The sequence below is a fragment of the Paramormyrops kingsleyae genome, chromosome 9 (genome assembly GCF_048594095.1).
Source record: "Paramormyrops kingsleyae isolate MSU_618 chromosome 9, PKINGS_0.4, whole genome shotgun sequence".
NCBI lineage: Eukaryota > Metazoa > Chordata > Actinopteri > Osteoglossiformes > Mormyridae > Paramormyrops > Paramormyrops kingsleyae.
The window spans coordinates 11777251-11921429 of NC_132805.1; the positions used below are offsets into that span (position 1 = coordinate 11777251).

Here is a 144179-nt window from a genome sequence, read left to right on the forward strand (position 1 = left end):
ATGACATTTGTGTTCATTACAGTACGTCAGTTTGTGTGAAGCTTTACACCTGTGTTATGAGGACACCTGTGTTATGAGGACCATCATAACATATTCTTGATGTTTGACCTGACTGAAAAATTTCAGTGTGTTGTGTTAGTTTGACAAAAGCCTGGTTTATGAGGACACTAGTTATTACCGGGACATAGGTAACTCAATACCTCAGTCTTCTCAGATATCTATCTTCTCACATACCTTTAAAGTTTCTTTAGGTTGGTCAGACACAGATTCTCATCTATCATCTAGTGCAGGTGTGGGGAACCTTGATCCTGGAGGGCCGGTGTCCAAAAAAAATAAAAAATACCAACCTTTATCCTGAAGACCTGGTTCAGGTGTGTTTGATTAGAGCTGAACTCTGCAGGGACACTGGCCCTCCAGGACCAACGTTCCCCAACCCTGATCTGGTGAATAGATAATATGCAATCTTGGAGAAAGCAAATAAAAAAATAATGTGGCATAGAAATATTATAAAGTTACTCTTTATATATAGTTTTAATATTACTTAATGAAAGCCAATTGGAATCAAGGGGGACCTACTTTTTACCAATTTTGAGAACTACTGAGTTTTCAATATCATATTGACCACAGTGAGATGTAAATAATCCCAATATTTCATATAGATGCAGCCCATTGTCCTGGTAATAACCAGTGTCCTCATAAACCAGGCTTTTGTCAAACTAACACAACACACTGAGATTCTTCAGTCAAGTCCAACATCAAGAATATGTGATGATGGTCCTCATAAAACAGGTGTCCTCATAACACAGGTGTAAAGCTTCACACAAACTGACGTACTGTAATGAGCACACACGTAATGTAATACGTAAAAAGTCATTAATTTTACAATGGTGACAATTAATACTTTCCACCTTTAATATAATTCAATAAATAATTATTTAATAATTAGTTATTGTAAAGGTTTTCATACCGTGCATCGCCATTGCTACTCTTAATCACCAAAATCATAAGTGGTTTCTTCACCAGGATAGATGTTCCTCAAAGCAAATAAGCATAGGTGAGGTCTACAATCCACGCGGATGGTCTTCATCCTACTGTTCGGATTAACGTGGTCATTAACTGTTCAAAAACGTTTGACTGATAGTGCAAGTTACTATTCAGGAGTAAAACGTGCACATCTGGATCTCTTTGTTTATTAATCTCTTTAAACCCAGCAGATTATTATTACAACTATGCTATTTTGCAATACAGTTAAAACTGTATTGCAAATGAAAGTAAGTTAAAGGTGAAAAATCGACGATTCTCGTCTGAATGTATTCAATGAATCAGTAGAAATTCGCTAGCACCGTTAGCATCACGCACTAGCTGGTTTAAAACTGTAAAACGAGCTCTGATGCGCTTACAAAACATGCACAAACAAGCCAACGCGAGCCATAAACTTTTAAAAAATTCGATTAAACAGCAGTATAACTTACCTTTCACATTACAGTCGCTTCGAACTAGCAGGTCCACAGCACATATGTCTTCACTTCAGCTGCATCCGGTCCAAACAGGACATTGACGATTATAATATAAACGGAATTGTAAAAATAATATAAAAATAAATACTAATACTAATATGTATTTAATATATAATTATGATAAAGCCTAGTAGTTAAATGTGTGGTTCGGTTTACACGAACAGTTAGTATAAAATCTTAATTCCAAGTTATTTATCAGTCTGACTAGTAAAAGGTTTAAAAAAATTTAATCTCTAGTCATAGTTTATCATATTAACGGTATACGTTTACCTATATGTTTGCTATACATTCATATATTTAATTTACAATTGATAAATTATAGTTAATGTTGAAATAATACTGCAAATTGCATTAACTTACTTGTCATAAGATACTGTGCGCTGAAGCGGACTGAAGCCACGCCCACCGACGCCATCTTGTTTTCGCGATTTCCCGCCCACGTTACCGATTTAGCCAATCAGCGGCCTCAAAACTTACACTTGTGTGTAATATGCAAATCTTTGATGACGCAGGTGTTGTACCGGGTCCCGGCTACAGGGGCGCACTCTCGAGTTCAGAGATACACAGTGTATAGTAAGATTTCAGGGTTTTGTGGTATGTTAGGACATGGCGCCAAAATTTGAGAGGGAGTTTCTGGGACTTAGAAAATGGCTTCTACATTGCCGGAATTATAAGGACATGGTCCCTGTCCTCATAAACCCAAATGTCCCTGTAATGCTGGTGAGTATTCAGGTCAAAAGTCCTTGTAAACCACAAAAACCAACACACACACACACACACACACACACACACACACACACACAAACACACACACACACACACACACCAACATGCTCCACCCAATGCTTATCTGGATATTGGCGGCCAGGTGGTTTGTACCCTAATTAACTGCATGTATGTGTGTGTGTGTGTCTGTGTCTGTGTCTGTAATTTGCGGAAAGCAAGGTTCTACTGTTACTATACAGTCACTGGTAAAAACAACAGACTGTTAATAGGCCTCGGTGTGCTGTTGCTTAGCACAATCCATACAAACCCAGTCTGATGCAGCAATCTTACCTATCTCTTCTGCCAGCTAATTGTTGCAGCTGTTCTTCACGTCTACCCCTCCTATACATGCAGCGATTCCCCACCCCTCACTGCACCCAAAGGCCTGTGTTGATATGAAAACTGCTGCTAGCTCACTTTAAAACCTAGGTGTAAATCCGGCATAAATATTTACTTCAGAAAGCATTTATAGTATCTCTTTGAATGGTTTTCTTAGCAATGTCACAAAAGTTGTCTCCATTTAAGCCTTCATCTGTGTAATAGACCTCGCAGTCACTTTGAGACCACAATAGATCTTGTTCCTTGGTCCACTAAGCACCTTCAGTAATATTTACACGTTCTGGATCTGGATGTTAATTGTGTGCATCTCTGGAATTTGTTGTATGTCTGCAGAAATGACGCAGGTAATAACACTCAAGGTGAATAAAGTTTTACAGACAGCAGTGGTAGATTATTCTGTTTTCTGTCCATCCATCCATCACAGGGGTCTGGAGCCTATCCCAGGAGACATGAGCGGAAGGCAGGGAATAATTATTATCTTACATCATTTAATAATTTGTGAAGCATTGGTGTACTGGCACGATGCAGTATTCAGTAAATTAAAATGTAATAAGTATGCGGGCTGGTGGGGGGGGGGGGGTGTCCGGGGTCAGCTGAAAAAGTATGAATAATCATAATGGACTAAGTTATGCTTCCAGCAGTTAAAATTACCACATTATATAACAATAAAATAGCCTTGAGCTGATGTCAAAAAAGCGAGTGACTGACTATGGGGGACTACTTGTATGCCAGGGAGACTAAGGAGAACACGAGCATTGAATTATGGCCGAGACTGAGACAGTCTGAAATAAGCAGGGAGAACACGACCAAAGCCAGCAATCCATATTTCTGACCTTCTACTAAGTACCCCAGGCATTATGAGCAGTGATCTGCCCTGAAATACTGTCCGGCTGTCTGGCACTTGAGCCAAAACTTCAGTAAGTAAGGGAAGATAGAGAAATTACCCTCAAAGAAAGAACACTGCTACAGACTGCCCTGCTAGACCGACTGTACACTCTATATTTTGTAAACGGGGCCAATTCAGATTAAGCATCTTTCTGAAGAAGACTACAGCATAGCCTTCAGGAAGAACTCAAAGCAGCACGCAGGTGACAAAATCAAAATAAGCCACAAGTAGTTATAATCTATCCGTCCATCTTCTATAATCAGTCATTCAGTAAAGTGTTTCGGCCAGTCTGACGCAGACCCCAGGAAGTGGATGGGAGGTCAGGGCGATGCAAGGCCTGCCCTCACACACACACTGGAGGCGATGCGGAGACGGCAGTTCACCTAACCGCATGTTTCTGAACTGTGGGTGAAAGCAGAGCATCTGGAGGAAACCCCACACACACAGGGCCAGTGAAGTGAGAGCCTGGAGGTGTGTGACTACAATACATATATACCTGATACTGTGTTCATCAGAACGCTATTAAAATGCAACATACGACCTTTGGACTTTTGGGCAATAAGGGAAAGTGAGTGAGATGCAGCTTGTTTCGGAAGATTACCTATGCAAGATCATGGAAATTTCCTGTAAGTGTATCCAAAGCTACACCATTCAAAGCACTACTATTGTGAGTACAACAAAGAGGACTATCCTTCGCTGGTATAGAGGAAAGTGACAGGGAATGTGTCAAGGTGCACACACTCGCCTGTCTTGTTAAAGGCGATAATCAGTACAATTAAAATCATGACGCCGCCAAGTTAATTACATATTGAAAGTGCCCATGCTAATTATCTCCAGAGTGGGCTTGGTGCTCCGTAGCATCGAGAACAAGGAGACATGGTGTTTTCTGAACAGTGCATTAAACCAGGCAGGACATAATCTGTATAATTTATAAAACTTCTTATAATACCTGGTGGAGCGCTGAAGCCTCCTTTTCATTAGAGCTAAATAAATTGCTTTCTTAATGTGGCTTGCAAAGTGATGGGTGTTACGGTGCATTTAAGCACGTTCAGTTCAATAAGCGATTTCTCCTTCATTTCCCTGGTTGTGCCTTTGTTTACTATCGGGCGGACAATGTTGAGTAAGCGCAATTCTTACTTTTAGATTTATAATTTTTTAAATTTGACCAAAGTTCTCAGAGACAGCCTCACAAGTTTTCTTATGGACACAAAAGTGTTCCAGAAAAACAGCTGTTATGTTATACATTTATATTTTAAGTTTTGCACCCACTTGTGTGAGTGGAAAAAAAATTCAGGGTTTCCATTTCAAGGACTGACAATTTTACAACATTATTCTGAAATAACAGATCAGGAAAGACTATTATGCTCTCAGAGAAAAAAAGGTTTTTATTTGTGTTATTACATCATAAAGGGCATTATGGATCAGTAATCGATTGCTTTGGCCTTGCACTGCTTCTGTCTACTTCAAGGCAGCAGGTTTACACTGCCAGTCTGTTTTAGCTCCATTCCCACTTGAGAAATAAACCCAGTGTTTCCTTTTTAGCTAACAGAGAGGCCCAGCTGGGCAACATAGCATGTTACCCTCCTGAATCAAACCCACAGTGCTGGAGGCTACTGCACAACCCACCAAGTCACCGTGGCTGAACTGCGGGATTGTAATATAATCACCTATCCTCAAATCTGAATATGAAACCGGTGTCTGACAGTATAATCGAAATGTAATTGAAGATGTTATTTTATTTATTTTTGTGATATTACATTGAAGTTTCAAATCTTACACAGGAGCCCAGAGCATATTCACATTTAAAAATAAAAAATATTCTATCACTCAATTCTTTAATCCATCCTTATACCAAGAAGTACTGGGTTGAGGCAGGGGACACGGCAGTGCTTTGTAGGGCACACACATACCTTGCAGGTGCAGAAATCAGTAAAATGGCTTGTAACATGTGATGAATCACCTGTTATATCAATGAAATTACACCCAGCATAAAGTTCAAGCAGTGGCGTTAAGGGAAACTATCCAGGGGTGGGCATTTGGGTATGTTGGGTAGGCACCAGGGTTTGAATTGTGGCAGAGATCTTGGTGGGCAGTTGGCCACCCTGTTGGCTGGAAGGGGTGGCACTCTTTTTGGTGGCAAATGACCCCACCCCCTGCCCACCTGTAGCCACGTCAGAGTTCAAAGCTACATGCATCGGCCATATTGGTTCAAATCTCAATGGTCACAATACATGCTTATATTATATAAAGTCACCATAATAATAGATTTATTGTAGAATAAACTTGTACAATCACACATTTTGCTTTATAAATACGTCTGCAGAGTTGACATGCAGTCTCTAATGTTTAAGGACAACTAAAATAAGGACATGACGTCAGCCTGCTGAGATGTTTGGGTCATTTTATTTTCATGAGCACAGGGCCACCTCAGACATCAAGCAAACAGCATGAAAGATCCACACATCTCGCAGAGCCCCATACTGTATGTCAACCTCCCCAGCCTCCTTCTGCGTGAGCAGACTTCCCTCTGCAGATATGCCCCTGGGTGAGCAGACCTTCCTCTACAGATCTCCCTTAAGGTGAGCAGACCTCCCTTTGCAGATCTTCCTCTGAGTAAGCAGACCTCCCTCTGCAGATCTCCCTCTGTGTGAGCAGACCTCCCTCTGCGGATCTCCCTCTGGGTAAACAGATCTCCCTCTGGATGAGCAGACCTCCTTTTGGGTGAGCAGACCTCCTTTTGGGTAAGCAGATCTCCCTCTTGGTAAACAGACCTCCCTTTGGGTAAGACAATGTCACTCTTGGTGAACAAATCTCCCTCTGGATGAGCAGACCTCCTTTTGGGTAACCAGACCTCCCTTTGGGTGAGTAGACCTCCCTCTGCGGATCTCCCTCTGGGTAAACACATCTCCCTCTGGGTGAGCAGACCTCCTTTTGGGTAAACACATCTCCCTCTGGGTGAGCAGACCTCCCTCTTCTCCCTCTCCTGACATGCAGAGCGCCACACCCTCCTTTACTCTGCCTGTAGAGACATTCATCGGACCATGTACACGTCTCCTGGAGTAGTACATTTAGGCTGACCACCACTTAGCCGTGCATTTTGCACATTTATATGTATTAGTCACACATGATTTGAGTGTTATATACTTTACAACCACAAGAGGAGCACTGTTTAGAGATGCCAGTGCAATTTGGCTCCTTGAAGATGACTCCAGTACCGCAATTTCAAGCCTGTACACTTGACCATACAATCTACAGCTGTACGAATGACATCAGTCATACATGACTGTCTTAAAATCACCCTGACAGTGGCCCCCCTCTCCACCGCCCTCTTTCCAGCCTTCCGTCACAGGACATGGGTCTGCAATAAACACATCAGTGATATTCTCCAGTTATTCTCTGTCTCCAGTTATTCTCTGAAAGGAATCATTCTCCCTTACGGCATGAAGCAGTGTGATAGCTACATGACGTGACGTGTATTTTTATGAAGAACCACGAGTGTCGGCATCAGCAACAGGGCAACTTGGAGCCAAATGCACCTGTCAGGTGGGTTAGGGGTCGCAGGGTGTGGCAGAGGAGGGGTCTCACGGCAGGGGGGACAAGGGCGGGGGGCTTGGGGGCGGTCAATGGCGGTTCTCAGTAAATTTATTGCAAATTTTGCCTCTTGCTGGTTTTTGAAAGGGGCCCTGGGTAAGGTTTGCAAACTCTGTGGGGGAGTGGTCCCCTTCATAAATATTGCAGCGGCCCCCCTCTGCCAGGATGGGCCCGTGGGCGGATGGCCCTCTGCCCTCCATCTCCTCCAGTACTGGGCAGCGGCGCTGTGCTCCTGTAAACGGTGGTACGTCCCGTAGCTACACATGCAAAGCATCCGTCCTGCAATCCCATAGCATGTGTCTCACGCCTTATAGCTGACGGCATTCGTCACACCAGCATAGCGACACACTGCACAGCGTTACTTACTGTATATGGGTCATCTGTTTACAAACTCCTTAGTGTGAGGCCAGAAAGATTGTACTCGGGAAAATATGAATGCAGTTGAAGTGTTATTATTTTTATATTTTTATCCTACTGGCATGACTCACTCTTACTGATGCATGTTGCCTCATGAATACTACTGCTTTCCCTGCAGCATGAAAGCAAAAACCACATTAATAGAGATGATGTAAAAAAAAAATATTTTCTTTAACTTTACCACAACTCAGAAGAGTATTATACAATAAAGAGGAACATACTCATCAGCTGTGTGTTGAAAACATAATGTAGAAAAATATCAAGAGCTTCCAGATCGGAATGTATAGATTCCACTGTCTTGTTGGGCACTTATTAGCAAGGTGAGAATGTCAATGAGAGTCATTCTGAATACACTTTATCTGAGAATACACTATTGTGATATGATATAATCACATATAATCACTGAAAGGAGTATGATTAACAGCTGGTAATGGTTTGGTATTTGTGTACATGCAAATACCAGTCGGCAGTACGTATTGTATGCAATGGTCATGTCTCTGTGTACAAATGTACAAAACAATACAGTGCATTCCTACCACATGCAGTATCATATCGACATACAGGGAAGATTGAAGATGGGTGGATGGTTCCATGTTGTGAATTAATGGGCAGCTTCTCTGTCTTTAGTATTTATTTTGGGTTTATCTACACATAAATTTGTAAATTGTGTGTACAGTGCTGAAATATATTTATGAATTGTGTTTCAACTGTACGACCTCGCAATTTTTATTCAGGTGTGAACTGGTATGTATTAAAAAGACAATGATTCTGCAAAATTGTCACGCCCTGCATCTCTTCCTGCTTGTTCTCTCCCTAATCTAACCTCTCATTACCAGCCTCGTATGGATCACCCCAGGTGCCTCTCGTCTGCTCCCTCATGTGCCTTGTATAAAGCATCCTTCAGTCCTGTTATCCCAGTCATTGATGTTGCTGCCTGCATGTGACCCCCAGTGTGTCCTGTGTCCTGTGCTCCCGCCTGATCCTCCCTACCCCGTTTTGACCCCTTGTGGTCCGTTTCCTTTGCCCTGCCAGTAGTTTCATTTAATAAAGTCCCTTTTGGTTTTCCCCCATGCCTGCCTTAGCCTCGGTCCTTGCCTTCGACATGGCAGAAATAATTTTCATTTATCATTCATGCTGTCAGAAAGTACCAGAGACAGCTAGTGAACCACAAGCTACCTCCTTCACAGTTTTTTATTATGGTGATATCCGTCCCACAGTCACCATTCCAAAGCAGAACTGAGGTGTGCAGTCATATAGAACACAGAAATTTTGTTATAATAAACCACTTAGAACCCACATTAAAAAAAAACTCTGCTTTATTTTCAAATTCACATTCAAACACCTAGTTTTTGTGAATGTTCTATGCTTGGGTAATTTGAAAATAAACATACCTTCATAGTTTGAACAGAAGATGATTAATCATGGAAGCATGGGAGTAGTTTTACCCAGAGAAGGCCTCCATATATGTCTGATTTACATATATAGACACTCATTTACTGTTGCAGACTCTGTTTTTAACGTGAGTTGCAGTAAATCTTAAAGCTAATGACAAAATTTGCCATTTTGAGCTGCAGTAAGTCTTAGAGATAAATAGCAGATTTACCCTTTGTGGTGTGAAATGGAAAGCCAGGAATTCAACAGAACAATAAAGATTCATGAAGGCGATATGTAAAGCGAGACTGCAATCTCAACCAAGTTATATGTTTCAAGTCAGTTCATTTTCATTGAATCAAGTCTCAAGCCTCAGAAAATTGCAAATACGTTTTTCAAAATTCCCAATCGCTTGAGTATGTTGACTGCACTTCTGCAGAGAATGGGAGCCTGAACTTGATATTTGACAGACAAAAAAAAACTGCATTTCAGTGGTTATCTTAGCTGCCAGTCAAAACACGATAACCAATCGATGATTAGTGAATATGTTCCCCCTCCCCAGCATTTCTGATGCCCACCTAACAACATATAGCTGTTCTAGGCAGCTACAGCCATGTCTGGCCACACCCTCATTGTCACATCCTTGTCATATTGTGAATATATCATACTGCAAAACACATTGATTGACTGCACAGACTTGTACAATGACTTACTGTCCAGCCGCCTAGGGAAATCAGGGTAGATTTTCGGATTCACCTAGAGCATAACACTTCAGCTCACACAGTCAGCAGACCGTATTATACAAGCACCACGGAAAGAACAGAAATCTAGAACAGAAACTTTTCATTTTGTCTAGAATGCAGAGGCTGAAGGGAAGCTTCCTGCTGTTTCACTGTCCCAATCTGCATGTTCGGGCTCTTCCTTAAGATGTCACCCCCCCAAGAAAACATACGAGGACTAAGTCAACTTCACCCCAACAATGAAACCGAAACAGCTGCGCGCCGCATCGTTTGGCAGATCTTGGGAAAGCATTTTAACAGAGTCTTTTGAAGAACTCAAGTGTGAATAGCTAGATACTTTTGAATTATAGTAGATAAACATTCATGCATGTAGATAAAGGTCCATATCCTCGAGAAACACTAATGGGTTATGCAAAGATTAAATCTGCTCGATGTTCTCAACACCTGCCAAGGGATCCTGAAGGATGTTGGGCCTGGTTCCGATAGCCTAATCCTTTTAGTCAGAACAGACCCATTCATCTTGTAATTCTGCAGCTTACGGTAAAGCGCTTCTCTCCAGTGACAGTCATGCACATGCATGGAAAGTGCAATTCCGGCCCTGTCGCCCCAAGTTGGATTTCACGAAGAAGATACCTATTACCTTACAATCCTACCCCGAGACCAAAGGCCACCATTTTAACTGATTATTTTTTTTACGTAAGAAGGAGTTTTGTGGAAGGCAGTAGAGATCTTTTGACTTCGCCTGCGAAAGCTTTGTATTCATTTGTCCATTTTTGTCATTTTAAGTTTTGCACCCAACCAAACTGTAAAGATGCTTTGGGGATACTGATTTAGTGTGTTTGCAGCACTAGATGGACCATAACACAGCTTATATTGTATTATTTAAGAAATAATTATGAATGCTTAATGCGGGATTTATTTTTGCATTGTACAGAAATGGGAATTTGTGGTCCTTTGCCTGCTGTATAGCTGGAAGGGTTAGGGTTCTGCTGAATGCCTTTCATAATGAATACATTATTAAAAAGGGTTTTATTGTTTTTTTTTTACTCAGTTTTGGTCAGGTGCACATTGCGGATGTCTGGTAAGAAAGCATTTTTGGCTTCCTCCCTTGTGGCATACATGCCCTTTTCTGTTAATTAACCTCCCTACCCGAGCTGAGAAAAATATACTTACTCTTTGAAGTGGCCGAGGAGAAAATAATTACCGGAAGAGAGACCCCCGCCTCGCTCCCCGTCACCTGCGTGAGTGCCCCTCCAGGGCGTCGCACGCACCACGGAAACGCAGCCACACCTATTTCCTTACTTCCTCCCGGTCCCTGGAGTGCGGCCGCCACTACCGATCAGCCCAGCGGTGCGTCTGATCCCCCCAAACCAGAGCATGTGACGAGCCCAGGGGCCAGCTTTCCTGAGAATTAATTACGGCAGAATGAAAGAGGCGACTTTGTGGAATTCCCAGTGGGAAATGTGCAGCTCAGGCATGAGATATTTTCTACCCTTTTCACAAATCCTTTCTTTTGTATTTTACTGGAAAGAAAGTTCTTTTTGAACAGGTATCATGGGTAAGTTGTTCCGCTTTCAGTTCGTTCGTGTATGTTGTAGTTTATGCTTAGCTCAGGGGGGATTTAATTCCATGAGCACCACACGTTGGCAACCTGACTATCAGCAAATCATCATCCATAAGCTTTTAAGAAAGCAATGCTGTTCTGTACTATTCTCATGGCTCTTGTTTGATGTCTTTGTATTGTTCCTTGGATTCCTTTGAAGTCAAAGACAAAAGTGTAACTCTGTGGATTCATATTAGCGCATATTAACGCTGCTATTGCTCCAGAGCCATGGAAACTGGAGGTTTTTTCAACAGCAATAAAGCAAACCTATGACCCAGTGATGCCTGGGATCAGATATGGGAAGAAACAAATTATGTTATTTAGAATTAACAAGATTCCACATCAAAGGAGAGAATCTGTTAACTGTTATGAATTCAGCAAGGAATGCTGAATGGCTGATCATTATTGCGGCTGGTGCTTGCAGGCTTGCTTCCCTTTCAGATAAATTAAGCTGCTTTTGCGAATTGTGATCCTGAACTTATCCTGATGTGGCATCAGGAACCTGTCGTGGGAGGGCCCACTGGGGACGGGCCCCAACAAACAGGCACTCTGCGGCAACAGCAGAGAGAGAGCCAAACCAAATCGTGATCGTGTCACGCGGCATTAGCCATGTGCCTCTAGATAGCGGCGAATGGCATGGGGTAGCGGACAAGCCAGATAAACGACCTTGGACTGTGAGAGACAAACTGAGGGTAGTAGCAGGGAGAAAAACGAGGCTAAGATCTCCGTGTATGTGAAACTCTACAGAAGTGAATCGGTGTGATTAATCACATCGGCCTCAAATCAACCTCCATGAGAGAGCCCCAGTGGATGAGTGTCACCGCTCACGCTGGCCCTCTAGTGGTCTAAACAAGAAACTTCAGGTTTTAATACCAATCTGGAAATGTAGAGTTTTTTAGACTTGAATGCACATTGTTTATCTGTGTATTTTATGGAATACAACTGTGAAGTGTAATATTATCCATGGTTAGCACTGTTGTCTCACACATACAGGGTGGTTGGGTCGCCTCTTCCTGCTGACTGTGTGTTTGTGTTTCTGTGTACAGTACATATTTGTGGGCGTCAGCCTGGAGGCAATCCCAGGAAGAGTATGAGACGAGGCAGGGAGCACCCTGGATGGGATGCTGATGTATCAAAATTGTCACATTATTTTTTTCAAATTTGCGAAAAAAAATTTCAGAAATGCACTTATGTTTCTGTGGGTGAGTCCCGAGCATATTCCACATTACTTATGAAGCACCCCTGTCGTGTTTGCTGTGTTCGCATGTATTTACCGTTAGCGGTGTGGTGTTTATGCTTTTGTTTACTTCCAGTAGGAGGCCTTAATGCCAGTGCTGTCGCAGCGATTTTGCGCTGCCGAAGATCTGGGAGTGAGCAATCCTTCCCCATCTGATTGGATCAGTAGCACAAATCTGATTCACTTGCCTGGTTGCTGCCAGGCTTGGCCCAGAATCGGAATCAGCTTTATTCCTCAAGTACTATGCATATATAGGGATTTTTATTTATTTGTCTGTTTGTTTTGCTTGGTTTGATGCTACTTGTATAGAATATTAGAGTATGACTAAGGGTACAACTCATAAAACGCAGGGGCAAGCAGGACATTAACCACGCAGTGTGACACAAAGACACAAGAGGGCTAGCTCAGGAGAGAATGTGAGGCTACATCCTGGGGTGTCATTCCACCACAGGGCACACACACACACACACACACGAGTTGGTCTTCCTATCTAATTGGGGACTGTCCATTCATTTCTACGGGAAAAACCCTTAATCCCTACCCACCCCTAACCTTAACCATAAGTAACCAAACAAAATACAAGTCTTATGGCATTTTTATTTTTTTGATAGCATTCACTGGAAAATGGCCCCAGCAACATCAAAATAACATGTTTTTATTACATTGTGGGGGACATTTGGTACCGACAATGTAATATAAACATAATCCACACACACACAATCATATACTGCTAGCTTAACTGAATGTCTTTGTGTTGACAGGAGAAACCGCAGCCCCGCAGGAAATGTCAGTGTAGATAAGCATAATAAATAAATGACAATAAATAAATAATGCATCTCTTGTCGTACGTTGTGAATGCAACTGGTGCAAATATCTAGTACAGTTCAGATCTTGCTTTCTTATTATTCTTGTGTATGATCGTCTGTAGGAAGGTAGTAGTGACCACGGCAGCGAAGCTCTTCATCTGCAGACAGCAAAGTTAGGCTTGTCAGATGCAGACCTGCTGGCCTGCTGGCACCCCTGAGAGGCGGCGGACCTGTTCCGGCACTGGCCCCTTCCACAGAACGGCAAACACAGGGAAGCCAGCCCTGCTTATTCATTTACCGTTCCTGCATTTAAATAAGTCCAGTTAAAGCGGAGCAGACATTTATCTTTTCATTTCAGTCCTTAGCCTTTATGTGGCTTGGAGGTGCAAGTGAACGCCTCAACAAGAATGGATATCTTTAGAAATACCATTGTTGTTATTTCTGGATTTTTTAGTTGACAAATTGCAATTCTTTAACAGTTAACTGATTTCTATCTATCTATCTATCTATCTGTTTTATTATCCCTGTTATATTTTATAAAGCAAACAGCAGACTTAGTGTGATTGATAGTGAACAAATTACCATTGACAAAAAAAATGACCCTGACCACTAGGGAGCTTTCTAGTGAAAGCACTAATGCACAGCTATTGCAGTTGACTCACAATTAGATTTAATAATCTATAGCATTCTCCAGTCAGGGTTTTAGTTCTACACAGGAGAGCATGAATTATTACAAAGCTTGAGTTTCAGTTCTCTGAAGCATTATGGGTAATTTATTTTATAAGCACATTTATTTCTGTCGCATCAAATGGAGGGTGCAGAGGTGAATGAAGAGGCAATCTTTGTAGTCATCACTGAGACTGATGAGTGAACATCCTGTATCGCCAGCTTCAGGAGAATTTCATATCACCGATCACTGCTTACAAGAAAAGTTACGCTGTCGTTTTTATTAAGTGTATGGATGCCACTGCATGCTCCAATCAATAATAAAAGCATGCAAAAAAATCCCTGGTTAACATCTTTTTTTTCCCTAAAAAACTATTGCAAGGTATGAAATTCTATTAAACATTCATGAACAGACAGCAGTAAAATCTAAATATGAAGCTGATTTCTTTTGATGCAATTACTCTCCAGTTCTATGAAATCTAATCAGATTAGCAAAATATATTATTTTCATGGATAAAGCAATAAAACCAAAGACTAAATGTCATAGAGATGCAATTTCTTTATCTGAGTTTTTAAATTCTGCTTTTTCCTATGTATAACAGATGCTGTGACATCATAATTTTACTTTGAAAAAATGTTTTGGGATGCGGAGATTTTAATAGTTCACCTATTGTGTTTCGTTCATATGCTTATTGAAGTTAACTCAGTTCCTTAAAATGTTTTTAAACTTTTGATGTACTAAAATGAGTCTTGTTAAACACCATATATAATATTTTGCAGGCCCTCTAAAGGCAGTTAAATTGGCACAGATGCTATATGGAGCAGAAGAAGATTATACATAGTTCAGATCTTTGCATGCCGCATTTCTATGGGATTTGCACACTCTTTTATATTTTACAGAATAAAAAATGGAAATCCATCACAGGCACTATGTCATGAACTTCATACTCAGTGGTGCTTCTCCGAAGGTTCAAACTGCCTGCATTATTGTAGGAGGAAAGGAAACCAAGTGAATCCTGTTAAGATTTGTTCAGATTTTTATGCTGTTAAATGCCATAATGCCTTTAATGTTGCTAATTCTTTGTACCTTGGGGCAACCACGCTGGGAAATAGACTATGAAAACAGAAATGGAAAGGCATGGAGTTGAGCTGCAGTGATAGTGGCGCAGTGGGTGACGCTGGTGACTTGCCCCTGTAGGGCTGTGGGTTTGACTCCCACTCACGCTGTGTGCAGTTGGCCATGTTCGGCTTGTGCAGGTTTTCTCTTCGTTCATCACTTTTGTATATTCCCATATTTTGCTAATAAAACATAAGAGGCAGGTTGGTTCTTCCATAGTTTTTGATTTTGTGCCCTGCAATCAACTTTCATCCCATTCAGCATGTCCCTGCCTCGTACCCTGTGATGAACTGGCATCCCATCCAGAGTGCCCCCTGCCTCGTACCCTTTGATGGACTGGCATCCTGTCCAGGGTGTCCACTGCTTTGTGCCCTCTGATGGACTGGCATTCTGTATAGGGTGTCCCCTGACTTGTGGCCTGCACTTTCCAGTGTGGGTCCTGTGTGTAACTGTGTGTCCCTGTACTGAATAAACAGTAACATGCATAAAATCAGTCATGCACGCACACTGAAGAAAAACACACATGCCTTCTGTAACACTTTGTGTTTGTGATGGTTTTGTGTCTGTCGACCTGTCAAAAATGCAATTGCTGAATAAAATTCCATTTGTTTGAGGCGCGGAAAACCAATTATTACCTCCAGCTCTTGGAAAGCAAGTTGTAATATAAAACTTTACAACACAAAATGACTTTATGCGTTTCATTCGATTAACGCATTAATGACCCTGAAAATGCACATTCTAGTTCTGCGTTGTCATCACAAAAGTTATTTTCTTTTTTTTTTTTTTGTAGAAAAGTGATGTGATAATTGTCACTAAAGCAACAACACAGGCACAGACATGGAGAGATGATGAGGTTAAAGGTCATATTATGAGGTGTAGTTGTTAAAGAATATCAGACATTTCCAAGGTGTCTTTTCCCAGCAAACATCATTTCGTAACACTTAACTCAAAGCACTCATGTATAATGCATTATAGGTACTTTCATAATATATTACAATGCATTCAGAAAGTATCACGCATATGGCTATAACTACTTAGAAAAAGGCATAACACATAATACCCATGTTTATTATGCATTACGAATGCTCTGTTAAGCTGCCATCTAAAATGTACTATAGATACTTTCATAATGCACACAAATTCTTAAACTGGCCATGTAATGCATGATGAAAATATCCATAGTGCATTATACATGAGTGCCTTAAGTAAAGTGTTACCCATAAGTCTTGTGTTAGTATGTAGTTAGGAATTCCTATTGACTACCTACCAACTGATGCCTCCATTGGGTGGGTGACTGGTACTCTGACCCTAGGAACAATCCCAGGAAGGGTCTTTGAGCTGTGTCATCAGCAGTGAATTTCAACGTGGGCTGCACATGTGTCTCTGTGTGTCAAGCAGCCAGTCCAGCTTCATGATCATTGGGTGTGGAAGCTTCAGAGCACCCAGGATGAAAGGAATTGAGGTGTTTGTGGCTCCACTATGGACAAAAACGAAAAACAAAACCCAAACCTTTAATTTGTTTTCCTTCGCTGCATGAGCACAGCTGGCTGCAGTCGTACCCGTAGCCATATCCTTCTGATTTTTCTATGCTGTCAGGTTTTATGGCTCTGTGTGGTTTTTTATATATACGAATAAATTGATATACCAAGGAGCGGAATAACACAGCCGGCCTAGGAAACAGGCAGCTGGATCCTAGGAGATATGCCCAGAGACGGATGACATTATATAGGTTTTTTCATACTGGTATATACATTTTTTTTTATCCTTCATCCTGGGGCCTGGCTGCTCCTGTTTTAATCCTTTATGTGGGGATGCATTTGACTTATTCTGCTGGACAGGGGACAGATGCATTCCTGCTTTTTCGTGCATGCATTACATTCGGCAGCCATGGTGGCAGGAGTCCATCAATCCTGTGGGGACGCAAGGACATGGGAGGGGGGGGGGGAGAGGATTGTAGAGGCTGGGGGGGTGAAGCTGAAGGAAGTGAGAAGGGGGCTGGGGGAGTGTAAAAATAAGAGTGTTTTGTGTTGGGAGCTCTGGGCTCAAACGTGAAAAGGCGTGCGAAATGGGGGAGGGGGGACTAATTAATAACAGGGTAGGAATCAGTGGAGATTTTCTGTATTATATGTCTGGCTATTTGTGCATTTGTTATCAGAGGGATTGGGGAAGGTTTGTGAAGAGGGAGTATGGGCCATACCAGCCAATGCTGGGGGCAGTATTAATGGAAAATGGACTGTAAATGGAAATGGAAATGGAAAATGGGGGGGGGGAAATCTTAAATCTACACCAGGATCAATGGGTGTTTGTTTTTGTTCTGATTTTTTGGGAGGAGCTGCAGGGTTTGGGGAGGCATTTGGTAGAATTGCAGGGCGGGGGGGGGGGGGGGGGGGGGGATTCAACAGTGAAGGTAAAGGGCAACGAGCGCCGGCCACAAAGGGAGGTGCATCTTTGGTACCACTGAGGTTCTACTCGCAATGGGGGGGTGTTGCGCAGAGGGCCAGAATTCTTTAGATCACAGATCTAGCACTGAGTGCATGTGTGAGTACGGATTTCATAATCCATCCCAATCTTCCATAACCAATTATCTACATCGGGTGAAGGTGAACGTGAAGGCGATCCCAGGAGGCACAGTGCAGGGCACGCATTCACATGCCACTGGAAATCAGGAGACAACAGCTCACCCAGCTGTACGTCCTGCAACTGCGGCAGGACGCCTGCATACCTGGAAGGGAAGCGCAGGCACACAGAAAACTCAATGCAAGGGATCGAACTGACGAGCCGGGAGACGGGAAGCCGCAGCGACGCCCACTGTGCTAATCATACATTCTGCAGATATCGACTGGGCTGCATTCGTTTGTTGGGTAATTATAAGCTGCGCGGAAGGCTCTGCTTACTGAGCTGTGAGTGTTTCAGCAGCCTAATGAAAATGAAACGAAAATGAAAAGTACAAAGTAACAGCTTTCTTCACTAGAACATCTGGGTAAAAAGGCCATCTGAAATGTTCTGGGCAGGTTGGGCTCCCAAAGCAGCCTTCGGGGCTGAATGTCAGGGTCATGGAAATCTGCAGCAGGTGCGACAAGAATAAATGCCGAATACGCGGCATATAGACTGCAAATGGGCGGAGACTCAAAACACAGATTCACCATTTTTTTTCACAGATAGCTGTGGCTGTTTTTATTGCGGTGTATTAGAAGTTGTACGCAGGAAATGGGCGAGACACAGAGACAGCAATGCAATGTACGATGCTGCACTTGATGGTCACCAGGCAGGAACAAAAGATCAAAAGTCCCCCCCCCCCCCCATTGATTCTGACATCACTCAGCCGACCGTGTCGAAACAGCGGCATCACAGAGACGCCGTATTGTGATGGGCTCTCGTGGCTTTACTTTGGCTTTTTTCCAAAGCCGCTACAGACGAGGACGCAGGTTCCAGACGTGGAGACCTTAGTCGCACATCGCCACAGAGCCAGTGGTGAGAGGAGCAGTTCATTAATCTCGAAGTTCTGCCACTTCTTCCAGAGAGACGTTGGCATATTATTGACCCCAAATTAATTAGTATTGATTTAAATTAATGTAGCACAACCAAGCCAAAAGATTGGATCCACAGTGCTTGTTACAAAAAAAGAAAATTGGGAAGTGACATGAACGATAACAGCTGCTGCTTCTAATGTCCTTTCAGGTAAAGGTTAAAAAGATATAATATATATTTTTAAAAACTGAATTTCAAATTTTCAAACAAAAATCTTCCCTAAGTAACAAAAATAAATGCCATTTACTGGAGAGGAGATGGAGGGACTGCAGGTTCTACTCCCACTGCCCATGTGTGCAGTCGTTTGCTTTATCTTCTTGTGTTTCCACTGGGTACTCCACAGTTTGCATAGTTACATAGATGTGATTAGATGAACTGATGTAAAATACCCTGCGATGGACTGGCATCCCATCCAGTGTGTCCCCTGCCTCGTATCCTGTGATGGACTGACATCCCATCCAGTGTGTCCCCTGCCTCGTATCCTGTGATGGACTGGCATCCCATCCAGTGTGTCCCCTGCCTCGTATCCTGTGATGGACTGGCATCCCATCCAGTGTGTCCCCTGCCTCGTATCCTGTGATGGACTGGCATCCCATCCAGTGTGTCCCCTGCCTCGTATCCTGTGATGGACTGACATCCCATCCAGTGTGTCTCCTGCCTCGTATCCTGTGATGGACTGGCATCCCATCCAGTGTGTCCCCTGCCTCATGCCCTCCGATGGACTGAAATCCCATCCAGTGTGTCCTCTGCCTCATGCCCTGCGATGGACTGAAATCCCATCCAGTGTGTCCTCTGCCTCATGCCCTGCGATGGACTGAAATCCCATCCAGTGTGTCCTCTGCCTCATGCCCTGCGATGGACTGAAATCCCATCCAGTGTGTCCCCTGCCTCGTATCCTGTGATGGACTGACATCCCATCCAGTGTGTCCCCTGCCTCGTATCCTGTGATGGACTGACATCCCATCCAGTGTGTCCCCTGCCCTGTGCCCTGTGATGGACTGGCATCCCATCCAGGGCATTCTCCGGCTTGTGCTCTTTGCTGCCCCCTGTGTCCCTGTTCAGGAAAAGTGGTTAGATTCAAAGATAGGTGTATGCATTTTGGATGCCTTGACAGTACTTATGGTACTACAGTATTTATTAAATGAATGTTCCTCAAAAGCCACCATAGTGTGTCCCTATTTTTAGCTTAGCTTAGCTTGGTGCTGCACAGGGCCCAGGAGTGGAGATCTGTGACTGGGACAGTCATTTCTGAAGCCGGTGAGGCTTGGCCTGCCAGAAGCAGTACTTGTAGTCATCAATTTAAACCTGTGTTCTGATTCCGCTGAGTCATCAGGGCTAGATGAGGTGGCTCTAACCGGATAGGAGAGCAGCGGCTTCACGGCAGGACATTACTTATGCGGCGGTAATTTGATTAAGCCACTATTGGCTGTGGGAAGCGTACTGAGTCAGACGAGGAGCAGGGAAATATTAAAGTAACTGTAACTGACAAGCCTTTCATGTGTCGGTCGGCGGCATCAGATCGAAGTGCTGTTGGCTGCCGTTCAGAAGCCCCACCCCCCAGGATCATCTTGCAGTCTCAGGATGCCAGAAGTGATGGATGTCCTTCTTGGCGAATGGTTGCTGATATATGAAAGTCACGTGCCAGTCCAGTGGAGGCCCGCCCACTTGGAGGTCACACGGTGCAGGGTCATTTTAAATCCGCCAATGAGCCAGCTGGGAATGCGGTGGAAGGTACTACTATATTCTATACACTGGATTTATCCCTCGAGCAAAGAAGAACATGTTACAGTGCTAGCAGTGTTGAGACTCAGTGGTGAGTCCTGTGATCTCACACCTCCAGAGTCATGGGTTTGGTACCAGCCTACGTTATGTGCGTGTGGGGCTGCTGTGTGTGTGTGCTGGTGTGCATCTCCTCTCCCGCATCCTCCCACAATCTAAAAACAAGCAGTTTAAATATATCGCCAATTGTGTATGAGTGTGTGTACCCTGTGATGGGCTGAGACCCCAAACAGGACGTCCTCTCCCCCCTGTTCCCTGGGATTGGCAACACTTTGTGGAATAAGGAGTTATGGGGACAAGGTGACACCTGGTTTAGAACTGCATTATTACAACTGTTTTCCAAAAATGCTTTTTTTTTTTCTTTTTCATACTGACTTCCATATTAATATTCATAGGTTAGAGAGAAGAAAGAATGTGACCAATTTTTCATTCAGATGAGCTAGACGGCTGAATGAAATCTAATTTAAGGATGACAGAGGAGAAGGTGATAAATGAAGAGCAAATGTTCCATGACGCTGACTGGCAGCGCGTCCAGTGTCGACGCGGCAGACTGAACCGTGTAAAACAGCAAAATGCAAAATGTTTAATTGGAAAGTTTCTCCTTCTTGGTGTTCATGCGGATGGATGAAACAGCCAGGAATTGGGGTGGCACAGACAGGAGTGAGGCTCCACAGGCAGACACAGGCTTTGCAGGTCATGGTACTGGGGACACCTACAGTAACCCGATACATACAATTTCCAAAGGAGGCGGGTTCAATCCAACTGATCAATAGAAATTAACCTGGTCACCTGACTCTCCGACCAGATGCAGGCCACACCCCTTTCCTCTCGCACCGAATAGGAAATGCCACACATTCCAACAATAAACATTTCACCGAAAAGCAAACAGCATTCTAAACTCTTGCATTTAAATTAGAAAATACACCCTCCAGGTGCAAACTTGCCAATGAAAAGTTAACATTTTGCAAAATAAAGTGCTCACTTGAAATTTTCAGCACATTTCAAGTGTTCTGGCCCTTTTTACACATTGTCAAAGACGGCGAAGGCATTAATATTTAATGCGCTTCAAGCATAACATTAACAAAATAAATATTAAGCGTGTTTCTTATATATAACCTTTCTGTCTCTGAAGGACAAGAATGAGGGAGTACGTTTGGATGTCTTTTGGTGCTCTGTTATCATGCTCATGCAAGTAATTAAACCAGCTAATTAACTAAGTGGGCGCAGCCTAATTACTTTGGTGAGTCTCTCCTTTCGTGCTGCCCATGCCTCCCTTATTGAAAATGCTGGTATGTCTCGTGTCACCGGGGCCAGTGGCATGTTTGGAGAAGCTAATTATCTATAACAGGTGTTTATTAGCTAAATGAAAACATTCCCCAGTCCCCTAAAATACGGCCATTTCAACATCTCTCCTCTTTGAAAGCCCTCATTAGAGCCGACTCAAATTCGTTTTTGTTGGGCTGCAGCGCATAATTGGTTTGTGTGATCTCTAAAGCCTGGGTAGAGCTTTTGGTTCTTTGTTTTTATGACCTAGTTCCAGAATAATCTTCAGTGGACATGCAAGGCATAAAAAATATTAGTGTCGTTCCATAACTGTACGTCATGTGGGTTTCTAGTACAAAATGGAATAGAAATGCTTCCTGTTTGTGCCACAAAAACAGGGGGAAAATCACACAAACACACATCTGATGATAAACAGCATTCTGCCAGTATGAAATGGTCATTTATCCCATCATAATTCTACACACCACCCACAAGACTTGTGCACCCCCCCCAGATGTGTATGCTGTCAGACACCCCCGCCTCGTCACTCTGTGGGTGGCATCGCTTAACGTCCTTGATTCCGCCCCCCAGCCTTGAAGGCACCAAATCAAAGACAGCAGCATGTTCTGCACCTGAGCTAAGCCAACAAGCTAAATTTTCAGGTGTTCTTGCTACAGGTACATATGTCTAATATGGCTCTGCAAACCCAAATCCACACATCAGAACACACCCTGTATTCCCTGTGCGCTACTGAGGAGGGCAATAAATTAAATAAACTTATCTCTTATCTTATCTCTTTTAGCTAAATTCCCTATAAATTATAAGCAAGCTATCTTTAGCTCGTGACAAGCTAGTTGCCAGGCATTAGATGAACGCCTCATTTTCATCATACAACTAATATCAGCAGACACCACCTAATGCAAATGCATGAAATGCTCCTGACAAGCATAATTGAGGATTAACACTGGAGAGTTTTGAACAGCTGGAATACAACACATACACACAGACAAAGGCACAAACAGACACAAACACACAGGCAAACATGCACAAACAGACAGACACATATAGACAGACATACAGACACAGACCGACACAGACACAAATAGACACTAATCAACACAGACACACAGGCAGATATGCACAAAAAATAGACACAGATACACATGCACAGACAGACACACAGATACAGACACACAGACACATGCATAGGCAGACATGCACAGACAGACAGACACAGACACACACGCACAGGAAGATATGCAGACACACGCAGACACCCAGTACAGACCGACACAGACACAAACAGACACACACGCATAGGCAGACATGCAAAGACAGACAGACACAGACACACATGCACAGGCAGATATGCACAGACACAGAGACACCCAGTACAGACAGACACACACGCATAGGCAGACATGCAGAGACACTCAGTCATATACTGCCAGACACACAGACACAGACAATGCTTCTGTAATACAAACAACAACAAGCTCCCCCCCCCCCTCCCCCGCACTTAAGCGCAATGGTTTGATTCATGTTTAATTATCCGTGCCCGCTTCAAATTTTTTTTTTGGAGACCACAGGAAAACACTTCAAAATCCAACGCTGGGGTAATCATGCCTCTTTAATGTAAAATTAAGCGCTCCGAAGTACATCCCTAAAAGTCAGAAAACAAATGCATAATTGAAATACTTTGACATTTCTCTAAAGTTGCACTTGCCTGCGACAACTCTAAAACTGTAGAGAGCTGAACCATTCAGCAGAAGCAGAAGCCTGATTTTGGAGGGAAACGGGGCACCCTTTGTGATTAACAAAGACAGGAAGTGTCAGTCTTTACAGGTGGGGCGTGGGGCATGATCGATCAAAACAAGCATGAAGATCCCTCTTACACATTGGAAGTCTGCATTTCCCTGGAGGATATGTGCAATTAATTATCATAAAAGATATAAATAGCAGCCCTCATCCTTAATTAATGACTAAGCATGAATGTTGCCAGTAGCAGCTGGTTGATCGTTTGATTGCTCATTTTGTGATGAAGGCCTTGCACCCCCATCACCCCCCAGTGCTGCTGCTGGGCTATGGCCCTCAGCGTCCGTTCCCTGGCCCCACGCTGTGCCCAGGCCTTGTTTATGAGCGTCGCTTGCATCCATCATTGCATCCATCAGTGGGACGTGGGAAGTGTTGTCAAGCTGCAGGATGTGGGACTGGTGCTGGGCAAACGTGTACTAAGACCTCATGAGGTCATGCATTTCAGATTGATGACACAGCCGCTTTCGGCTGGTGAGTCGCTGAGACGGCGGATTTATGAACCATGTGGGACTCAAGTTGCAACAGGTTATGTTAGAATCATGTTGTGGGACTGATCTTAGGAAAAATAAAAATAAAAACCATGTATAAGCTAAGTTGTGAGCAATAGAGCAGATCCATCTACATTCTGATCACATAGAACTTACGGGACTGATGCTGTCACATTTTACATATGAACCATATGGGACTCCATTGTAACAGTGCCCATAAAAGTCAAGTAAAACTTACAGGAAGAAAATGTAAAAACGATATAACGTTAATGGCATTGCAGACTGGGACATCCGCATGTGTCCGGGGACATCTTGATTTTGAGCTCCTGACTTTTCTGACACATCGATGCCTAATCACACACTGATACTGTAACAGTGAAAATTAAAATGATTGTAGAATTGTAATGATGGACAGATACAGTGACATTTCATAGCACTCTCACCGTATTACTAAATGTACACTACAGTATATGCCTAAAAATATGTGGACACCATCTAGACCAACATCTCCTTCTGAAAGCAAGGAACCTTGCTAGTGGGATTTGGTGCCATTCAGGTTAGGTATTGATGTTGGGTGATCTTGTCCCTTTCTGTAAGGTTGCGTGGTTGGCCACTTCACAACTGAACCTGCTCCCAGATGTTTCCACTCCACAGGCATTTCAGACATGTTGACCTTCGCAATAACTTCAGTTGTGCCTGACCAAGGCAGCTCTACAAAGGCAGGAATGTGGCAAAGATGGCATCCTACATTGGTGCCAAGTGGAAAGTCACTAACTTCTTCTGTTCTCACAGACATTTTGCTGATAATGATTGTTGAAGATTTGGTGACTGTGTGCATAATTATACACCTGCGTCAGCAATGGATGTACCTTAGTTTCTATAAATAATACTCTCTGTTACTCTGTACTCAGTAGCTCTGGTGGCAGTGCTGGGCTGGTCCTCACTTGGTGCCCAGAACTGGCCCGCATTTCCACTGCTTTCAGAAAAGAAGGGAAAACAAATGATACTTGGGCGGAAGTGAGAGTAAAGTAATGAGCTAACCTGTCATCTTGTTCTTCAATATTGTGCTTTATTCTACAAGGAATATTGTTTGTTTACATGAGGCCGAACATTTTGTATATCCCAACCTCACAATAAAAGAGCTGAACTGTCATGGCAGGCCATAATAAAATGCTTTGCTTTTATCTGTTTTTTATTTGTATAGACACTACAACTTCTGTAATACTATGCAGTAGCATTAAAAATTGACGGCAAATTCTCTCAAGACAAAGGTACATATGATTTTGATTTGTTTTTTAACATTGATTTGATGGAGATGTAACCTAACTAGCATTAGCCAAAAGAATCCTTTACATAAAACTTTTACAAGTGCTTTTATTTTTACTGATGTTAATATGGCAATTAGTAAATTACTTTTTGTGTATTTGGACACAAAAGCCAGATAGAAAGATAGATATAGATAGATATAGATAGATAGATAGATGTGCATGTTATAGACCTCACAGATTTAGACACGGAAATCTTGATTATAATGAAGAAAACTATTAAAATTGATGGGGCTTCTACAAGTAACTAGTTTCCTGATTTGACAATATTTTACCATAGTGTTTAGATTAAAACCCACATTTGAATTATAAATGTTTATTATTGTGTGTGTTTGTTATAATCCTTATAATGGAAAGTGTTTACCACTCATTACCCCTTGTAATTTAGAAATCACATATTATTGATCTACAACAATTTTATTAAAGGTTTCCAGTGGTACAGAGCATTTTAATTTACTTAATTACTCAAAATAGAAACAATTTCTTCTTGTACAGAGGGTGTGTACATAGAACTTGAATGTGATTTTAAGTCTAGGCACAAAAGCAGGCTGATCTGGGAAAGGCTTTCTCTGCTGTAATTTCTCTGAGTAGATCAGCCAGCAATGCTCAGCCAATCAGATTTTGTCGAGTTGCACTATGCTGCCAGGTGTCCAGCTAGTGGGATGGAAATTGGATAGATACACAAGTAACAAAGTCAGATGTCCTTTGTGCTCCGTACACCTGGGGAAATGGATGCTGGGGCTGTAGATGTTAGGCCTAATACTGATGTTTTACACACGCATGTGCTGTAGGTGCCATATTTTCTCATGCTCCAGGGTATATGATTACTCTAGGTTTTTTCCATGTGCCTGTTCTCCAGATGTTTACGTTTATTTAGTAAACATTTCTGTCTCCCACCCTACCCACAGTCTCTATGCCAGGGAGTACCAGAGAATCTAAGACAGTTCTACATGGCCACCTGAACTCTTAACTGCTCAGAGATTTCAACTTTACACTAACTTTGCCATCCACCAGGACATTGTCACTTTGCTGTCATTGTCAAATTCTGTTTATTTAACTTTGAAATGTATTCCTTATTACTACACATTGCCACACTGAACTGCTGCTTCTCCATTGCCCATTCTATACATTCCCTCATTGTCTTTTCCATACATTTCTGAATAGGCCGACACTATCAGCCAAAAGATTTTACACACCACAGGTTTTTACCACTTTTCCATTTACTTTATAAACTGAACATAAACTTTTTATTCTTGTTCAGCATTGGAAAGTTGAGTGAACAACGATAAATGAAAATATAAGACAAATAAAAACAAGTTTTCTTAATAACATGGAAAGAGTACAGTATGTAACAATGCATGTCTGACATCCTATTAACTGGTTGTGTGGTGATGGCATAGTCAAATTCTAGGCTGTCAGGGTCAGCGTCCATGTGTCCCAGCCTTTCCTATCTTTCTGTAGTGCAGGGGTGGCCAATCTTATCCGCAAAGGGCCGGTGTGAATGCGGCTTTTCACTGCAGCCCCCTAATTATATTACTAATTAGAGGACTGATTGGCTGAGGAGTCCTCACACCTGGCTTTGAACAGCTGACCTAAAGGTTACCCCAAAAACCTGCACACACACCGGCCCTTTGCGGGTAAGATTGGCCCTCACTGCTGTAGTGCTTCCTGTGCTCCCCATTAGCCGTGTGGCTACCTGTTAACCCCTCTGTTGTGTGTTTGAATCCTGCCTCTGTTTTTGTTCCCTAGTGATTCATCAGTTTCTCCTAGTTCCTGTGGTTTTGTGGTTTTCCGTTTTGCTTTCTTGCTTTGTGCGTTGTGTTTTACCTGTCTTTCCTATCCCCCCATGTTAGATTCTGCATTCCTTATTTCTTTGTCAGTTCCTAGTTTAATTATTAGTTTCATCTGTGGCCTGTTTTCCCAACCCTCGTTAATTAATCTCACCTGCCCCTTGTTAGTCTTGTTACCCCTCTGCATTTAAGTCCCTGCCTCTGTTTAGTTTGCTAGTGGTTCGTTGCTTCTTTGATGTTTATTGCTGGTATTGAATGTTCTGTTATTTTGTAGCCCCCCTACCCGCCCCTTGTTTTCCCTGCCCCATTTGTAGTTAGTCTTTGTTTATCCCTTTTTTTCTTTCGAGCCCTTGTGGTCCATTTGTTTTTGTAGTGTCCCTCATGTTTTCATTTTATTAATAAAGCCCTGTTTTCCCTGCAAGCCGGAAGTGGGTCATCCAGCTCCTTCCTACCTGCCTGTCGTCCTGGTGGGTGGTTCAGGGAACGTTATTTCACGTCACTGTCTGCTCTGTGCTCAATATGGCTGGTGTGACAATAAAGGCTCGACTTGACTTGAAGTGAGGCAAAAAAATTAAAAACATACAAGTGCCAAATGGCTAAAATGACTGTTCCTATCAGGATACAGAGTGTAATGCAAAGAACATTCAGGGAACGAACAGTGGTGTAGGCTAGTAGAGGTTAATGTTCACATCCATTTACACTTACTGCCTGACTGTGTCTTTCTGTTACTGTTCAATTACTAATTTGATCAACACTAAATTTGATCCATATTGTCCCCATTTATGTGTCCTGTGCATCACTTTATCTATTCCAAGGATATTAAACAAATTCTGCACTGTTGATGATAGACTGTTTGTTTGATTATTGTAATACTCAATTAGCAAATATTGTGAAGCTTGTAACATCATATAATATCACAATAATGTACTACTTGAGAGTGAAAGTAGCCTTTTCAGTTAGTGCAGAACATGACTGAAGTTCTCTAATGAGCGAGAAGCTGCAGCATTGTGTTTTCCTTAATCTGTTCAATATGAACTTGTAAACAAAGGCCGGCTCCATTCGTAATGATCTGTCCCTGCGTGGAAGAGCTATCGCCTGAGGGCCTTGACATTATTGTTATTTTTTTCATAGCACTTGTTAAAGGCTCATCCATCATTTAGCTTTTAGCTGTGTGAATATCAATTACTGTGCTTTACAAGTCTTTATATTGCCTGTTTGCTTATGAATAAAAGATTTCACGGGTTATCGTCTCAGTGGCAGCATTGCAAAAATATATATTCTGGGCAGGAATCAGGCATGATGTTGTGTGGCGATATCCCGTTGCTGAAGCATAATGCTGGGGCAGTTTCATTTTAATACTAATGCTAAATGGAACGTCAACAACAAATGATGATCTATGTGCCACAAGTCGCTACGTGTAAAAGTAAGTCCCATCTATTAAGGTGTAGGTTACACCCGGTGAGGATGACGAAAGTTCAACTGGCCACACCTTTTTCGGGTGGTGAGAGAGAGCCCACACAAAACCGGGAAGAGCACGCAAATGCGGAGTCAGGGGTTAGAACCAAACATTCGACCTAAGAGGCCGGAGCCCTCGAAAGGATGTTCAAACACACATTTCATACTGTATATCCTCAAAATAGTGATCGCCAGATTCAAAATAACAAAGCATTCAACATAACAACTGACTAGTCTTGTCAAGTCTGTACCTCTGAACTCTAACTGCTAATCCTGGAAGATGTCTGTGGTCTAATAGTCTCAGATACAGTCTTTTGAGGATATCACTTTATATTACAATGCCGGGTCCTGGTAACTGTTACCGTGTTGAGCGGCAGCTGGGTGTGCAATCTTTCTGAACATCATTAATATGATGCTGTTTGTAATGTTCCGGTTCTAGCGTAGAACTGGTAGCCAGTATCAACTCTTACTCATCAGAAAGTGATTAATTTAAATTTAGGAAAATCACACTTATAAATGAAGTGGCATGCAAATGAAGGCTAAAAGGTTTGAACATCTCTTCAGCCAGTGATTAGAAGCTCCCAGAGGAAACCTACAGGAAACCCATACGAACATTCAGATGTATATCTTTGTGGGGACTCTCCATTCATTTCTATCAGCATAACCTTAATCTCAGCTATGGCAACCTTCACCCCTACCCAGCCCTAACCTTAGGCATAAGTAACCAAGCTAAATACAAGCCTTTTGACGTTTTGTTTTTTTGATTGCAGTCACAGATTTTTATACACTACCAGTCAAAAAGTTTTGCAGACACTGAGATGTTCTACATTTGTATGTTACTCACTTAACATTTACTAAGAATGCACTCAATACTCTTTGCTAAAAAATTAATTTACAATGTGTTCACCATTGGGCCAGAAAATGTCATTTCTTTGATTCATCAAAGTAACCTCCTCTAGCAGTTATAACAGCAGAGAAAATTCAAGGCATTCATTCTACAAGGGACATTAAATACTGCTCTGTTTCCCATGGTGGGGACAAAAAACAGTCTCCATAATGTCAAAGTATAAGGTTTTTATCACATTTTTGGGACAATTGGTCCCCACAATGTAATATATACATTTGGTCCCCACACACATACATACACACAGACACACAAGGGTTTGTAATCATATCTTTGTGGGGAGTCTCCATTCATTTCTTTGGGGAAAACTCTAATCCCAACATGACAACCTTAACCCCTACCCAGCCCTAACCTTAACCGTAAGTAACCAAACAAAATATGCAACTTTTTGGCCGTTTTTTTTTTTTTGACTGCATTCGCAGATCTTTGTGGGGACCTGAAAAGTGATCCCCAAAATGTCAAAATAACATGTTTTTATTACATTTTGGTGGAAATTTGGTCCCCACAATGTAATATAAACACAATCCACACACAGACACACACACACATACACTCACCTAAAGGATTATTACAGTAGGAACACCAGTTCAATTTCTCATTAATGCGATTATCTAATCAACCAATCACATGGCAGTTGCTTCAATGCATTTAGGGGTGTGGTCCTGGTCAAGACAATCTCCTGAACTCCAAACTGAATGTCAGAATGGGAAAGAAAGGTGATTTAAACAATTTTGAGCGTGGCATGGTTGTTGGTGCCAGACTGGCCGGTCTAAGTATTTCACAATCTGCTCAGTTACTGGGATTTTCACGCACAACCATTTCTAGGGTTTACAAAGAATGGTGTGCAAAGGGAAAAACATCCAGTATGCGGCAGTCCTGTGGGCGAAAATGCCTTGTTGATGCTAGAGGTCAGAGGAGAATGGGCTGACTGATTCAAGCTGATAGAAGAGCAACTTTGACTGAAATAACCACTCGTTACAACCGATGTATGCAGCAAAGCATTTGTGAAGCCACAACACGCACAACCTTGAGGCGGATGGGCTACAACAGCAGAAAACCCCACCGGGTACCACTCATCTCCACTACAAATAGGAAAAAGAGGCTACAATTTGCACGAGCTCACCAAAATTGGACAGTTGAAGACTGGAAAAATGTTGCCTGGTCTGATGAGTCTCGATTTCTGTTGAGACATTCAAATGGTAGAGTCAGAATTTGGCGTAAACAGAATGAGAACATGGATCCATCATGCCTTGTTACCACTGTGCAGGCTGGTGGTGGTGGTGTAATGGTGTGGGGGATGTTTTCTTGGGACACTTTAGGCCCCTTAGTGCCAATTGGGCATCGTTTAAATGCCACGGCCTACCTGAGCATTGTTTCTGACCATGTCCATCCCTTTATGACCACCATGTACCCATCCTCTGATGGCTACTTCCAGCAGGATAATGCACCATGTCACAAAGCTTGAATCATTTCAAATTGGTTTCTTGAACATGACAATGAGTTCACTGTATTAAAATGGCCCCCACAGTCACCAGATCTCAACCCAATAGAGCATCTTTGGGATGTGGTGGAATGGGAGCTTCGTGCCCTGGATGTGCATCCCACAAATCTCCATCAACTGCAAGATGCTATCCTATCAATATGGGCCAACATTTCTAAAGAATGCTTTCAGCACCTTGTTGAATCAATGCCACGTAGAATTAAGGCAGTTCTGAAGGCGAAAGGGGGTCAAACACCGTATTAGTATGGTGTTCCTAATAATCCTTTAGGTGAGTGTAGATTACAGTGGTTACACTGGTGACCGCACTGCCTCATTTGTACTACTCGAGTGTGGAAACACTCAACCTGAGTGGCCTGTAAGGTTAATACAATAATCCATTTTTGCTCCTTTGTTTTTATCATTTTGGTGTGCAGACATCTGTCTGTGGTGAATAAGTGGCGATGACGCACATTGCTACACACCAGCGTCAGAGAGAATAAAGCCTCCTCCTCTCACTCTTAACTTGAGGCTGTGTGGGGCGATATGGGAAGTGAGAGCCTATTTTCCTGGATTGTTGTCTTGGACCCTCACCTCACAACCTGAACTGACCTTCTGGGATAGACAGGATTGAGACAAGGCCCCAGGGTACCATCTGTAAAGCCTGTTCTCCTTGATTTGGTCCCTCCGGTCTGGCTGGGTCAGGTGCTCCCTCTTCTCATCCCACTGCCACTTCTCTTGTTTTCTTGGCAGGAACGTCACCAGCACATTCCAGGAACCGCCACTTGCAGACAATGGCCTGAAAGATGTGTCTTAATCGCCTCTCTGCTCCACGGTTCTGTCTCACTGCTGCATCACGTAGCATATAGAGGGTATACACCGACCTCACGTTCCCACACAGGCTGCAACGTGGCTGATTTCAGTCAGAGAAACTGCAAAATAAATGATTATCTGCTTAAATTAAAGGCAGTTTGACTCGACCAGTACAACTTACCAAAGGGCAAATGGCCAGCAATCTGATTTTCTTGACAACGTGTTTTGTAGAAACTTTTAAAGTTATCTGGCTAACTGTCTAAACTTGCTTTGTTGATTAGCCCCTTATAAGGAAAACGGGGATTGTCTTGGCTAGCAAGCACTACAGTATCTAACCCTCCCCCACTTTGGGGAACACACGGCTCATCATCATGGATATTTTGAAATAAATGCTGGCAAAAGCTTTATAGCTTTTGCCAGCATTCATATTCACAGAATATGAATGAATGTTAAGCTGCTAAATATTTTATAGATGAGTAATCAATACAGTATATAACTTAAGGTATGATTTTACCCAAAAATCCAACATAACAAAATGACAACCCCATACACACATTTCGGAGCCTGGATTCCTGTTGTTTCTGTGCATTGCTGCAATACATTTGCTTCTCTTCTTTAGTTTTCAGCAGTCTGTAAAAAATGTAGCTCCCACTTCGTGTTAAACCGATTTGTATACATTCAGTCGCACGACCACTCTTTCCCATATTACTGTAGATGCGTTTTCATGGCATCCAAGCTGAACAGTAATGCTGCCACTCAGTGAGTGTAACCACAGTGACTCCCGCCTGCCGTGACATCACGTGCATATCCTGTATATGGCCATACGTGGGCCATGTTGGGCTTCACGTTAATCTCGATAGCTAATGAGATGGCTGAAGTAGTGATTTAGAGAAGTGTGTCGTTGTGTCTCATTCTTCATGTATAGCTCTATCATGGAAAGTTAAATACGCAACTCCCAAAGTTTGAAACTTCCAAATGATTTTAACATTAACTTCAGCTGTCAATCACCGTGGCTCACATCTTCAAGGTTGGGGGGTTTGAATCTCACCTCTGCTCTGTGTGTGTGAACTTTGCCCTTGTTCTCCCTGTGCTGTGCGAATTGCTCCCACAGTTCATAGACATGCAGTTAGGCTAACTGGTGTTTCTGAACTGCTCATAGAGTATGCGTGTGTGTGTGTGTGTGTGTGTGTTTACGCCCTGTGATGGACTACCATCACATCCTAGATGTACCCCAGATTCATGCCCTGTGTTGCCTGAGATAGGATCTATTTATATTTACATATTTTTCAGACGCTTTTGTCCATACTGACATACAAGTGAGGTAAATAGCACATTTCATGCTGTCGGGGAGTCAGCTATGCATGAGTGCAGCACCTAGCTTCCAATGAATGCCCAGGTACATCTGTACTGCGCTATTGGAGCAGGAGCTACACAACAAATTGTAACAAAGCAACCTAATAAGACTATTCAAGGAATATAACTGCGATATGAGAGCATTTAGGGAATGTAACGAGGCATATGGGTAGTAGGTTCCAGGCCCTCCAGTGACCCTGACCAGGATTCGCGGATAGAATATGGGTGGATGGATAATAATTATTGCAGTGCATAAGTCAGCACTGCACTGTAGCGTATTAAAGCTGAAACTGCCTGGAGATCCTGCCCCACATTCTGCCAGGGTTGGCTTTGGCGGCCTGCTTTGATGTGTGTCATCTCACGGCGATTAATATTAATCGCTAATTTTCATGCTTACAGCAGCTATCACGAGGATGCCAGGGGCGATTCTCCATGCTGGGTGAGGGGCTCGGCGTGAGGGCAAGTGGCAAAGATTCGTGAGTTGGGGTGGGGGCAAGTATCCCACTTTCACTTTAAATCATTCAAGTAATTAACTAATTAAGTGCAGTGAATGTAGCAGATGTTATGGAAACTCAGTCAGATGAAGATACTATGTGTCCATGTAAAGAAAACACTTTAAAAAAAAAAGTTGGAAAGTAGACCCAGGTATGGGGGAAGTGTGATAGTCTGCTCCATGAAGAGAATTCCTTCTCTGAGCCATCGGCAGGATCTGGATCTCGAAGGAGCTTCCGGATGTCAGTGAATCCCAAGATTGAAGTTGTCCTTTTCCTGGAAGTGGGGCGAGCTGTAATTGCTGTCAGAGCACGGGGCTGCATTTAAATTGCGCCTCCTTTATCGGCTATGCCCAGCCAGAGCTCAGGCACATGTTAGCATTCACGCCACGACCTGGTCCATTTACGGGGTCAATGCCGCAGACAGCCGACGCATGGAGAGGAGGTTGCGGCATCGCATTGAAGTAATCAGGGTAAAGCAGGCTGTCTGCATAGCGAGCAATTGTGTCTTTTCATCAGTCTCAAATAGCTGGGAATGACCACACTGTGTCCCTGAAGGAGATGACCCTGTCACACTGAGGTGTCTGCTAGGGGTGTTCACACCAAGGTGCCATTCCTGCGAGTGAAGATCACATCAGAGTAATGTTCCGCCAAGTGATGATCACATCAAGATGCTGTTCCTGCGAGTGAAGATCACATCAGAGTAATGTTCCGCCAAGTGATGATCACATCAAGATGCTGTTCCTGCGAGTGAAGATCACATCAGAGTAATGTTCCGCCAAGTGATGATCACATCAAGATGCTGTTCCTGTGAGTGACGATCACATCAGAGTAATGTTCCACCAAGTGATGATCACATCAAGATGCTGTTCCTGTGAGTGAAGATCACATCAGAGTAATGTTCCTCCAAGTGATGATCACATCAAGATGCTGTTCCTGTGAGTGAAGATCACATCAGAGTAATGTTCCTCCAAGTGATGATCACATCAAGATGCTGTTCCTGTGAGTGACGATCACATCAGAGTAATGTTCCACCAAGTGATGATCACATCAAGATGCTGTTCCTGTGAGTGAAGATCACATCAGAGTAATGTTCCAGCAAGTGATGATCACATCAAGACGCTGTTCCTGTGAGTCGTGATCACATTAAAGTGCTGTTCCTGTGAGTGTTGATCACATGAAGGAACTCCCGTGAGTGGTGATCACATCAAGATGCTGTTCCTCTTAGTGATGATCCTGTCATGGTGCCATTCTTGCAAGTAATAACCATAACAAAGTGCCATTTGTATGAGTGATAATCACAACAAGGTGCTGTTCCTGTGAGTGGTGATCATATCAAGGTGCCGTTCTTCTGAGTGGTGATCACGTCAAGGTGCCATTCCTGTGAGTGATGATCACGTCAAGATACCACTCCCGTGAATGGTGATTACGTCAAGGTGCTATTCCTGTGAGTGATGATCATGTCTTCCAAGTCAGCAATTATCTGTTTTGCAAATATAAAACATAATGAGTTTCTGTGCAAGACATCCAGTAAAGGGAAGTACTGTACAATGTATGAATACAAATATGGCAAATCATTGATTACTGAGGCGGTTGTCATGAATTCTAGTTTCTACCGACATCTGAAAAGGAAACGTATAGCATGGAATGCTAGCAAACTCATTTTATTGACTGAGTTTGTCCAGCCGAAATTTGTCTTACATTGTAATCTAGCAATACCTATCCAGCTAGCAAACAAATGTCTTATAGCAATAATTATTATTGTACTTTGTAATCCGTGTGTTAGAAATTGTCCTTTTTACATCACCCACCTTGGTGTTCAGAGAGACACAGGTGAGAGTGAAGTTTGGAGTCAGTCAGTGTTCACCACCCCAGAGTAGTTACGTTTACTCAAGGGCCTAATAGTGATGTGATTGATCTGCTGGGAGCAGCAATCAAACCAGCAATTTTTCAGACACAGGAGTCATAACCCCCATCATGCACGTTTAAGCCATAAAATGCTCATAGCACTTGTCTTTCTCAAAAGCAATATGTCGTGATTGTACTGTACTGTGGAGAACCCCAGTCATCACAGATGTCATACATAGTGTGTTACATTGTAGACCTGCCACTGAAAATTGTGTGCGCACATGTAAGAAAATTACAAAATGTTTTTTAAAAAATATGGCTAAATAAAAAAGAAATACAAAGATATTTTTGTATTGTTTTTGCATATTCTTTGATTCCAGAAACAATTTTATTTTTTATGTAAACATATTACAGTGAAATTAATATTTACTACAGGATACAGTGGAGGTGCATTTGTGTTACCTTTGTGTTTGATAAATCACTTATTTCTTAGTTGAAAATAATTATTTCTTAGTTAGTGGTAAGTGAATTATCTTAAATAAATGTAAAAACTTGAATTGAATTCAGCATCAAGGCCTAGAATTGGACTGTTTTTGTCGGACTCGCTCTCATCTCAGATTCACCCCCCTGTCAGACTCGCTCCCGTCTCGGATTCACCCCCCTGTCGGACTCACTCTCATCTCAGATTCACCCCACTGTCGGACTCCCTCTCATCTCAGATTCACCCCACTGTCAGACTCGCTCCCGTCTCGGATTCACCCCCCTGTCGGACTCACTCTCATCTCAGATTCACCCCGCTGTCGGACTCACTCTCGTCTCAGATTCACCCCCCTGTCGGACTCACTCTCATCTCAGATTCACCCCGCTGTCGGACTCACTCTCGTCTCGGATTCACCCCCCTGTTGGACTCACTCTCATCTCAGATGTACCCTGCTGTCAGACTCACTCTCATCTCGGATTCGCCCTGCTGTTGGACTCACTCTCATCTGGGATTCGCCCTGCTGTTGGACTCACTCTCGTCTCGGATTCGCCCTGCTGTTGGTCTCACTCTCATCTCGGATTCGCCCTGCTGTTGGACTCACTCTCGTCTCGGATTCGCCCCGCTGTTGGACTCACTCTCATCTCGGATTCGCCCTGCTGTTGGACTCACTCTCGTCTCGGATTCGCCCCGCTGTTGGACTCACTCTCATCTGGGATTCGCCCTGCTGTTGGACTCACTCTCGTCTCGGATTCGCCCCGCTGTTGGACTCACTCTCATCTCGGATTCGCCCTGCTGTTGGACTCACTCTCGTCTCGGATTCGCCCCGCTGTTGGACTCACTCTCATCTCGGATTCGCCCTGCTGTTGGACTCACTCTCATCTCGGATTCGCCCCGCTGTTGGACTCACTCTCATCTGGGATTCGCCCTGCTGTTGGACTCACTCTCATCTCGGATTCGCCCCGCTGTTGGACTCACTCTCATCTCGGATTCGCCCTGCTGTTGGACTCACTCTCATCTCGGATTCGCCCCGCTGTTGGACTCACTCTCGTCTCGGATTCGCCCTGCTGTTGGACTCACTCTCATCTCGGATTCGCCCTGCTGTTGGACTCACTCTCATCTGGGATTCGCCCTGCTGTTGGACTCACTCTCATCTGGGATTCGCCCTGCTGTTGGACTCGCTCTCATCTCGGATTCGCCCCGCTGTTGGACTCGCTCTCATCTCGGATTCGCCCCGCTGTTTGATTTGCTCTCGTCTCAGTCTTGCCCCACTGTTGTACTCAGTCTTGACTCCCACAAAGAGTAAAATGGACTCTTTCTCAAATATCTTTCCCCCAGTGAAAACCTGAGGACTGGGTGAGTTTTAACCTACAGGAGACCTGGAGGGAAGACAAATGGGAAAAAAAAACAGCATGGAAGCCGATTCCTCCGTGTCTGCCCATCCTTACAAATCAATGCCTTGACCTCTGCGTATACATACCCAGGGAAAGCATCACTGGCCTTTGACAGGACTTTATTTCTCATGATCAGGGTACCATTCATTTGCTGTTTATGCTTTATGAGGTGAGACATTCATTTGGGATGCAGGACAACATCCCAAACGCAAAGCCCAGTTGATAGCAGCAGAAGATAAATGGGTCCACAGATGGATGGTCACATAAATACATCAATCTACAGCAATTTGTCTCCAGTTAATATCGTAAAGTGCCGTTGGTCCGTCCCTCTGGCTGAACTGGACCAGGCTGGACTACAAAGAGAGCCATCACCAAGCCGGCAATACACAAAGCACTGCTTCCTGCGGCCGCCATGAAGCGGCGCATCCATCATTCACGGCACACTGATACCAGAAACAAAAACCACATCGATGCCAGCCAAAATGGACTGCTGAAATATATATTTTTCCAAGGAAAAACGAAAAAATAAAAATCAGAAGAATGAAACAGAATCAAATATAGTGGGAAACTTCCTGCAACTGCTTTGCCATCTTTGAGGACATCTTCCTTCTCTGCGGTATTGCTATATTGTCCATCCTTGTGTCGATACATTTTACAGCACTGAATTTCCATTTTACAGCACTGAAACCCTGCACTCCAGTGAGCTCAGAGCCTTTTCCCCAGTTGGGATGCCAGTTTGCTGTGTTCCTTTATTATTTATTCGAGGTGAATTACAATGGTACGACTTTTTGTGGTGTTTCGGATGCTATTGATTATGCTGTCCTCCAGTCTGCCTCTTCCTCCATTAGTTTCCCTTACTTTTTGCTGTTTGCTCTCCCGCACTGGCTGGTCCTTCCCTCGATACTGCGCTCCATGGGGGTAGGCCGCTGCCGATGTTTTCATTAGCCCCTCGCACCCGTGGGCTCCGCACCCCTAGCGCTGTTGGGTCAGTTCCATCATGGGCCCTGCAGGGGGCTGCTGCCCGCATTTCGTGGCATGGAGAGCACAGGCAGGGGGGAGATTAAGCCCCCCTCTGAAGGGGCAGACTCCCCCTGTCTCTGATCCACCTTCCTGCTCTCTCTCTCTCGCTTCTCCATCTAACACGTTGGCCTCTATGTGCTTCAAAGGGAGGTTTTATCGAAAGGCAAGCGGCCCTCTGCAAGGAAACCCTAGGAGATACTATGATCTGTTTCAAATCTGGAAATGAGTTTACATGGTTTGCCTGGTTTACCAGCACAGCTTTGTTTAAATAAAATGGAATTGGGGTGGGGCATGGATACCTTTCTTAAGAAACTTAGAAATGATGCTCAGTATTGCTTATTAATATTCCAAACACTTGCCCCTCTCAAAAGAATAAATCTCAGATTTAATACTATTAATACTAAGGATAGTGAGTTGGAGTATACTGTATATCTGGTCTCTGTATATCAGTCTACCTTCTTGAGCTCTGGAGTTAGTAAGTCCTTCCGATGTTTGCATGGATCTTTTCTTCCCTCAGTCCAAAGCAATGCAGTTGTGGTGGCTTGGTGTCTCTAAATTGCACATGCTTTGTGACTGTGTGTCATTGTGTGCCCTGTGGTGCCCCGAATCTGGTGAAGAGCCAGTCCAGCAGTGGGACGAATTTGAGACCAGAGTGAGCCCAAGAGCGGGGTGAATCCAAGATGAGAACGAGTCCAACAGTGGGGCGAATCATGTCCAGAACATCCCCAGCTTTATGCAGGATTAGGCTGCGAGGTTACTGCAGCTCTTTGCAGAATAAGCAGTTATGAACAATGAATGGATATAATAATATTATTACTGCTGCCATTAGGCCTTATCCAATGCAGCTTCCTGGCTAACACTGATGACTTACCGAAAGCTCAATTGCAGGAGCAATGCTGCTTAATCGCTTATCTCATCGAGACAAAGAACCTGCCGCAGAATCACACATCCGCCCGCCTAGACGGCATTTTGAAGCAGCAGGCTTTGAACCGTGTTTTCCACTCCATAACTGCCACGTCAACCGGTGCCCTTTTATATATACAAGACCATTTCGTAAGCGTGAAGGTTATGTGTAATCACAGGCACAGCACGTATTCTCAGAGCTTTATGGTTTCATTTGCAAAGATAATTCCAGATTTATTCCAGCTTTCAAATTGCATGCCGTTGTGAAATCCCACGAGCTACAACGAAGCAGCGTCGTATTCCCCCATCATACCAGCAAAGTAGCAGGGTTTGAGGGAACGCACCCAGAGTCAACTCATAGATTATTATGGTTATAGCTCAGTGGATCATAATTTAATGGCCTTATCACAGGATTAAATCCCTAAACCATATTACCCAGTTCTGTCCACTCAAGAAGAACCAATGTTCTGCCAATGGCGCCAGCTACATGAAATTTTGAATATGAATTCATACATTTATGGTAATGCCTTCTCCAGTCCTGTAGGGGGAGTCTAAATTGCATAGTCATATTTGTCATGGTCAGCCTCTGTAACCCACAGCCTGACATGGCTGTGTTGCTACTTGACGAGATCTCTTGCCAATATTAATTTCTTTCAGTTCTAGTCAGTGTTTGACAGTCCCTGATCTCTGGCTACTGAACTATAATTCCATCCTGGTTTGTGTGTGTTGTATTGTCACTCGGCACCTAGGTCTAGCATTGCTTGTCTCATCTGTGCTTACACAGCACTTCTCAGCTGATGTGCTGATTTTCATCCTGAACCTTTAGGCTCAATTGACAGTGGAGAACATTTGCTACAGGCAGAAGATCTAATTTGCTCACTGTATAGCTTGATGTACCGTGTGCCAGTCATGAAGTTGTGAAGTTCAGACAAAGTAGCGAATCTTCATTGCCTGTAGTATAGGCCTGTGAAATCTCAAGCATGGTTTGCACCACATAAACCTCACTCAAGGTCACCTTGCTCCCTATGATGGATAAATGATTTTATGGAGCACTGAAGAATGTTTTGAAGATGGCTTTCCAAATTCCTGGCTCCTCTGCCATGGTCTTTGCCCAGTGTCCAATGTCTCAATTCTGTGAACACATACCTCAGCAATACAGTAATTAAATTTGCAAGCCTGCCATTGCCTGGTCAGCCCAAAGGGGGTGCTCTCTCATGTGTATGAACATGAGAGATCTTTACTAAGTTTCTCGCTCTTTGGGGTAGCAGTGGTTGCTATGGGGCTGAAACCCCTTTCAAGCCATCTAGTCTGCCTTATCCAGCTGCTGTACATATACCAGTCCTTCTTCTATCTCTTATTCCCTTGTCTGACCATCTGTTTCTCCCGTGGGGCACGTAGAGGCCACCATTGAGCTGGTGTGTGAGTAATCTATTCCTGAAATCATCCCCGGAGCAAATAAACAGTGTGATTGGCTATTTTAGCTGGGAACCCAGATCTTTAGCTTGATGAGGTCCTCGTATCTTTCATCTTGGTAGTTGAAAGTCATCTTGGGTGGACTGGGTGTCCTTGGTATGTTAGTAAACTCGCTTCCTCTGCTGTCAGCACAGTGAAGAGAATAACATTGTTTCTTTCGGCTATTTTCATTTCATTCATAACTATAAGATCTGTAACAGGATTGTACTACGGTAATCTGAGATGATGTGGAGGGACTAGTGAAAGGCCCAAAACATTGTTGGGGATTTGGGATTTCTCCGAAAACAAAATGGGTTTCTCTCAGTAAAGCTATGAGATGTAAATAATGAAAAGGTCACCAAAAGTAACCCAAAGACTACTGAAACAAGATGGAAAAAATCAGGACAAGAGAGGCCTCTGATTAACGCCATGAAAACGTACTGAACAATGGATATATGTAAAAATAACTTATAGGCCTTTATTTAGCAATCGATTACTGCTTCCTCATTCACCAAAAGCCTTAAATCACTGATGCACATGCTGTTATTCACAGATAAATGTTTGAAACAATTGTTAGATGCATATACCTTCCTGTGCTTACTTGAAATGATTTGTATTTTTTGCATGCATGGGGGGTGGGGGTGGGGGGGGGGCGTATTTTGCTGAAATCAGTTGGGTCAACATACCCTCACTGGTGTTATTTGACATATAATCCCGACGTGTCTTTGACTCTCTCTGCTTCTAATCTGCTCTTCATTGTTTGGCAAACATGATTTGCCTAATACAAGTAAGATAATTAAAGATAATGACTCTCTCCCCACTAATTCGTTCCACTAATGGAAACCGCAACATAGATGGAGGTAGCAGAGAGGATTTCTGTGTCATACACTGACTTTCTAATCGGAGGAATAACCTTCAGCTTTTTTGAGATGAAGTGGGGAGGGGGGGTAGAACAAATAGACAAGAGGAGTTTGTGCACCTCAGTAGCAGGGAGAACAGCACAGGATATCCATCCATCCAAAGGTGAATAGTTCAGATCCAGAAAGTACAAATCCAGACCAAGAAACAACAAACCAGTTGAGTGCTCTGGGACTGTGACTTTTAATGATCAACTGGTTGGTTGGAATAAAACCTTGGTCTGGATTATTACTTTCTGGACCTGAACTATCCAGCACTGCATCCATCTTTTGTAACTGCTTACCCAGTAGGGGTTACAGAAAGTCCCAGCCTTTTCTGGGAAGCAGGGGACACCGTGGACCGGATCCAAGGTCATCGCAAGGCACATGCTCAGACAGCACAGACAATTTAGAGACACCAGTTGACCTAAAACTAACCTAGCTACTTTTGGACTGCAAGAGTAACCAATGGAAATCTGCATACACTCTGCAAACAAACAGCGTAAAGCTGGGATTGAACCCACAGCTCTGGAGATGTGAAGCCAATAAGGAATAATTATGTAGCATGGCTGCAATTTGCATACAATAGCTAGTGGGGAAATCAGAAATTCCTCAAGATATGCTGTGGTTTGTTTTCCTTTTGATCCTGGGTGTTATGTGAATCTACAGTAACAGTAAGGCAAAGATTGCGCCAGTGGCTGGGTAAAACAGCTGGGGGTGATGGTCAATCTCATTGATAGTCCAAAGTCCCAGCAGTCTCAAAATGCCCTTCATCACATTGCCTTGATGTATTCCTTATGTTGCTATTTCAAGGTGGTAGGTGGTGGTGGGGGGGCATATGTAGGACATTCATATGTAGGACACATGAATGACTATATAAGTGGCACAGTCAGAAAATGGCACATTTCATTAATTCGGATGTATAACTGCAAAACATTTAAGAGCTCTTTATCTAAAAACCTTCCGTGATCAATTCACATTGGGAAATATGAAAGAAAACAGCGACTGTCCTACTTTTCCCCAGTCACCGCTGTAGTATTTTCCGTGAAGCCTCAAAGCACATTCAAAGCCAGTTGACAGAAAGCAAATTGCATTAGGATGAAAGGAAGGAAATGCGGGATTTATTTGATTGATGGTGGGGACATGCGTTTCTTTCTCCCTATTAGTCAATTCAGGCCAATTTTAGGGTGTCTTTAATGCCACAATTTGTTTTCAAACCTTGTGATAATGAGATCAGCTCAGATTCAATTTCTATTTAAGGGGTCAGCAGACAAAAACAGAATGTTTAAGGCTTTTGTGTGGGGAACATTCGCCATTGGATCTAATATTTTCAACTAGGAAATGTTATTGTCTTTCAGGACATGCCAAAGACGGCATAAATGGGTGAATTTTAAAGACATACCTAAATCATGTAGTATGACCAATCCATTCCTCTTTTCAGTTTGTAGGTAATTGCTTTTCCTCTAGAATCACCAAGAACTGTGCCTCTTAAATAAATCAGGAGACCTGCTAGTGCATGAAGGCAGGAAGGAAGGATAGCGGCGTGGTTTTGTATTTTTTATGATGTGGTTCCTAAGTGTCGCATGCCATTTTACATGCTACTCCTCATATTTTAGCTAGCTCTCTTTGGCAACATTGTTGGCCAACACATAGCGCCCTCCAGGCATCATCATTATACAAACCTCTGCAGGCTATCTTATTGCAGAAGCCCTCCCTTCCATCCAGACATGACTGTCCATCATGCCCTTGGAATCTCTTTTCCTAAAGTTTTTCTTTGCAAAGATAATCGAGAGATGCTGCATTCATTCCAATGACTTCCAAAGGCAGTTGAACAGTCAGCAAATGACTATGCATGTGAAAACAAGGAAATGGAATTCAGGAAAGATAACATTGCAGTAAGAGATTGTGCACCTAGGCAAAAAGAAATCCCAGCCAGGGCTGGAATGAAGTGCCTTGTGAAGAATCTCATATGCACTTCAGTACACAGAGAGCTGGACACCGTGCAATTCACATAGCGACCTAATAGACCCACAGAAGATGCCATCACCCTCCTTCCACACAATACTGGCACCCGGACAACAGGAGAGCAAACTATGGGAGGATGCTACAGTTACATAAATCCACAAACACCATAAATCCCCCAGATTCTTCTCAAGCTCAGTGACTGGGTACATAACTTTTCGACAAACCCCAACTAGTATGAGTAGGCCAGAACACCTTGTAAGACCCTCACCCTCAATATGTTCTGAGTCCTCTGCTGTACTCCCTATATTCCTACTACTGCAGGGCCACATTGCACTTCAGTGTCATTGTTAAGTCTGCAGCTGTGGCAGCCCTGATCAACAGTAACAACAAACAGGCCCACCTGAGGAGGTGTAGAAGCTGTCACTATGGTGCCAAGGCAACAGCATCCTCTTCAATGTAAATAAGACAAAGGAGTTGATTGTGGACATCAGGAGGAAACAACAGAGGACCAACTACTACATGAGGATCAATGGTGCTTTAGTGGAAGGGATGGGCAGCTTCAGGTACCGGTCGTTCTTGCACCCTGACTTCTTAGTGAGGAAGGCTCCCTTATACCTACTGTATACCACCTTAGACATCTTGGGGACTTCAGACTGCCTCTCCCAATACCAATGAATTTCTGCACTAAGCTCATCCTGGCAGTGAGCATCACTGCCTCATTCGGGAACAGAACAAAACAGGACTGTAAGCCTCTGCAGAGGGTTGTGAGGCCGGCCAGAAGCACAATCAGACCTGCACTCCCCAAAAGCACAATCAGACCTGCACTCCCCAAACCCCAGAACATTCACATCAGATGATGCAGGTCCAGGGTCACAAAGATCGTTAGGGATCCCAGCCACCCCAACAATGTCCTCTTCTCTGTGTTGAGTTTGGGCAAATGCCACCGCTGCCTGTCAGCCAGCATGGAAAGGCTGAGGGAGAGCTTCTCTCCAAAGGCAATCCGGGCCCTAAATGAGCACAGTGTTTAGGACCTGCACACCAATGTCCTCAACAGCCTACTCACCACACACATGTACATTTGAAAATACGGGTTTATTCTGGGCTTTAGCACAACCTAGACTTATTGCCAGTTTTGCACCATAGATATTAATGATGATTATTTAATGTTGTTAATATGACTCTTTGTGCTAATCTTGTCTCTTAAACTTCTGTCCTCTTTTCACAGTCTGGGGCTAGGCAACCATGCATCTCACTGCAGATGAATAATTGTATATATGACAAGTGAAATTTAGAAAATTTGAATGGGGGAGGTCATCACATGGCTGCAGAGAGCCTGTTCTGCCACAAGAGGGCCAATGGAAACAAGGGAGAGATGGATGGGACTATAGATGGGAATGAGTTTTGCTTTACGGTAGAAAAAAGTAAAACTTCTCTAGGCTAGCCCCTGGGCTGATGATGTGAGCTTTGAGATGTAGCCAGCAGGGAAGAAGGAGAGGTAGAGGTTAGCTTAATTTCAGTGGCGCAAAGACGATGACCAATTTCTACCTAAAAGATAACATACATCAAGGATGGTTATCTGAGAGATTAAAACTCCCCTCAGTGCTTTTCAAGATGACTGAGATATGATGGTTTTATGTTTTAAAGATCAACTCAATGAAATCTAGACCCTTCAGTGTCACAGACTGTAATTAATAATAACCCAAAACTGGGACAAATAATTCACACCACTGTAAAACTTTTCATTTAATAGCCTGGTGCTTCAGGTCAACACTCAGTGGGAACGTCGAGCAGCTTTAGAAAATAGATGCATGTACCGAGATTCATGAGCCAAGGAATGAATAAAAACTTTAAAGAAAAAGAGCTTGTGGGCTCTTGGGCTTGTGTCAACACTTTGGAGCTTCAAAAAGCACATATTGTCAAAGATACGAGAAGCTTGCAGGTTAAGGTCCATTTGAGGAGTTTTATTTCAAAACCCAAATCAAGCTGGGAGGAAGGGGCAGGGGTACCTTGGAAACGGGGGACTGTGCAACCGGTTTCATGAAAGTCACACAGATATGAAATGGATACAGGGTTGACTTAGCTGATGAAAGTTAAAGGACCAAGGAAATGTGGACTTGGGTGTTCTATGTGGAAAGCCGGCATTCTGGCTGCCCTGATACTGCAGTGCATGGTCTCACTGCTGGTCACCATGGTGATTTTGTCATTCAGTGGTTCACCACAGTCATACGTCAGCTGCCAACCATACTTCTTGTTGAAAGGTTTGTAAATTCACTGACAAGGTGATTCTGTGCATATTCAGCCCATCACTCGTGTTTGTCAGTACGGCAATAAGTGAGGAGAAACTGCAATTTTCTGGTTGAGATGTTCAGTTTGACTATTAGACTGGGAATACCAACTGGATGATACCTTAACATTGAGGGCCTCAGAAAATGAATTAACAGGTACCAGAATGTCCATTGCACTTTGAAGCAAACTAGGAGGTTTCATAACAATGTCAATGCCAGTAGGTTGACCAGGCCCAGTTAGATACTATAAAGGCTTCAAGGAAACCTGAAGGTAATTGATGAGGTTTTTTCTTATGTGTTATGAAGGCCATCAGAACATGTTCTTAGTGAGATACAGACACCTGGATGTCCTATTGGGCACTGGATCAGAAGGGCATAGGGTAGGGGATACCATGACTAGGATGCTGGTCCATCAGGTAACATAATACCTGTTGGCCATATTGCACAGACACACCAATCCAGATCAATTTTGTGCCCTTACACTGTGGGAGGAAACTAGGGAGCCCAGAATGATTCCACCATCATCAACATCCATTTTCTGTAACTTCTTGCCCTATTCAGGGTGGCGGGGGGTGCAGAGCCTATCTCAGAGGCTATGGGCACAAGACAGGGAACAGCCCAGGATAGGGTTTGGTAACTCCAACTCACCTTAGTTTTTGTGGGGGGAAACCGGAGTACCCAGAGGAAACCCCATAACAACACAGAACATGCAAACTCCACACACAGTGACAGGCAACAGCCCCAAACACTGGGCACAAGGCAGGGCTCATCCTGCATGGGAAGCCTTCCCATGCCTTTGCATGTAATTATAATACTATTACAGAGATAATATCTACATCAGCTACCTTGAAGTTGGTGTCATAAACAGTCACCACGTGGGAGTAACTGAGCTTCCCCCATTTGTCAGAGGGGTAGGATATTTCAGTATATACAGAGATGACCATGAAAAAAATATGTGATGACCTCATCCTTTCTTGACCAATCAGACCACTGCTTGCTCTACTCATCAAATGTCAGGACTTGAACCATTGGACAGTGTTAAGTGATGAAGACTGGTCTGTCTCTTCTGTTCTAGTGCTCTCCTTTAAGACTTTCTGCACTGTATCCGTCCCCTTGTTGTTTTCTGCACGCATAGAACAAAGCATATAATCTTTTAACTGCGTGGGACTCTGACATCAAGGCATTTACTGACACAGCAGCGACAATCCCTGAAACTCAGATTAAGCAAATATTTTTCTTAACATGAATCTCTACCTTCTACTGTCTAATTCCATCTTAAAAATCGGGGAGTGTGAGGCATTATAACAGGACATAATGGTGTATCACTCCCCCAGTGTTCTTTATAAACCTTTTTTAGGTTTTAAGCAGGGAAGCTTGGTGGCATTTCTAAGTAGGCATTCAGGCTACTCTCTTCCTGTGAAGTGTTCATTTTCCTCTCCTTTGATACAAACTCACATACTAAACACTACCAGGTATTAAGACCTTTAATGACTTCTTGCCATTTACAACGTCAGCCATATTAAAGCAGAGGAACAATTTGTTACATTTTTTGGAAATTAATAAGGCACAGCAAGTGGCATGATGACAAAACTGCTAGTGTCAAAATGTCTGCGCTATAAATACACTGATCTGTAAATGTCCTCACGCCTAAATATGCATTTTTTTCTTTTTGAGGGTTGGACCTGCAATCTATCTGACAGGGGTGAGATGCAGAGGGGGCAGGAGACAGTCAAATTATGATATTATTATTCAGCACTTGTTCTAAGTGGTAATTCTGGTCAGGGACTTGAGGTGGGGTGAGGGGGGCAGAGCCTATCACAGGCAGGGGACACGCTGGATTAGATGCAGGTCCATCGCAGGGCACAAGGCAGGGGACACACTGGGCAGGATGCCAGTCCATCACAGGGCACAAGGCAGGGGACACACTGGGCAGGATACCAGTCCATCACAGGGCACAAGGCAGGGGACACACTGGGCAGGATGCCGTCCTTCGTGGGACACAAGGCAGGGGACACACTGGGCAGGGGACACACTGGACATAATACCAGTCCATCACATACAATCATACTCAAGCACTAATTAGCCTGCATGTGTTGGGACTGTGGGAGGAAACCCAGAAAACAGAGGGGGAACATGCAAGATCCACACAAAGAGGATAGCACCCCCTGGAGGTGTAAAGCAATAGTAGCCACTGAGCTTAAGGCTCTGTTCTTGCAAAGGGCGCCAACACTCTCCCTGCCTTAGAAAGTGACCATTGGAAGCAGGCGGCACATTCCTATATTCCTACATCCATAAATTAGAGAATATTTCTAATGATGAGTCACTATCACGGTTTGTGCAGTAGGACCTTCTCCATCCAGGCATCAGAAATGATTACATGCAACTTAAAAATGCTTCTTAATGACACCAATCTCAGGTAAATAACAGCATATCGATAAATACAAAAGGATGCTTTTCACGTTTCAAGTGAACTGATATTGTGTTGAATCTTAGGTCCTGGGGAAAATTCATTTTTCCTTCAGGCTTTCTTATGCATGATGTACAAACTGCTATAATAATATAAAAACTGCATATTTAATTTTTCTTCCTTGTTCCATCTTCTGTTTCAAAGGCAAGCTTTTCTGCAGCCTTATTGGCTACTTAATAGCATATACTCTAAATTACAGATACTCTAACAGCCATTTGGTCACGGATTTTATAAGACAAGCAACAAAATATTGGCGACAAAGTCCTTTTTACATTATAAATTGCACAACACGGTCTGCAAACACATGAATATTTATGACAGTATGAGAGCCGAAAATGCTGCAATATATATACAAATCAGAAAAACTATTCCAGTTGAATAACCAATCAAATACCTTAATAAAATCCCTTTCCGACATGTTCAAGAGCATGTTTTGTAGACCCACAACAAAAAAGGGAAATCTGTCTGTCTGAATACATATGAAAAAACACATACAAAAATACATGCATTTGTAAATATCTACCCCTTTTCCAGCTTGGTGTAAAGCAGCACAGTGGGTCAGAGTGCAGCCTTACAGCCTTATACCTCCAGGATTGTGAGCTGGTTCAGGGTTACGATAGGCATGGAGCCAGTCCTCAGAAACACGGGGCACCTTGGATGGTGATGTCCCAGGCTCGAGCCCTGGACAGGAGTTTGATGTGGAATCCCCTACTCACAGACAGACTGAACCACTCTTTGAAATATACATAAAGCCTTTCTGAAAGCCCCTACCGGAGGCCATAGCACCTACAGCGATGGCTGAGAAGGAAAGTGTCAAGGAGATCTGACCTGACTGCTTTCAAAACGGGAGCGATCACAAGAGGGAGCTGGCAGACTGCACCAACCTCACAATGCAGTGTCTATTGCATCTGGACACGCCCACACAACACAGCAGGCACTAGTGCCACTGATGCATGATGGGAATGCACCCAGTTCTATTCCCAGCCTGTCCTGAATTATACAGAGTGTACGAATGTTCAGTGTTACTAAGCTCATCTTCAGGCGCTTCATGAATTTCCTATATTGGGTATTTTCTCCAACACTTTGAGTTAGCAGTCATTCGCTTCTTTGCCTGGCATTCTCAAGAGTCCCAGAAAGGTTTATTTTATGCTAGAGAGTGACCTTTTCTAAACAGAGAGTCATTCTGCTGGCTTGAAAATGAGCTGATGTGTAGATAAGTTGGGGTCAGCGGGCTCTGTTCTCCCTCATAACCCCCGGGGGATTCTAGGCCCTATTTGCTCCCTGAAACAGAAATCTAGTGGGAATTCTAATAAGGAACCGGAGCCTCATCAACACGGCTGATTCGCTGTGTTGCTTCTTCGGTTTAGCTCTCTCTCTTTGGCTTGACTTCATTATTACCATGATTATTTTGTCGGCCTGGTAGACACTTGCATCCGAAAGTGACTCACAGTTTTATTTTGAGCCACAAACTTCTGGATTCTATACCTGTTTGCTTCTGTAATATGCTGTGATATGTAACATTATAATATTAATATAAAAAAATATTACAGAAGCATGAAAAAATCTTCAAGGAGATTGAATAATGACAAACATTTAGGTCAGTTTCAATAAACACAATACTGCAAATATTTGTACGTATAATTTGTGTTTGTATTAAATGAAGGTCAAGGTAATGGAAGACAACAGAGAGGTTCATCTAAGACTCAAATCAGCATTTGATTTAATCACATTCTAATGGTTTTGAGTAGAAACATGAAGCATCTCAGTGGGCAAATAATAGTCAATACTCTAATTTAGAATCTAAGCTCATTCTTAACAGATAATTTATTCACTATTCCGGGAGTTGTATAGCTCAAGAAGTAGCACCCTGCTCTAATAACACAAACGTTGTGAATTCAAGTCCCAGGAAATGTCTAAATTTCCCTTGGGATCTACAAAGTATGCAAATTCCTTAGTTTCCACATATTACATTTTGCTCTCCTTTGAGACATACACACATATACAGATGAGAAAGCTGGGAGTCAGCGCACGGGGTCTTCATCCAGTGTCCCTGGAATTTTTTTCCAAGTTTCAAGTCCTTGCTTCAGCGCCCAACAGTGATACAACTACAGTCCCCAGGGTATGGACCAGCAACCTCCCAGTCTCAGGCACAGAGTCCAAACCCACAGAACCACACACCGGCCCGCGGCGTCTTTGCATTTGAAATGCAAGCTAACATTAAGGGTGTCCAGATTCCATTGTTGAGGTTATCTCCCAGAATGCAACTCCAGGAAAAATAAGCCTACCGCTACTGAGCATATGTTCAGGCGCCGTGCAGCAGCCAAGCTGACTGAACAAAGTGAATAATGGAGTGAAGCAGGAGGTCTTCCTCTCCTGTTACTGCTGCTCTTCCTCCTTCTGCCCAAAACAAGAAGCTCCACCACTGCTCCTGTCATAACGTTCTCTGGTTCGTCAGCTCCTTCACTTCCCAGCTTAATGCCTGACTCATTCTCTCAATTACTTTCCCATATATATATTACAAAGAAATGCTAATGACAAAAAAACCACACACACATCACTATAGGTATCGCATGTTGGTTTTACCTTGCGTTGTTGACAAATAAAAATCGGAATTACGAGATCTACATGCATTTCAAAAGCATTATGCTTGTTGTTACGGTACCTGTTGACAAAGCAGAGATTTTTTTTAAAGGCCTGAGTGAGCCTCCATGGCACCTGATGCCTTATGCAGCAGAAACCGCCGTGCATCGTTCCCAGATAAACACTTATTTTTGCATAATGTAATATTAGGCAGCTTAATAAATTAATGATTGTTAAAGGGGAATTCCACAGAATACAATGTGCTCTATTTGCCAGTCTCTCACACTTAGCGAGCCATTAATGTAAATTTAACATTTTAATGCATTCATGCTGTCAAAGATAAATAAAAAGCCAACATAATTTGTACAAAAGAGGTTGCATTTTCTCAGTATCTACAATGCTCCCTCCACCAGTATTCACTGACATTTCATACCTGTTTACATGCCAAAAACCTAGAAAATATGGCTTTGTAAATGCTGCACTTAGAGACCTGGAATCTCTAACATAAAACAACCCTTTTAATGAAAGGTCACAGTCTGTGACAGTGTGTGGACCCATACATCAGCTGTATGTTTATAATGCACCATAATTGCCTTTTAAATATTTACTCAATTAAACCACGTATACACAGTCTAACCTGAAGGTCACGTAATGCCATTTTAAACGGGTGCCAAACCAGCTGAATCACATTCTCATTCTGTTCAACCACTGACATACTTAATTGAAATAGTATACAATCTCCAGATTGTAATACGACTAAAATAATTCTGTCCTTTGCCTGTGCTCTTCCTGTTTTCTTTCCCAGACAAACTCTCTTGTTTTTCCTTGCCTTCTTGTCATCACCTTTCCTCTTCTGTTTTCCGGTCTATTGGCTCCTTCGCTTCCTACAGATAAACGTCCGAATCTCCCTCCCAGCAGCTGCTCTGGGTGTCGGAATTTTGGGAAGGATCAAAGCCGGTATTCGAAATGCGAACGGCGGACGGAGTGGGCTGTCTGATCGCTGACAAAAAGAGCATTCCCCATGAACAATTTCTGGGGCTGCAAGGCAGATTGGTGGGGGCTCATTTACGCCCTCCATAGCTCCTGGGATCAGACCCCCGCGACCCTGCGTAGGAGAAGCGGGTATAGGAAGTGGATGGATGGACAAGTACAGGTAAATAGGAATTCTTTCACATATCCCATCATGCACTCCTTTGGTATTTTTACACATAAACAGGTGACACCGGAGCCTGGGGTCACAGGGCAGGGTCAGTAGTTTATCCAGCATCCTTGGAACAGTTTAGGGGTTTAAGGGCTTTCCTTAATGGCCCAGTGATGATGCAACTACTTCACCGACAATGGGATTCAAACCAGCATCCTTCCATTCACTGACAGAGAGTCCTAAACCTCCAAACCACACATGGAAAGTTCCCAGTGATGGTGGGATTCAAACGCACACCTCCGCTGAGCCTGGAGCATCCGTCCCATTCATCTAGTGAAATACATCGTACAGCAATGCTTCATTTTCACAGTCACCTGCAGTTGTCAAAGTAATAGTCAGAAAGTGCGTCATTGCTTGGATTAAAGGTTCAAAACTGTCGTTTCTGTCGGACGCAGCCTAAGTTTCCTAAGCCTGACATTCCCGTATCCCCCCCCCCCCCCCCCGCCCACCCCTAGGCAAGACTGTCTGTCCCATCCCCATCACTGCAGTGTGACATGGAGAGACATGCTGCCGGGGGGTGTGGTGTCTGTGACAGACATGTTGTTCTCCACTTCACTGCCTATCTGCATTAGAAAATGAAGATGGAGGACCCTGGCTGAGAAAGCAGAGGCTGCATCCCTTCACAGAGCCGTCCGGAAGCCAGGGTGGAAAGACGCAGATTTCCTGAGGCACTGTGGCATCTGTCGCTGGATCAGGCAAGGAGCCCCCCCCTCCTCCCCCGGAGAATATGCCTTATTTACAATAGAAATGATGCCTTGACACCCCAGTGCCTTGTTATCAAGGAGTCTGATTAAATTGCCAGAAATGGCCATTAATTGGCTGGTCATAGGTAACACAGGGCATCCATGACAACTGCTATCATACATCCACAGCGCCCCCAACAGCACCGGAGGAGACATCACCCTCTGCCCTTCATATTATCTAGTTGTCTTATCAGACTATTGCAACCGCTCATTAATCATTCAGTCATTTGCTAAGCCTGAATATTTATAGAGAGCTTACAATTATTTACTGTTTTGCCTACTTATAGATCCCAGTGATGAATAAAGATGCATGTTTTATGCATTTAGGGAGAAACAGCCATTTTAACACTTGAACCTGACATTCTGAAGACCTGTAATCTTTTTGCAATCTGTTAAATGCCCTAATTACTATGCCACTTGCTGCCTGATTTAGATAATGATTTTTTTTTAAATAGGTTTTTGTCAATTGCAAACAGTAGGGGTTGTCAGACTGAATCATTTTTAGGTCACAATCACATTTGCGGGGGGGGGGGGGGCAGGTACCCAGCACTACTCTGGTAGATTTCACTGCCTGCTGGCCAGTGGAGGTATGAACTCCACCCCAACCATAACAGCCCTTCTCCCGACATTCAAGGGGGGCGGGGGCATTAACGTTTCTGAATGGGATTATTTTTAAGTCAAATATTAGCTGGCTTGAAGCTACGCATGACAAAAACCAGCCCAGAGTTTCACATAAGAAAGTCAGAACCCCGTGGACGCTGTATGGACCGAGAAACTGCCAGGAACGCACAGGGAAAATGTACCGAGGCTTCCCATTGTGTTCCCTGTAGTCTGAACAGTCTTTAGAAGCGAGAGATGGGAAATGAAGGAGACCTCCCCCCCATCCCCCAGTGTGGCACTGAACCGTGGCTGTTGCATTTTGTTTGGCGACGGTAGCAATTAAGGGCGACACACGGGGGGGAGTCAGACGAGACAGACCGAGCCACCCGCTTAATGGAACGTAGCCTCGTCGTAAATAACGCAAAGCAATCATTTCCGTGTCCCCGGTGGCAATTCAATTACTCCGCACCCAGACTGCCACCGGACGACACGCTGCAACAGTGACTCATTCGCCGGATCGTGAAGGCCCATGCTGGCCTCAGGGTTTGCCATCTCCCTCCAAAGCAAGGCAGGAAGTGACATCACTGCCCTCTGCAGTGAAGGCCTACGTCTTGCAAAAGACAGTCAAACTGTGATTTTGCTGTAGTGCCAGCATCACATCACACCACAGGCAAATTATAAACTTCAACTTTGTCATCAGTGTTAGATTCAATAGAAGATCTCACAATACACATAGCTCCAGAATCCACTATTATAAGAAACTGCAAGATTTAGTCCTGTTAATGGGCAGTTAATTGATTAGCGGCCATTCACTTGTAATGGTGGGCATGTGTGAATGGTATAAATTAGGTTCTGAGTGAAAGGCAGCTGTGGAGCTCTTCTTGCACCACCACCCTGCTAAATGCCCTTTAATCACATACCCATTACATCCTTTTAATCCCCCTGTCATGCCGATCTTTTTCCCGTCTTTGTAGAAGCGACCCTTTCATGGAGATCTTTTTCAGTGCCTGTATGTGCTCAGTGAGCGTGACAGCAGTGGCTCCCACTGTCGGGACGAGCAGGAACCGGCAGAAACATCCTTTGTACAAACCAAAATGACCTCATTGCGAAAAGCCCACCTGCTAAGCTGCAGGTTTGGTCAAACCCCTAGTAGATGATTCATCCTCCCTTCTCTCACTGCCATACAAACACACCGCAGTGGTTAATCAAACCAGCCTGATGTAATGCTTCCAGTTCTGTTGGGCTTGGCTCTGTGCGATCTGTCACGCGTGGCGACGCGTTCACAAGCCCCCGTGACATTTCTGACATCCTCTCTGACTCCCACAGCCTTTTGGCTGCTCCCATGGCGAATCTGTTCGCCCCCACAACACAATGCATAGTGAAAAAACAACCCTTCCTACAATGGGGACTATGTAGATGTGTAATTATTATTAATATGAATGCATGCATAGAGTTTAGACATTTTAAACGTGCTTTAGAAAATATGATTTGAAGGTCAGTGTGTGGCTTTGTTTCCTGTAACAGGCTTTAGGGTCAAATTAGCCTTTTACCAGATAAGAGGTTCAGGGAGATGTGTGGACTGGTTTAAATATTTCTTAAAAGCGTTAAAACAAAGGTAAAGACCCCACATTATAGTTTGGCTAAAAACAATTAAAACATTATGCAAATTATAAATATTTCAATTTTAAGGATGCAAGACTTTAAATTTAGCTGCATCATTCTATTGAGAGAGTAATACTGGACTCAAGAAATGATGGCTGTTTGATATTGTCGTAACGTCTTGCGGGTGAGCGGGGAAGCAAGCGAGCCAAGCTGGGGAGTCAAGCAAACGAGGTTTATTCTGGACGGACTGGACAGCACAAGCAGAACAGCAACACAACATCAATGACCGGACTACGGAATACTGACTAAGACGCGGACTAAATACACAGGATAGGCAGAAAACAATAGGCAACAGGTGATGACGATCGGGAATCAACATGAGGTAACGAGGTGGGCGTGGCACACGAACGAGCAGGTCATGACAGATATATCATGCTTTGAAATACTTCAGTAGAGCGACACTTTATTAATCCCCATGGGTAAGTTCCTCTTTAGTCTGACTTGCATTTCCTGGGACACAGAGGGAGGCGAGAGCAAACTTGGTGGGGGGCAGGTGTCACAACTCAGGGTGCCCAGGGAGCTGGGGGGGGGGGGGTTAGGATCCTTGCATAAGGGCCCATAGACTTGCGACTACTTGGCTGAGGCTGGGCTCACACAAGCATCCTTCTGATCACAGGCACAGAGGCTTAGCCACAGGTTGTGGAAGATCCTGCTCTAGGGCTGTACATTGCTGTGATCTCAATGGTCATCTGCATCCACGAGGAAAGGGCCGGGAGACTTAAAAAAAAAAAAAAAAACAACTATTACACTGTAGGCTGAGAGTTTACATCTCTCCTACTTTAAAAAATAAAGTCACAAAGGATCTATCCATCCACTTTGCATAAATGCTTATCCAGTATTGGGCTGCACAAAGCACAGGGCCCAAGGCAGAGAGCATCCATGAGGGGATCCCACTCTGTCACAGCCCACCACCCCCAATTCTAACTCAGTGTGGGCCATTAAGAGATGCTGATGAAGAGAGAATCTTACAAATCAACTGACTGTAAAAATGAAGAAATGGTGGTGGCAGCGACTTGCCCATTGGATGGTGTTGTTGGCCATGGTTACTGCTTATCTTTTACTGAAGATCCTAGCAAGGAAGTCAGGAGCTGTGTGGTGTTGCCACATAATTGCCACATAATTAATTCTATGAAAATTCATTTTATATTAACTCGATAAATTAAGAATATAATATACATTAAGCTTGTTAAGTGTAGGAAAGCTTCTTAATATAACACCATATGTCTCCATTGACAGTAGATATCTGATGTCTCCAAGTTCGTATTAAAAAAAGATTGTGACCAATTTTGCTAGACAGTTTAATGACCTTCATTCAAAGACCCAAGAAAAGGTTTTCTTCTGCTATTTATTAGTTAAGTACTTACTGCTCCCTGTGGTGACAAAAGTATGATGCACTTAAGATATCCACCAAATGCCCCTATGCTGACATCTGCTCGAAAACAGAGATACAAAGTACGGTTTGCTGTTACGGGGACCTTACTGTCTGCTAGACGTGTGTAATCGTGCATTTCAGTGACCATTGGCCTTGCGTGAAAAGAAAATGGGAATATTTCAGAGCTGAGATGAGGGCTGCCTGCAATTACGTTGAGTTTTCTATGGCAGAAAGATGTCGTGCTTGTACTAAGAAGTAAACTCGATAGGCCAGAGGCTGAGCAAGGCTGGACAAATGTCGTCTTTGGAGGGTCCATCAGTATCAACAGGCAGTGGCCTGGAATGCAGAATTAACTCTGAGTCCCTGAATAATGAGGTGCCACACATCTGCGTGACTGCAAAACCAATCAAAGGGGTACAGCAAGGACTCTTTCCTGACACCGGGAAGATCTGCGTGCTGAGCGGAGAAAGGCTGTCAAAATCGGTGTCCGTGACTCCGAAGACTAAACACAGCACTCAGGGAAGACGGCCACGTTCAATTTCCCGCTGCCGTCCTCATTGGTGGTGCTGTGGCCTGAAGCAATGAAACGGTAGGCGCTGTGGTGAGACTTCCGTGTCGTCTGCATCTTTGAAGAGGCCAGGTGCCAGCCGAGGACATCATTTCTGTCCTTGGGGACAGAAATGCCACCTTCATGCTCCTGTGCGGCGGACACACATGGTGTGGAGGGGTGCTAATTTACCTGGGTAAATGGAAGGAATCTGCATTCACTGGCGTCGATACATCTAAATTACAATTGTGTTTTGCGATGGATGCTGTACATTTTTCAAGCAAAGTCACCTGTGCTGTCTTATAATGTCTCAGAGAAAGACTATGTTTCATTAGGATATCAAGGTGTGCTGGAGCCTCCTGGAAGTCGCCCAGTGTCCAGTTCCTGCCCCAGCTCTCTATGTGTGGCGTTCACACAAGTTTCATCCCCCAATTGGTGGCTTAGGTGCCCCAAATTACCCTAGATCCTGGATTTGGTTCCTCTCGATCCTGTACTGGACCCCCGGCTATGGAAGACTGGGGGGTGTCCGATGTCTGGGGCTTATTTTGGCCCCAACGCTTTTACCTACAGACAGTATCACCAGGTGCAATAATCAAACTGTGATAAAATACTGATGTGTCAAAATCATAAACACAATTCTTTTTTTCTCCAAATGTATGTTTTTTCTAAGTGATGTCCAGGCAATTAGATATTTCATTGTCGGCAGACAGTGACAAATCATTTTATATCCCTTTCTTTCAAGGTCCACCGACTACAGAACAGTTTGATACATCTGCATGAGAAATTTGAGCCTTTTATTATCTGACAGCGTTGCTGTTCATTTTAATGAGCCTCTGCCAGGCCTCGCTCACAGGTATCACTCACAGGTGGACCCGCAACAGCATGGGTGTCATTTCCATGAGACGTCATTGGGCCCCGAGAGTCAGCTGTCGCACTCTGGCTAGCGCATGATTGGCTCTGACAACAAGAATCAATTCGGGTGCATGGAGGATTTGGCCTCATCTTGGTGTGTAATAAACGATGGCAGGAGGTGACGAGTTCCCCAACCACAAAGCCGGGGACCTCATCAGTATCTCAATGTCTGTTCTCTTACTGCTGCTGTCATCCTTCTTTGCTGAACAGTTCCGCCCACGTCCCTGTTTTTAAATTGGAAACAAAGTTTCTGTTTTACCTCCTGGCCTTGGTTCAGAGGACGCTAAGTTTGGGACACCATCTGCGAGCGCCCTCTGTACTGTAATTGGTGGGTGCTTGAGGCATAACCAATTTCATTGGTTCCTAAAATTTAAATGTACCATATGATTGGACTATCTGAGTTGGGCAACTTCTAAAGAGATCTGTTCTTAGCCTAGCAGGGCCATTTATGCAAGCAAACATTCCTTAAAGGGTATACTTCAATTTCAGTAACTAATTAGTGTTTATCATGCCTTTTTTCCCCTTGCCACTTTGATTTGTTATCCTAGAATTCTGTGCCCTCTCCCATAGCCCAGCATCTGCGCGGCTTGTAGTCCAGAGCCAATCACATTGCTTAATGATGCCTCCTGTGAAACATTAAAATAGGGTCCACAGGCAAGTCTCGTGGCTGCCTCGGCGCTCTGTGCGATTTACAGGAATGGACAATGGACTAAAATACAATTGCCACCGTTTTCACATCCGATTTTTTATTTATTTATTATGTTTTTTTATTTGAGAAAGCAGTCCTTGCCAGACCTCCTCCGCTTTAATGGCGAAACAAATTTTTTCCTTTTACATTATGCTGTTTTTCCCCCGCTAGCACGAAACATGGCGTGTTCTGATGTGACCTCGCTCCATTTCGGCTCACAATTATGGCTACAGCAGGTAATTTGAGATATTTCAGACTTGGGGTGAGGTCCCATGCTGTGTGTCTAGAAGTAATTGAGTTGAAAGGTGAAGAAAAGCCACAAATTCAAACATAACTGAACAAAACCCTTCATTCTCTGCAAATCAGCTTCTTTACAGAACACCCATGAATAACAATGGGGGCAGCAAATGCCATTAATAACCAGTTGTGGCACAGCCAGATGGAAAAAGGAACTACCCCCCCCCCCCCCCCGCCACATTATAAATCGCCAATGATGGAATAAATCTGAGGACACCTTCAAATTGCTCAACCGGGAGTCCAGCACCCAGCCGTAATTTAGCATCATATAAACAAAAAAAAATCTATATAGAAGTCAATAAAACATATAAATGCTCCATATAAAACTGAGGTGGGGAGGATCAATGCCCCCCCCCCATATTAATATAGAATTAAACCAGGAGGTAGATAGTGCCATTTGAAAACTTTGTAGGAGAAGAGATTAAGCTGTCACTGTCCTCGCCAAGGCCCCGGATGTGGAGGTGGGCCACTGTGAATTGTGGTTCTTGGGGCCTTGAATATATTATTTTCGCTTGGGGAATAGATTACAGGCATGGAATCCTGTGAGGCAATAAGCACTGTGCACACAGCACAGCTTGGGAGACTTGCTGTTTGAGGATGAATGATTCACTCTTCATCACCAAATCCCTTTCAGAACTTGGCCATGTCCTGTGATGTCAGTATCTGCCAGAGTTCTCTGTATTTTTTTTTTGGTTTTGGAAAATCTGCAAGAATTTTCTAACTGAAGATCTGTTAATTAATCATTTGGGCTTACTTCTTAAAGATGATAAATTGTTCTTGGCTTGGGTCAGTTAATGTTATATTATCATTATTATTTTTCTGTTTAATATCCATTTCCCTTGAGTTCGTGCTTCCTGGTCTTTGTACTTATTTATAATTATAGTGGGGTGTCATTCTCGTTGTTTAGGTTTTTCTGCCTGAGAGACAAACTTAAGCTATCAGAGTGATTTCCAGATGCTGAGAGGTTTGTTCATGCTTTTATGACCTGAGGGCTGAAACGTACTTCCCATGGTGCTACAGTGCAGCTTTGACAGCAAGAATGAATTGGTCCACAACTCTGCTGCAACAATTCTGATCCATGTCCTGGAACCACGTTATGGTTCTCTTTTAAAATGAAAGCTCCAGGGTGCCAAGGACTGAGGCTGACTGATGATGACTTGCAGATGTATCCACCACCCAGGAAGCAGAGGTCCACATTGGTCTACCGTTCAATCCCTGTAAGGGGTCAAGCTTGGCTTTCTAACAATAAGAGTGACAAGCCTTTCCAATCGTCATTGGAACCATCAATCATTGAACCAATAGAAAGTGGGTTAAACCTGACGGAGCATGATAGTCCCGCCCACCGTGGGCTTTTGCAGCATCATTTTCTCCTGTCACTGCTCCCTGCACCATGTCCATGGTATTGATTGTGGTCATTAGCCCTGTAACTAATGCCTGAAGGCTCAAAGGTCCTCATGCTTCCTGCCAGGCTTTTAACTAATTCTATCTTTACTGACCCATCTTTAAGTTTTATAAAACAATGTAAACAGGTTTTCCTATAATGAATAAACCCTACAAATGGGATATCGTGTAAATCCATTATTACCAGATTCATTGTGTTGTGAATAGATCCCACCAAGATCTCTCAAGCAGTGGTGTTGTGCTGTCTTGGTACAGTAGGTGGGTACCCTGTTATGCTGTATAATTGCACATATGCACGTGTCCTCTGATTGGTACACATTTCTAACAATTAACAATAAATCTTTTTTTTTTTTTTTTTTGCGGTGGATATATGCCGTGAGCCCAGAGTCCATACTAGAAAGCACAGGACAGGGGTACTCCCTGGATGGGATGTCAGCCTATCACAAGGCAGGGGAACACCATGGAAAGGATGTCGGCCTATCAGAAGGCAGGGGTACACCATGGAAAGGATGTCGGCCTATCAGAAGGCAGGGGTACAGCCTAAAACAGGTGTGGGTGCATCACAATGCAGCCACAATTTAGAGAAACCAACCCCGCTGAAGTACATGCCTTTAAAATGCAGGAGGAAACTGTGTAACACATTGAAAAAAGGAAGAAATATAGGGAGAACTTGAAAAATCCACACACACATACAGCTGGGGGTAACATTCAGACCCCCACTCATCCTTCTAGAAAAGAGGTATAGACACACATACGCACACACAAAATTTTTATATATATATATATATATATATATATATATATATACACACATACACACAGTACCACAGTAACACAGTACCACTCAGTAGGCTGGACACACCTGCTTTTAACGCATTTGTCTCTGTTATTCACCTTACAGCAGTGGTTCCTGCTTCCTGGCGCTCCCCCAACCCCCATGCCAGAATGTTTTCATTCTAGCTCTACCTTGATCAGGCTTATATGGTCCTTAATAGGCTAATAATGAATATAGCAGGTTGGAAGCAATGTGGGTGGAATGAAAACATTCTGGCAAGGGGGGCAGGAACAGGACTGAGGGCTATTGCCTTATAGTGAAAGTCCTCGAGTCAATGGAGTAATGCTCCTAACTAGAGAAGTGTTCAGCATCTCAAAATTTCCTAAAATGTTAGACTCTTCAAAAGAGCCCACCTTTGCTTTGATGACAGCATCGCAGACTCTTGCCATTCATTCAGTCAGCTTCCAGATGCAGCCACCTGGAATGCTTCTGCAACAGCCCTGAAGGAGTTTCCACAAGTTCTCGGCACAAGTTGGTTACTTGGCTACCTTGCTCGTATTGTTTGATCCAGCTCAGCCCAAATCATCTCTATAGGGTAGGTCGGGGAATTGTGATGACCAGATCATCTGTCGCAGCACTGTTCCTTGTTCACACGATTATACTTCCTGTTGTGTGTCCAGACATTTTAGTGGTAGGCCAGCCTATTATAATACAGAGGTATACCCTGGATGGGATGTCACCCTATCACAAGGCAAGGGTACACCCTGGATAGGATGCCAGCCTATCACAAGACAGGGGTACAGCCTCGATGGGATGCTGGCCTATCATAAGACAAGAGTAGAGCCTGGATGGGATGCCAGCCTATCACAAGACAGGGGTACAGCCTGGATGGGATGCCGGCCTATCAGAAGGCACATACTCATACTGCAATCTCTTTATACATGCAAAGCCACTTAACAAGAGTCACCCAGAGGACTGGCATAATACAGGGAGAACATTAAGCATGGAATGCTTGAAGTTGACATTACAGTCACATGCACGCATAAAATGTGACCGTTCCTCCTCCATCAAAGGAAGATGACAAGTGGCAATGTCATGTTTGACACAGCCTTGGGGGGGGGGGTGGCTAAATTTATATCGGCCATCTTACATAAGTCTAAAGGGCACGTTCTGACTCATTCTTGTCCATAAATAGAGTGAAAGACAGCTGCTTTGATTGATTCCTGCAGCATGAGATGGTGCAAGCGCATGCGGCCCAAGACACAATGGCAGTTCATGTTTGAGGTCGTAAATAATCAGTCAGAACACACTGGTGAATAATGTATGTCTAACAGGATAAACATAAGATAATGTAAATGATAATATTTATTTTCATCTCACTTTGGAAAATAACTCGTCTATTTATCTGCCTGTGCTTTTTTATATTATGTATATCCATTTTACAGCTGCTTATCCACGTCAGGGTCATGGAAGATGTGTATGAATAAAAAGTGCTGCATCATTTGTGCAATTCACAATTAATGGGCCTGCCAGCTTCTCATATGATTTAAATTTAAATTGTTTTCTTGCTGCCGTGACACCCAATGGGGCTGGGGAATCAGGGATTGTCTGTGTGGTTGGCGAACAGGGGTACCATTTCTGGCTTATTCTTCTCGAGGTGTGGGGAGAAGCAGCAGTGGGGTCTGCAAAGGCAGACCGACGTCATAAAGAAGACAAAGATGAGAGGGTAGGGAGCATGCACTGATACTGCATGTTGCTGCATCCACCACAACACCTCAGGGATGAGAACCAGAGCGCAGCAGGTGATACCTCAGAACCACACTAGTCCGAACGGAACAGTGTGAAGTTTTTTCTGCTGGCTGCAGTGCCAATCCTGCCACCAACCCCCACATTTTCCCTGTAAATTGGAGAACCCACTTGCCAGGCTGGATGTAGATTAACATCATAACCAGGATGAAGCAATTACAGGTTAAGGGCCTTACTCAAGAGCCCAAAACAGTATAATCACTGCTGGCATTCAAATGATTTGAACCAGCAACCTTCTGCTTGTAGGCATAGATCCCTAGCCTCAGAGACACCACAGGAGATGAAATAATGATGTGAGAAATCAAATGAGCTCTTTCTATTCCTCATTATTCAATAATGCATCATTCATGGGTAATTCACAATTTCCTGGAAGTGTTTCCGATACCGTAGCCCAGTCCCTGCGTGGTAATTGCCTGTTCCGGGTGACTGGGTGAGAGCGCATCTCTCGGCGCTAATGTGCGATACGATTACACACGACAAGGACCCCAAGATGTCCTCAGGCGGACTGATCACAGAGCGGGCTGAAGGAGGCGCCGTGAGGAACGCGGGGATGCCGTAAGAGATGCCCGGGCCGCGCGGGACTTTGCAGGAAGGACTCAAGGTCACTTCTTACGTCTTGTTGATGTAGACGAAAAGTTAAATTTATCCCCAGCTGGGTACAGCAGAGGTGCCTTAAGTAGATGATTTAGAGGAGTGGTTAAATACAGCAAAATATTCCAAACCGCATTCAAGAGGAGCTAAACTCTACTCTGCAGCTTCCCAGAAAAAAAAAGGTGAATGCTGACATTTCTGAGCAGCTAGTGCTACTCGTAGCACATTTTTGCGCCTTTTTTAACTTATTTTTGGGCAGCTGCAGTTCGCTGTTTTTTTTCCCCTTAATCTGACTATATGCTTATTCTACCGCATTACAAAATTTCAAGCATCACTGAGCACGAGAAGCGCGGTCTGTAAGCAGCATAAAATAAGGAGGGGAGGGGCTTTAATTGCTTAAGTTTTGCTGTTCTGAGAAGGGCAACTTTCAGCAAATGACACATCAGAAATGCTGAATTCAGTGTAGCTAATCTGTTGTTCATACACACACACGGACAAATTTGTTGGTACCTTTCCACAAAAAAACAAAATTCTCCAAAATAACTTGAAACTGACAAAAGTTTAATGACATCCATTATTGTTTATTCCATATTTAACACAAATCAAACTTTGTTTTGATTATTGAGTTGAGTATTTTATATAATTAAACAAATGAAAACGGCACGGACGAATAAGATGGTACCCTTAATTTAATATTTTGTGGCACCGCCATTTGCAGCAATCACTGCCAACAAGCGATCTCTGTACTTCACAATGAGACGTCTGCATTTGCAAACAGGTAGTTTGGCCAATTCTTCCTGAGCAAACTGCTCAAGCTGTCTCAGGTTCGAAGGGTGTCACCTCCACACTGCAATTTTCAGATCTTTCCCTAGATGTTCAGTAGGAATTAGATCTGGGCTCATGGGCCATTTAAGAATTGTCCAATGTTTTTTTCTCAGCCATTCTTGAGGGCTTTTAGCTGTATGTTTTGGGTCATTATCCTGTTGGAGGACCCATGACCTGCAACTGAGGCTGAGCTTTCTGACACTGGGCAGTATGTTTCACTCCAGGATGCCTTGGTAGTCTTGAGACTTTATTGTGTCCTGCACAGATTCAAGGTTCCCTGGGCCAGATGCAGCAAAGCAGCCCCAAAACAAAACTGAGCACCTCCATGTTTCACAGTATGTATGATGTTCTTTTTGTTTTTAAAGCTTCATTTTTCCTTCTGTAAACATAGAGCTGATGTGACTGGCCAAAAAACTCCAGTTTTGTCTCATTAGTCCGAAGGACATTCTCCCAGAAACTTTGGGCCTTGTCAACATGCATTTTGGTGAATTCTACTATGTATTTTTTATGTTCTTCTGTCAATAGTGGAGCCCTCCTGGGTCTTTTTCCATGGAGCCCATTATTGTTCAAAATGGTGCGATCAGAAAGTGATGTACCTTGACCTTGGAGCTCAGCTTGAATAGTTTTGGATGGTTTCCTTGGCTCTTTTCTTTACCATCCACACTATCTTTCTGATCAACTTGGGGTTGCATTTCCTCTTGTGTCCACATCCTGGGAGTTTGGCTACAGTCCCATGAACCTTATACTTATTAATAATATTGGCAACTGCAGTCACAGGAACAGGAAGCTGCTTGGAGATGGTCTTACAGCCTTTCCCTTTAACATGTTTATCTATAATCTCCTTTCTGAGCTCCTCAGACAGCTCTCTCCTTTGCTTTCTCTGGTCCATGTTCAGTGTGGTGCACACAATGATACCAAACAACACAGTAGCATGTTCTTTCCCTTTAAATAGGCTGAATGGCTGATGAATAGCTTGAAGGCACCTGTGATACTAATTAAGGTTAAACACTTTGTTTTAAACATGACTATTATGCAAGGATAAATAGTCTCTTTAGCAGTACCAACAAATCTGTCCATAATATTTTACCATATCATGGAAAAATAAACAACAAATCATTTCTTTTCACAATTTAATTGGTCTACTCTATCATATACTAAAAGCATGCAGGTAAACATCAGGCAATTACTTTTAATTGAATGACTTTTCAGAAGAAATGAAGCATTGTTTCAATGAGCTGTAGGGGTACCAACAAATTTGTCCACATCTGTATGTAAGCATATATATATATATATATATATATATATATATATATATATATATATATATATATATATACACACACAAACACACATAATATTTGCTAAGTTAGCTTTACCACAGACAATGCAGTATCTTTCCACTGCTAACTTACTGGAGGGCGGGTTATTTCCAGTGGTGCTGAAACTGACATCGATTCATACAAGTGGAAACCCAGGATGGAAAATAAATCAATAAAATGGGCTGTTCTCATTTACTGTGGGATGGAAAAATGGGACTTAAGAATGCCTCCCGTCAGGCCCCTTTGTGTCTTGCAGGCTCAATTCGTCGCAGTAAAATAATGAAATAGTTTCCTTCTAGTCACCTTGTGTTGAGAAGGTGGAAGCTGGAAGGATTATCGATACCTGCTCCTGAAGACCTCTGAGGCGTGCATAAATCACCCAGCGGCCTCCTGTCCAAACCGGCGGTCACATGCCATCAGGCTGCACTTTGGCGATCGCTGTTGCTTTTTTTCTACCTTAGTCAATAAGCCAAAGGTGGGACGGTAGTGCTGTGATGGAAGCATCAGTAAATTCCACTTTCCTTCGGGTCTCTGCCTAAGTGTAGTGGCACAGCCCACTGTTGACAGCCGAGATCTAAAGTTTCACACAGAGGACTTAAAGAAGATTTTGGGTGTCAGTGAGACCGAAGGTGGTGGATAACTGCAGAAAATTTTTGAGGAAGGCATGAAATGCCCCTGATGCCTTCCTGACCTTTCTGATCGTAAACATATTCACACTGATGGCTTTTGGGTAATAAACAGCACGGAAGTCAAACTATATTCAGTGGTCATTTTCTTATGTACACCCTCTGTCTTAGGTACACCCTCTGTCTTATGTACACCCGCTCTCTTATGTACACTCTCTGTCTTATGTACACCCACTGTCTTATGTACACCCTCTGTCTTATGTACACCCTCTCTCTTATGTACACCCTCTGTCTTATGTACACCCACTGTCTTATGTACACCCTCTGTCTTATGTACACCCACTGTCTTATGTACACCCTCTCTCTTATGTACACCCTCTGTCTTATGTACACCCACTGTCTTATGTACACCCTCTGTCTTATGTACACCCTCTCTCTTATGTACACCTTCTCTCTTATGTATACCCTCTGTCTTATGTACACCCTCTCTCTTATGTACACCCTCTGTCTTATGTACACCCACTGTCTTATGTACACCCTCTCTCTTATGTACACCCTCTCTCTTATGTACACCCTCTCTCTTATGTATACCCTCTGTCTTATGTACACCCTCTCTCTTATGTACACCCTCTGTCTTATGTACACCCACTGTCTTATGTACACCCTCTCTCTTATGTACACCCTCTCTCTTATGTACACCCTCTCTCTTATGTACACCCACTGTCTTATGTACACCCTCTCTCTTATGTACACCCTCTCTCTTATGTACACCCACTGTCTTATGTACACCCTCTGTCTTATGTACACCCACTGTCTTATGTACACCCTCTGTCTTATGTACACCCTCTGTCTTATGTACACCCACTGTCTTATGTACACCCTCTGTCTTATGTACACCCTCTCTCTTATGTACACCCTCTCTCTTATGTATACCCTCTGTCTTATGTACACCCTCTCTCTTATGTACACCCTCTGTCTTATGTACACCCACTGTCTTATGTACACCCTCTCTCTTATGTACACCCTCTCTCTTATGTACACCCACTGTCTTATGTACACCCTCTGTCTTATGTACACCCACTGTCTTATGTACACCCTCTCTCTTATGTACACCCTCTGTCTTATGTACACCCACTGTCTTATGTACACCCTCTGTCTTATGTACACCCTCTGTCTTATGTACACCCACTGTCTTATGTACACCCTCTCTCTTACTGTATGTACACCCACTGTCTTATGTACACCCTCTCTCTTACTGTATGTACACCCACTGTCTTATGTACACCCTCTGTCTTATGTACACCCTCTCTCTTATGTACACCCTCTGTCTTATGTACACCCACTGTCTTATGTACACCCTCTGTCTTATGTACACCCTCTGTCTTATGTACACCCACTGTCTTATGTACACCCTCTCTCTTACTGTATGTACACCCACTGTCTTATGTACACCCTCTGTCTTATGTACACCCTCTCTCTTATGTACACCCGCTCTCTTATGTACACCCACTGTCTTATGTACACCCTCTCTCTTATGTACACTCACTGTCTTATGTACACCCACTGTCTTATGTACACCCTCTGTCTTATGTACACCCGCTCTCTTATGTACACCCTCTGTCTTATGTGCACCCGCTCTCTTATGTACACCCTCTGTCTTATGTACACCCTCTCTCTTATGTACACCCACTGTCTTATGTACACCCACTGTCTTATGTACACCCGCTCTCTCATGTACACCCTCTGTCTTATGTACACCCACTGTCTTATGTACACCCTCTCTCTTACTGTATGTACACCCTCTGTCTTATGTACACCCACTGTCTTATGTACACCCTCTCTCTTATGTACACACTCTGTCTTATGTACACCCACTGTCTTATGTACACGCTCTCTCTTATGTACACCCTCTGTCTTATGTACACCCTCTGTCTTATGTACATCCTCTCTCTTATGTACACCCTCTCTCTTATGTACACCCACTGTCTTATGTACACCCGCTCTCTTATGTACACCCTCTGTCTTATGTACACCCACTGTCTTATGTACACCCTCTCTCTTATGTACACCCACTGTCTTATGTACACCCGCTCTCTTATGTACACCCTCTGTCTTATGTACACCCACTGTCTTATGTACACCCTCTGTCTTATGTACACCCACTGTCTTATGTACACCCTCTGTCTTATGTACACCCTCTGTCTTATGTACACCCTCTCTCTTACTGTATGTACACCCACTGTCTTATGTACACCCTCTGTCTTATGTACACCCTCTGTCTTATGTACACCCACTGTCTTATGTACACCCTCTGTCTTATGTACACCCTCTGTCTTATGTACACCCACTGTCTTATGTACACCCTCTGTCTTATGTACACCCTCTCTCTTACTGTATGTACACCCACTGTCTTATGTACACCCTCTGTCTTATGTACACCCGCTCTCTTATGTACACCCTCTCTCTTATGTACACCCACTGTCTTATGTACACCCTCTGTCTTATGTACACCCGCTCTCTTATGTACACCCTCTGTCTTATGTACACCCACTGTCTTATGTACACCCTCTGTCTTATGTACACCCTCTCTCTTATGTACACCCTCTGTCTTATGTACACCCTCTCTCTTATGTACACCCACTGTCTTATGTACACCCACTGTCTTATGTACACCCTCTGTCTTATGTACACCCTCTCTCTTATGTACACCCTCTCTCTTATGTACACCCACTGTCTTATGTACACCCTCTGTCTTATGTACACCCTCTCTCTTATGTACACCCTGTGTCTTATGTACACCCACTGTCTTATGTACACCCTCTGTCTTATGTACACCCTCTCTCTTATGTACACCCTCTCTCTTATGTACACCCACTGTCTTATGTACACCCTCTGTCTTATGTACACCCTCTCTCTTATGTACACCCTCTGTCTTATGTACACCCTCTCTTTTATGTACACCCGCTCTCTTATGTACACCCACTGTCTTATGTACACCCTCTCTCTTATGTACACCCTCTCTCTTATGTACACCCTCTGTCTTATGTACACCCTCTGTCTTATGTACACCCTCTCTCTTATGTACACCCTCTGTCTTATGTACACCCACTCTCTTATGTACACCCACTGTCTTATGTACACCCTCTGTCTTATGTACACCCGCTCTCTTATGTACACCCGCTCTCTTATGTACACCCACTGTCTTATGTACACCCTCTGTCTTATGTACACTCTCTGTCTTATGTACACCCACTGTCTTATGTACACCCTCTGTCTTATGTACACCCTCTGTCTTATGTACACCCACTGTCTTATGTACACCCACTGTCTTATGTACACCCTCTCTCTTATGTACACCCTCTCTCTTATGTACACCCACTGTCTTATGTACACCCTCTCTCTTATGTACACCCGCTCTCTTATGTACACCCACTGTCTTATGTACACCCTCTGTCTTATGTACACCCTCTCTCTTATGTACACCCTCTGTCTTATGTACACCCTCTCTCTTATGTACACCCTCTGTCTTATGTACACCCTCTCTCTTATGTACACTCAAACAGCCCGGTCATCCAAAGAACAAATCCTCTGGCTGCATGAATACATGCATCATGCAGGCAGGGTCAAGAGGTTGGTTCACCATGAGGCTAAAGATTAGAGCAGCCGAGAGATGTGATCTATGTTCAGGGTTCCTAACCCCCCCAGTCCGCAGACCGATTCACCAGGCCGCTGAGCACTGGGGGTTTTGTGGAGGGGACGATTAATTTCTGAAAATAAACCATATTTTTTCATTTTTTATGACCCCTCTGCCCACCTCCTCCTGGCCATTTTACCAGCCTGTGAAATTTTCGTGTGACACAAACCAGCCCACTGACATCACAAAGTTGGGGTCCACTAATCTAAGCGATTTTAAATGTGGTGAGATTATTTGTGCCCGGCATGGCAGTTATAACATCTCGGAAAGAGGCCCCCTCCTGGAATTTTCATGCATTACAGTGTCTAGAGGTTACAGTGCATAGTGGAATAAATAAAAACACGACATTTTGGTGACTGAAAATACCGCGTTAATCAGAGAGGTCAGAGGAGAATAGCCAGACTCATTAAAGCTAACAGGAAGGCCAGAGCGCAAAGGTAACAGCTGAGTACGGCAATGGTGTGCAGAAAGGCTTCCCTGGATGCAGAACTCATCAACCTTGAAGTGGTTCAGTAGACCAATAGGGACCAATAGGGACCAATAGGTCAAAATTTTAACACCTGTGTGCCATCTGAGTACATACCAGGGTCATGCACCATTCAGAAGTGCATTGAGAATGACCTTAAAATTCAAATTCAATTCATAAAATTGGTTGAGAATTGCAATTGGGATTTGAATATGAGGCAGTAGAATTAAAATAGAATTGATGTCACATAAATTCATGTACATAGTGTACGGGCAGCTGTAACAATACAACTTATTTCAATATGAATTACATGCCATGTTTACACCTGGCTGAAAAGACAATACAATACACAGGTTAGTAATCCAGACATTTAAAAAATAATTAAAAACCAGCCACACAAAGCATAAAAACTCAGGACTTTGCTGCCAAGTCATTAAGATGTTTACAGCCTAATGCTACTTGACGATTAACTTCCATGGCTCTTATTAGTCTCTCTTAGCTTGTTAGGCTGTCATGCATCTTGCACTGGCCTGGCACTTCTTCACCACAGACATTTCGATAAATGATGCAGTTCATCCAAATCAATCTGTGGAAAATTTCACAAGCATCGATGCTGGAGGAGCAGGGCAGTACATGTTTCAGACCAGCTTTAGGTGTCCAGGCTGACGCCAAACCCAAAGTCATGAACATGACCCAAATGTTGAGTTTACGTGCTGGGTACTGGTCACTGGTGTGCTGCGGCCCAGCACAACATAGATCCTTACTGAGAGGAGGAGGGTCAGGCAATACCAGCCCTGATGTGCCAAACCCAGGGGGGCAAAATGTTTGTTGGTGCTCTCTTCAATATGGAACCACTCTATTTAACAGTGATGGGGGGGCAGGGGCAATGCAGGAGTCCCAGATGTCTGCAAGAGAATGACTTAAGGCTTTGGAGTTTGTAATGTAAAACATCAAAGCGAATAGGAAGATTCTGATGAATCGCTGACATCTGTCTCTGATGCTCTGAAGTGCCTTGTCTTACGTTTCCTGTCTCGGATTCTCAGAGGCCAATACTCTCCCCTGGTGTGTAATTTCATTTCTTCAAGCTTGAGTTGAATGAGATTTAGAATGTTTGTTATTCCATAATAAGAATAGAATTAATTCTAGTAAAAATACCGGAATGTTCTCCCATTGGTCGAAGGTGGGGTGTCAGACAAGAAATCTAAGAATGCCATGGGATCACACCCTGATACAGAACACCGGTGCAGGAAATTAGTACATTTGTTGCCTCAATCCATACATATGACAGCTGAATGAAGAGGTAAACATGAAGGACTTAGTGAGCAAAAAGGCAATGATGTCTCCATTCATGCTAGATAAAGTTGAGCCTGTAAAAATCAGTTTTTGTTATATATTATATTAAATATGCATCTAAGCTTGACTGATGGCTTATGAAAGTCTTACATGTGCAATTTCATAAAATGCATAATTACATTCATAACACATTCTGGGCATGGATACTAAAACATACTATTATAAATGTTCTATTTTTCACACCACTTTTTATTTTTCTGATCTGCCAATCGAGGATAATATTTATTGTCAAACTGAAGTTAAAACTGTCGAGTAGTGTTTGGCCACATGCACATGAGTCAGTGTGGCATTACATAAACGCAACATTAATCTAGGACACATTTTTCAAGTTGGATGTGGATCAGTGGCAGGCAGCAATCTCATTCGTGAGACTTGCTTGTGCCTGAGTTTCCTCAATCTTCACCAGGTCACTGCTAGACAGCCACTGTCTAATTTGTAAGTTGGCCTGTGCGTTTCAAGTCAATGGTCTTCTAGAAATTGAATTTCTATCCCTGTCTCCCTCAGCCTAAAGCACATTTAACCCACATATTTGACGATTTCACACTTTAAAGTTACAGTTCCAGAAGTCACCACTCTTTCTGAACAGCTGTTGACCCTGGAGAGTTTGCTCATTCTTTATCACAGAACTCTTCCAGTCATACTGTTGGTCTCTAAATGGCCTGGCAAAGTCCTCCTGACCTGGTTCTGGAGAATGGCCTTGTTCTCAGCAGACTCTTGGAAGTGTAGCCTATCTTCCGTTTCTTGGCGATTGCATTGACTTTGATCCTTGGGATGTTCACTTTTTGTTTTGCGGTTCTCTGCCATTCCATAATTTTATCACATATTTGTTCTAAAGCCTCACAGAAGTATCTCCTCGGATGTGGAACATATTTAATGGATATAACGAAAAAAAAAGTATATGCATCAAACTGCATCATAACTATAAACTATAAAAATAAATACAAGATGTCCAGAAAGGTACCTAAAGATGCTATATTATGTGAGCAGTTTTAATGTAAAATACTGCTGAGAAATATTACATTGTATAAGAAAAATATCGATTATTACTTTGGCAGTGTTTAACCATGCACTTTAAACACCCACCAGCCAGATGTAGAAATCGCACCCATATTTCTGTCAGATTACAGATTATTCAGATTTGACATAATACCAGCAGTAGGTCCAACAGAGTGTCGAAAGAATAAGGGGAAAATGAAAATGAATTGTAAGGGGTGAAAGTTAACTTGGAAACCAAATTTGAAATTTGCAGAGGTACCTCCGTCGCCCTTTGGGAGATGAACGGCTTTGTCTGGAAGAGAGAGGGCTTTCATGCCACTGGCCATGACACTGTTTATGAGTCTGTTTGAGGGAGCCCTCGGCATTGTGGCATCATTATGGAGAAATGGCAGCACCATCAGAAGCTCACTGAGACTGATGTGTTCCTGTGCTCCACTCTCATTGCACTTCCATGACCTTTAATGTCCCAGAGTTTTTTTTTTTAAAGCCACACAACTTCTTACTTTATGTTTTTTGTTCCTGGAGAAACAAACCAATACAAAGGAACAATAAATATATTTGGCGTTTTTTTAAATGTTGCTGGATGTGTATCCAGGTAAGATGTGACAAAGATTTCTTGTACATTTTCCTTCTTTCCTGCTACATGTGTCATTTTTTCTTGAGGCCCTTGAATTGCTTCCAAATCTTTTCCACCTGTAGGATGGGGGACCTCAGCCACACCCCCACCTCTTTGTGGTTTCCTTCTACAGTCCAAAGGAATGTGTGGTAACACTTTACTTAAAGCAGTCACCCATAAAGCATTTTAGATACCTTCATAATGCATTATAATTGCCAGCATAAGCCATTATAATGCATTATGAAGGCATTTATAGTGCATTATAGCTTCACAGGGCATTCATTATGCATTATAAACGTGACCATAATGTGTTATGCCTTTTTATAAATAGTTATAGCCATGTTTATAATACTTTATGAATGTATTATAACACATTATGAAGGTGTCTATACAGAGGCGATCCTAGGGTCTGTTGGGGCCCCAAGCAAAAATTCACTGGGGCCCCCCCTCTAACCAGTTTTTGTCATCATTTGTTTTGATAACCGATAATAATGCGCACGATTTGCAGGTTAATAAATTCTCTGATAAAGTTCAAAGGAATGAACGTTCAAAATGTAATTGCCACTACCGTAGTTTAAAGTGTTAGCTCTCTTTCGCCAGAGCAGCTGCCTGCTCTGCCTGTTGACAAGATGCGCCTCTGTGTCTATAATAGATTATACATGGGTGCTTTAAGTACAGTGTTACCAAATGTGTTACAGTGACATGGAGTCTCTCAGGCGCTTAAAGCATGTCGTTATTTCTGTGACTGTGTGCCCTGCGAACTGCACTCCCATTCAGGGTGTCACCTGCACTGGGTCTCTGCACATGGAGATCCAGGATCACATCCTTACATTGTGTAAGTGGTTATGGAAAGTAGATGGAAAAACGTGTCATTTTTAACTTTTATGGGACATTTTCCTTAACAGCTTCATAAACACTTTCATTTCATACAACCGTTAAAACAATAAAGACAGTGTTGACTCCCACCAAACATAAACCTCCAAACTGTGCCAAGTACATTACTTAAATAATAAACACCTGTTAATATTTTCAGCTGAACAACCAAAACGTTTAACAGCAATGATCCCATTTCTTTTGTCTTCAAAGCATTGAAAAGATCATCAAATTGGAGGAACTTACTGTTTGACGCATGACAGAACCACAACATTGTCACAGTGTCCATTTTAAGCCGAGACCACTGCAAATACCAAAACTTATTAGATGTCAAAACCCAGCTTCCCCCCAAATTGAATTTGCGACAATGATTTAATTTTATAGTTTTTAAGTTTCATTAACATTTCATGAACTTTTGTTAATTCCACCACTCTAACCACCAGGAGATTAGTTTTAAGAGGAAAGACATTGCATTTTAATTATCAGTTTATGTCTATGATTTAACCGCTTCTCCAGTGCGAGGTTACAGGGAGCCTGGCGCTGCTCCCAGGCAGCTCGGAGTACAGGACACGAGGCTGGGAGTCTCCTGAGAGGGGCGCCGGTCCATCACAGGACGCACACGCTCACACTGATGATGAGAAGTTAAACGATGTCGCCTCACCTGTTCCTGAGCTGCAGGAGGAAACTCGCCCTGATGCTGCACACATACAGCCAGCCCTGAAAGTGTGAAGCCACCCGACTTTCCAAATGAGGGTAGTAAATTGTTAGCTGTACTACCAATTCTGCCCAAACCCGGAGGCTAAATGCTGTACCAGCAGCCGCGTTGACTGTGTCACTTCAGCAGGCAATTAAAGGTACAGCCCAGGCAGACTGTAAAGAAAGTGTAGATGGACCCACTGGTTTATTGCCAGTGCGGTACAGTTCCAGCCCCAAATTAAATTAGATTTGCATTTGGGTATCTCTTGTGTTACTGACCATGTCATGCGGGACGTGAGGTCGTAGTGGAGGATCTCACTGACTTCCATAACTGACCGAACCAAGTGCTGAGTACCATGACATGCACTGGTCTCGCAGGCAGGGGGCAGCAGAGAGCATTCCCCTTTCGCAGACTTCTCTGATCATCGGCAGATTATGAGGGAGGTGCTGAGAGCAGCGTACACGATTGACTCCTGTAATGAGAGGCTGGGGAGGTGCTGTCACGTGTACCCTTCGTAATCACACGCTTTCACTGATACGTGTAAGGTGGCTTATTAAAGAGAGAAAATGCTCGACCTCGTCCGCAAACAGGGGCGGCGTGTGGCCGAACGTGGCGCCTCCATCGGTCATCCCTCTTGTTGGGCCAGAGTCCCGCCCTCATGAGTCACGCAGGTGACAAAGCTAGCGGGTCAAGACGAAGCCAACCCCCCAGGCAGGCAGTGCAGGCGGTGGAAGGCCTCCCAGGGGCGGAGGAGCTGTCGGGAGGCTGGTCGGCACGCCGTGTTCCGGCCGCCGCAGACTGGCCGGCTGTCAGGGCAGCGCCGCGTTATCCGTGAAGCAGCACACTTGACAGGAGCCCGTTTGAAATTCAAATGGCTCTGATTGAACCGCCCTTCAGAGTGAGAGTGAGAGCCCGGCAGGAGGCGGGATATTAAAGCAGACAGGTAAAGTTAAGGCACACGCACAAGCTTGGTCCTTCCACCCCGGTTTCCCTCTCTCTCTCTTTCGATCTCTCTCTCCCTCTTTCTCTCTCTCTTTCACACCCACATGTGCTCTATCTCTATCCCTTTCAATCACTCCCCAATTTCACTGCATAAATTACTTCTCCAAAGTGGGCTCCTGTCTAATCGTGGACAAACAGGAGTGGTTACAGTTGGAGGGATTAATTGCATGCAAAGTAGAATATTAAGATAATTTCCCCCAAAATAACCACAGGCTCTTGAAAGAGAACGGGAATGGTTTGGTGTAGGACACAGACACAAGAGAGTCATCTGATAACCATTGTTCTGCCATTGCTGTGTTGTCATCGGCCTCCAGCAATCGCTCTTCATTGTGGTCCCTATTGAACATTGTGTTAACAGACCTCTGGTTCCAAATGTTCACTCATTCAGTCAGACGTTATTTATGGCTTCACCCATCACCGTGGATTTATTAAATCCCATATAATCACAATGACTTGATTTCTTGTGAGAAATAAAAATACAATACCGATATAGAACAGCACTCCTCAGCCATCAGAAATCACATCAGTCATAGTTCTTTGTAGGAGCAAGCCGTACAAGCAGTCCACAAATAATATTAAGCTTGACTTGGTCCCATCTTCTACATGTTGGCCGTTTGAAGCGTTCTTAGGCAGAGCGAGAAGTTGTTCAGTGAAGTGGCAGTAATGGCCAGAGCTGTATTTGCTTGAAGTTGTAGCATCCAGTCCAGTGTGTACCCTGCTCTTGGCCCTTACACTGCCCTCCTAACCTTGCACTGGACAAGTACAGTAGATGGAAGATCTCATATGATCAGGGTCAAACAATTTAACAGACCCATTAAGTTTAAGCAATACAGGGATGTAGCAAGATAGGAAATCTAGGCCACAGAGGAGGATGGGATGCTCATACACTGTGGACTAATTAGAGATAATAAATGACCTCGGTAAGGAGCATGCACTGATTACAGTGTGTAAGGAGCATGCACTTATTACAGTGTGTAAGGAGCATGCACTTATTACAGTGTGTAAGGAGCATGCACTGATTACAGTGTGTAAGGAGCATGCACTGATTACAGTGTGTAAGGAGCATACACTTATTACAGTGTGTAAGGAGCATGCACTTATTACAGTGTGTAAGGAGCATGCACTGATTACAGTGTGTAAGGAGCATGCACTGATTACAGTGTGTAAGGAGCATGCACTTATTACAGTGTGTAAGGAGCATACACTTATTACAGTGTGTAAGGAGCATGCACTTATTACAGTGTGTAAGGAGCATGCACTGATTACAGTGTGTAAGGAGCATGCACTGATTACAGTGTGTAAGGAGCATACACTTATTACAGTGTGTAAGGAGCATGCTCTGATTACAGTGTGTAAGGAGCATACACTTATTACAGTGTGTAAGGAGCATACACTTATTACAGTGTGTAAGGAGCATGCACTTATTACAGTGTGTAAGGAGCATGCACTGATTACAGTGTGTAAGGAGCATACACTTATTACAGTGTGTAAGGAGCATACACTTATTACAGTGTGTAAGGAGCATGCACTGATTACAGTATGTAAGGAGCATGCACTGATTACAGTGTGTAAGGAGCATGCACTTATTACAGTGTGTAAGGAGCATACACTTATTACAGTGTGTAAGGAGCATGCACTTATTACAGTGTGTAAGGAGCATGCACTGATTACAGTGTGTAAGGAGCATAGACTTATTACAGTGTGTAAGGAGCATACACTGATTACAGTATGTAAGGAGCATGCACTGATTACAGTGTGTAAGGAGCATGCTCTGATTACAGTGTGTAAGGACCATGCACTTATTACAGTGTGTAAGGAGCATACACTTATTACAGTGTGTAAGGAGCATGCACTTATTACAGTGTGTAAGGAGCATACACTTATTACAGTGTGTAAGGAGCATGCACTGATTACAGTGTGTAAGGAGCATACACTTATTACAGTGTGTAAGGAGCATACACTTATTACAGTGTGTAAGGAGCATGCACTGATTACAGTATGTAAGGAGCATGCACTGATTACAGTGTGTAAGGAGCATGCACTTATTACAGTGTGTAAGGAGCATGCACTGATTACAGCGCATTGCCACACCCACCACACAACAAACCACCTCCAGGGAGAGAACCTGAGTGCAGCCATGCGGCAGATGATACTTCAGCACCTCACTAGTCCAAATGGACCAAAAAAAATTAGTTTTTCTTCTAGGGGCTGGAGTGCCACCAACCCCCAATTTTTCCCTGTAAGTTGGACCTAAATTGGAAGAAACCTTCACCAACCTACATGGGGAGAATTGGCAAACTGCACACACAGGATGAGGGCAGAACAATCAAATCCAGAGCCCCGGATCTGTAAGGCTGGTATGTTGAACACTCTGCAAGACAAGATAAAAACATCACAGTACAATTGCCAAGACAAGTAATATGACAGCTAATGGATAATGGATGTGTTTTGTGATTTTAATCATAATTTTCCTTGATATCCTTCAGAACATTGTTATAAAAGCTGGTAATGAACTGCACAGAACAGCTGTCCTCATTGAAATAACTAATCGACAGATATTGTGCCGCGTACTGATCTGTCTCCTCTAATGGATGATCTTGTTTGACTTGTGTTGTCTGAACAAAATGTGACCAGTTCCTTCAAAGCCAGAAAAATTGTACTGGGAATTATATTTCAAACATTTGTTTGCAAAATGAACATAGATGCTGAAGGACAGAGGAGTCCTTCCTAATTTTATTACAATGATGATAATTAATTGCCTGTTTTTCTAAAAAAAAACTGTTTGTTTATTGTCTTTTTGATGGTCTCAACCAGCCAGGGGGGTAGCTAGACATTTGGGCCCCATGACCAAATGTCACCTTGGGGCCCCCTGCCCAAATGTCACCTTGGGGCCCCCTGACCAAATGTCACCTTGGGGCCCCCTGCCCAAATGTCACCTTGGGGCCCCCTGCCCCCTCTTCCATTATATAATTTTATAATTTTACACATTCTTGGGCCCCCTTAAAGTGCAGTCCCCCTAAATCTGTCAGGGTAGCCATGCCCCTTGAATGCCCCTGCAACCAGTGATGCCCACATAGGACAAACCAGTTACAGAATATGATAGAGCAGAACTATGGGATTTATGTCTGACTGGGGAGTGCCTCAGGTACTGTATGTGACATGTTTAAAGTCCTGGCAGCTGTGGTGACTCTGTAACATCATACTTAGGGGTGCATGTTTGAATCCTGTTCTTTTCATGGGGATTGTGAGATCCACACACACACACACACACACACACACATTGTGAGCTCTGTGATACACCGACAGTCCATCCACGGTGTCCTGAGCTCAGTGTCCTGTTCTTTCCGGGAAAGACTCCAGGCTCCTCGTGGCCCCGTACTGGATCATTGTTACATATGGTGGATGGAGTATAAGCAGAACTAAATTCCAGTCTTTGCATATCTCATCTTACTCCCCCATGAGACACACAGATAGGGGGGTCGCAGTGAGCCTGGAGCATGTCCCAGGAAATACAGGGTAGAAGGCCAGGGACTCACTGGGTGGGATGCTATTGTCTATAAATGGGGAAAGTTCAGCTCCAAAAAGTAAAAAATCCAGACCAGGATTTTGTTTCAACCAACCAGTTGAGTACTCTGTGACTGTGACTCTTTATACTGAAGTGGATGGTTGAAACCAAATCTTGGTCTGGATTTATACTTACTGGACCTGAACTATCCAGGGGAGAGGAAAGCTTAGGGTCAGAGCACAGGGTTTGTGTTCATCCAGAGCCCCTACATCACTTTCCTGGGTTAAGAACCTGCTTATGAGCCTAAAAGTGATATGACTATTCCGCCAACCATAGGGATTTGAAACGGCAACCTTCCGATCACAGGCACACCTGACACCTCCCACATTCTTTCGTTTAATGCAAGTCTTGCATGCCATCTTGCTGGTATTCAAAGCACATGCTTCATGTCTTTGAGAAATCTATACGCTGCTTTTTTTCCCCATTTTATAATCATCTTAGACATTATAGCTAATATTATCATGGGTATAAAATTGCTGCAAAAGATGTTGCAAAAGAGGCATCACAAGAGCTAGTGTCCAAATAAATAAAAAATATATTAAAAAGGTGATGAGATGAGTAATATGAAAAAAAGTCTCTTACTTTCATATAAATTCAGTATCCATGCCATTAAAAACTAGTTAGAATGTCTAAGGGCTGTTTCCCTCATATATTCCCACGATGGTAAAAACAGATTCAGCCTCCAAACACTAACTCAGTGAAGCACTGCTACAGTTTGAGTTCAGTTTGACTTTTAGCTTTAAGTATTTAAGTAATTCAAATTTTTCCATCTCCCCAAATGGTTTGTCAGTTTGTCATTAGTCTGTCCATCCATCCATCTATCCATCCATCTTCCAACCACTTATCAAGGGTCACAGTCCGGCCTGGAGCATACCCTAGATAACCAGGCCACATTGGTCTTCCAAGAAAATTGTCCATATCCAGGTCACGTCCGGTCAGCATGCACTGGTACAGCGCAGCCAGACTCACCACACGACGAGACCACCTTGGGATTCCGGTTGGTAACCCCCACAGGCCAAGACGCAGTCCAGTCCCACCCACCGGAAATGACTATCCCGCATCTCTCCTGGGTCTGACGTTAAACTGCATCCGGCCCTGCATTTGGGGGTTGGTGGCAGGATTGGCACTCCAGCCAGCGTAAAACCTTCACACAGTTCCGATGAAACAGACAGGACTCTTCTCTGCTCTCTTCCTGCCCACAGGAAGGCTGCACGCATCCTGAAGGGGGGGGGGGACAGCCCTCAGGAGCCTGATCCCCGGACCGGCTGAAACCGCCACAGAGCCAGTGGGTTCAGGCCTGTTAGGCATCAGATCTGGTGTGCTGCTACACGGCAGGACTTGGGTCCATAACCTTTATCTTTAAAATATTTATATTTAAATATTTATAATTTATAATTAAACATTTCTTCCTCAGGTCATTCAATTTACCATTTGCTGTACTAAGCCTACATATCCCATCTCTAAGTCTTCCGTAGACAGAGTGTGACTCCAACAAATCAGTGGTTAATTTCACCCTGAATTGTTTCTCTGTGCTTTTTTTGAATCGTGCATAAATATATAAATGTAAATTGCTGTTTGTCATGACAGACAAATCAATGCCTACTTTTCCGAAGCAAAAGTTAATGAAGGTAATGGCTTGAAAGCTTAAAACTTTTATGATTCTTTCTGGATTACTATAACTATGGTCAGTTTTTATATGTGGTGGATTTGTCATATTATTTAGTCCATCAGTTAATTGTTGAGGTCAAATTTGTCTGTAATCCCCTTAGACCTTTTTCAGCAGTTTTCATCACTCTAATTTAAATTTAAATCACCAAGGACAATGCATTTATTTATACAGAATTCTTTCAGTACATTTCTAAAACTTTTATAATACAGATAGTCCTCAATGAATGGGGGCAGGGGTATAGATATGGCAATGAAATTAAAACAGGCATTTTTGCAGACTGGAAAAGCAGGCTGTAGTAAATTTACATGTGGTGTACAATCAGACCTAGATCAGGTGAGCTGAGGACAAAAGTCTGATTCTGTCTTAAATCGGTGTTTTCCATTGTTATTCTGTTCGCATTGTTTCAAAATTGCTGCACAGGAAGAGATGTCAACAAAATGTCATTGTATTGCAGTATAATGACAATGAAGTTCTCCTATATTATTTTATGTTATCTTATGAAAAGGCTCACTGGGTATAAATTTGTTATACTTTAAACTGGGGAAGCAGGTTTTCACACCACCTAAGCCCACATGCAATATGATTCATTATATTCCTGCAGGAGGTGGCTTACCTACCTATTTCATTACTGTGGTGATTTGTAGGTTAGAGAGGGCAGGTAAGCAGTATACCAGTATGTACATGGACCCCTTGGGAACCGGGCCTGGGTGAAACTCTGCGGTTCTCTGCTAATCACCATATTCCACATGACTCAGTGAGAACAGTAAGTAGTCTTTTAAAAGGAGCCCTAAGAAGGACACGCACCGAAATGTTGTCATCAGAAGGTCAGAGGTCAAAGGTCAGGTAGACAGCATAGAGGTAAAAAAATCGGCTATTCTAGTATCTTCTTCACGCTCCTCGGTTTTCTGAGAGAGCTAAATGCATTTCGGCTCCACGTCGAGTAAGGAGGGGTCCGTTGGGCTCACATCCTGAGCTCAGTGAATCCTCTTTGGGATTCTGAGACCCTACACAGGGTCTGGACCTCTGGTGTAGCAATGCTGAATCGTCGAAAATTACAGGGTTGCTGAGGTGACACAGTGCTATGTAACGCTGTTACAGTAATGGGGTTTGTTTTACCTTTTTAACCTCTCATTCCTCTGGGTCCAAAACGCTAAGTTGGCAGCATTTTTTAGATAGAATCCGCTTAAAGACCTAAAAGCCCAGGAAGCCATTTTGGAATTGCAATGTGGTGAAAAGTCTTAAAAGATGGGATTAAAAGATTTTACTGTCCCTCCCATACCAGAAATCCACATTCCACAATCACTGTTTCAAGAGGGGGGGGGGGTCACAATGAGCCTGGAGCATGTCCTAGGAAGTATAGGTTAGATGGCCAGGGACACACTGGGTGGGATGCTGTGGCCTATTTTGGGACACCATTTAATCTAAACCACACGTTGTGGTACTGTGGAACACACACACACACACCTAACCCTAACCCTAACCCTATCCATTCTACCCTAGATATACCCAATTAAACACAGGGAGAAGAATAAACAAGGGAATCGAACCCACAACCTTGGATTTTCCCAATCAAATCAGCCTTCCACTGCATAACAAACTCTTTCTCTCATAACAAACACCACTCAAAACAAAGACAACATCATCCTGAAGTTCGCGGATGACACCGCAGTGATCGGTCGCATCACTGGAGGGGACGAAGTGGCATACAGGAGAGAGGTGGCCGGTCTGGTGTCATGGTTTGAGGACAACAACCTCACCCTCAACATGGACAAGACAAAGGAGATGATAGTGGACATGAGGAAGAGGAGGAATCCTCATCAGCCGCTGTTCATCCGGGAGCTTGAAGTGGAGAGAGTGAGCAGCTTTAAGTACCTGGGCGTCCATATCAGTGAGGACCTCACCTGGTCACTGAACACCACACAGCTGGACAAAGAAGGCTCAACAGCGGCTGTACTTCCTGAGGAGGCCGAGGAAGTTTGGCTTGTCAACCAAGATCCTCAGCAACCTCTACAACTGCATCGTGGAGAGCACACTGACCAGCTGCATCACCGTGTGGTACGGCAACACTACTGCTATGGACTGCAAACGCCTGCAGACAGTGGCGAAGACTGCGGAGAAGATCATCAGGACACCACTGCCCTCTTCGCCGAGCATCTACCACCCCAGAGTGCAGAGGTGACCCCACACACCCCCAACACGGACTGTTCACACTTCTGCCCTCAGGACAGAGGTACAGAAGTGTGAAATCCAGAACCTCCCAACTTAACAACTCCTTCTTTCCCACTGCCGTCAGGCTCATTAACAGCCGCCAGGAGTATGAATAATGGACATCATACTACCATACTACCATACTACCATACTACCTCATACTGTAATGTTTTGCATATTAAGATCTTTTGCACATTACACTTAAAACTATTTATTTTTCTATTTTTTCTGTTATATTATACCTCGATATTTTTGTGTTGGTAAGCCCCAGTGTATTGCTGACTGCCGTCATCAATGTCACCCCCTTACACGTTAATGTGTCAGTTTTTTCCCCGCTAAATAAATACAAAAAGTACATTTTAATAAAGATTATTAATACTGAGTGTGGTTCAGCATTGCTGTATCTGTTACGTACATGTCGGATGTCAGCTTTCTCGAGCATAAGATTTACATATCTCTCATGAATAAAAACGTGTAATTACGTGGAGGAACTGCAAGCTTACATGAAACAAGAGGAATTTTACCTGGTGCTACATGAAAATTTTAGCCGAACAGTCACTGCAGGAATTCGGCAGCAGTCACCTATGACCTCGGTGCTCAACATCCCTCAGTGGGCCACAGCAGGGGCACAACATACAGAAAACATGCCTACTTATTACACAGTCTATGCAAAACTCGGCTTGCTGCTTTGCCAAGAAGGCCAATCAAGCCCTGACAAACAGGGGCTTACAATTTGAACAGCTTAAGCAGCTGAAAACAATTTCTAGTCATTGCAATTATATCATTCTTCTAACCATTCATCTCGTACAGGGTGACTAAGGAGCCTATCCCAAGGAGAAGAGGGTACAAGGCAGAGAACACCCTGGATGGGATGCCAGTTCATTACAGGGCACAAGGCAGGGGACACCCTGGATGGGATGCCAGTACCTCACTGGGCACAAGGCTGGGGACACCCTGAATGGGATGCCAGTCCATCACAGGGCAGAAGGCAGGGGACACCCTGGACGGGATGCTAATCCATCACAGGGCACAAGGCTGGGGACACCCAGAATGGGATGCCAGTCCATCACAGGGCACAGGGCAGGGGATACCCTGTACGGGATGCCAGTCCATGACAGGGAACAAATTCAGTCACATATGGTCTGTCCTATAATCACTCAGTCATAACATCACAGTCCTCAAATTTTCAAATTGTCCCTCACGTGAATGCTAAGTGGACTACCTGATTGTATACACCTGTGTTACTAAGCACATACCCTTAGGAGTCTCACTACAGTGTGAAGTTTCATCTCTGTTCTTCAAAATATGATCATAGGATCATTGAATTTTCCTTTGGATTCCTTTAGATTGTCTAGTGTATGACTTCTCATCTTATGATTCCTAATTTTTCCCAATACTCTGCACCTAATTTACCTTTGACCTGCACCAGACTCAACAGCAAATATGATATAGATCTAGAGAATTCTTGGCAAGTGTTGTTGCGGGAGGTTTATTGTTAGTCTAATATGAATTCCAGCTCTGGGAACATCTCAGAATCCTTAGAGGGGATATTGCAACAGCTCCTAGTGGTGAACAAAGACCAAAGCTTGCCCACCCTGATAAGGATGATAGCTCCTTGGATAATTGTCAGGGTTTCCTACTGCATTGTTTGGCATATTTCACCAAGCAACCTACCTCTTTTCATGAAGACTCTTGCAGAATATCTTACATTTTTTCTCTCCACCCTGGTACAGCCTTACAGTGGACAATGGCAATCTGGTTTCAACATGGCCAATCAGTGGGAGACTACCAATATTTATTAAGCATTTTTCCCAGATGTTTCACCTCCAGCAGAAGATGAGAACTCAGGAGAACTTTTTCTAGCTCTCTGTCAGGGAAACATATACACAGCAGAATATGCTCTAGAGTGCCGTACTTTGCCGGCTGCTGCCGGTTGGAACGATAAGGCCTTGATCGCTGTTATTCGGCAGGCACTTAATCATACTCTCCAATCGGAGCTAGCCTGCCGTGAAGACACTCTGGATCTAGAGGAATTTATTCAGCCTGCCATAATCTCTTATGAGCATGGAAGGTTTCCCCCCAGAACCGACACAGCAGCCAGTCCCTAATCCGCTGACTCATGAAGAGCCCAGTGGCGAGGAAGAAGCAGCCTAGCAGCTAGGGCTCACTCCAAGGAGTACAAGTGGAGAAGGAAATGGAATCTGTACCTATAGTGTGGCAGACTTCATTGCCAGCTGTCCCCTCACCATCATAACTGCGGAAAACTAGAAATGACCTCTGAATGTCCCTTTGTCTCAACTCAGCAAATGCAGTTCCAGATCAAACTGTTGTCTGTTCCACCCCTAAAAGACTCATGCTCAAAGAAGTAGTGGTGAAGCAGCACTACCCCTAATGTCTGGACTCAGTGTCCCTGGAGAAACTAAAGGAAGCAAAGCCTTTGACCTGCAGACCACATAAAATCTCATCCAGTCACATGAAAGAGATGAGTGGATGATAGCACTCTATACCCGAAATGGATATTATAAATATGTAGTAAAACCTTATTGATTAGTTAATACATCATCTGTTTTTCAGGCCTTTATCAAATAAACATTATGTTGACAAATTTGAATGTTTATATAAATGATATTCTAGTACACTCTGTAGATTATCAAAGCATGTTTGTTTGGTGTTGCATAAACTCTTAGCTAACAATCTTTTTTGTTAAATTGGAAAAATGTGAGTTTCATAAAATGGAAACCCAGTTTCTAGGTTATATAATTAGTCTCAGGCAGATGGCCCCAACTAAGGTTGAAGCAGTGATAGAGTGGCCTGCAACCCCAGCTGTGAGGACCTGAGGAGATTACTGGGGTTTGATCATTTTTATTTGAAGGTTTATCTGAAATTTCACTTACTGCCTTCATAAAAGGTGGAACCTCCCCTGTCTACATGGAATGAGGCAGCTGACCATGATTCTGAAGAAGTGTAAACCAGATATCTAGATCCATTTTATGGTGGAAGCTGGGGTAAGAGCAGTCCTTTCCCAGTGGCAAGGTGGGTCACCTAAGTTATTCCCATTTGCCCTTTTTTTCTCAAAAAAAAATCTTCAGCCACAGAAAGAAATACAAATATTTTATTATCTTGCCAATTGGCTTTTGAGGAATGGAGATACTGTCTTGCAGGGGCCGGCATCCAACTCTTGTTCTAAAAGATCATCGTAAATCAAATGCTTTGGCACAGCCAAGAGACTGAATCCTCGCCAAGCACGGTGGTCTCTTTTCTCTGCCTCTTCTGGTTTCCTCTCTCATACCTGACTCCAAGACCTGAGGCAAATGCATCCCAACTTCATGACTGCCCTAGACTAAGATATGCCCTTGAAGACATTTTACCCCCCTCCCATGCACATAGTTCCATCTACAGTATCAGGTAGGATATTATTCTTTCACATTTGACCCAACTCCAGGTGAGTGCCAACCTGCTGGGATATATCATCTGCCTGTAGTGCCCCTCTATATTGCAATGGATACACTCAACACCCAATTGAGGGCATCCAGGCTCTCAACATATGCCAGCTCTCAAAATCAATGCCTTCTGGTAGGGTGACCAGACAATCCATGTCAGGGAGGACACTTTGAGCTACTTCGGGTTTTACAAACTACTTTCTAATTGAAAGGCTCTTGTGCTCGGCTAAATAGTTTAGTTCTTCTTGTGCTTTGACTGGTTTGTTTCCTTGACTGAAAGACTCATCCAGCTGTTTCACATTAGTATTAGTGACACATGCATGATTATAGGAGACTGACCAATCAGCACACAGCAAGAGCTGAGTGCTCAAGTGAAATCCAGGTCCGTTTAATTGAAATGGTAATTTACAATTCCTGTCCTAGCTCAGAGTGTCCTCCCTGACATGGATTATCTGGTCACCCTACCTTCTGGTAGCCTTCCATGAATCAAGATATGGCCCAAGTTAAAGCTTTGCTCGCAAGTATCCTTGAACTCTTACCAACATCCAGCTTAGCCATATAATACTGTAGACTTTGTTACTGATCTACCTCCCTGATGCACAGACTCGACAGCCATCTTGTTGGCAACAGACAGATTTTCAAAAGGTGGTGTCTTTGAGCAGCTTCGGTTCTGCGCTAGAAACTGTAATGTTTTGCTCCACCGTGTTTTTTAGAATTATGGACCTCCTGAGGACATAATAACGGCCGGGGGCCTTGAGTTTATTTCTCAGATATGGGCTGTTTGAGAAACTTCAGGTGCATTATTCAGTGATCACCCCCAGTACAACCAGCAATCTCAACCAGGAAACTCTGAAAATAGTGAAAGTTATTGCACCTTCATTGTAGTTAATTTACTGCCAAACGCTTAGATAACTTTTTCATTAATGATCCAGAGTTCCAAAGATGTTGTAGAAAGGTTTTTTTTTTCGATATGCCTTTGCTTGCTGTGAAAATAAGTATACTTTCCTCTCTGGTCATGTACTTTCGTTCCACTTTGCCAGCTGTTTCAATGCAAGGTGGCCATTTCAAAACACTGTTGCCCTGCAATCATTAGCATTCATGACATGGCAGGCAGTGCCAATTTAAGTACTTTTAACATCTTTTCTAGAGAAGGACAACCCAGCTGGACATTTTAGAAATTGAGGCAGGGCTGAGGACGTGGGTCTTTGATGGGTGTGACATTTCATCACCACAAAGATCCAAACAGCTTTTATAAATGCGTTGAACCTACTGAAAACTGCCAGGACATAAGTACTTTGAGATGGGCTCATTTATTCTTCAATAAGTCATGCAGCTCTAACTGGGATTTCAATTTAACATGTGAAATACAACTTTGTTAGGAAACATTTAGCTTGAGTAAATCAATACCATGTTTTCAACTTCAGAACATAATAAAATACAATCTTAAAACTTACCCATGGGCTCTATATTATTTTATAGCAAATCAGTTAAATTTTTTTTCTTGATGAGGTAAAGTAGTTTGGAGTAAATTTACATTCACCATGGTAACCATCAGCAATTTATGTGGATTTTACGTGCCAAAAACAGCTCTAGATTTTAAAAGCTTTATGGCAAACTGGTCATGGTAACTAAGCTGTGACCTAAAAAGTCTTCTTGAACAAAATCACAGGTTGGTACAGTGGATGAGTAAATAATAGTAGAGCCTGACACTCCCTGGGTGAGTTTGCCCTTAACATGTTTCATTGGGTTTCCCAGAGTGAAGTGAGACAAACTGTCCCAGCATCCTGTCCAAGGTGTCCCCTGCCTGTAGCCTTTGTCTCACTGTGACCCTGCACTGGATAAGTGGTTATGGAAAAGAGATGGTTACAGTCACTTTGCAGGAGTTGTATTTTTAGCAAGGAAACTGCATTCTGCTTTGTGATGGCCACTTGTCATGATTAATGTATTCTTTCTGTGAAATCTGTTTTCTTCCAGCATGTAGTTTTTTTTCTTCATTTGAAGCTTACAAACACATTACTGAGATTCACCTGGACAGAAGGGCCACAACCTCTACTAGAGACAGATTTGGAAAAGAAATATCTGCTCTTCTGTAATGGCATCGATTTTTGTAATGTTTCAAAGTACCTCTGAAAATGGCCTAATGGTGTTTTGTAGAAGACAAGTGTTGAATTCATGAGAGAAAGACAGCATAGACAAACAAAGCCATATAATGTGAGGGTTCTTTCCCTACTTTCTCCTTTTTGGGGGTGGACAGGAGTAGGGGGGAGAAGGGGGAGAAGGGGGAGGGGGCAGAAAGCACTGCAGTTTTGAAGGTGTGCAAGAAAACGTAGAACAGGCACTCTTCTCTTCGCCATGGGTCTGCAAAGCAGGTAAATGACAAAAACTCAGGGAGTTACAAGAACAGACCAAACACAGGAACAACCATAAGAGAACAGCAGCAAACACACAATGACCAAGTGAGGAACAAGGGTAAGGGCAGGCACATATATACACAGATAACGAGGGACAGGTGCGGACCAATTACAGTCAACCAAACACTAGGGCTGGGATCAACAAGACACAGGTGAAGGTCATAATCACAAAGGACTCATAGGCTAGAAAAGGGGTGACCAGCGACACCTGCTGGCCAGGCAGGGACTCATCCTGACAGGGTCTGGTCCCCATTTTTGTGACCAAGAAGGTGAGCACATCAGGAACAGGTGGAACACATCAATGCAAAATATATTTACCAAACTCCTCCACAGTATAGTATTTACTTCTAAAAAATTCATGAAAATTCAGAGATCCAGATATTACCCACCTTCAAAAGTACAGGGGTCAGAGTGTCTTACATAAGTGCTCGTTAAAGCCTTAAAAGAAGATCTCACTGCACTGGTACATACACATCCTGAATTAGATCTTTGATCTTTGCTGCTTATAAGATTCAGTAAGACAGAAAAATATAGAGTCAGGATAGCTCTTTAAATGTATTGTCAAGATTAATCTCTGATCTGATGTCTATTCTGAATCAGGGTCGCAGGGCTATAATGACAGTTGTGTGACAGCCAGGGCCATCATAAGTGGGAAGTAAACTCAGAGTGCTTCAGGGATCCACGACTTAGACTGGCGCCCAGTCCCGCAGTCTGGAATTTGGGGACCTGGGATTAACGTTTATCATGGGGCCCTGGATTTCTGAAGTTTGGTCTTCCAATTTTTTGGTGTTTTGCATGCCTACATAACTTTTATAAACCGATTGTGTCCAGCATAAAGTGAGGGTCAAGTGTAGCTCAGGCTATCAAGCCAGGAACACATATGGGTGAGAGGGAGAACGGGGAACATGCTGGTAAGAGGGAGAAGGGGGAACACATGCTGGCAAAGTAGAAGAAGGGGAAACGCATGGCCAGTGGGAAGGATATTGGGGAACCCATGCAGGTGAAAGGGAGAACTGGAACACATAGCCAGCAGTTGGGAGAACAGGGAATACATACGGCTAGAAGGAGGGAGAATGGGAAACACATGCAGGCAAGGAGGAGAACAGAGAACATATGGCCGGCAAGAGCGAGAACAGGGAACACATACAAGCAAGAAGGATAAGAGGGAACATATGACCAGAGAGGGAGAACAAGGACACACAGCTGGCAATAGTGAGAAGGGGGAACACATGCTGGTGAGAGGGAGAAGGGGGAACACATGCTGGTGAGAGGGAGAAGGGGGAACACATGCTGGTGAGAAGGAGAAGGGGGGACACATGCTGGTGAGAGGGAGATGGGGGAACACATGCTGGTGAGAGGGAGATGGGGGAACACATGCTGGTGAGAGGGAGAAGGGGGAACACATGCTGGTGAGAGGGAGATGGGGGAACACATGCTGGTGAGAGGGAGATGGGGGAACACATGCTGGTGAGAGGGAGAAGGGGGAACACATGCTGGTGAGAGGGAGATGGGGGAACACATGCTGGTGAGAGGGAGATGGGGGAACACATGCTGGTGAGAGGGAGATGGGGGAACACATGCTGGTGAGAGGGAGATGGGGGAACACATGCTGGTGAGAGGGAGATGGGGGAACACATGCTGGTGAGAGTGTAAGGCTGGAGGCCTTGCAGGCCCCGTCGGTCTGAGCTCTGGCAAGCCTGTAATGCTCCACCCAGTGTCCTGAAGCAAAGGTCCACCGGCTCCGACAAGACTGGACCCAAATCACCTGATCACCACATCAAAAGGGACACCTCACCCCCACTGGGCGGCCAGAACCCCGCAGCCAAATTCCAGTGATAAGGCCTGGCCGCGTCAAGACACAGATACATCCTACATTCACTAACTCACACTAACACAGGAGGTATACATTAGAGACACATACACCCATGTTGGGTCTCGTTTGAATGGTCACAGTACGACGGGCACAATACTCTCAACCTTAAAGCGGCATGTTTTCACAAGAGAAATATAGAAAGTAAGACTAAACCCACCAAAGTGGAGGATCTTATCATCTGGTAGAACAAAGGAGTTGTCACGTTCCCCCTAAAGCAATTTGATTGGCTGAGGGTCTGAGAATTGATAAGATCAACAGTTCTCCAAGACACACACACAAGATCAGGGCAGGCCCTAAAATAATCAATCACAACCTTTGATACAGCCTGTCACCTGGTTTGGAATACTTAAGGAAGAGCTCCAGAGTAGCACGGGGAGTCACTCTGTAATCAGAGCTCCCACATAGTGCTGTATGAATCTTCATCTGTAATCAGATATTTTCTGCAGTTACTATGTGTCCACTCAGCTGAGATATGGAATTGTTATATACTTTTAATTGGATTATATACTATATATTATCTTATATTATATATTATATATATATATATAGGAATTGTGGCCACATGTTAAAATGATTGCAACGCTATATTTGGTTAAATTGGTGTAATGTATATTAATTGTGAATAACCTGTGTTTTGATTACTTCTTGGCTGTCTGACTTTGCTGAACCTCTGCATGTTCCTCAGAGACTGGGGTTATTCTAACACTCTCTTGCAGCCTCAGAATCGACCCCGTTCTACGAGACCCGATGCGGCTGCCCAAGTTGAGTTACGGTGTATGCCGGCTCAGCCTCTGAGGTGCGCACACGCTGGGTTACGGTAAAAGACCGGCTCAGCCTCTGAGGCGTGCACAAGCTGGGTTACGGCAGGTCCGGCCCAGCCTCTGAGGCGCGCACACGCTGAGTTACGGCACAAAGTCCGGCTCAGCCTCTGAGGCGCGCACACGCTGAGTTACGGCACAAAGTCCGGCTCAGCCTCTGAGGTACGCACACGCTGGGTTACGGTAGATCGTCCCAGCCTCTGAGGCATGCACACGCTGAGTTCCGACTCAAAGTCCGGCTCAGCCTCTGAGGTGCGCACACGCTGGGTTACGGTAATAGACCGGCCCAGCCTCTGAGGCGTGCACACGCTGAGTTACGGCACCAAATCCGGCCCAGCCTCTGAGGCGTACACACGCTGAGTTACGGCAGACATCGGCTTAACCTCTGTGGCCCTCACTAGCTCGGATTCGGCAATGGTCAGCTGAGCCTCTGGGGCGTTAAGGGCCGCCGGGTCATGACGGGTATCCAGGCTAGCATTGTATTACCTTGTAGTGGTTGTCCAACATCTAAACCTACTGTACATAGCAGAGTCACGGATCGCCTTATCGGCCGAGGCGAATCCGATGCGCCCCATCGTCCGGGATTAGTGGGAGTTCAGCAATAGAAGGCACAGCCCAGAAGTAATCTAAATAACAGACATGTCATGACTAAACTTGCCAATAAATATCTTTACTTAAAATGGAGTCAGATGTAATTTGGTCTTTACCTACAACGGGTAAGTAACTTTACAGAAGCGCTCGGAAGGATCCACACGCATTTCAAGCCTTCGGCTGTCCTATTGGATTCCGCCATTGGGCCAGTGGACGGTTCCCCTACAAGAGGGAGAAGGGGGAACACATGCTGGTGAGAGGGAGAAGGGGGAACACATGCTGGTGAGAGGGAGAAGGGGGAACACATGCTGGTGAGAGGGAGAAGGGGGAACACATGCTGGTGAGAGGGAGATGGGGGAACACATGCTGGTGAGAGGGAGAAGGGGGAACACATGCTGGTGAGAGGGAGATGGGGGAACACATGCTGGTGAGAGGGAGAAGGGGGAACACATGCTGGTGAGAGGGAGATGGGGGAACACATGCTGGTGAGAGGGAGAAGGGGGAACACATGCTGGTGAGAGGGAGATGGGGGAACACATGCTGGTGAGAGGGAGATGGGGGAACACATGCTGGTGAGAGGGAGAAGGGGGAACACATGCTGGTGAGAGGGAGAAGGGGGAACACATGCTGGTGAGAGGGAGATGGGGGAACACATGCTGGTGAGAGGGAGATGGGGGAACACATGCTGGTGAGAGGGAGATGGGGGAACACATGCTGGTGAGAGGGAGAAGGGAGAACACATGCTGGTGAGAGGGAGAAGGGGGAACACATGCTGGTGAGAGGGAGATGGGGGAACACATGCTGGTGAGAGGGAGATGGGGGAACACATGGCCTGGGACAAAGATAACAGGGAAAACATGCTGATGAGAAGGAGAACGGGGAACATAGCTGGATGGGACTTTGATTGCTGTGTTTGTTGCATTTCCCCAGCATCAGCTCAACACAGGATTGATGACACCCCCGCAGTGATGGATTTGCCCCGAGCAGCTGAAGAGGTCGACGAGGTGGTTCATGCACCATCAGCACACCATAACATCTCAGCTGATGAGTCCATGTGTGTCGGCATTCACCCAGACTCACCTACCCTCTGTCGGGCAGGAGGGGGGGGGGGGGCGGTTAGGTGAGCTCCAGACATCGCTGTAATGGCCATTTACAGGGAAGCGATGGTTTATGGTGAGCCTCTAAACAGAGCGCACAAACATTTATCTGTCACGGACAGTTTCATCGGAGCTGTCGGGCAAGGGCCTGCTTTTACGGCCCCATGAAACCTATCCCGTTTACGGCCTAACGACCTGGACGGGAACACCACTGGCATGCTGAACACCACTGGCATGCTGAGCACCACTGGCATGCTGAACACCACTGGCATGCTGAACACCTCCGTGTCCCATCATCCTAAAGTCTACACCCTCCCCCCACTATCAGTCAGGACAGGACATGACAATGTATCCAGAGCTGATGGGGCTGCACGTGTGGCTCATCACCTGCCCACTGGAAGTCACTCCCCATTTTTTCTTGAAGTTTCAGCATTGCTGAGTTATGCAATTGAGTATTTGTACTAAAGAAATTTGCTAGAATTCGGTCATTTCCTGCTACCATTTGGCTCGGCTCAACTAGCCAACGACGATTTGATGCAGAGCCAGCTGGGACATTAAGGAGAGGAGAAAGCAGATCCATAGCTGATATTGCATTGGGTGGCCCAGCTGCAGGGATCACTCTGTTCGATTTTTAACTTGCTCTCTCCTCAGCCTGGCCTCGCTTCCCCTGCTGCCGGAGGTGCTGTTCGATTCTGCTCACGTCACTGTGCTCTGCGTCCGCCCAAACCACCCGTCTCCTCCGCCCCCTTCCTCTGCCATCCTCAGCAGCGAGGCTCTGCTTCTGTTTTTGCTTGACAAAACTGCTATGGATACATAGTCGGTTTTCATAACCATCCAGGTGATTTGACATGATATACATTTCAATTAAAAAAAAAATTCTTTTTTCATATATTTTTTCAGGAGTTCCTGTATTTGGGCGGATGTGCCTCATATGCCAGATTCTCCAACATGCTTAATCAAACAAAGCAGACAAAACGTTTCATTCTGAACAGCCATATTTCTGCCAGCATAGCTGTGCATGTCCTCTCACTAATATGCTATTATGGGCATGTTGTTAATGTACTCAAAGGCCCAATCCCAATTCTACCCCTTACCCCTACACTTACCCCTACCCCTCCGTTTGGCGCGTTCACGTGTAGGGGTAGGGGTGTCTCAATTCTCTTTTGATTGGAGGGGTAGGGGTAAGGGGAAGGGCTAGATAGCCCTCGAAACGAAGATTTTTCGGGACCTCACTTCAAACGAAGGGCTAAGAGAAATTTACAACATGGCTGCCCACTCGAGCAAGCAGACCCATAAATGTTAAGTAATTTTTGCCATTAATAAGGATTTTTATGACATTTTTTCATTACATGTATATTACCATCAATCTTGTGTTTGTGTTTACGGTGATGTTCTGTAAAGAAACGTTTGAAAAAAAATCGCTAAAGTTTGCTTGCGGATAGCACTGATTGCACAATATTAGGAAATATATTTTTATGTCATATAACGTTACCCGGTAACTGACTGCATGTGGTAACGCGTTGTTTTGTTTTGCTTACGGCCATATGTGTACATGTAAATGAACGGTGCTTACACTATTCGTACTTATTGCAACATGACAACATTTTTGTAAATTATATTCTGTATAGGGACAGCTGAGGAAACCCGAAGGCTCATACGTTTTCACGGTGAAAACGAACATCTTTTTTTAAAGTTCAAATACGGCGCAAAAAAACTTTGGGAGTGAGTAATCTTTACATGCTACGATGCTGACGGCGACATCTTGGAATTTGTGATAAACATCGGCGCATGTCCTCTGACGTAACGTTAGGAGGTAGTGACAATGGATGATGACGTATAACAGTGTAGTAGTGGTGTCCCATTTCTTAGGGGAAATTTTTTAACCCTACCCCTTTCCACTTCATTTCAAGGGGCAAGGGGAAGGGGTGAGGGGTAGGCAAAGGGGTAGAAAATAGAATTGGGATTGGGCCTAATATTTCTGAAAGGGAGAATGGTCCCTCCTCATGAAAGGTGGCTAGCCCAACGCTGAAGGACTTTCTTAAAGGTTCATGCTGCAGCACCTATTGTGTAAAGTAGCTAATCAAAATTATTAAATTCCACCTGCTGTATAAATGGGGAATGTGTACGGCATATAAACAAAGTGTCTGATAATGCTAATATATTAGCATTGACCAGCCTGCGATCTTTTTAAAGACATGGCACACCTATTAAAGAAATTTATTAAGTAAATTTGCATTTGATTGGCTGTCCTACCACACACGTGCAGTCATCAGTGCATCAGGGAGAGTGTGAATCCAGAGTTCACTAATCTACATTGCCCCAAGATCCTAAAAGGCCACAACTTTCCATCCTGTTTTTTAATGCATTTTTCTTTTCCCTGATATAAGGATGAAGTATGAGCTGTGGTGCAAACAGGCGTACCGTCTTAAAGGATTGGCATTCCACATTCCCTCATCTTCTTACCTCACGGCGTCTGCCAAAACACACATCACATTCACTCCTGTGCCTCTCCAGGGTCCAGCCAACGCAGACCGATGCCTGGCGCTCTGTCCACGTCACGCCGTGATTCATCCGAAATCCACGGTGGGCAGGGGCTTGCCCGGCAGGCCAGGTAACAAATGGTTTCACTGTCCAGCTCGCTCCTTCACGATGGCTGCTATAAAACATGCTCCTTGACAGAGAAGAGCACGAATGCCTTAAGGCATCTCAAGACAAACGATTGAGTCATGGGCCCAGGTGGACTTGAAAAGTAGAGGGCTGGACTGAGGGAAGAAAAAGCGTCATGGAATCCATCAGTAGCACCAGGTCGTCCAGCCGGCCGCGTGGGAGGTGGAGGTGAGGAAGAACAACCCTGGTCTTACAGTGTGATGAAGACAGGAGTAATACATACATACATACACACAACCACCACCAACACCTCATCTCCTGAGCTCAAGACAGAGCCTGTGTGCCTCTTGGCATGATGTAATGAGGAGACCTCCAGGAGGGAGCTTGGGGTGAGTGTGAAAATCTCACACTCGTGACTCTCATGACACAAGAACGTGCAGTTTGGTGGACTGATGTTTGTGAAACACATGCAGTGTGTGACTGTGTGGCCTCTGCTGAGAAACACCCCATCCAGCTGTTTTCCCAGGGTTGGGCTCCAAGCCCGCTGTGGTCCTGAGCTCCAGAAGTGATGAAAGGCACTAGTTTAGCTGCCATCAGACTGAACACTATATGGTTTTCGGTTCAGAAGCCCACAGAAATGTCTGTAATAATTTCTTAATGTGAAACATAAGGCATCAGTGAAGGTGTTTACTAACGACTGATGTTAATGTGGCAGGATCATCTGCTGCTTGTGTTAACATGCTCTGGTTTGGAATCGAGTCCATTATGTGAATAAATACACGTGCAGGCTGTCTGTTACCTTGCTCACTTTAGTATTTGTGAGCAAATATTCCAACCAGCTGAACGAGGTGGGGGTTTATTTTCTAAAAATGGCTTTTGACCTTCAAGCCCCTTGCAAAGAGATCCTTCCTCTTTGCAGCAAACAAACTCATTAAATTTCCCATCTCATCTCTGACACCCGTGTCTAGCAATTCTTTGAATTCAAAGTAGAAACAACACAACTAAACCAATTTTATATCTTGCCATCTGCCAAATGGTAGCAAAAATAACAGCAAAGTGGAAATCCAACGTTTCTCTCGTGCTTGGATTTTAATTTAATTTGCTTGCCGCTCTTCTGCTTTTCCACTTTCCTCTCCCTATTAACAGCACTAATTCGCCGGCCCGGACAAGGAAATAAATTAAATTCTACACATCGACATTGCCACAGTAAAACAGATTATATTTTGCTGTTCCAAGAGACGAAGTGTGCAGGCTAAAATGTGCGAGAGACTTTTGCCTGCGTGTACATCACTTCTCGACACATGCCATTACAAACAGGACAGAATGCCAATATATGAGTGACACAGTAATAAGATTTGCAAACAGTGTCCTCGCCAGCATCGTCCTCGCCCGCAGAGACATTCAAAGGAGCCCTTTTCCCTGCATCATAAATCAAACAGTTGAGAATGTTCCAGCAAGCCCCCCCCCCCCCCCCCCAAACCCCTCACAGTCCCCATCCCCCATAGCCCAGAAGCACGGAAGGAAGGTTCAACCTTTCGGTACAGGCAGCCAACAATGATTTGCCACAACACAGACAAGGTGAAGTGACTTGGCAAAATCGCACATAAACACGGGGAAAAAGACAATGCCAAGCTAAGGTATACTGCTCGCCATGCTAATTTCCCTAATAAGCAACAATTATTTCAAATGATGTTTCTGTTTCAACCAAAGAATGAATTGGTGGTATTAGCATATAAGGACTAGGAGCCTTTGAGAAACAGACAAATCCTTCAGCAAACATAGCGACTAGTCACTGCACTTGTGTGCGCTGTGTGCATTTTTCAGAAACATGAAGTGGATGCAAGCTTCACCATCATGATTTATGCAATATTTTTATTTGATGGTGATTAATGTTTACACACACGCCTCCCGAAACAACAGCGGACGACGTTCATTACTGCCGGCGGATTTGTTAGCTGCAGTCGGCCGTCTTATCGCCTCCACCGCAGCTGTCTGTGCCGTGATTTATGAACATGCGAGTTATCTTGCTCGGGTTTGGAACTGCTGCCTCACAGGGAATGCAGAAATATATAAATAAATTACATATTGTAACGAGGTGCGGCCACTTCCTGGTAAACGAAGTCTTTGAGAAGTTTCAAAATTCGAATTGGGAAAGGACTTGAACAAATGGGATTAACACACAAACACACGCACACCCAGATATTGCATTCCGTTTCATTCCTCTGCTGTGGAGAGCTTTCATTTTTGTTGATGCTGCTCTGTCTCCATCCTGGGTCAGCCACACCATAGTCACATGGTCAGGCGAACGCCCACAGATCTTGTGAGAATGAGTGTGGCATTTTGCTTCCACGCTGATCGGGAAAACTCCACCATTAGCAGAGGACTGGCGATATAATGGGTAGGTTTTCAGAGCTGCCACTTTCACTTAAGCACTGCAACTGGCCAGAGTCAGGCTATAAACACAAGAAGCTCTGAGCTGTTCGTACATGTGATGTTTGAGCATTGACAGTTAAAACCTGCCCACCAGACAGTCAGACGTTTACACAGTCATGTCAGGGAAGCAGTTCGAAAATAAAATAGTAGTTTTCTACCAGGGATTTCAATCATTGTACATCTTTCCTTGTATATTGAATATTTTACACTTGTTGGCCTTTCAATCTTTTAACCTACTTATGCTACAACTATTCAGACCAAACGAACAAAACCTGATGCTGAAGCTCCAATTCACAAGAACAACCAAACTTCCTGGGAGGGAACAATTTTAGCGAGCACACTTTGACTTGAGAACTTTATTGATTTGAGTCAAAATCTGAGAATGCTTACTCAGACAGACTGAGAGAGACTGCAGTCCACGTGAAAATGGTCTGCCGTGTCAGATGCTTTCTTTAACCACATGGATGAACAAATAAAATTTTGAGGGTGACAGGAGAACAATAATCAAGCCTTGAAGAGACCAGGGTCCTGTGTACCTGTCATTTTTATGCTACTTTGTGGAGAAGTAGCAAAGTAAGAAATTAGTCAGTTAATTTTGCTGAATTTTAATCCCAACGTCTGGCCACACCCACTGAAGGAGGGGTCACAGGGGTCGACGGCTGCCTCCCAGAATCTCCATGCATCACTGGAAGATCCAATTAGAGGGTGATGAGAACTGTCAGAATTTGCTAGAAGCCTCATATGTTAGTGGAGGGGCCACACTTGCCCATCTCCTCACTGGTGAGCCCTGCAATCTCTGCCTGCCTCTGCAGCCTCCGTGAGCAAAGAAGGTCCATTGCCTCCAAATGCCTCCAGTGTCTGCCTCAGTAAACATCTCAGTTCCCCCGCGAGCAGCCAGTGAGCAGCCAGCAAGCACCCTTTTAAAATCTGGGCTGTACTTTCAAGTTATCCTGTGCCTGCAGAGACAAACATCCACACAAACATCCACACAGAAAGTCATAAGGTGTCGATTTCTTTTTCCCATCTTGTCTGTTCCTTCTTCATACTCCACATAGTCTGACTGACACTCACTCCTTCCCACTGATTCCTCTCATTTATAAACAGCTGCCATGACTCTAGTGCTGAACCCACTTCCCATCACCACAGAAGCACCTTGGATGGGGTGGCGCCCCCTATCTCAGTTTTAGTAGACTGCACAGATATCTGCAGGGGTCTTTTCTGAGCGGCAGTGCTGGGTCGCTGAAAGCGAGCCTGTTTGCACATTGATAAAGACGACAAGATCACGGATGATAGCCAAGCGAAGAGGATTAGTAATTAAGCAGCTAATAATTAGCCATTTTTGTTAAACCCTCGTAAGATAATGCTGTATGGATGATAATGTATGGATGCATGTTGTCTGTATTGCACAAACCTCAGTATTAATCACCTACCTTGCCTCTCTGCTGTGTATCTTTTGTCTTGCAATTATTCTCTGTCCACGTTATGCCTAATTGTCTATTGGCACAGCAGCTGTGTGATGCAGCAATAAAGACTCTGATAAAGATTCTGATTAACACTGGCAGACCAGTTTGGTTACCTTTTAGTAAACTGGGGGGTTGGCAGATACTGGCAGCGCAGCATTTTCTGAGGGTGCCAAACCCATGGGTGCACAGCGGCTGGTTACTTTAACCCTCCAGTTCTACTGACAACTTTTGGGGGGGGTCAGATGTCACCCATGACTCCAGGATCGCCAGGACCGCATCTCAGGATGCCCAAATGAAATCTGTAGTCTTTCTAATTTTTATGCGAAATGTTTGGTCTTTCTTACCCTGCCCCATTTCTGTACCCCTGAGTAAAGCCCCCCCCCCCCGCCACAATGGATGGCTCAGTCTTCATGTCACATGGTCTGTTGCCTGTGAGTGAACCTCATATTTGCTGCCATGTACATTTTAGGGAACAGTAATTCTCCAGATAGCCCACAGGTGTTTTTCCCACGGAAATTTAATCCAAGACATGGTGCCGCTTAATAAGTCTTCAGCTGCGGCACCTTCAGATCTTCCATTGGTGGTGAGATCAGCGTCTGCCGACATCATTTTATATTTGTTGAATTATTAAACACCGTCTGAGGGCTGATTCTCGCATGAGACGCGAAACATGGGTGAGCCCTCGCACCAGACAAGCACGCTCCTATTCACAGATAAATAAAACACACTGAGAAGGCCTCACCGCTGGGTTGGCACCACCAAAACAATCAAATTATTGAAAGCTGTGTAAAGGCTATCATTTATAAATAATGCAGTCTGTTATGTTTGCTGTTTTTCTCTCTACTTGGTGTTTTGTTTGGATGGGAAAATACATTGCAGCTGTCAGGGGGGTGTGGGACTGAAAACGTTAACATTCCAGAAGCAGCTGAGACCTTGGTCTGGGCGGAGTATCTACAATGGACCTCCATCTGAACAAGGCCGGGCAGGTTGGGCCAATAAATGAGAAAACGTGGAAAAAGAATGGACTGCTGACAGCTAGCAATCAAAGAGTGAAACAGAAGGTCTCAGACATGTATCAAGGGCCCAACCATGAGGAAGAACATTCTCGTTCAGAAAGATAAGCTATTTCAGAAAATACCATCCATCCATCCATAACTACTTATCTAATGCAGGGTCAATCTGTGCCCTGTCCCAAGAGGCACAGGACACTTGGCCCATCCCAGGACACACACCCACTCACACACACATATACTCACACACATATATACTCACACACTCAAACCCACTCACACACACTCACATATACTCACACACACATACAGTATACAAACACATGCTTACATATACTCACATACATATACTCAAACACTCACTCACACATACTCACAGATATTCTCACCCTCACTCACACTAACATATACTCACACACTCACTCCCACACACACTTACACATACTCACATATACTCACACACTCACTCAAAATCACACATACTCACACACACTCACCCCCACTTACACACTATGGGCTATTTTACAGTAAGATGCCTGCATGTTTCTGGACTGGAATACCTGAAGGAGAAGATACATGCTTCAAGGATCAAACCCATAAGTCAGGAGGCGACAAAGAATACCTTCCTTCAGACATTTCTGTGCAGCTCATGAATACAGTGCAGCTGCGTTAATGCCGTATTTATGCAACACTAGCAATGTATCAGTCAAAAACGCCGGAGAGGCTACATTCCTCGGTGTGTGAGCTGGCTGGGGCTTTAGTCCAAAGATAAATACTGAAGGTTTAAAATCTGACCCCGGGTGTGACTGTCCATATTTTCTCCTTCCAGTCACTTCCACTTACATCCAAAATGGTGACACTGACTCTTACAGATTTTCTCTCTTGCTTTGCCACAGTGGTGGTAGCAGTAACCACATTCTCTTAACAATCAATAGAGTCTGTGAAATAATAACATGCTGGGAAAACTCTTCGTTTTCAATGCAGAACTCTGTACTCCAATCAGAAAGATAAATACATGGTGCAAACCTGCATAATCCACTCAGTTACACCAAGCATTACAACAGCAACACATCCAAGAATTCACTGGATATTCACAAGCAAAACGCCAAGCAATCATCTCACTGAGGCAGAGAACAAATCATGGTAGGGTTTATAGCACAATGTTTCTTACATTTATTTGAATCCACCATAATCATCACTGACTAAACACATGCGTACAAATGGATGAAATGCAAAAGCAGAAGATGCATGTTCACCTAAATAAAAGTTTATTATATTGGGCATTATTCTGGCGCAATCAAACTCAAACCTGATCATGAGCAAAAAAAAACTAAAATTAATAAATGCGTGATACTGTCGCCTCCCACCTCTGGGATCAGGGATCAAGTCTCTGCCTGGGTTCCAAGTGCATCTTTATGGGGTTTCCTCCAGGTACTTTGGTTTCCTTCCCACCGTCCAAAAACATGCCGATGTTAATTGGAGTTACCAAACTGCCCATGGGTGTGCAAGTGTGAGTGAATGGTGTGTGAGTGAATGGTGTGTGAGTGAATGGTGTGTGAGTGTGCCCTGCGATGGGTTGGCACCCCATCTTGGGTTGTTCCCTTCTTTTGGGATAGGGGTCCAGACACCCCCCTCCCGTGACCCTGAATAGGACAAGTGGTTTCAGAAAATGGATGGATGGATGATAGTTAAAACTGGTGCAGTAAAAAAACATTTATAAAAAAAAAGCTTGAGAATCAGAACCACAGTCTACTACTATGCCTGATCAGTCCTGTCTTGGATATTGGGCCACATGTTTTGGTCAACATCACATAAAATATTTTCCTTGGCATTGCAACGTGATAGATTCCTTCAGGCATGCCTGATCCAGTCCTGCAGCTGGATGCTGTGATTGCCCTGCAAGTCTCAGCATCCAGCAGCGGCATTCAGTTCTAAGGACAGTGGTCATAAACCCTCCATCTCCAAGCAGAAAATAAAAACTTCTCAATAGGGTTGAGGAACAGTGAATACAGAGGAACAAATTCAATGGACGTGCATGGATGAGCCCTAAACTATTGTATCATAGCAGAAGAGTGCTGGAATGGGACCTTGTCCCATATGACTACATATTGTACGCCATTGTAGCCCAGCATCCTGTCTCCCTTCAGCAACCAGCATTAGTCTGTAAAGTAGTAAAGGAATGTTTAACAGAGTTACATGGACCAACTTTTGAGATGTATGCAACAGGACCTTTGATATGGCTGCATAAAGAATAATGTATGAACCTCTTTGCCCTGGTAACAGCTCTGGACTCCAGATCCACCATCCTCTCTTGTTTCCTTGTCCCATTTTGCATCTAAAAATCAAACTATGTCACTGTATCTAGCATTATGCATCTACTGTATGTAATGGTAATAAGCCAGTAAGAGAGCAGGGTGGAGCTGGCAGTGTCTGTGTGAGCAGGTGACCTGTGTCCTCGGGTCCAGTCCCCGATGTGCAGCCGCATTACATCCTGTGATTGCAGAACATCACGGATGGTCATATTATGTAAAAAGCAATGTAACTGACCCACTCTGTTGATTACATCTCGTGAAGGTTGCTTCAAGCTTGAAGGTGCATCTTCCTCTGGCCTACCACTGTGACCCTTCTGGTGTCCTCCCTTGTCCCCAAACCAGGTGACCTTTACACGCTTTTCGGGTTGGGATTGTAAATAGCGGCATCGCGAAGGCGTCGTATTCTGAAGGCAGGCATCAGCCGATAGGAAACTGGTCATGCACAAGGTCTATTAATGACGATGCCCCTCCCCAAAAAAATGTAACCGCCCAAATAGAAAAATAGCAGATACATGTCAAATTCACACCAGCCACTTCATCCCTGACATCCATTACTGGAGAGTCTTCCCATATGTGACGGTCAGAGATGACGAGTATATCTGCACTGGGCTTCTAATGAGACTGGGAATGAGCATTAGGGCTTTCATCTCGAATGGGGACTAGGGAAGCATTAGGAGATGTCAGCGATGATTGAAAGTGATGGGATGCTGAGACGAAGTGACACAAAGTGATATTAATGGGCCTTGGGTCTAAGGGGGAGTCTGTGCTGGTGGTGGGGGCTGGGGGGGGACAGAGTTTAAATGTAGTACGGCTGCAGGGGGGCGACTCAGCGTCCAGGCGGCCTTGACGTGAGCCCTGCAATGGACTGACAAATCTTATCTGAAGTGTTCCTCTGCCTTGTGTCCTGGCCCACGGAACCCTGCACTGGATGTGTGGCTGTGGATGAGGGATAAGTACAATGGCCTTTCATTGGCCATTGGCTGCCACCATCAATGTGCAACAGTCATCTATGTGCAACAGTCATCTATGTGCAACAGTTAAGCATAGAATGGACTGATATAATACTATACCCAGCACTGTACATTTACAGAATAAAGATTATAATAATCGACTAATAGTCTATTAACGGTAACTAACAGTAATGACTCTGTTACAAGGGCAGTTCACTCCAAAACTGAAAAAGGGGCTTTAGTGTTATCCATCCATCTAGGGTCACCTGCCGAGACTTGCCTAGTTTTGGAGAAAAATCGGATAATCAAGATAATCCACAGACCGAACTCCACACACCAATCGTATTGTAGCGCAGAAGATGTGAGCACAAGCGCTCCAGTGCTGTCTTTTGCGCAGTGATACGATTGGTGTGTTGAGTTTGGTAGAAGAAAATAGTTCCTACATTAAACTGCTCACTACAAAGTCTGTGGATCTTGTGTAACCAGGTAATAATTTCTGTTATGAGACATTGCTGGTGATTTTTTTAAATGTATTTTTTGGCGCTTTAATGACCACAGAAAGAATACCATTCACTTCCATTATACTCAAGGCCTGTCCTGAGTTGAACTGCCCCTTTAAGAGAAATAAACCACAACACTTCAGCATGCAGCTGAGGCTGAGCTTGTGACAGATTTACCTACCTGGGACTTTGGGCCTTAATGTGTCACATGACTGAGTCAGCATGTGGAGTCAGAGGTGTGCAATAGCAGCCTGAAAGTGGCCCTTGTGATAGAGGGAGGTGACGCTAGTCTGTTGTTTTATTATAACAGGAAAAACACCAAAGAGAAGTTTTTTTTTTTTAACAAAAGCCCACTCCTAAAGCGAGAGCACTTCTGGTTCTTTGCGCACCATCCCATACCTTGCAGCCATCCGAAAATCGGCGTCCTCTTTATGGAGACAGATCTCTGCTGAAGCGGTTCAGATGAAACATCTCGCTCGAGAGCGCTAGAGCAAATCCACCTCCCGGGCGGGCGGGTGGGGGGGGAGTAAAAGCAATTTAATCTAAAGTCCATTCCCACTGACCACGTCGCTGGTAACCGTGGCGATCAGCCCAATCCCATCTCTCTCCCCGGAGGGCTGCACTGCTTTGGGTCCCACCTGCCACGTCACGCGCAATCGGACACGGCATTTCGAAGCGCGCTGGTCCGCATGAACCCCATCATCGCTCTGCTGCGGTTAAGCGCTCCTAACACCTGTCACGAGTTTAAAAGACAAAAGGGGGTGACTCTGCCGATGTCGTAAGAGCTGCGCCAACCAGAGGCGATGACTGTATTCCCCGCACTGGCAGGGCGTCAGATTTACCTCCTCTTTGGTTTGCATGGGCCCATCGGTTATAAGTCAGCTTGAAACAGAACCTCCCAAGATTACTGCATCAAAACGATCCATTAAGTTAATGAATGAAAGCCGGCAGGCAGAAAATCCATTAAGTTTGATAAAATAAAACTACAGTCCACTGAATGAGTACACACTGAAATATCTGCTTAACTGAAATCCTTTGAAGAAAAAAATCAATACCAATACATAACTTAAATCAAAAGGCCAGGTGTCACTCGGATATATACTGTATATCATATTGATGTAGCAGGAACAGTTTCTAGAGGAACATGCAGCCTTCATTCGAGTCAGTGTTCCACAGTATATGCATTACAACTGCTATGAATTGAATGCAGTAACCAAACAGCTTTCAGTGTGAAGTGTTTGCATTGTTTTGGCACACAGTTGATAGAGCTTTGATGTTTATCCCTGCGTGCGGCTGCATTTGCAGGGATACACCAGCCACTTTACAGACTTTTCCTGGAGGTGGGGAGGCAGAAAAGCCCTAGAGGATGATGCTGTCTGGGTCTCTATTCCCCCCATTCATTAATTGCCCCAAGGTTCCTGTGCGACTAAGGGCATAAATATGGCGACTGTCTTTAGGTAGTACAGGACCCCAGCTTCCTGATGGATTCCAGCCCTTTCTCATGTCAGTATATATGTATATACTGACATGAGAAAGTCACAGTGCTGGGTCAGTCACCTGCCGCAGCCCCGGAGCTGAGGGTTAAGGGCCTTGCTCAAGGGCCTGTGGATATGTGACTATTTGGCCAAGGACAGGCCTCGAAACAGCGACTTTCCAAACACAGGTGCAGAGGCTTAGCCCGCTTGACCATATTGCAGCAGAGTGGTGAAGTGGCACCAGCAACAGAACACAATTTCCTCATGCCGCCTGAGAATGAAAATCTATGATTTTGTCCATGAATTATCATATGCTGGCCTCGTTTGTCTATGACAGGCAGGGCAGGAATTTCACAGGAGGGAAGCCAAGTATAGCAGCTACAAGTTCAAGTAATAGTCTCGGTGTAGCTCCTGACAAGTTCATTTGTATATAATTACTTACTCTCCTTTCCAGGAAAAGTAGACATTTGTCACTGTGGCACATGGATTTCCAGCAGAGATGGCTACATTACATCCCTTCCTTGTAGTGCCATTCATTCATTTTCTATCTTCTGAGTAGACCAACATCTGTAGGGTGCTTATGGGGCAAATTCTTGAACCTCCTCACAAGAGCCATGGAACTGGCCCAAGTAGCTTCAGCTCGGCTTGAGTCAAAACCTTCTCGTGTAGATTAATTGTTCCATAGATTCTTTATCTGGAATCAAGCCCTCGCTTGGTTCTCCACATAGAACAAATACATTTTTGAGGATCTTTATTTCATTGAATACATTAGATGGAAAGTTGAGAAGAATAAAGGAACAGTGAGAACGTGAGCTTATGGGATCCAATCCTATTGTTCTGCTAATTACAGTTCAGAAGGTTCTTATTTTTTAAGAAATTTCAGAAATGACTCCGTTTATTTACATTTTCAGTAGAAGCTTTTGTTCTGAGCAGCCTAAATGTAACATGTTCATGTTAAACTCCTGTGCATATTAAAGCCAACAAATGTTACTCCAGTGGACGTTTTTTTTTTTTGGGGGGGGGGGGGGTTATACTCATGCATTGCCTCCCCTCACCCTCACCACCTGCTTCCACCCTAGATTTTTCTTTAATTTTGCAAACTGCTTATTTTATGCTCACTTTGTGAAAATCTGAGGAAAAACACAGAGATCCACCTCCACATATTTCTTTGATAGTCAGAGATATTCTTGCGCTAATTATATGGGTTAAAAATAGTGCCCTTCCAGTGGTTTTAAGAGTGCAAAGCTCATAATCCCACTGATTCTGTGAGATTTGCGCTACAGTCTCTTCACAGGTAAAGAAATATCATTGGATTCCTTTATATCATTTCAACCGTTAGATGAAAAGTAGAGATGAAGTGGAAGCTCTGCTGCTTACAGTTTTTTTTCTCTCACCAAATTTCATAAATGATTCCATCCATTTATTTAGCAAATGCTTTTATTTGACTCTTTTGCATGCTAATACCACTTCAGTCCTGTGAGTAGCCTTCCCACTGAGCCTTAGCATGTTACACTTTTGCTTCACTGGGAGGGACAGCCCTTTACCCAGAAGCGCTGTCTATTCTTCCCAAAAGTACAATAGGAGCTGCCCTTTTAAAATTAGACCTGGCGAGCTTTTGAGGGCCCATTTCCTTAAACACCAGAGCACCGCTGCTTCTGTCCCCCATTTTCTATATCCGTGACTCTCTTTTGTAATTTTGCAAACTCCGTATTTTAAGCACTTTGTGAAAATTTGAGGGGGAAAAAAAACCAGAAACCCACCACTGCATATTCTTTGATAGTCGTGGATATTCTTGCACAAATTATATGGACTAAAATTTTGTGGATTTAAGCTGTCATATTTCACGGTGTGCAAAGTGGCAGCTCAGAACCAGAGCGACCAATAATACCAGTTACCATCTTGAGTTTCCCCGGTGAACAAGCATAAGCACATATACGCAGATTAGTGTCTTTGCCGCCTTTCCATGTCACTTCAGTTGAGCTTCTGAAAACTTAAGGAACATTACACTTGACATGATGGTCTTTATATAGAGGCTAGGGCTTCTGGAAAGGAAGTTGGGGAACTCAGTATTGCCGTTGAGTCCTGAGCTTTAAGTTTATTATGGAGAACCAGGCTTGCGTTCCTCCTCACTCAGTTCAGCTCGTTAGTTTAGCACCATGATGCTGGGTTTGGTCCAGAGAAAGTGGGAACCATTCAGGCATCTCATTAAGGGAATCGCTCCTTAATGGACACTCAGACAGCGGGTGATTAATATGTCCATCAGTATGGTGCGTCTCCACAGGCACTCTCCACGTGAAGTTCTCCGGTTTGCTTTGTGTCACAGTGACGCCGCCCGGGTCCATCTGTAAACGACACCATGCCGATCCGGGAATAACATGCTGCTTGGGGAAATACGATTTAGAAACCCCCCATATGTCTGGAACAGGCAAGCCCAAGCTGTCACTCTCAGAGCCTGAAGTCATATCCTACAAGAAATCATCCATTTGGCACTCACTCGTGGCACAAAATTATCAGCCCCTGGCTGTTTGTGGAACACCCAGAATTTGAGATGGAATACATGTTTATGAACCTAATGTCAAATCTGGGAGAGATCTCATCCTCTGTCTTGTGCTTCCAGGATCACAAATGGATTATTACAGATATGGTAGATGGATGGATGTCTGAGAGAACATGTTCTCCTCTAGAATTAGAAGGTATGCAGAGCATATTCTGAAACTGAGATTCTTATCTTGTCCATCTGAGGCCTTACGCATAGCTAAAGCTTTGAATGCAATTCAGCTAACCATTTTTACACATTCATGCCTTCAGATATATTTGGAGAATGAGTGCTGCAGAAACATATTGCTCAAGGACATTCCAGCAAGGGCCCTTTGGGGCATGAACCAACAACCTTTAGATTATGAACCCACACCCTAAACCACTTTCTGAATATACATGTACTGGAAGGAAATAATTTAGATGACAGAAGAGACTAATAAAGGTGTGGCACTGATAGGTATGGATATTTTTTTCCGTCTGGCCTTGTCTATGAAAAACAAGCTAAAGTCTCAGCTAAACCTTCAAACATTAAGCCTGAAATGAATGCTGTTTTTTTACTAGCACTGGGGAAATGACTCTGGAATTAGTGTGTGCTGTCAGTCAATGCCCAATTTGATGGGATGGGGAGTGGGGTGCACTAGGCAGTGACTGACAGCACACGTTAATCTTATCCACTGTGGATTTTGAAGCATCATTTCTCCAATTTCTAATTTTTGCAATAACACTGACGCAAGCATAGTTGGTACCGGAGTTGGCTCCCTGGTGTTGTTTCCTAAACGAAACAAAGCACGGATCTTCGTTTAAAAGCTTCCTTCATATGGACGAATAAAAGAAGACTCTAATCTTTCAGTCTCAGTAGTTACTGCAGGGTCACCAACATCTCCGCCGTGACACTCACGCTCTCAGACTCTCATGCTCACGCAAGAAATCTTACAGCAAATCTATATTTTCCATTATAAACCTAAAATTAGCTACATCAAAAGCATTGGTGTAGTTTGCAAACCCTACAGACTATTTACAAGGTAATAAAACTGTTACATACATGCAAATGCATGTGCAGACTTGAAATGAATTGAAAATCTCACTCCAGCCAGCTGACCAAACTTGGCAACCCTGTTACTGCTTCCTGAAAAGGCAACCAATTCTGTTTGCACTTCACGACTAGGGTAAAATCATAATAATGCCTGTGACTATCACCGCATTTCCTTTTAAATAACTCGAGGTAATCTGCACAAAAGCGGTTAACCTTCCACCTCTGATCAGAGGAGGCACGAAGCATAACTATGCTCTGATTTCTTAAATACTGAAGCACTTTCTTTGTCACCAAGCATAGAGAAAAGGTCCCTAATGCTGCGCTAATCAGACTCCTCACTCCCATAATTGGTCTGGCTCAGAGGAGGCGTAACCTGAAGATGGTCAAAGTCGGGCTCGTGTCATGGAGGCCAGCCAGTGAGCGATGGGCCACCGGCATCATGTTAATGAGGTGACCATTAGAACTTCCCTAATTAACTGAAAGATGATTGTACACTGATCTCTTATATTTATTTATTCTATCCTCCAAGGAAAAAAGGTAGATTGCTAGGCAACACTGCTTGGTTGTTTAGTCACATATCGGCTGTCATAGCAGCAGCCGCATGCAGAGTGACAGGTTGGATAGATGAACTCCATTCTCAGCTTTATTGATGGACAGTGGTGCTGTACCCTTGAGCGAGGTACTTCAGCCCAATTGCTACATTAACATATTAATTTATACTGTCCTACAAAAAGTCATGGCACATGTGTAGTTATGAATAAAACTTCATCTTGAGAAATTAGGAAGTTATGAATAAAAATGTCTTTATTCCATGGAATTAATACCATAATTGCCTGTCTATGGTCTTAATGGCTGCTTTAATGTGTCGTGAAAAAAACCCATGCTAATTTCTTCTGGTATTTCGCTCCACTCTCGCTTTAAAGCAATACTAAGCTGCACTGCTGAAGAGGGTCATCTTGGACTTGTCCTGATTTGACATTTCAGTTCATCCCGCAAAGCTCTACTGGGTGAGCCCTGAGTTCTGTGGTTTAGTGTGGAGAAGCTATGAATGATGCATTAACAGTCCAGGCTTAATAATGATATTTCGAAAAGGTGGGCTATCACACGAAAAGGTGGGCTATCACACGAAAAGGTGGGCTATCACATGGTGTGGCTAGTGCAGTATACCAAGCATTAGGGACGTCCGCTCTTTCCTTGAAAGAGACCGTCCAGGGGTACCCAGGTGACAGGCGTGATCCCAGGGTCATTTCACCTCTTAGACCCACTTTAGTCGCTGCAGATGAAGGGGAGGAGACAGGCTGGAAAGGTCCGGCACAGCCGAGACGGGCTACGCGCGCGAGGGGGACGGATCAGGACAGAGACATAAGTGCCTCTCCGAGATGAATGATGTTAAGTTTCAGGCGAGCTGCTTCGACTGCGTTAATAACTAAAATCCTACTGCAGCTTGTCCCGTATGCATCTGGAACATTCCGTCACCCAGCAGACACAACTGTGGGGAGCCCTGGGCTCAGCCGGGGCCAGTGTTCCCTGCGGGATACCCCGGACACCTGCGGGATACCCCGGACACCTGCAGGATACCCCGGACACCTGTGGGATCCCCCGGACACCTGGCTGTCCAAGCTGTGACAAGCTGAGCCTCTTCTGAGAGAAAATGGGGTCAGAACAATCTCTGGAAGACATCCTTGATATGTAGTATAATACATATCAATAGATGATAGATGATAGATATGTAAATGTATGCATATGAATTAGTTGCTTTTGATAAAAAGGAATTATTCCTGCAGCCTGATGCAGAAGGAGGAACCTTTGGAGCAGTTTAGAGCGTATCAGTGATGAGACACTGCAGGCTTTGAAGCCGGTGTTGGCTGGGATTACTGTGCCCTCTCAGCCCCCGCCTGACTGATCCCCAGCAGCCCGGCACACTGTGCCTTCAAAGCTTTGGTTTTTTTCCACTCGTTGCCAAAGAACAGTATCACTGCTGTAACTTCACCCTACTCCCTTGTTTTTTTGTACTCCCAAACTATATTTCTCTAAACAGGCAGTGGCGAGACAAGATAACTCCGCCTGCAAGACTATTCTCTTAACCTTAATCACCATAATCCCTTTCTGCTAGCTTTCTCCAAAGCCACTCGCATGAAGACCACACATTCATGGACTTCAGCTTTTAAGGCGCGTCTTTCGCTTTCACCTGGTGGGTCACGTTTCCACAGAGTCAAACTGGGCTCTGAAAATGGATAAGCAAGAGCAGCAGCCGTAATCAGTCTGAAACACACTATTTCGGTTTGATAGTCACCTGAGTTACTGTGTCTGAGAGGCCGTCTGGGGCTCGACGCCTTAATGAAAAGCACAGCATAAATACGACCACATTCTCTCTTTATGTGTAATATGAAAATTCCCCTTGACATTTATGCAGGGGTGAATAAGCTTGTAAGGAAAAAAATCAAAGGAATGCCTCCACAATCCTAAACGTAAACCTGCTACTTATCTTCCCGCGCCGCTGTGTGAAAGTTCGCTAATCCTTTCTCTTGCCTTTTACCTCCAGGCAACTTATTTTAAGTTAACCAGGCCTGTGACATCCAGCTATCAATCTTGCCTAGAACATTTCTCAAGGTTGCTTCTCACCCAAGCTGTGCTTTGAACATATATCCATGAGTTTTTTGGGAGCAGTGAGCGTTGCTTCTTGGAATGATTAAAGAGTCATGAAATTCTATCTCTAGTAGCTTCAGGGTTTTTTTTCCAGTCAGCTGTATGTGGAATGATGTCATGGCATGCGGGACGAAGGACTCGAAGGTAGGAGTTTGGCAAAAAAAAAAAAAGGGGGGTTTATTAACCGAAAGGGAGCGGGGAAATAAACGAGACTGCATGGGGTCAAAACAAGAAGGCGAGTACAAGGAAGGACGTGGGCAGACAGGGGGAGCGATGGCAGTGACTGGACTGGGCATGACGAGACAAATACAAAGACTAAAGAGGAGTAACAAGCAACAGTTAATGTTGAATGGAAGCTCAATAGGTGGCATTGTTGTCTCCAGGGTCGAAAGACATGCAGTCAGGGTAAATGGAGTCCCTGAATTTCCCATTTTGTGTGTATATGTCCTGAAAAGGAGTAGCATCCCATCCAGGGTGTCCCCTGCCTTGTGCCCTGTGATGGACTGGCATCCCATCCAGGGTGTCCCCTGCCCTGTGCCCTGTGATGGACTGGCATCCCATCCAGGGTGTCCCCTGCCTTGTGCCCTGTGATGGACTGGCATCCCATCCAGGGTGTCCCCTGCCTTGTGCCCTGTGATGGACTGGCATCCCATCCAGGGTGTCCCCTGCCTTGTGCCCTGTGATGGACTGGCATCCCATCCAGGGTGTCCCCTGCCTTGTGTCCTGTGCCACTTGGATAGGCTCCGCCCCCCAGTGACCCTGAGCAGCATGCGCAGTTAGAATATGGACAATGATAACACTGATTTAAGACAGACACAGTTTTTTTTTATATCATTAATCCAACATGAATTGAAACAGACTCTAGATGATGAGCTCAGAGCAAAAAAAAAAAAAAGAAAAAAACTAAACAAACCCATTTTTGCTTCAGGATACATTTTTAATACTCTGAAGAAACAGTTTTTTTTTTACCAGTCAAGTACAAAGCAGCATTCAATGTTTTTGAAGAATTAAAACAACAATAAATGGCATTTTATTCATGTAAGGATTCATTTGACTTCAGTTTTACATTTCCAATAGTGCTTCACAGCTGCTCAAGGCTTAATGCATTTTCTTCAAGCCAATTATGTTAAGCAGCAACAAGAACAGTTTCTTCATTACATAAATCTACATCCATTACCAATACAAATAGAACATTTCTTCTGATGACATCAGTGGGTGATTTCTTTGTATTTTCTGTTGTGACATGTGCTGAAGTTCCCCTCCAAATTAATTATGATGGTTCTGGATTAATTGTTTTGAGCTCAACAACCATTGTTTTATGAACGGAATTATTTTCATGAAGTGAATCTGTTTATAAAGGAAAGTCAAACTGCATATTGATTGAAAACTGCAAAAAGCACAACAAAATGACACATCCTGGATTTTTTTTTGTGCCGCCGGGAACGTGTCTCCCAGTAGCAGTCCATCATAGAAGGTTGCCTTTCATTTGATTAATGTATGTGGGATGAACATAGAATAAATAGCACCTTTTCAATAAACCACCAGCCCAAGACTTTATAAAATCATGCAACTTCATCTAGCAATAGGCCTCTGAATAGATTTCTAGTGGCGTATTCACAGAGCAGCACTGAGAGTTTCGCATAAATAGGTCTCCCGCTCCCTGGGGAATACAGGTTGGGTTTATGGTACAAATATAAGTTCTTCACTGGTCATGTGACTCCCCACCATTGTCAGAATGACTGAACTGTACAGTTGGTGTGACAGGATAGTTATACACCACACACTGTATGTGCAACTTACTGCTGAAACATAGGTTAAATAGAATGGAGATTCTGTATTTGTGCCTATGGGAAGATTATCTCTTTGCCTATGTAATCTTGCTCTCCATGAGATGCACAGACAGGTGAGCGCAGGCTTGGGGGATCGCAGTGCAGGCTCAGGTGAGAGCAGGCTTGGGGGATCGCAGTGCAGGCTCAGGTGAGAGCAGGCTTGGGGGATCGCAGTGCAGGCTCAGGTGAGAGCAGGCTTGGGGGATCGCAGTGCAGGCTCAGGTGAGAGCAGGCTTGGGGGATCGCAGTGCAGGCTCAGGTGAGAGCAGGCTTGGGGGATCGCAGTACAGTCTCAGCACTACTGGAGCAGTTAGGGGCCTCGTTCAAGGGTGCAGTGGCAGCAACTGGCTGTCAGGAGTGGGATCCAAACTGGCAACTTTACGATCACAGACTCAGAGTCCTAACTGAGCTGCACACAGCCCCAGTCCCAGTATGATATTATTCTGCTCAGACAGTTACAACCCGTGAACCATTTCGGCTTGTGCCGCTGGACGGCAAAGCTGGCAGTTAAGCACATCCTTAGCTGGACGCTCGATGCCACTCAGGGGATCTCTGCTAGGACTCTTCAGAGAGATAATGTTGAAATGTTGAAGAACTAATATTCATCTGTGAAAATGGCGAAGGCTGTAGGGGAAAATAATGGAGATCGGGTCCAAACTCTGACCTTTTGCATTTTATTAGAGACCCACCAGGCGTTCTGCACACAATTGGTTCGCATTCATCAGGTTGTAAATCAGAAAATAATGAATATTTACTGCAGGAATTCACATTAATATTTTGCTTACTGTCACATCAACTATAGCACCAAGAGGAACTCCAGCCTGCAGTTTATGACAATAACTACATTTGTGGTCACTCGCCGTCTTCCAGACTCCGTGTTCTAGTTTAATATAATTATAATATATAATACATAATTGTCAATGTTATTATTGTTAAGGAAGAGCAGGGCGCAAGCAGGGGACAATTTGTTAGTCCATTTCAGACCATGTTAATAAAAAAATAATTATAATATGACCAAATTTAACAAGAAGCACAGTACATAAGAACATAAGAACATAAGAAATTTACAAACGAGAGGAGGCCATTCGGCCCATCAAGCTCGTTTGGGGAGAACTTAGCTAATAGCTCAGAGTTGTTAAAATCTTATCTAGCTCTGATTTAAAGGAACCCATGGTTTTAGCTTCCACTACAATAGCAGGAAGACTATTCCATACTCTGACTACACGCTGTGTAAAGAAGTGCTTCCTCAAATTTGTTTTAAAATGTTCTCCCGCTAATTTCCACTTATGGCCACGAGTTCTAGTATTTAGACTAATATTGAAATAGTCATTTGGCTGAACAGCATCCAGACCCGTTAGAATCTTATAGACCTGAATCATATCCCCCCTTAGTCTCCTTTGCTCAAGGCTGAACAGATTCAGTTCCGCTAACCTCTCCTCGTAAGACATTCCTCTAAGACCAGGAATCATTCTCGTAGCTCTTCGTTGCACCTTTTCTAAGGCAGCAATGTCCTTCTTGAGGTATGGTGACCAAACCTGCACACAGTATTCTAGGTGGGGTCTTACCAAGGAATTATATAATTGTAAAATCACCTCCCTTGACTTAAACTCCACACATCTAGAGATATAACCCAACATTCTGTTCGCCTTTTTTATTGCTTCCCCACATTGGCGAGAGTGGGACATGGAAGCATCAACATACATACCGAGATCTTTCTCGTAATCAGCTACCTTTATTTCAGTGGAACCCATAAAATATCTGTACTGTATATTTCTGCTCCCTGCATGGATTACCTTACATTTATCTGTGTTAAATTTCATCTGCCAAGTATCAGCCCATTCGCTAATTAAATCCAGATCCCGTTGAAGCCTCTCTGCTGCTAGATTAGTATCTGCTACCCCGCCCACCTTAGTGTCGTCTGCAAATTTAACCAGTTTACTGTATGTATTCGTGTCAATATCATTAATGTAAATTAGGAACAATAGTGGTCCTAAAATTGAACCCTGCGGTACCCCACTATAAACGGAGGCCCACTGTGACATAGTGCCTCTAATAACTACTCGCTGCTTCCTATCAGCGAGTAGTGGACTATAAAAATAGATTAATATATTTAATCTCAGTATTAATTGAGAGTATATTTTATTTTTCTTCACTGTAGTCATTTTGAAAAGCAGCAGCCAAATGAATTAATGTAAACATAGATGAACAACGAACAGGTTTATTTTACCTATGGTGCAAAAAGAACATAATTGATCTTTTTGCATCTTTGGGTTTTGAATAGCAGTGCATAATGTATTATTATTATGATGATGATTATGATTGTTATTATTACTATTATCATCTTCATTATTATTATCTTTTAATTAAGCAAATACCCACCTATTGCCGCCACGTATCGGCATACCCAGTAGAGAGAAGCAGGCACTGAGCCTGTCTCAGGCAGCATAGAGCACAAGGCAGCAGAGCAAATAGAAATGTTAAATATCTCAGTGATTGCTGATGTGTCCTGTGAGGCCGTGTCAAGCTACCTGCCGCACTCGTCTGCCCCGACACGGACGCTCTCTTTCCCATTTCCCCCAGTACGATACCCAGTGCTCCTCGGGAAATCACAATGCTTGTCCTAGGGGCTCAAACACGCCAATCCCTTGCTCTCTTTCCTCACCCAAAACAGCATCCCCACATATGTAACCCACGCACGGAGAGGAGAACATCTGAGTTCCCTGTCTATCTGGTTCCTTTCTTATGTGACCAGACAAACCAGCACTTTATTCCCCAGGTTCTACCTCAAATGCTCCTCTTGCGGATGTGGATCATGTTTGTTTTTGTGGTGTTTTATGCCATTCCTACATACTCTTACTTACCATTGACGGCTGCATTGAATGCTGGCAGGCTGGGTAACATGATCACGTCGCTCTGGCAGCCGTGTGTGAGCAATTTGCATGTCCTCCCTCTGTCATGTGGCTTTACTAAATACTCCAGCTTCCTCCTGCACTCATAACTGCACATACTCTGCCTCAGCATTACTGGTGTACTGTACCCCACCCTGTCACAGTCCCCTGCCCAGGTGCTGCATAAGCCCTGGGAAAATGGATGGATGCTCTACATGCTGTCTTGTGTTTCTTTGGCACCATGGTCTGCAGCACATATAAAAATAAGGATTTCATTGTGCTATATACTGTATATAAGCCAAAAAAAGCTTTGGATCTTGAAGCTTGGGGGTGGGGGGGGGGGTGGGGTTGGTCCTCAGTAAGAGAGAGCTAGAGTGTAGAGCAAAAAAACAAAAACTAGAGGACATTTGTTGTTCAGTCTGGTCACAGCCGTCCATCGGAGAGATTCGACTGACTCACCGCGGATAATCAACCTGTCACTTCCTAGAGCACCCAATCGATGCCTTGCCGCGCTGGGTCTCCCAGAAGCTCCGGCGTGCCGGATGGCAGCTGTGGAAAATAGCCCATGCTTGGTGTCAGGCTGACCACCATGTTAACTTAAGAACATCAAAATAAAAATGGATAATGCGTGTCAGGGCCTTCTGGAGATATCGCTGGAGAGCCATCCTCAGTACCAGATCGTAAGGAAACACGGAACTTCAGGCATTGATTTTTGTCTATAATATACTTCCAGCATTGACAGAAAGGATTAAGGACCCTGAACAAAACCCTATGGTGCTAGATGGCCGCTCATAAATGCTCGAGGTAATGATCGTAAAGAAGGGAATTTACATATATATTTTAATGCGGGACAAAGATAGTGCACCTTCTTTCAGTCCCTGAATGCTATAAGCTTTTGACTTTGACAAGACGATTTTTGTGCAATTTGTGCACCAATTGTGTCTTTGATACAAATTGTTCTGTTGTCACTGTAAGCTTTATTTATTTATATTTTTGTTTAGTTTCTCCATCTACACATCTTCCAAATGCTTAATATGGTCAGGCTAGCAGGTTGTCTATCTATCTATCTATCTATCTATCTATCTATATACAGTATCTATCTATGCTGAACTCATGATAGGACAACACTGGGCCTCCATTGTGACCATGAGCTGTCTTTTTGTGAGTGGACATCAGAATAGGGGTTTTCGTGCTGCTTTGTACCAGAGATCACTCTTGTTGAGCATTTAGGAAGCAGCATACTGATCCCTAGCTCATTAGCTCCCCCTGCAGCTGATCACAGAAACTACATTAGGTTTTACACAAAGGCTGTCTGCACGTCTCTTAAGAACACAATTCCCCTTTTAAACACTGAGAGATGCATGACAAAAAAATAGCTGCAAATGCCAAGCATCAGCATCAAAAGGTTCTTTAAACAAGCTTTAAAGAATATATCTCTTTTAATATTTCAAAATTCTCCCACTTCAGGTGTAACTGAAAGACTTACAGTAACTGTCAAATTCTGAATGAAAAATATATGGTCCAGAGTAATTTAAAAAAGATTCAATGTTCCACTTGCAGATATCAAAAGTATTAATATTTGATATCTCTTGAGCTCAATCTTTTCCCAGGACTTTGGCAGAATTCTAGATGAAGTGTGTAACAGTGGCATGACCTTATCTACGAACCTCATGTATTCTCCAGAAAAGAGCCATGTAATTACAATTACGACCTCTGATCAATAATTGAAAGAAGAACTAAAACAGAGCTCCACCCCAGCATATTTGGTCTCCAATATTTCTGGCTGAGAGCCACAGATATTTTTTTTTCCTTATTTTGTTCCCTTGGTTACCATGGGCGCCACAGCATTGGTGCGAGGGAAAGGCGGAGCTTATGCTGAGAAGGAGGGGCTGAGGAAGGAAAAACAGGGCTTGTCATGGGAAGGCTGGGCTAATGCTGGATTGGCTGGGCTGGAACATGAAAGGCGGGGCTAATAATGGATTGGCTGGGCTGAAATGTGAAAAGCGGGGCATATGATGGATTGGCTGGCCTTGAACGTGGAAGGCAGGGCTAACGATGGATTGGCTGGCCTGAAATGTAGAGGGCGGGGCTAATGATGGATTGGCTGTGCTGGAACATGGAAGGCAGGACTAATGATTGATTGGCTGGTCTTGAATGTGGAAGGTGGAGCTTGTGGTGAGGAGGCAAACCTAGTAAAAAAGGTGAGACTTACAGTGGAAGACTTACTTTAAGGGGCGGGGTTGTAAGGGATATGTAAAGGCTCCCAGTTGTTACGTGAAAGTTTTAAATAAGAAGCTGTTAGTCACTTCACATTTGCTTAAAAGATCTTTATTGTGTATACATTTACTATAGCCCCACCCATCATCTTGGTTAGCAATTTACTCAAGGAAGCTCTGGGCTACCGCATCAGGCCCAAATCACGCAGACAAGCTTGAGATCCCTCACAGCACTTTTATGGCATCAGATGGACTCTGCTGGGGCATGACGGGTACTTCAACCCCACACACACACACACACACACACACATTTGATACAGTCTCTGCCCCGGTATCCCCTTGCACTCTGTCAGCCCCTGCAGGAATGGACACCGTGCATTTATCAAACGCACCATTAATGAAGCTTAATGTATCATGTCAGATGTAGGGGTGTCTGGAGATATATTTGCATTTAACTGCCATGTCATTTATGCTGTTTTATTTCAGCACCGAGGATTATTAGACAACTCTCTCCTTACTCTAAGCAACTACAGTAAAATCCAGTTATAATGGACTTCAAGGGACCTGGCAAAACAGTCCGTTATATCCAGAGTTGCTTTAAGCCCAGAACACAACTACAGGACACCATTTACTCATGCCACACCCCAGCAGACACACTTGTGGTATAGATTATTATATTGTACATGTAGTAATCCAGCTTCACCTGAGCAGATGCGTGACTATTAATAATCCCGACTACGTATCTGGGCTGGATATCACCGGCACGCCACACGCCTTGTACTGTAGGCGGAGCCTGCATGTCCGTTATAGCCGAACAAAACTACAGCTAAAAGCAGCCCTGGGGACCAAATTGTTTGTCCGTTATAAGCGACATTCCATTATATGCGAGTTCGCTATATCCGAAGCTTTTTCTGCATGTTCTTAAGGCGCACGGCCGGGACCAGCGGACCTCGTCTGTTATAGACGATATTCCGTTATAAGCGAGTCCAGTATAACGGGATTTTACTGTAGTCAGTTGTAGTCGATGGCTGCTAACTCACCCACTCACTGTTGCCAACTCCTCAGCAAGGAAAGTCGCTATTGGTTGTCCCAAAAGTCGCTAGAAGTCGCTAAGTGCCCATGTCTGTGTGGGTGTCTGTGCCCGAGAGGTGCCCGTGTCTGTGCACTGACAGTGGGTGGCATGGTGGTAGGTGCCCTGGGAGTGGGTGTGTGGGGGAGGGGGCTGCTGTGATGTAATGCACTGTGGCAGAGCCCAGGACGAGCAGGACACCAACCTTGGCCTTCTCTGCTCAGTACACAGACACATTAGCAGACCCTAATTCCCTAATGGAATATGATGATAGTCTGGTGGGCTACTCCGGTCTAGGAGAATGTCCCTAATTTGATTTCCAAATCATAACAAAATGTGCACTTCATAAGGCAGATAAACATATTAGCACCAAGGAAATTCAGTTAGTGAGATATTTTGTGCTGGTGGGGGGGAGGTCGGGGGTTGGTGAAGGTCATAATTCTTTTCTAGAGGGGCGGGCAGCATGTTTCTGGCTCAGGCTGACAGTGTGATTTTTGGGGGGATACTTTCTGGAGCCGCGGCTCTTCAGTTGAGCCTCTGAAGCTGCACCTGTCGCACAAAACCTCAGTCCCGCTGAAAACCTGAGTCACATGGCGAAGGAAATATGACCTGGTTGCGTGAGAACATTGAGAAGTGACCAGAGAAAAAGACAAGCAGCGGAGTGACCAGGGTCTGCAGGTTCCGCAAGGCCGGCGGGTTTGGGTTGGAGCCCCTTTTACGTTACGCAACGCCAGCGTTCAGTCCCTGAGGTGTCAAAGACTGGAAACTTCTTAGATGTACTTTTAATATCAGCGGGGAAACTCTGGGTAATTTATTCTCGTGTGCCACCGGCATGCATAATTATGGCTGGACCAGCCCCCCCAGCCCTTCCTGCTCTGGGTCAGAGGTTCGCCAGTCAACTAAACTCTGTACTGCTCTCTCTACATATGGTGTTATATTTTTAAAATCTTCTGGTGTCTTTTTTGTATTTTCCTGACATTTTCACCCATCATCAGTTCCTGTTTAATTAGCTCAGTGCAGGCACCCTTTCTCTGTCCCCTGGGTGATCTGAGCATATGCTCTGCTTCGGAGACGTTCGTTCAGGGATGCCCCCCCCCCGCGCGAAGCCCTGCTACGCGCCTGCGCCGGCCCGATCTGGCCTGGTCCGGCTCCTGTCATCCCCGCTGTGCTGGTTTCCGAAGCTGGATGTCTGAAGGTTAAAGTCCTGGGATGAAAATCATGCCTTCTGTTCCTTTAAAAACGCACAATATTTTATTACCTAAGTGGCCTCAGTAGCTGTCTAGCTGAATAGACAAATAAAACCTTGTGCCATTCGCTAAGTCACTCAGTATTGCCGTTTTTCTTTCTCTTGCCTTAAAAAAATTAAATTGATTCAAACTTTTTGACTTCAGCCATTTGTTTGAATGTGAATTAAATTTAAAAGTAACTGAAAAGAAACTAACCCAAAATCATGTGCCTCTTCCATTTTTGCTCAGTTGTGCTTTCCTGATTTTGTTTTTTTATTTATTTTTTTGCTTTGTTATTCCTCGAATGTATTTCGTCGTATCAGCGCTTGCTAGTTTAATTTATTCCTATTGTGTTTTGGACTTGGGAGTTTTCGCTGTCTTTTCTGGGGATCCATTAAGCAGCGCAGTCACTGAGGCCATCACAGCAAACTGTAACCACAATCTGATTTACTGATGTAATTGCAAAGTTTCCATTTCATATTATATTCTGCCAGTCCAATAAATGCTGTCTTTAACTATAGAAAGAGTTTCAGGAGGAAGGGGAAGGAAAAGCATGTGCATTTGATAAAAAAAATAGTCTGTCTAATTTGCGCCTGACTCAGCAGTCTGCAAATATTCCTTACGCCTGATGAAATATCATAGAGCTGGTGGGTAGGAGGTTTCTAATGCAAATGGACATAAAAATCAGGCTCCCTTTACAGAAGGAATTATACTATATCTGATGCAAGGAATTATATTTGTACTCTATAACTGACATTCACTTCCTTAGTAAGGTTCCTGGATTTGCTTTTTAAAGAAGGCGACTTCTAGAATTTCAGCATTAGATCTAGATTCACAATATTACAGAATTTAAGAAAAGCTTTGATGTAGGACGAAGGCATCTGATTTACCCTGCGGCAGTTAATCGGTTGACTCGGGTGCTTTGGCTCTGCAAGAGAAACCCATCAATACCGGGGCTTTGCTGCAGCACCCGGCCGTCAGTGAGCAGACGACCCTTGCGCCCACCCTCCATGCTGACTGTGACCACTGCAGGGTCATGTTGAGCCTGGAGCCAATGGCAGGAAGCACGGGGGCACAAAGGAGCGGAGTGTGGGAGGCAGAGAGAGCAGCCAGAGGAAGCTCATTGGGAGAACATGCAAATTCCACAGAGCCAGGGGTATGATAGAAAAGCCCCGTCCCTGCAGGGGTGAAGCCCTGCTGTTACCTATTATGGCACATAAAGCAGCTAAAGGTGTCCCATTGTCAGCTTGCTGGGTCTGTTTTCCATCCAGATATGGACAAAAACCTGTCAATCGCTTTTGTACAATTCATGTCGCACAAGTCACACGAAGTTTCGCCCTCTGTGATGCACCCCAGGCTGCAGGCCCCAGCGTGTGTACAGTCTAACTCAGTGTGCATGCGTCTCGTTTCAATTTTGATTTTATAGCCGTGAAAATGACGGCGGTAAATCACATTCTGTTCACCGTAACCGAATGCTGGCCCGGCTAACTGAAGGGGCGTAGAGGCAAAGTGAAGAGCTGACTGAGAGCAAATCGGCGGTAATGCAGGAGCTATCTCTGCCACAAGAGTGAGAGTGTGTGTCAATGCTCAGTCACTGAGCGTGTCACTCCACGTCACTCCTCATCTAACACAGCAATCACAAGTTACCTGGACTATACTACATACAGGTCTGGGCATATCCGCTTTAACTGCTGCCCCCGTAGTCCGGCCGCAGATAAAAGATGGAAAATTAATGAATAAGTGAGTGAGTGAGTGAATGCATGAATGAATGATCTTCATGCTGGTGTAAAATTATGATCTTATGTCAGTTAAAGTGTGTCAGCTTAGCCATTTTGAAGCCTCTCCGAAAGTCACCCCTTGTGTTTGCAGTAACAGTTCAATGTACCCAAGTATGTGTTAGACTCAACCACTAGCATTTATTTGGCTAACACCTCATCATATTAATTAAGTAGCTAAATTTAACAAAAACATTGAATGACTGAGTTTTTGATTGCATTATATATAAATATATAATCAGAGTGGTTTATATATTTTATATATATAGTGTCAGAGTGTGCGAATAAACACAGTGAAATGAGGGTTTCATGTGATATTTAGGTTTTTCTCCGCGTATCCGGGGGAAACAGGAAGAGCGGTGTCCAGGTGGGAGGTCGTCCAGAGTATGAGGAAGTGAACACAAGAGATCACAAGTAGAAATTTCATCCAGAATAGAGGAACAAGAGGAAAAACTATAGATCATCCATAGTATCCAACGGGCCAATCAGCAAGTCAGGCAGGAGCGAAAGACCCGGCTGCTGTCTGGGAGCTCAGTGCTGATGGGGGCACCGTCCACAGTGCTGCAGCTCGCGAGCGGCCGCCTGTCCTTAGCCGGGGCGCTAAAGGCCGGCACTCGCTTCACCCCATGCGGACACACAACTGGTCACGTTCCTGCGGTCGAGGTCGCACGATTCACACATGTGCAGAAACCGGGGCAAGGAGGAAATGACACAATCCCAAAATGGAGACGTTCTTGTAGGAGGATAAGCGGCTGCTTTGTTTGATTATGTAAGGAAAAGTAGTAAAGATGTCCCAGGGTTCTTGGTTGATCATTTGAATGCAGACAGTGTTAGCGATTTATGATCATGGGGGAAGTCAGGGAGAGAATGGGGCTTCCAGTCCGCACCACTAGGGTGATAAGGAAGTGACTGAATTACAATCATCAGAAAGTCTCCGTCATGTCCTGCCCCATCCCTGCCCCAGGATCCTCACAGTCAAGGAGGTCAGCACCTTGTTGGGGAGGGTCTTTTGGGGTATAAAGGGGGGTGAAGAACTGCCCTTAATTTGTATTTGAGCTGCTTTTCAGTACCCGGTGTATGTCTACACTGTATTAACTTATATTATTTTTACTGTTCAATAAGCCACCGTTTTGCAGAAATGAGACTCTGCAAGTGGATTCCTTACACTTATTTAACATGAAAAGCTGTGTGCGTCTATTAAATAAATATGACTGCATGATGGAGAGTTTGCTGTATTGCTGCAGGAGATGCAGGATAGACGAGGAAGGTCATTAGCAGGACTTCTGTACGTCAGCTTCAATTTTTTATTCTTTTCCATTTTTGTTCCAACATGCCTATACACCGACCAATAACGACAAACTTCTTCATAGATGTTCTTCATTCACATCCAGGTTGCTTGTGTTCTTGTGGGCGTGTCCAACATGCACAGTGAGTAAGGCGTGTGCACAAACGCACACACAGGCACACAAACACACACGTATGTGCACACGCACACACATACATATACGCGCGCGCTCACACACACGCACACACACATGCACACACAGGCACACATACACAAACGCACATACGCGCACACACACACACACACGTGCATGTTCTCTAACGCAAACCAGTGCTGAATTTCATATAAGTAGCTGGTTTTATATGCAAAGGAGGATAAATATAATGTAAAAAGTTTAAAATGTATTAGTTGCCCAGTGAAGAGGCATGATTGATTCTGCATGTGTAACCAGGAATGCATAATTAATACTAACGTCTGAGATGATAAATAGGCGGGTAAGCTGGTGAATTTTACTCTTTTCTTGATGCTATAGTTAATATAGTAGTAAATTGGTTGCTCGTTATTTTACAATAACAATAATTATGCAAAAAGAACACGATCAGTCTTACTCATCTGTGCTCACCTGTAGGGCTGCAGGCAATGTGTAGGGCCAGAAGCTCAATCCCATGCAAAAATATTTAGATATAATATCTACTGGGATTTACCAGGGTGTCACAAGGACGTGAATTACTTTTTAGAACCACGAGCAACAGCTTACATAAGATTACATAAGCATCCTCAGAAATAGCTGTAAGTTTTGTTCCGAGTTTTGCAAAAAAAGGCATGGCTTGCATTTCCATGAAACAGTCCCACCCACTTCGTCTAAATTCTTTGAATTACAGCATTCAACAAATGCCTTGACATGGAAGAACTGAGCATTGATTCCCCATGGTTGGGTTCTGCGGCATGTTGCAGTCATTTTAATGTCAAAGGAAACACACTTATTGAAGTGAGGTTTGCAAACTCCCATTCCCTTTCCACTAAAACTCCAATCATGTTGGCATGGAAACTTGCCCACAAATAACATAAGGGGTGCAACCCACAAAAAAATGAGGAACAAGCAGATATCCCTTGGAGGAATATAATGTAATTGGCATTTGCGAGTTTTATTTCTTTGTTCGCTTCATTCAGCCTGAGTCAGCAGCTGTCAGTGGTAATTATGTTCTTTTTTGTGTTTTTTGGCCTTTATAAATGTCGGCGATCATTTCTTTAGAGAGGAAAGCAAAAACGCCACGTGAGGCAGGAATGGGGTACAATGCAGGATGGGGGCAGGGTTAATGTCAGACATTACAGCCAAAAATGTAAGGCTATCCAGTAAGGTGGGGTGAAAAAATCAAAATTTCCAATAGCAATTTCCAATAGTGTGGAAAAGTTGTCACTGGACCTCGTTATTAAATGTGCAAAATATCTTTGAAATAGGTTAATATTTTCAGGTTCCGCAACGCAATCGAAGTTTGTGTGACAGGTGAAAACTTCAATCGCGTTGCGGAACCTGAAAATATTAACCTATTTCAATGATATTTTGCATGTTTAATAACGAGGTCCAGTGACAACTTTTCCACACTATTGGAAATCGCTATTGGAAATACTATTTTTTTCACCCCCCCCTACTATCCAGGCCTGAATTTGGGAGGATGATACAGGGTGACCTGAAGTAAGCTTGGAGATTGAGGCCCAATCAGATTTATTGAGCTAAGGAAGAGCAAACATCTAGCAATTTCTGTAACCACTCCTCCTATTCAGGGTCGTGGTGGGTCTAGAGCGTATCCCAGAGGCTTTGGGCACAAGGCAGGGAACAACCCAGGATCAGGCGCCAACCCATCGCAAGGCACACTCACACAGGAAGAGGAAACAGATCCGCAAAAATAAGAAGAAGTGAAATGAACCAATGGGGGGCTTCGGACACCTGACTCCGCCCCCTGAAGATGACCACACCTCCACTTCTCACACTTTAAGGTAATATCGGGAGAGGTGCGGCTTTCTGGCAGGCACATACATCGGCCGTCGCGTCGATGGCCTCATGCTCTCATAAACTTGCCAATATGAGGAACTCAGACACGCAAGGCCAGCCGAGGAGGCAAGGATGCTCCTCAGCTCCACAGATCCCAGAGCAGATGGGTTTGCCAGTAGGAGGCTTTCGGGTGAAGAAAAACACAAACTCAAGAAAGTGTCTTTTTGCGAAAAGAGGACAGACGTCCCAGAGAGCTGCACTGCCTACAGGCACAATGTCTCTGTGCTCGCTTCCATAATTCATCTAACCAAACATAAATCACCAAAACAGGGCCAAGGCTTGGGGTTGGTGAGTAATCCAGTAATGCCAGTATGAAGCCAGTAATGCAGTAACCCAGTGCTGAGATGGGGAGAACAGAAGCAGGGATTGAGCCAACAGCAGTGTGAGTTTGAGGCCACAGTGGTCCCCACTGAGACATAGTGCCACCCCCCCCCCCAGGTAACATGCAGTACAGTTATGTTTAAATAGCACTTCTGCAAGGGAACAGAGCACTGCCACATCTGAGTTGGACCTTCAAGGATCCAAAGCTTCAGAAAGACTGTGCAGGATGCCATGTGTGTGGCTGGAGGCTACACACATCTTAGAGGGGCTATTTGTGTCTGAGGGACCCAGCCCCACACAAGGGGGGGAAGCTTTGACCGAATGCTGAACTCATGACTGGGAAGGCTGGGTGGGGGGGGGTGTCACCATGGGATACAGCTGGCACACTGGGGGCTCTATAAGGATGTGTCATCATGACTACGCAGACCGTACACAAAGGATGAATAAGAGCAGGGGTGTTGCACAGGTTTGGGTTGACACTGGAGAAGTACTGTCGACTCACAACAAAAGGTGCATTTTTGTGCCCCAAGGCAAACAAAGGCTGTTTAGATTCTAAGTACGGCGCTGAACCTAAATTAATTCAGCAAACACCCGGCTGTTTAAACAGATAAGAAGGTAACACAACGAAACAGTTCCAGGCTTTGCTAAAGCTTTTGGTTTTACCACTGCAGTTAATTGGATATTTGGAATGCTGAAATAGCAACTACTGTTCGACATGTTTTAATAACCTCCAGGGTGACATCTGTTACCGTCTCCGTGCAAGAAGGGAACTCAAAGTCATATCTGCGACAATGCTGCAGTGCGGGTAGGAGTCACCCACGAGGGAGGCTACGGCAGCATGCTGGAGCTGAGGACGTGCTCTTGAGTTGTGGTCTGGAGAGTCAGGCAGAGCCATGCAGCGTGCTGCCGCAGATGCAGTGCATGTTTGCAGTACAGACAAGAAATAACTGCACTTAGCAAACAGCCACTTCTATGGAGCCATGTAATTCACAGCTTTCGTTCTTTGTCGCTATAGCCGCCGCTAAGTAGCCAGAATTATTTCCCATCATACCCTGGTGATTACCCAGCTGCCAGAAAGGGCAATTCCTGTGATGTACCAAAAAATTGAGCTCACAGCCTTGAAGAATCACTCATTCATGGTTGCATGCGTGTTCAAATGCAGTGATCCGGTAGGGCAGCATGGAATGCTGCTTATCCGATTACTCGTTTTAGTGTGGCTTCCTTTCTGTACCAACACAGTTATGGGGAGACGTCAACGCTGCACGCCAGCCGAACGCGACGAATCAGAACAGAGATCAGAGTTTTACATCCTAGACACTATGCATCTTTCTCAGTGTTCCGAAGGTGCTTCATAACATCACGGAACATCCAGCCATATACGCTACTGAAGTGTAAATACTAAGCAGGCTGAGTTTGGAATGAAGGTCCCCTTATTGTCCCTTACATTCAGTTTACCAAACCTTTTCGTCTTTGTGATGACAGTACATCTTTGTTACCTCTAGCAATAGATGCAGGAAAGATATAGAACTAATAGATTTATAATAAACACGATCATAAACGTAAATTTCAGAGGTATACCATAGTAATAGGTCTACGTAATTACTCGTATAAATTTGTTACAGCTCACATTACATTTATTTCATGCCATAATTTTTGTAACAACCATATTATTCAGTGTAAAGTTTCCTGTCTGGTTGATGTTCCATAGCCGTCTATCTTGTCTTCAGACATATTTGCTCCATTTCATCGTTCCTACCCATGATTCTCTGCTCCTTCTTCGCTCCATCTACTCAACATTGCACTGCCTTGTCTAATTATTATTCTGCATCATCTCCACTACCCATAATGCCATGCTCCATCTTCGCTACCTATTGTTCTGCCTCATTTGGTCGACCCATTGCTTCTTGATGTCAGCATCTAGTGCTTTACCTCCTTTTCAGCGTTGTCTGTTTTCTGTGCCATGTTACCTTTCCACACTTTACTCTCCTGTGAAGAAAATGGTGAAACACTAACAATATAGCTGGGCGATATGACAGCAAGCCGCCATTCATCTGCTACACGCCCGATTTCTCACCAGGGGTTAAACAAAAACCTAAGAAAACATGCTGCTGCTAATTGCACTACTTGCCCTCCAGACCAGATTAGAGTTGACAAATTGTTTATTGGATCCAATGAATATGCTTGAAAGCATTGAAACACACTGTAGTGTCCAGCCCCTCCAGCCAAAGGTGTAACTTTGGCTGGAACATTGGGGGGGTCGAGGTCTCCACCCAGTACAGGGAAACATGATTATTGGGGGGGTTATATTGGCTGGATCTCATTATTGGGGGGGGTCATGACCCCCCTAACCCCTCTGGAAATTACGCCCATGCCTTCAGCATTTCTGTGCTGTGTGTGGAGTTTGCATGTCCTCCCTGTGTTTGTACTCTGATGCATCTGCATGATCTGGTGCTTCTAAAGTACTCATAGTGAGTGCATGTATGTGCCCTGCTATGGACTGGCAATGCCACCCCAGTCAGGGGCCGTTCAATGAAGAGGCTCGCCCAGGCTGCAGCCTAGGGGCCCCGAGTAATCAGGGGGCCCAATTGGCTGTCTATTTTTTTATGTATATATTATTTTTAGAAATTATTCTTTATTGGTTGATTATTTGTTTGTGAGTTAGTGATAGGTCAAAAATGAACGGGGAGACCAGTTCTAAATTCTTTTGGCATTCTTTTCATACCGCTCTGTATTTTCTGCATAGTCTGTTTGTTACGTTAGACGTATTTTACGAGCCTGGTCAATGAGTTATGCCAGGAAAGCATGGAGGAAAACATTCTATTACTAGAACTTGTTTTATATTCTTTTGGAATTTTCCCTTCTCTGTAAAGTTATCTGTGGTAAATGTGGTTTGAGTGCCCATTGTGGACACAGTTGACATGCACTGGATTAAGGTTACCGCTATTGAGATGCATTTATTCAGTGAGATCTCTGTTACACTCTTTCTGGTTGCTTAACATGACTGATGTGAAAGTGAAAGCTTGCCAGTTTGTTGCTCTTCTGATGTCGATTGCTCTTGTTTGGTACAGAGCCAAATCCTCTTTGACTTTTAAAAAATTTTATAGTCACTAACATTTGATAGTTTTGTAGTTAATTGTTGTATCGTAATAGCGAGCGGGGGTGGGAGCGGGGCCTGCAGGAAGTGCAGCCTAGGGACTCCTGAACCTGTTAACCTGCCAGTGACTCCAGGCCCTTCCTGAACTGGATAAGCTGCAGGATCAGCAGAGCTGCACTCAGCCATTTGAAATTGCTTATTTGAAAACAGGGAACATCCTCACATAGCTTCTCATCCGGCCTCATACGTTACTGCAGTTTCCTTAGTTGATATTTGAGCCGACAATGAGATTGTGGGGCTCCACCCCGTATCGATTCAATCTTACCCACTGAAAATCATTCCTTCGTTTGCTTATTTCCATTGTGTAAACCTTCCAGCCAAGAACCACTTTTCCAACCCAGAAAAACACTCTACATCTGTTCAGCCAATTAGCTGCTATTATATATATATATATATATATATATATATATATATATATATACACAGTGCTAAAACAGGAAACCACTTACATTTTAACTTTTTTTAATTCAAAAGTATGTAGTATGGCTGCAAATATGAAGGACTGAAAGCTTTTTACGTTAACGTTTTGCTGAAAAACGTCCCTTATCTATTGTTGAAAATGTATTTGTTAGCTACCTTAATTCCATGAGGGGCCTCTCTCAAAAAGGGTAAGTTGAATAATTCATAAAATGAAAAATGGCAAAACGCAGACAAAATGTGTGATACCACATTGACAGAATGAAATCTCCCAACTGTATAAAATGATGGACCTTTAGAAAAAAATATATACTTATAATATCTTGGTGCTATAAGATTTTTCACACAATAATTGCACTTGTCCATTTCTTATACCCAAATGTGCAGTGCAGCCACCCAAGTCAAACTCCTTTTTCTCTCTTTCCCATGACAAGAAACTTGCACAATCCATTTCTCAACATATGTGATCTACAACCAGCTAAGGTGCCCTGTCATTTCAGGTCACAAGGTCACTACAACGACCAAAATACAATTACCAAAGTGTGTTTTTCAGCCAGCAACATACCATCAATGCATGTTCCATAACCACTTAGGCAGTGGAGGGTCACACCTGTTTCAGATGGACATTAGATGGAACTTTACTAAACTCAAAAAGATCTCAAGAAACCAAAAGGACCACAAGGGGTAAAAAAAAACAAAGCAGATAAATGACAATGACAGGGAGCAACACAGCAACAACCATAGCAGTACAGCACTGAACACAAGGCAACAACAGCCTCAAACAGACAATGATCAACTGAGGAAGCAGGGCAGGGACAGGAACATCTATACACATAACAATGGCTTCAACATAGGACAGGTTTGGGCTGTTACAGAACAATCAACCAAACCCTAGTTCTTGGAACAACAATAAACAGGTGAGGGTCATAATCACAAAGGACTCAAACACCAGGAAAGGGGTGACTAGCGACACCTGCTGGCCAGGTAGCGACTGGTCCTGATACACACCAAGCCTATACCTTTTCTCATACTTGGCAAAAAAAGCTTAATTTGATTTTGAATTCACCTGAAATTACCACGTAAATGCACTAACATCCCTCAGAAATGGCAACAAACATGACACAAAAGTGAATGTGTGCTTCCATCTCAAATTTAATCACACCTCCTGCTTGCGTATAAGGGAGCGCTGAGCATTATTTGTAGTATAATCAGATGGATGCTACAGCACAGTGCACAGAGGAGCTGGTGAAACACAGTGTTTTCCATAACAAAGGTGTGGGAGGGATTAACTGTGTCACCAGAACTAATGAGTGTAATTATGCCTGTGGACAACCAGGCTGGGTTATGGAGCGGCAAGCCAATTAATGGATTTGCAAAAAAGGAGAGACTTACAAACTGAACAACAATGAAGGCTTTACTTTTTAATCAGCAAACAGACTTTGATCCTTTTGAACAACAGATCACAATCTATTAGGAAACACAGCCAATGTAGGGGGGGAGGGGTCTGGTCAGGTGACTCCCTGCTGACAAGTCATCCTCCTGCCACTGTGTTGCGTGATTTTGCTGGTGATTCTCGGGAGCGTGCCCCCCCTCCCCGCCCCCCAGTAAGTGGAGAGCGGTTCACCCCCGTCCACGTCACCCGACGGTTGCTTTGCTGCATTTTTCACTCCCCACTGAAACTGTCTTTTCTGTCGTGGAAGAGGACAGGTTTTGTCAGTTACACAGCCCCCCTCCGTCTCTCCCTTTCCCCCCTTCATCTCGAAAACAGGAAAAAACCACGAATGAAAGCAGCCTCCCACTTCTGAAACTGCTGGCATCACCCGGGCCTCGGCTCTGACTGAGCCCCCTCCCAACCATCATTTTTTTCCATCAGCAGAACCACTTTGATCTTTTCATACAGCAGGTCCCTCTCTTGCAACTCTTGGCCTATCAAAAATACAGCAAATGGTGAAGAAAGATGGGCGGTAAATATATAAAACTATAGTCCTCTGATAGCTTTGTTCGCACTTCCCATCCTTTCCCAAGATCTGACTTTATGACAAACCCTAACAACAAAATTGGCAGCATTAAACTCTAAGGGGGTCTATTTACAGTCCTCTAAGGCGGTCTATTTACAGTCCTACCCCAGCCAGTACACATGGCAGTCCTGATTCTCCCACCTGCCCGGTAAGTAAAATCAGGTGTGTGGGTGGTAATGGAATGAGAAAATAAATAAATTAAAAAAAAAACTAATAAATTGCGGACTTGTTAGAAAGATCCACATGAGGCCTTTTGTTAATCTTGTTATTTGTTCATTAAATTATGGAATTGAGCGGAACTTATGTAAATCATTGTTTGCTTAATCTGCAAATGCTAGAATATTATGCTTGTGAATTATTTATGAAGACACTTTTAGAAATGCATTATTAGGCTTGAATAACTGATTTAATAGACTGCTGGTCTGGGGTTTGGGCTCTGACCAAACATTTTATCTGCCACACATACAAGAGCATCCAGTGTAGGCAGAAGCACATAACAAGACAGGATCTATAATGAAGACTGATGACACAATCACACACAAACACTCAGTAAGGAGAATTCAGAAAGACCTGGCCACACAACTGAACCTTTTAGTGAAATTATTTGCAAAATGTGACTCACGCTTGTGAAAAATGGCAAAATGTTTGCTATGCAGATGCCAGCACAGAATACCTTTTGCGTTAATCAGTAATGACATTTTGGAAACATTTAACGTGTGACCCTAATCAAGTTACCTGCTTGAATAAACTTCAGTGTCGTCTTTCTCTTATCGAATTATGTGACCATGTTTCATGTTCAAACATACATATTTCAAACAAATCCAGGGTCAAGCAGGTGAGAATTTACCGGGAGACAGGAGACAACCTTTGAAAGAGAAGCAGATATGCAATATTTCTTTAACCTAATGTGTCTGTACTTTTTGTGCAAAATAATCAGTCTTCTCTTGCATCAGCCTGAATATCTTTTAATGTCATCTACAGCCTTTGAAGTATCATCTTATTAATAACAACGCAGAAATATTTTAAGGGCGAGTTATCAGCTGATCAAAAATTCTGTTATTACATGCCATGTCAAACAAAGTGATCAAGGTATAAATTGCTCAAAAAATAATTTAGATCCAAGGAACAGTATGGGGGGAAAGAAACACGAAAGGCAAATGCTTCTAAAGAACATTTTATTCAGTATTTGCCAATTTTAATGGTTTTCATTTAATTGGTTTTGAAGTTTTAAACCAAAATTACAGTGAGCTAAAGAAATATGTAGAAGGTTCTAAAAGAAGAATTCTTACTTGTACCTGAATGGTACTGATGGCTGTAATGGTTGTAATAATGTTGCTGAAGGGATTCGTAAGCAGTAAGAGTTCTGCTGTAGAAGACCTATATGTTTTTGCTGATGCACACCGGATGCAAGATGAAACGTAATGTTTCACTGTTTACTGGGTTCCTCATGCATTCACCCACTGTTTGCTTTTGTAAAACCTCTCCCTGGTTCCTGTGTGAAGCGTTGCTCATAATTATGTATATGTGTCCCTTGACGGTGACATCATCAGCGTGTGTCATGTTCTACTCGCCACTCTTCAGCCTCTCGTGACACAGAATTGGGGAACACAATGTTACAGATGTGAGGGTCATCCTCTGCCTCTCTCTGCCTTATTGTACTAGCTGGTCCTCCACAAAAAGAGTTACTGTGGAGCCATGCCAAGCGAGACTGTGAATTACCTGTTTGGCCAGCGTTATATTGGCTGAAACAATGCGAAACCTCACCATTAAGTCGCATTTGCATTTTAATTTGGTAGTCTGCTTTGGTCACTATGTTCTTTACTGCTACTGAAGGTTTAATGGCCCTCGGTGAAATAAATGCAGGATTTTGCAATAAACAGAGGGATTCATTATGCAAATGTGGGTGCATAACATCAGAAGGTTGTAAAGAGTCTTGGGGGGGGGTCTTGAAATATGTCTGTTGAAACGTAACACAAAAAAGAGTGTGAGAATCTTGTTAATATAGGATTAGACGCTTTGGAGAAATGTTCGGAAAATGGCTTCTTGGAGAAATATCAAGGCAATAAGCATTTGTGTCAGCCTGTGTCTATATGCAGGGTTTGCCATCGTTGTAGTGTTGACAAAAATTTCTCAGCCAGTGACAGCTCAGTGTAATAGATGTAGTGTTACAATCTAGGGACCTTCCCCCATGAAAGGAACACCTGTTTTACTCTCCCAGGAATTAATCTGCTTTGATTTTTGAAGTTTTGTAAGAACTTGGATTTTGTGTTTCAGCAGTGGTAAGGAATCAGTATTGTTAGGTATCTTTCCTGTGTGTGTGTGCGTGTGTGTGTGTGTGTGTGTGTGTGTGTGTGTGTGTGTGAATTAGGTTTATATTACATTGTGGGTACCAAATGTCCCCCACAATGTAATAAAAACCTGTTATATTGACGTTATGGGGACAATTTTCCAGTGAATGCTATCAAAAAAATAAAAATGCCATAAGTCTTGTGTTTTATTTGGTTACTTTTGGTTAAGGTTAGGGCTGGGTAGGGTGAGGGTCATCATGTTGGGATTAGAGTTCTCCCCAAAGAAATGAATGGAGAGTCCCCACAAAGATATAATAACAAATCTGTGTGTGCGTGCATGTGTGTGTGTGTGTGTGTGTGCCTGCGTGTGTGTGTGTGTGTGTGTATTTGTGTGTGTGTATGTGTGTGCGTGTGTGTGCCTGCGCGTGCGTGCATGTGTGTGTGTGCGTGTGTGTATTTGTGTGTGTGTGTGTGTGTGTGTGTGTGCCTGCGCGTGCGTGCATGTGTGTGTGTGTGTGTGTGTGTGTGCCTGCGTGTGCGTGCATGTGTGCGTGTGTGCCTGCGTGTGTGTGTGTGTGTGTGTGTATTTGTGTGTGTGTATGTGTGTGCGTGTGTGTGCCTGCGCGTGCGTGCATGTGTGTGTGTGCGTGTGTGTGCGTGTGTGTATTTGTGTGTGTGTGTGTGTGTGTGTGTGTGCCTGCGCGTGCGTGCATGTGTGTGTGTGTGTGTGTGTGTGTGTGCCTGCGTGTGCGTGCATGTGTGCGTGTGTGTGTGAGCTGTTCTCTCCTGCCTGTCCGCTGCTCCTCCATGTCAGTACCTCCTGTCTCCCCACCCCAAGCAGACATCACCTATAAATGGCACCGATGACGCAAGGCACCCCTTGCCTCTCCCCCCCATGTTATGAAATCACAACGCTGTCAGAAGTGCAACATCGCCTTCTGCTGACTGCAGGACCCCTTGTTCCCAGTCAGCCCCCCTCCCCACATGACACATGCCAAAAGCAGAACATCGATACGAACCAATCAAAGCTCACCCTGTGAAATCCAGGGACCAGATGCAGAAGTTATTCTGCAATAAAGCTTGATACCAGAGAGCTATGTATTGATTGCAATTTTATTAAAAATGTTTAAATATATTTTGTTTAAAGTCAATAAGTTTGAAAAAGGTTCTGCCTCTGCCGGTGGTATATGCTGGTAATGGATTTTAACCGACCTCATGTATTTTAATGCATTTTAAATAATAGCTCTTCTTGTGTTTATGAATCAAAGTTCTGCTCCTTGTTTCAAGTCGCTGTTACCAGTGGCTACGCTTCACTTCTTTCTTCTTGTACTGAATTTATCAGGTGCTTAAGTTGTATTAGTGCCAATTAATGCCTTTTTCCACACATACACACATGCACTTTTTGGCATTTCATACTTATCATCTTTCTCTCCTATCATATCACCTTCAGTTAATCGTATATTGCCACGATCCATTTAATGTACCAATAAATGTTTGCATTTCGACGTCACACACTGTCACTCTCTTTCGCGTTATGGGCTGACCCCAGACCGGGCCGAAACACTTACTTCAGTCAATTAGTTTTTGTTCCGCCAGATAAATTTTGGACCATTACTGTCAGCAGGAGACCATCTGAATTATAATGTATTTTCTGGACCATGGAGGCTCTACAGAAAAAAATGAGAGAAACAGACTTTATGTTGTTTTTCTCTTTTGTTGTGTTCCAAATGTACTTAGGACAGAGGAATTGGCCTTGCCGTATTTAGGCAGCCTATTCTTTTGGCTGGAACACTGCAGCAATACTTGACAATGTGATTTGTCCATGTGCAGGATGTTCTATAAGGGAAAACGGTTTTGCGTATTTGTTCTTTGAAACCTTTTTTCGAGGGAAGCTTACAAGACTTGGGAAAAGTAAGGGGAAAAAAGCAGTTTGTTTGTTTGTTTTCTGCTTAATGTGTCAGGGGCAGTGTTCTGTGGGGGAAAGGCAGCTACCGCATTCACCGCACTGCAAAAGCACTTGGCATCGCAGAATGTTGTGTTTTTATAAAGTCCTGCCTTTGGCTGCTTTATTCACTCACTCTAAGTTTCCTTTTTTGCACTGCCATAAAATTGTCCATATTTTACAACTCACAAACACAAACATCATTACATTAAAATGAATGCTATAGGTCAGTCACATTTACAGGGCTGATCACAGCAATGTGAAATGACTGACTGATGTTAATATACATTTACATAGAGCAGCCATGACTCAGTGTGTGTGCGTGTGTGTGTGTGTGTGTGTGTACGTATGCATGTGTGTGTCCACATGTGTATGTTTGTATGCTTGTGTCAGTGTGTGTGTGTGTGTGTGAATGAGCAATCCCCATAAAGATGTTTACCCAACATGTGCGTGTGTGTGTGTGTGTGCGTGTGCGTGTGTGTGTGTATGTATGTTATTATGGGTACAACATGTTAATTTAGGCACGGAAAAGGCAATAAAACAGCAGTTGTGCAAAAATTTAAAAATCCAACTTGTAATTTTCACGTCTGACATTTTACATCTGATACTGAGAGTCAGAGACATTGGGAGACGCATTAGACATTATTCAGAATTTGTTCCTTTTCTAAAAACCACATACCAGTCAGTGCTGACATTTTAACGGAAGACGTTTCACCTGTAAGACTGGCCCGCTAAGACCTCCAGACTCTGGGACTGATGGATGTCGCCAGTGTGGCAGACAGAGGCACAGCGCTCCCCGGCGGAGGCAAAGTCCTTCGGATTACAGCCCTATGGAGGCTCTGCCACATTCATCAGGGGGCAATTAGGGTGAGAGAAAATGCCGGTTTACAGGAAAGCTAAGTTTTGCCACTTTATCCCCGCAACAAACACGAGGGGCTCTGCTCCACACCAGCCGCTAACGAGACAAATAGCTTTAGGGGACTGGCAGCCGCCGCCTTGATTGATGTGAAATGAATATGCTAATTCCCTATTGTTTTAAGCTCATCTCCAGCGGTAAAATACAGCAAATGCGAGGCGATCCGTAAGCTCCACTCTAACCTAATCAATTTGTCATAACGAAAGCTCGCAGTGAGGGTGGGGTGACACATGAAATTGAGCTGAAATGGAATCTAAGTTAACAGAACAGAGAATCACTGCCTTTTAATCCTGTCCCGCTGGTACAGGCATAAAGTAAGTGTTATATTCGTTACTTTACCATTGGCTTTGTAATACATATCAGGGCCTACCCGAGACATGGCTTACATCTAGGCGTTAAATTCTCCAGCGGTTTTATACGGACAAACCTTCGAATAAGCATTTTTCGCTTATATCTGACATATTACACTTAGAAGGATGCCGTGCGGAGAGCCACGCACGTGCAGGGCGTGCACACTGAAGCCTGCGGCGTCACCCGTGAGATCGATTTTCCAGAAGCAGCCGCACCGATGTTTCACCGCCGCCTCCGGAGCCACGCAAGGGCGGCGGGACAAGTTCATGGTCAGTGCTGCGATCGATATGTTTTCATCGATTTGGTTATTTTACAGATCCGCTCCAGCCGACCGGGCACTCGCGATGATCTCGGGGAGGGGGCAAAAGGGTTACCCATCCCTGCGTGATCCCTCTGCCCTTACGCTGCCAGTAGGAGCTCAGCTCTTTCTGCCTTAAGCAATGCACGTGTGCAGGGAATTGCTTAAGCAAATGCCAGCCTGTAGCCGTGGATGAAGTTGTATGTTCTGTATTTCTCACCGACATTTATTCACTCAGCAAATAAATATGGCGCATAGTGGCTTAGTGTGTTACACTGTAGCGTTGTGCCTTCAGCGGCATGGGGTCGATTCCCGGCCCTGGATCTATGCATGTATCTCTATGTGAGTCATGTACCTACAATGTGATCAAAACCTGTTATTTTGATGTTGTGGGGAGCACCTTAATGGTCCCCGTAAAGGAACTGCAGATTCCAAAAGTCTTGTATTTTGTTTGGTTGCTCATGGTTAAGAATAGGGCTGGGTAGGTGGTAAGGTTGTCATTGTCGGATTAGAGTTTTCCCATAGAAATGAATGGAAAGTCCCCACAAAGATACAAACCTCTGTGTGTGTGTGTGTGTGTGTGTTGCATATTCTGTCCATGCTGCACATGCATGAGTACTATAGCTCTGATTGTTATAGGGTAGTACGACCAGCAGTGTACTTATACATGAGTTCAGAGCTTGGCCCTTAAGATACATATACATAGAGTTTAAAATCCTGTGAAGTTCCATTCGCATACTTCCTTTCAGCATCGTAGTTAAATCCATCCATCGATCCATTTTCCAAACCGCTTATCCTTTTTGGGTCGCGGGGGGTCCGGAGCCTATCCCGGAAGCTACGGGCACGAGGCAGGGAACAACCCAGGATAGGGGGCCAGCCCATCGCAGGGCACACTCACAGACCATTCAGTCACACATGCACACCTTTGGGCAATTTAGTAACTCCAATCAGCCTCAGCATGTGTTTGGACTGTGGGGGGAAACCGGAGTACCCGGAGGAAACCCCACGACGACACGGGGAGAACATGCAACACACGTGTAACCCAGGCGGAGTGAAGTTAAGTCAAGATTAAAATAAAAATTAACATCTGAATTAAAACGACAACTAAGAAATCTGACATTATATTAAAGAAAGATGTGGCACCAGAGGGGAACGATAGGGGGAGGCAGCACAATGGGGAAAGACAGAGGATGGATGACAAGGACAAATCCCGACCGACCCCAAGCGTTTGCAGCGTTCCGCAGGTACAGCTCTTTGTCACAGACCCGAGCTTTTTTAACACCCGCATCAGTGTATAAAACAGAGTTTCCCAATCTGGTCCTCAGGGACCTACATTCAGTCCATGTTTTTGTTACTAGTAGCTGGGAGGGTGCAGAAGATGTGGACTGTCTGGCAGGCGGCCAGGAGGGTGCAGAAGATGTGGACTGTCTGGCAGGCGGCCAGGAGGGTGCAGAAGATGTGGACTGTCTGGCAGGCGGCCAGGAGGGTGCAGAAGATGTGGACTGTCTGGCAGGCCGCCAGGAGGGTGCAGAAGATGTGGACTGTCTGGCAGGCAGCCAGGAGGGTGCAGAAGATGTGGACTGTCTGGCTGGCAGCCAGGAGGGTGCAGAAGATGTGGACTGTCTGGCAGGGAGCCAGGAGGGTGCAGAAGATGTGGACTGTCTGGCAGGGAGCCAGGAGGGTGCAGAAGATGTGGACTGTCTGGCAGGCAGCCAGGAGGGTGCAGAAGATGTGGACTGTCTGGCAGGCAGCCAGGAGGGTGCAGAAGATGTGGACCATCTGTGGGTCCCCGAGGACCGGGTTGGGAAACACTGGTATAAAATATCAATAAACCTGCTTAGTCCTAATATGGAGTATTGATCATCCTGGCTGGTCTGAAAGAGAGAGAGACTCTGATTGGCTATCCCAGGCACTGGCAAATTACTGCAGCCAAAGGGTTCAGCCAAGGGGCGGGAGGGACAGGCCACAGAAGACTGGAGCCCCCAGTTAGCTTACCTCGGGAGGGTGAAACAAGAAACATGTGACTGCAATGGCTGCGGCCCTCTGCGATCTGGAAGCTGCGCAGCTCTTCTGCAGAATGCACGGCCTGACGGGCTACAGCCATGGAAAGAGGATTAGGAAAGAACCTGCTTAAATGTCAACACTTGGCACCATTTTAAAACACGTGCTTACTTTTCAAACGCTAGCGTCCTGCTAATATTTACAAAGAGCTGGAAGATAAGCTGGCATCTCTAAACTGCCCGTAGTGTATTATCGCTAGCCCAGGTGTGTGTGCCCTTGGATGGACTGGCATCTCTGGGTTCATCTGTACCCTGTGCTGCCTGGGATTGGCTCCAGTCCCCCTGTGACCCTAACTGGGACAACTGGCTGAGAAACGAATAGACGATAAGCATCCAAAGGGCAGCATGGGAGCTCAGTCAGTGGCGCTGCACCTTCACCTCTCCTGGGTTGTGGGTTTGGCTCCTGCCCTGGTTGTCTGTGTGGAGTTTGCATGTTATCTTCATAATACTGTACTTTCAGTCCGCAATAGTCCATAATACTGTTCCAGATCTCCCATACTGTAATGGACTGCCATCCCATCAAAAGTGTCCCCACCATCATTCCCGGTGCTTCCCAAGACGGGCACCAGGATCACTGTGTTTCTGCATGGGACAAACAGTTATGGAAGACGGTAGGATGGCGAAGGGTAGCTCCGCTGTTATTTTCAGGCCGATGTTATCGGAACTGCCTGTAACAGAATGTTGTCCTCCGGGATCTATTTGCAGAGTTGATGGCCATCTCCTGTTACCGCCTCCTCAAAGGAGAACTCATTTCAGAGTCCAAACCTGAGGCCTCCGTGACCTTGAAGTCTCCCTCCCGAATTTATCCCATGCAAGAACAAAAGGCAAGGCCAGGTGGCCCTCCACATCTCCGACTGCACGAGTAGAAAGCGAGGAGGAACAGTGTACCAGCCATGAGCAGAGTCTGCCTTCCCTCAGGCCTCGTCAACCCCCCCCCCCCCCCCCCCCAACACCCATCACGTGGATCCCTATTAGCTTAGCTTGACGGGTGGCTTCCAGCAGCCTTAAGTAATAACAGTTTTCACATTACAGCAAGCTGTACCTCCTAGCCACAAATGTCACATTTTTAAAAGCTCAGTCAAGACATTCTGCACAGCTAATAGGCACCACACATTTCCCACTTCAGAAAAACATCATGTGCATGTAGAATCATTCACCTGTCACATGATCTGAAATAAAAAAGAAATGGGACTCACATCAAATGCCTTGAGTGGGTTTGCTCGCATGCATACGCAGTGTTTAGTGCTTTAATGTCTGCACACCGCTCTGGGTCTGAACAGAGAGCAGCTTGCGTGCCATCAGACGGGCCCAGTGCAATCAGCATGTACGCTCACGCTGCTGAAACTTAAATAACCACCTTCAGCAGTCGCCTGGCACTGTGAATGCTGGCTCCAGCGTGCTGATAGGAATACTGCCACCTAGTGGTATTGGCCTCACCCAATGTGGGGGTGGATGGGGTGATCTCATGCCAATTAAGCTCAATAGCTTAGTGAAGAAAGAAGATTATTTTTAGGGTTTTTCTGTTCCTTCTTTATTCATGTTTTACATTCTGTTGATTTTATCAAGCAAATTTCAGGGGCTATGACTAAAAAGTGGTGCAAGATTTGCTTCCGTCAGCTCATCAGAAAGTCATGCAAAGGGCAACCATTCTGATTGGTGGGTCTGCAAACCAAAACACAAGGAAAGAATGTGGTGGGGGTCTGTCTAGAGAGACAGAGAGAGAGAGAGAGAGAGAGAGAGAGAAACAGAAGTGGAATGGCTACAGTTGGACCAATAGCTAGTCACCTGACTGGTCACCTGATTCTGCCTCAGGATTCCTATGTCTTCTGGTTTTCTTATACATGGTATCACTATAAGGTGTGCAAATGTGTTTGTCTAAAGTAACTGCACAGCTGCAGATCTGTAACATTTCTTCCGGACTGCAATCGCATCGTCTTGATACAGCGATTGGGAGACGGACGGGGAGTTTAACAGCGGACGATACAGGTAGGAACCTTAACCCGCTCCCTGACTACCGTGACACTTGCTACCGGAGAGGAATCAGCCACCTTTTGTTAAGGGTTAGAGTTATTCACTGGCGGGTAATTCTCCACCGTGGCAACTGCACTGATGCTACGTATTGGCTGGAGGAGTTCTGGCATTTAATGCGGTCGATCACTGGGGCACCAGAGAATGCTGGAGATGAAGGATGCAGATGGATCAAAAAAACCAGCATCAAGAGTACTTATTAGCAGAAAAGTTGGTCTTTTATGTGTTGATACAATATAGCATCTCAGTTAAGTAATGATTTTAGTCACATTTCTCCTTTCTAGTTGTGTATGGGTGGCACTGTGGCTGAGGAGGTGACAGGCATTTTGACAGCACCTATCTCAGGTGGCTTCACTTCTGTGCTGCATGGAAGCTTCTGATTTTTCATTAACTGAGCACATGGTTGGGACCCAGTCACAAGGTGGCCCCATTGTGTTGATCACCCAAGTCATAATTTTCCATCTTTCTTCACCTCCCAGTTACTTGGATTGCCCGAATGCGGGTCGCCCTACTTGGACTGGACCTCTTCTTTCTCGATCCAGACCTGCTGTCCAAAATGCTGAATGAAAATGGGGAGCCAGTCAGATCGTCCCGACTGGAGGCCTGAAGGAAACACCCTGTGATTATTCCCTGCCCAGAACCAAGCCTGGAACCAAAATGGCACACAGCTCTCTGCTTTTCTAAGATGTTGGAAGTCTTCATCTTCCGGGCCAGCAACAGAAACCATCTGAGCAGTCATGGGGCCATTTTCCAGGCCCCCATCTGGGGGAGAGCGCACACACAGGCAGGTCAGCAGGCCGCCAAAGTGCCCCCCCCCCCACCATAATACACTGTCATTAAAGTTAATTAACAGGTCCCAAGTCCATCTACAGACAGTTCAGCCCGTCTCTCTTCCTCATCCTCTGGGGCAGTGACTGAACCAGCAAGGTTTTTGTCCTTCTTCGTACGGATGTGACATTTGGGCTGAGATTGTGTTATGAGCTGAGCAGTCTGGAGGAGCTCTGATGTCTAACTCGGGGGGTTTCTAATAAACTTTACCGAGATTACCGTGCGACTGGCAGGTGTTCGTAGGCCCGTGTGGCGTCGTACCATAATCCTCATGCACATTCAACGCGCTCATCTGTCGCTACTGTGTATCTGCTCTCCTAGAACCAAACTGAAAGGGAGGGTAAATCATGACTCTCAGGCTCGTGGATGAATTTGAAGCTGTCTCCTCAGACTAGTCAGATTCTAGAAACTTCTTTATATTAAATCTGCACATCAGCTTCCACCAAAAGTAGGACTCTGGGGTTTTTTTTGCTTAAGGTGGCCCGGATTACATCATCTGGCTGTTCCCCGGATCCACGCGGCCGGCGATGCCGAGGAGCAAAGTCGAACTCCTGAAGAACCCCAGCTGCTCGCTGGAGCCTCTCTCACAGTCGTTTATCGAGCGGCCAAGGAAGAGAAGTGCTGCTTCAGCGAGAGACGGCCATGTATGGCAGATGGGACACAGGAAGTAGATGCCCATCCGTTAGAGCCAGTTA

General features: G+C 44.1%; 1 long non-coding RNA gene across 1 annotated transcript; it reads left to right on the top strand.

Moving 5' to 3' along the window:
- Window positions 1-138434: 138434 nt before the first annotated feature.
- LOC111841716 (uncharacterized) lies at window positions 138435-141399 on the top strand. The gene is made up of 3 exons (XR_002837735.2): window positions 138435-138539; window positions 141117-141239; window positions 141334-141399. It is a non-coding gene; the product is annotated as an uncharacterized lncRNA (long non-coding RNA).
- The last annotated feature ends 2780 nt before the right edge of the window (window positions 141400-144179 follow it).